General features: G+C 42.0%; 1 protein-coding gene across 1 annotated transcript; it reads right to left on the reverse strand.

Annotated features, from left to right (window-relative positions):
* Nucleotides 1-24,694: 24,694 nt before the first annotated feature.
* PIE1 (SNF2 domain-containing protein / helicase domain-containing protein) lies at nucleotides 24,695-93,202 on the reverse strand. The gene is made up of 13 exons (XM_087698102.1): nucleotides 92,491-93,202; nucleotides 92,230-92,337; nucleotides 65,365-65,445; nucleotides 65,196-65,284; nucleotides 64,719-65,100; nucleotides 64,450-64,585; nucleotides 63,545-63,988; nucleotides 40,447-43,371; nucleotides 40,033-40,094; nucleotides 39,841-39,899; nucleotides 38,850-39,630; nucleotides 38,077-38,681; nucleotides 24,695-26,970 (listed from the first exon to the last, which is right to left on the reverse strand). The coding sequence occupies exons 1-13, from the start codon at nucleotides 92,644-92,646 to the stop codon at nucleotides 26,214-26,216; spliced, it is 6,585 nt and encodes a 2,194-aa protein (XP_087554228.1). The 5' UTR covers nucleotides 92,647-93,202; the 3' UTR covers nucleotides 24,695-26,213.
* Nucleotides 93,203-144,179: the final 50,977 nt, after the last annotated feature.

Genomic DNA, 144,179 nt, shown 5'->3' on the forward strand with positions numbered 1-144,179 from the left:
ACCTACAAGCCTTTGCAAGGCGATAAACAACAGCTCAAGGATTTTTCTTTCTTTCATTTTTTATTTTTATAGGGGTTAGAACCCCTTTTTACACACCTCTGTATATTCATATATTGTCTTTCAAATATTTAGGGTTTTGCCTCTTTCCATCATTATTTTAGTAGGCTTCTCTAACTGCCTCACAACTAACAGGAACTCCTAGAACAGCCACCTAGTAGGTCAGCAGAACAAGGTCACTAGAATTACCTTCTAAAATAGGTCTTTCAATGCCTGATAGTGCCTTTGCAGGAGGCAATGACTACTCATACGTCCCCCAGACATATAGAGCCTAAACCTGGGACTTCATGCCTCTAATGCCGGTCCCCAACAAACAAAAGAAAGTAACCCTTACACACACATATATCATTAATTGCTTAAGGGAAAAGACTCGGAAAGGGGACGAAACCACTTGGAATGGCCACGAGAAGCTCCTTCACAGTAAAGGCTCCCTCCAGCGACTTCATCAACCTGTATGATGCAATCATTACAACAAAAACCCATTAACTGTACCTGCACCAAACAGACATGGGGCCCTCTTGGCCTAAATAAATAGAACATTTCACTGCAAACTAGCTGGCCCTCTTGGCCTAAAGAAATCAAACATGACACGACAAAACTAACTGGCCCTCCTAGCCTAAGGAAATAGATCATTAAAACCTTAAAACAATTGGCCCTCTTGGCCTAAAGAAATCAAACAAACTAGCTCATATAGATCCCTCCTTGGAAGAAGGTAGATATATGAAAATACGCTCCATTCCAAGGGGAAAAATAGGGCTCTCAGCCCTAAACCAAATGCATCAAGTTGTGACCCATACCTCCTGCATATATAGCAAGAGGCGTACGCATAACATGTCGTCTGAACAACCTATGGGTCCAGGATAATAGTGGTAGATGGGTCTCGGCCACTCTTTGCATTATCCATACCAACCATCGCATGCCATATAACACGTGGTCTGATAACATTCCCCACAAGTGACCAGTCCTGTCTCGTTATCAAGAGCGACATCCGGACTAGGACCATAGTTGAAGAAGAGGTCCTCTTCATAAGCAAAATTAGCTAAGGAATCCAGAAACTGATTCTAATAATGTGGAATGAGCTGAAGAGATACACTCTCAAATTCATCAAGTAGGGTTATAGCAGTTCGATGATACATACGAAGGATGGGATTTCGGACTGTATATGTCCCATTGAGTTGATTTAAGATCGGCTGGGAATCCCCCTTTACCAACAACCGCCAAATACTACCTTTCTTGGCAATATCCAGTCCCATAATCAAGGATTTATACTCTGACATGTTGTTAGTGAATCCTACCCCGAGATAAATAGCTAATTTCATTGCAACCCTACGTCGAGGATCTCCGATAACTACTCCAATACTCCCTTTTTTATTAGGCCCCTGGGATGCTCCATCAAAGTATAACGTGTACGTCCATAATGGGTTTACACAGCCAGCCATCAAGAACTCCCCTATTCGTAATTATGATAATCAAAATTCAACATATTTAGAGGATGAACTGACGGCTCCATCCCACCTTCTTCATTAAACTCAATAGGGATGCTTGTCAAAATTTGCAAATAGTGATGGCAGAAAACTTTGAACTCCCACACAAAGGTACTGTCCTCTTGCTCAATCACTTTGTATCCTTTGCTTCACCAGATAAGCTTCCCTTGATGATATCTTTGCTCGAGATATGGGTGCTCCAAATAAGAAATTAACCGCCCCATCAACTAGTTTAAGCTCTCCTGCAGGACTCGAATCAACCCCAACATAGACCTACAATGCATTTAGTGCGTTAGTATATTCAGAAATAATAACGTTTAACCTTTTAAAATTAACCTTATTCTTAAATTCCACTCCATGTAGATCAGTTAATAAAGCCGTGGACTTATTTTTACCTAACCGAACTATCTTGTAAGGGCCATCCCATCTAGGTTCCAGCTTTCATCCAAATAGCTCCCTACACGCATCGTAGTATAGAACTAGCTGCCCTTTCTTAAAGGTATATTTCTTCACTTTTAGGTCATGCAACCGCTTTATCCAACGTTTAGCCACCTCCTGGTGCAACAGACTCTGCAATTTAAGTTCATCCAAGTGGGCTATAGTCGTAAACCGCTCAAATAGGGCATCTTCATCACCAAAGAATAATTGAGTGCGAATCTTATGGTCAGCAACTTAATTTCTAAGGGCAAGACACACTCTTTCCTGTATACTAATTTAAACGGCATATGGCCAGTAGCTCATTTAAATGTCGTATTATACGCCCATACCGCCACATATAATTTTGTATCCCAGTCCCACTTCTTTTTAGAGACTATTTTGGATAGTCCATTGGCTTGCGGATTATAGGGGGCGTCTTGTTATGCTTAATTTTCCATGCTTCAGTTAGGCTTTTAATTACCTTGTTCAAAAAATGGGTTCCACGGTCCAATACTATTTTCTTTGGCAGACCAAAATGGCAAATGATCTACTCAAGTCGGAAACTGGCTGTCTCTTTTGCATTGTCCTGCCTCGTTACCCATGCTTCTGAACACTTTGTAAAGTAATCAATTGCTACTATAATGTATCTTTTCTGAGTAGTAGACGACAGGATAATAGATCCCACAAAATCGATGCCCCACTTCTCAAATGGAAGGGTAGCCATAATCGCCATAAGTGGATGCTTCCTATTCTCTCTACTGTCATGTCTTTGACATGTATCACATCTCTTGACATAGTCAAATGAATCCTGGAAGATGGATGACCACCAATACCCAGCTCTTAAAGCCTTCTGCACTGTCAACCGTCCTGCAAAGTGCCCTCCACAAGTGGAGTCATGGCACTCTTCTAGTATAAATGGAACCTTGTCAAGCATCACAGATCAGCGATAGATATCATCAACACCCTACCGATATAGTGTTACTACAATCAAGGAAAATTTCAATGCCTGTTGTTTAATTTTTCTCTTCTCCGATTTTGATTATGTAGCTCCAGTCTCTCCCGTAGAAAGATAATGCGTTATAGCAGCATACTAGGAGGGAATAGACATCATATCAATCTTGAACAAAGTTTCCATGTCACTTCCTGCAGCAGCTGAGACCTCTTTTGGCTCTCCAAAATCCACAAGACACTCTACAATGCCCTGAAGCTTCGGCAGCTTACTCTTAATCTCATAATCAAATTCCTGCAAAGTGATTAACCACTTTGCTAAACGATCAGGTGGTTGTAACTTATTCAACAATAATCGAAGCCCTTCCATCTTCGTATAAAAAACCACCTTCTCATAAAGAACGTAGTGCCTGAATTTTTTGGTCGCAAATACCATCTCAAGGCACAAATTCTCCATATAGGTGTAGTTAATTTCCAATATGCCTAACTTTTGACTAGCAAAAGCTATCAGATGGTACCACTTCTCCTCTCAAATTTAGGATAAGCAGCAACTAATACTATACATGGTTGTTGTTGAAAATATATAGAACATTCCGCCCTTTTAGGTGCTTTCAAAACATGTGCTTTGGCAAGCTCTTGCTTCACAACATCAAAAGATACTTTGCAAGCATCACTCCATGCAAACTGACAGTTAAAAGACAATAGGTTCATCAGTGGCAATGTTCTTTATGCCAAGGCATTGATAAACCTCTGATAATACCCTACCGATGACAGAAAGCTATGTACTTCCTTTGGAGTACGTGGCAGACTCATGGCGACTATGACCTTGATTTTTTCAGGTCAGTCGCAATCCCTATGGAACTAACCACATGGCCTAACAATAGCCCATAAGGCCCTCCAAAGACGCACTTCTGCGAGTTGAGAGCTATGCAAAATTGTCTGCAACGCTCAAAACACTTCCACAAAATGATCAATTGTCTATCCCTTACACTGGCTGCCCCCCAATCATCAATAAACACCTTTAACTCCTCTGGGGAGATGTCACAGAAGGTCTTGTCGGCTATTCTTTGCCACGAACTAGGTGCATTACATAACCCAAATGCCATCACATGGTACGCAAAGGTACCAAAGACAGTGATAAATGTCATTTTCAACTTGTCTTGCTCAGCAATCGCCATTTGGTTTTATCCTGCAAAGTAATCCATGAACGAATATATTTCCCTACCCACCAATTGATCCAAAATTTGATCACAACTGGCGAACACCATTCAGTATGCTGAATTGGGAAGATCAAACCCGCCTTCCGCAACTTTTGAAGCTCTTCAAACAGCGCGTCCCTTAGTTCAAAAGACATACGCCTTACTTTCTAACGGACAGGGCGGGTACCTTCCTTTGCAGGAATGGTATGCACAGCCAAACTGGGAGGAATACCCCTAAGTTTGTCATAGCTCCAAGCAAAGATGTCACGAAACTCCTGAATCAGGAATGCATAGTCCTCTCTCTCTTTCGAGCATGGAATCTAATTTGATTGGCCGTGAATCATTAGGCATGCCAAGGTCCCAACTCAATAACGTCTGCATCTCTTATTCGATCTTGAGGCTCTATCAGCTCATTCAAGGTTATCTTATAAATATCCTCTATAGTGGACCCTTCTTTAGATCCATCGCTCGATGATGTCTCACTACCAAATGGATCATCTATTGTTTCTTATTCAATGGAGGATAATGGAGCTCTCTCACTCTGAGGAGACTCAGGGTAAGCATACACTATTACATGATAGGCACCTCGACCTAGAATAACTCGACCAGCGGATATATCGACTTGATAGTTTGTTCGTAGAATCCATGGCCTACCTAGCAAAACTCGATAGCTAGGATGTCCTACAAACCTTATTACCCTAAAGTCCAGATAGCATTCCACGCTCGCAACTGTAACGTGGACTTTAGTGATGCAACCTTTCAATTGTCTTAGACTATCATCAGTCATCCTAAGAAGTGTGGAGCCATCTTTCTGGATCTCTAGACCTAACCTCTCCATCAAATCTGAACTCATGATGTTGACGGAGGATCTAGTGTCCACAATAACGTGCTCCACTAATATTCCATCCACATACATTGGAACCCTAGGGCAATGCTTTTCAGCATGATCGAACCAATCTTCTCCCACCCTAGCTATGCCCAAAGGTTTACAATATACCCTATACGCATGATTTTCTTGAATTCCTTGCGTACTCCTAGAGAAAGTTTAATCAATTGTAGGATATTTATGTCTGGTTTAACTTCGCAAAGAGAACTTGCTAGGTCAAAGTCGTGGTAGTTAGCCAAATTTCTCTTCTCGCGCCAAACCATTCTCTCCTTTGGTCTTTCCATCAGCTTTGTGCCTCTTTTTTAGCCTTTACCTTCTTTCTTGGCAATCCTTTATCCTTCTTGGGATTAACTTTACTACCAACAGGTCTTAAAAGTCCACCTTCCATATCAAGATTCAGGACTTGCTTTTCCCTAACATCTTGCTTAAGGCTTCCCTCAACAGGTTTTACAATTCCTTTGTCATCCTCTTTGATCTTTTGACCTCTTGTTATGGCTCATAGATTAGAAGTTTAGCATCATTGACACGTACATCCTCAATAAAACTAACTCCACTGCCATGTGGTAACTCCTCTACAATAGCCTTTCCTCCTTGTAGTATCTGTCTTGGTCCCTCATCTTGCTAGAGATTATTCCCTTGTGCGCGATGGTTAACTGGACCTGGTTGTTTACTCTCTTGTTGGAGAGAACTGATCTTACTCCAACAAGTAGCAGTTAAGCGGCCATACTTTCTGCAAATATTGCATTTAATATTCGAGCAATTCCTAGGAGAATGTTGGCCACCACACCACTTGCAGCTGAATCTTGAGGGGGCACCCTCTTCAGGGCGTCGACTCCCTATCAAATTCTGCTGCTTCTTAAGAAAATTGATGTCCACATCTATTTGTCTATATTGTACAAAATCCATATCAGTATAGTGCTTCATCATGACCTTAACTTTGCCAAGGACATTAGAGACACGCGAATCATAGCCGCGATCATCTATCTGTTGTCCCATCGGCCTAACTACTTGATTAGAAATTGGCCGTGGGCTGACCTACTGGGACAACATTAGGATTCATTGTTTGGCTTCCACTACTTAGTGGGCCCGTCTGACTAGCCATAGGCATAGTCATACTAGGAGGGGCTGGTAACATAGGTAAATTCAGCATGATACTCCCTCTCCCATTCGCGTTTGACATGGGGTCCCCTTGACTCCCATTGGTCAAGGCCAAATTATTACCATTCCAATTTATCCTTTCTACATAAGCCACTTGCAAGCGCGACTCTACTCCTGCTTGGGTAATAGCAATGTCAATGTCGGCCAAAGCAACACTACTAAGCTGCACTTGGATATTGAAATCCAATCCATGTAGGAAATATTGCAACTGTGTAGTCACTGGAATGGGGATATAAGTATTAAGTTTGCGAAGAACTTGCTTAGTTTCTTGGCATAGGCCTGAACATTCTCATTTGGCTCTTAACGTGTTACATTCAAGACACACAACCAATACTCTCCACCCTTCTCAGGAACAAACTCTCTATGGAAAGCTGTAAAGAATTGGGTACTGCTACTTATAGTTCCAGTTTCTAGACTGTGATACCACACTGCCACTCTTCCTTTTAACGTCATGTTGAAGAACATCATTAGGTGTCCTTCGTCTTGGATCCGATAGTTGAACATAAGCATTTGAAACTCCTTAATATGGAATTCACCATCTTCTTCTGCTAACCCATGGAAAATAGGCAAAGGTGCTCCTAATGCTAGTAAATCCGGTGTCCCTGCTGGAATTACAATGGGTTGTGCCATGGCAAGTCCACCCCCACTTGTTGTGGGTTAATTAACTGGAAGAAGGGAAGTGCCAAGACTTCCACTTGCACTCAAAGGGCTGCTTGTGACACTTAGGTTACTAGAACCACTACCACTTATGCGTAACGGGCTGCTCCTTTGAGGAGAATAGCGTCTTATAATCTCCAACTGCCGTCTAGCCCTCTCAGCACGTTGTACTTTTTGTATTTTCATTTGACGGTCCTTGTTAGAGGACATAAATTGAATTTTTGGTCCCTAGAAACCCTAGATTCAAGAACCACCACTAGTTGGCACCTCCTAGCAAACGCACCACTGATGGGACCTAAAATGGGGTGGCACTGACTATAACACTAATCAAACCTCTGACATGCACAAGACAACCCCACGGCCTCGCAAGATTAGGAGCGTCTATAGGATACATCCATCGACGTACATTTTGCATTTGTATCCCTTAACCTTCTCAGAATCCTCAGAGGGAGACCCTACACATTTTGGTGTATTTCACCACGTAGAACAACATAGGAGGCACCCCTCGGCTAATTGTCGTGGCCCCACTGCGACCCTCCTACACCTTGGGGATTGGCCCCTCAATGCATCACTAACACATATAACACATACGAAACAAACTCCACTCTTGGTACCAATATTATATCGTTCCAAGAATGTACCAGTCCTCACTTACTTGTCCCCTTCGACCCACCGTCTAGACCTACAGCTTGGGTGCATTACTCTCTCCAGCGTGGGTCATTTATACTTAAACCAATTGCTATGCATGCCAGGAATAGCTACCATGTGTATATGATTCATGCAAAAGTGGATGCAATATTGTGGACAAAAAATTATGGTTTGAAATCAGTCTATGTGTCATGCAAAACAGCCCTTTTAATGAATTTTCGCTAATATGCAATGCTTCATTATAGGAATTTAGCACCAAGGTGAATCTCATGCTACTAGATCCATTATTTTCAAATAAACTGCATTCTAAATGTTATGCATAAATAGAACAATCAGACTTTGTATTATTTCAGCGTTTAAACTATTGTATAACATCATCCTCCCCCTCACCGTTTAAATTTTACTGCTGTGCATAGGTGTAGAGGCTCTTTTATGTCATTTTTTGTATGTAAAAGCAATAAATACACACTTTAACACAAAGGAAAAGGGCCAAACTGAGGCTTAACCTCATGCTTCAGCCCCGTCAGACATTCACATACATAGATCTCATTTTTCCAGTTTTTTCAAACGCAAGAAACTCTTTTTTTTTTTCATTTTTCTCTATTTTTTCTATTTATTTTTAATAAAAAAATAAGTAATTTATGGTTTTTTTCTAATGTGGCTGATCATTGGAACTGAAACTCAACATTTTCCCTTATTTTACCCCATGTCCACTCATTTTTTCCCACTCAAAATCAAAGAAACTATCAATTTTCATCAAAATTTGTGTTTTTTCGGGTTTTAAACATTTATAATTGCTGTAAATCAATATGGGTTCTGCATAACAACGATTGCAGCCCTCAAACATAATGCAAGGAACATTCAAATAAAAGTTTAGCCCATGTGCACACCATTTAGATCATGAACGATCAAAAACAAGCAAATTTCTTTCATAAAATAGAGCATACCACATTTTTGCATGTTTCGGGTTTTTTGAATATTTAATTGGGATTGTGTATTGACCAACTAGCCATGGATTTCAGCATAGATCTTCAACCTTCAACCTCCTCAGCCTCTTGGAACAAACCAGTGCCTCCCAGATAAGCATCCATCTCCCGATTCTCTTCTTGATTCTTGCCACATGAAAGCCTCTTAAGGGGAGAGAGAGGGAGGAGAGAGAAATACTAGATCTGCATCTCCACAACTGAGCACCTATTCCACGCACGGTGTGGAGTGATAGGGAGCAAAGATAGAATGTAGATCAGCCATGAGATCAGTTGGGGGATATTTTGCAGGCCCCATAGCCCCCCCTCCATCAATCATAAAAAATGGCACATTCTTCTTTGTTCACGGCCGAAAAAAATGCCCCCCCCCCCCCCCCCAGAAATTTGCTTTTGTTAGGGGACCCCCAAAGGGAGCCCCCAAAAGGCACACCCTTTGGACTTTTAAAGTCCATTCCCACTTGCCATTTGGGTCCTGGCCTCCCGGGCACTCGCTCTACCTCATCCGATACCCGATTCGCGGTCTGAAAAATCCAAGGCACCATCTTGAAGTCCTCCACTGTTGAACATCTCCCAGGGTCTTGTCTGACATGCCAAAAATTTATGAAAATTCACCAGCTATCGTCTAGTGGGTCTTTTAAGCACTTTCGGGCATAGCCGCTTAAAATCGTACTGATTGCCACCGCCGCCTTCGACGAAGTCTATTTTTCCCCTGAAATTCAAAATTTTTGGCTATTTTTAAGCATTTCTCAACATCAAAAATCATCCGTCAGTGCTATTCAATATTAGCTTGTGCAATGGTGTACTCATCTCAAACAAAATATGACAAGGCAATGCAACGATGGTTGCTATAAAGAATGCTAATCGCAATTAGCAATCATAACCAATCATGATATTCTTGATTGGCTCACATGGCAAGCTTCTCATGTGCTCGATTTATAGCCATTTAAGCAGTCATAAGATGGAAACCCCATGTGTCTTGTTGTAAGTTTGTTGGGAATTAAAGGTTGCATATGCCTAGCCCTACCTCTATTAACCTTGTACTTAGTGCCCATACACTTGTACATTGTAGGTGGCTGCCACCTATCACTCTCATCTTTATTTCTTATTCTTCACTATGACATAATAATAAAGGAAAGGCAGGTCACACATTGTGATTGTTAGAATTCTCACACACTAGTCTTTCTCTCTTGAGTTCAAACCTCCATAGCAATTGCTTTTGCTTTTGCTTGTTCTCTTATCTCTCTCACTCCTACTCACCCTTTCAATTGATATCCAAGTAGATATTTGAAGAGCTTTAGTCATTTCACTTCAACCCAAGAAAGAGAGCTTCAAACTGATCTTTTATGGTAGCCACACCTTCTAAGTTAAATATCAACTCCCCCACTTCTCTAGCTCATTTCTCAATTTAATGAGAACATTTTATCATTACTAGGTGACCCAAAAGGATCGAGACAGTAGGAGAATCCCTAGGATAGTAGCCTACAATTTGCAATGCATTTTTAGAGGGCTTTCTTGCTTTATCTTTATTAGCCATTTCTTTTAGAATTTTGGCACTTGTCCCAAAACTTGTGAGAAAGATATCATCAACCATTCAATGTCATTTTTGGATAGGCCTAACGTTTATAGTTTGGGACAATAAACATTTGAATGTTTAAGCTTCACTATAAATCCTGTGATCCTAAGTCTTTAGTTACATGTCATAACTATAGATAGTGGGGACACATACAGCCACAATGCCATAAGATGTGTCGGGATAGGTGTGATCAAGGCAAAGAAAAAATGTAGGAAAAGGCTAAATCACCAAATGATCATAACATCACTCACTAAATCCACTCTCAAGTTTCAATAGATTAATGCATTGGAGTACAATTTAGGTAATTATATATTGGATGATTCTTCACTTGACACTACATAGTTTTAGTGATGGTAGTTAGTCCTCATTCTCTCAATCTTGGTTGCTTGATTCAAGGGCTTTCTTTCATATAACCCTACATTGCAATTGTTTTTATACCTACCATATTATTACAGGCTCTTTACAACTAGGAGATAATCATGTGTTGGGGGTTAAAGGCCACTTGTGCCTTCTCACCTATGTATACTCATATATTGTACCTACATACATGTACATTGTAGGTGGTGGGTGCCCATCACTATCACTTTATTCTTTATTCTTTTAGTAGCAATAGAATAAGAGAAGGCAGGTCACACATTGTAACTACTAAAGTTTCCACAGATTGGTCTCTCTTCTCCTCTTTCTTGAATCTCCATGGCTCTTGCTTTTACTTGTGCTTCCACTTCCACACCACCTTTCAATTGGCATCAAAGTGGGCATTCAAGGATCTTCATCATCACTTGCTTTAGCCCAAGAAGAAGACCTTCACTTGAAGTTTTCATGGCAGCCACACATCAAGATATCCATCGGTCCCATTAATATTTTGCTTACTCTAGCTTGTTCCAAACTTATTCAAGCCCATCCAATGGAGTGTTTTGGGGTTGTTTTTCTATAATTATAGTAGGCCATACTCTTGTACTTTACAGTCATTTGAAGACATAATTGCAAGTACTTCCAATTCATCAATCAATGAGATAGAATATCTAGGTCACATACTATATGAGAAAGGATTATGTTGGACCCAAAGAAGATAAAATGCTTCAAGGATTGGTCCATACCACAAAATTATACTTCATTGTGGGGATTTCTAAGACTATCCTCTTTTTATCAAAGATTCATCAAGATTTATGCCCATGTAGTAGCTCCTCTCGTTAATAGATTGAAGAAAAAATATTTCTTTTGGGATTCTACAACCATGAAGAACTTCAATGAGCTTTAAAATGTTCCTATTTCAGCATCTATTTTAATGTGCCCAAACTTTTTCAAGGAGTTCACCATATTTGCTAATGCAAGTGGTCATTGTATTGGAGCTATTTTATGCCAAGATCATGGTGTTATTGCTTATGAAACCAAGAAGCTAGATGATAAACAAAGAAAACTCCACGTCTATCAGTAGGAAAAGTTAGCCATTATTCATGCCATTAAGAAGTGGCATCACTACATTTATGGTAGCCATTTCAAAGTCAAGAGTGACCAATGAGGTGCTGAAGTATTTTCTTTCACATCCTAATCTTTCTCCTAAACAAAAAATGTGGTTAGTTATACTATAGGGCTATGACTTTGAAATTTCCTATATGACAGGCAACAAAGATAACATAGTGGTAGATGCATTATCTAGGACGTGGACATGTTCCGTTTCTACTATTTCTATCGTACATAAAGATTGAATCTAGGTTATTCAAGAAGAATATTTGCTAGATAAGCACATTGCCAATATAATTCAAAATTATAGCAAGGAAATAAATCTGACTTTTCCAATTTCAAGTGGCAAAATGGACTTCTTTGGTTCAAAGGGAGAGTGTACTTGACTCCTTATACATCAATCAAGCAACGAATATTATAGGAGATGCAGTCATCTCCTTGACAAGGCATATTGGATTATTTAAGACATTTGATAAGATTCGTAAATGTTTTTATAAGAAAGGACTTTGGAAGGATGTCAAAGATTATGTGATGGAGTGCTTACTATGTTGGTAGAATAAAGATTCTAATTTGTTGCCTAGTGGCCTATCTCAACCATTGCCCATTCCATATGGTAAATGGAATGACAAAAGCATGGATGTTATTATAAGACTTCCTAACACTAAGTAGAATTGGAAGAGTATTTTTGTTGTGCCTGATTGTCTTATCAAATCAGCCCACTTCTTACCTACTAAAGTCTAGTGTTCAACCAAACAAGTGGTAGATCAGTAAGGAATTTTTAGACTTCATGTGTTACTTATGAAGAATGTTTTTGATAGAGACAAAAATTTCATGGGAAATTTTTGGAAAAGCCTCTTTACTTCCATGGGAACCAAGTTGACTATTATTCCTTTCATATAGCAAGCAAACTTATAGCTTGCATAAGAAGTCTGCTTCTACGTGTGTGGGTAAGCCTTTAGCTTTTGTGCATTCAGATTGTTGTGGCCACATACCCTATCGGTCATTGAGTGATGCAAAGTACTTTTTCACATTAATAGATGATTATTCACATAATATTTTGTTCTATCCTATTAAGCAAAAACTAGATGTCTTGTCTATGTTTTAGTTCTTTCTAACCATGTTTGAGAACTAATCTAGATATAGGTTGAAATGTGTATGGTTTGACAATGGGTGTGAATATGTCTCTAAGCCTTTTGAGAAGCTTTATAATAATAGGGATATTAAGTATCAATTGATTGCCCCATATACCCCATCCCAAAATGGTATTGTAGAGCTCATGAACATAATTATTTAGGAAAGAGTCCGTAATATGGTTAGTCATGTAGGCTTACCATAATATTTTTGTGATGAGGCAATTACTATTACCATGCATCTCATCAATAGATCCCCATGCATTGCTATTGGTGGTAGAGTTATAGTAGAGGATGTATGATTTGGTAAACCTCCCTCTTATACACACTTGTAGGTCTTTGGATGTGAGGCTTTTTGCCATATTTCCAAAGATAAGCATAATAAGTTGGACCCAAAGTCTATCAAATGCATCTTTCTTAGATATGTTGATGCAAGTGAGATGGGGTATCGTCTTTGGGATCCGCAAGCTTAGAAGAATTTCCCTCTAGCCATGATATTATTCTTAACGAGAAAAGGATGCATATGAGATGAGAGCATGTGATTGCGGTATGCAAGGTGATCTTTCAAGAGAAGCATCATATTATAGTATAGCTAGCACTAGTGAAATAACATGCTACAACTACCAATGATGTAGTGGCCCAAGGTCCATTTATTGTACAAGATCATGATATGAGAGAGAGAGAGAGAGAGAGAGAGAGAGAGAGAGAGAGAAAACATGCTATACAAGCCCCACAACTAGTTTTCATATGCTTTACTAAATATTCACATCATCTTAATCACTATGAGCCCTCTATGGATTATGTTATATTGGTAGATTCTACTAAGCCACTTACTTATGAGGAGGCTATGCACAGAGATGATTCTCATTCTTGAGAGAAGTCTATGGAATTTAAGTTTGATTTTATGTAGAAGAACCATACATAGGACTTAGTTTCTGCCTAATTAAAAGTGTACAAGTGGGTGTACAAGTTGAAGAGTACCTTGGTTATCCTAATCCAATATATAATGCCAAATTGGTTGCTAACGGTTTTAAGTAGGAAACAGGAGTCAATTTTGATTAGATATTCTCTCCTATCATCAAGATGACTACCCTACGCTTGGTATCAGCCTTGGTTGCTTAGTTGGATTTAGATATTTACTAAGTAGATGTTAAGATATCTTTTTTCACATGGAAACTTGCATGATAATATTTATATATAGCAACCTAAGGACTTTGTGAAAAAAGGCAATGCACACCTAGTGTGCAAATTAAAGAAGAGCCATTATGGGCTTAAGCAAGGACCTAGGGAATGGAATCATCAATTATATGCTTTCACGCATTCATAAGGATATTTCTGTAGTGATATGGATCCATGCCTATACACAAAGAAGGCTCATGATGGTAGTCTTATTATCTTGGTGCTTTATGTTGATGACATGATTATTGCTAGAAGTGCTCATACTACTAAGTTGGATACTTTAAAGACCCAACTAAATAAGAGATTTAAGGTAAATGACATGGAGCACGCCTCACACATACTTGGTATATATATTATGTGAAATCACTTTAAGGGATTTCTTTACTTGTCCTAGAAGAGTACATTCATAGTGTGCGTGAACGATTCCATATGCACGATGGTAAGCCTACTAGTTTTCTATTACCTTCTCATGTGAAGGTTAGTCAAGTAGAACTATGAGAGATCTAACATGGCCAAGATTCCATATGCATCCTCAATGGGGGTAGCTTGATGTATGCCATGATAGCTACTCACCTTGACAAAGCATTTGCAATAAGAGTTGTGGCACACTACATGGCTAAATTTGGAAAGTGATATTGGGACACCATGAAGAATATCATGAGATACCCTAAAGGCACTGCAGTTATGTACATTTGCTATGGTAGCTAGGATGTAGGAGTCATGGGTTACACTGATTCATATTATACATGATATGCAAACAATAGGAAGTACATGTCTTTACCTTTGTTGGAGGTGCTATCTCTTGGATGTCCAAGGTGTAGAAATGCATAGCCTTGTCTACTACCGAGGTTGAGTACATTGTAGCCACTACTGAGACTTGTAAGGAGGACCTATGGTTAGGCTATTCGGTTGTAGATCTTGGTATGATTATGACTCCTACACTACATTTTGATTCGATGAGTGTCATTCAATTGGCCCCTAATCCATTCTTCCATTTAAAGACCTATTAGAGAGGCAGTAGAGGACAAGTCCATTGAGCTTGAATAGATCCTTATTCATATATGAAGAAGAACCTTCCAATAACCATTGATAGACAAGCAGTCTAAAGCAATCAGTAGTAGCAAAACCTCTACTATAACCAAGGTATTATTTGCTCATAATAGCCTCAAGGCATACTAGACATGTGACATAACCTCTGGAAGTCGATACATGGATATATGAGCATCAATGCTTGTACATACATCAAGTAGTAATGACAAAGTAACTTCTCATAGGATGTGACAAACCAACATACCTATTAAACTAGATGTAAATAAGTCCAAAACTAAGTATTCAATGCTCATAAGCATTCATAGACCATCCACCAATCATGTGGCATCATCCAAGCATTAATGGCCAACAACTCAACCTTCAAAGAGCTCTAAGCATTACATACAAGTTGCCTTAGAATTTATGATAGCACTTAGTTTGTTACATAAGGCTTCACATCACTTCAGGGGTACTCCACCACACAACAAGTATACTTTGATGCCAATGCTCTCAGGAGAACCTTCCAATTGCTATGTTATATGCCAGCTCCCAAATGAGCTACCCATTGCTTCAATCAATGCTCAAATGGCAGGTGCAATTCCCTATAGCTCATGCTAACCTATCCATGTGTTCTTTGTTGCTCAGTTGCTACAATTTCCAGAATTAATTGATTCCTCTAATGCCCACACAATAATACCCAAGGTGTAGTAGCATGTAAGTAATATGTCAATTAGTCAATGACCAACTGTGGCATCCCTTTCAATGTTTGAATGATATCCACACTGTCCTTCACAAACAAGCACAATTTCAGGGTATTTGTTGATCATATCCACACATGCTTGTTGTTGATTGAAGCTCCAAGTATTCAACACTCAATAGTGCTCCACATGCATTAGAGATGGGCTACTTGTCTTCCTTGAATGCCTTAACAAAGATTATCAGAATACGTACCAAAGACATGCCTCTTACCTAAGATTCTCAAGATTCTCAATGACTACAGTTCACCTTTAGCTCCCCAAAACCTGCTCTAATACCATGGGTGGAGTAAAAATAGAGAGTTGTGTGCTCTCATCTTCTTCCATTATTCTTCTTCTTGTAACACTACCCTTAGTCTACAATAGTGTAATAATATAGGTCTAACTGCTCACCACAGTTAACTAACTAGAGTTAACCTACCCAACTTATTTATGAAGTCACACATGGCCAATGACAACTAACCTACAATTGTCAATGTCGGGATAAGATGAGCTTGACTCTTAATAGAACCATCTTGAAGCTATGATGGGTTCCCAAGGTCTTAATGCATGCTCAAATGTTATTAAGTCAAGAATAGATGGATCTAGCTTGTCAAGATTCCATGGCTATCTCCTACCATCATGCAAACTACCAAGATATCCTACATAGCGATACATCTATCCTGACACTACTAGAAACACACTCAACTACTTGTGCAGACTCATGCTACAACATTAGCCACCACCATAAATAAACAACTCGAACTTGTGAGCATTTACATGAAAAAAGAGGTTGAAGTGCCTCCAACCTCAACAAAGCAATCTATTGTTTGTTACAAGATCTAAACAGAAGGACGCAACCCCACTACATTGATCAATGACCAAAAAATAAGTGCCATAGCAACCTCCACAGGATGACAAGGCACTTGGCTGTGCAAAACAAGGTATTGCAACAACTGCAGATTGTTGCCACTACATAAAGTCATGATGCTCCGAAAAAGGAGAAGAGTGAGAAAGGCTCAATGAGAACCATCCCATCTTTCTCTTCATTACAGGAATAATAGCTAGTTGCTACTCCACTAACAAAAACCATTGACAACTACCAGCAAGACCATTGGGAGCAACTACAACTGCTAACAAAAAAGCAAAACCAATTGAGATTCTAGTTCAACATCAAAGCTATCAAATAATCATAATTGCAAAGTGTATAGCACTAAACATGAACCACATTCGAGACTATGCCCTTCATATGAGAGACCATATATCTTAACTTTGCCTATCAACATGTGTATGAGCATAGGTGAAGATATTGTCACCTGCATCAAACAATTGGATACCTTCACTTTGTTTGGTTGTAGCTATGATTGATTGGATATAGGTCTCCTAGATGAGAAAATAAATGAATTTTAAGACCCTTCCATGTCCTTGGGAGAAGTATGAATTCATCTTCACCAAGCATATGGTCATCACGGAGGAACTAATAGCAAATGTGATATCAAAAGAAAAGGCACTATGTGACCGCATGATCACCTTCTCCTTCAAAAAGAGTTTCCTAGAGGCAATGCAAGAAGGCTAGATAAATTGAACCATTTGGCACAATCACAATCACCTTTCCTACAAAAGTAGTTTACTCAACATGCACAAAATGAAATCCAGCTTGATGATGACAAAGTTAAAGATTTACTCCTTCCTCCTCAAGATGTCAAAATTTACATTTTTATTGTAGTCTATATGCAAGGTTCATCGATGGTTCCACAACTCAAGCAATGTCACTCAAGGAATCTCCACCTCCATGATGATCACATGAGCTTCGCATAGGAGGAGGGGAAGAATTCTAACTTTTTTGAATGGTTGTTGCAGAGCTTGCCGATTGCAAATGAGCACACTCCACTCCTTGTGAGTGAATTAGATCTCTTTTTTTTGTATCAATTATTCAACAAATGTGTTTGCAATTTTATCTTTTTTTTAAATTAAAAAAACCCCACACCCTTGAATGTATGTTTGGCCACCTTCTCAACCACCCCTATAGTACTTATCAATTTTCATGTAGTGTGTGGTGAAACCCAACATACAAATTCCAAGTTTGCATGCAAATTTTTTTCCAAATTTTATGCTCAAATTGATCACTTGACACTCTCACATCTTCACTATGTATGTAGAGCCAAAGAGGTCACTAAATCTACAAATTTTATCACCTCTCTATTTTATCTCTCATCCCTCTCTATTTCTCTGTCCATCCCTCTTTCTCTTTCTTTTTTCCTCTCACTTTCTTTATCCCTCTCTCTCTCCTTTATTGTTTGTCTCACTCACCCTCCCCTCTCGCTCCCTTCATCTCTCATTTCTCTCTTTCCCTCCCCCTTTGCTTCCTTTCTCCCCTTTCCCTCTCTCTTTCTCTCTTCCTCTAGTTTCCTTCTTCTCCCTCCCTCCCTCCCTCTCTCCCTCTCTTTCAATGCATCTCTCCACAAACAAAAACAAAGAAAGAAAATAAGAAAACACAAAAATGAAGCAAGTAGAGGCAATGTATCTACCTCAAAGGCTCAAAGATGAAACCCTTTGTGTCTCACTTTTGCATCTTTGCTCCCTTCTCTTTTGCACCCTTCTCCTTCTTCTTCGCATACGTTGGCAGCGATGGCAGTGATGAGCTCTCCCTCTTCCTCTTCCTCTCCCTCTCAAAGCTTTGATCTCTCATTGCATATATGAGGCTAAGATCTTTGTGAGTCTCTACCATGGTGATTATTACCACTTACTATTATGTATGCCCTTAATAGTCAATGCATGAGAAGTATGGGTTGCACCCATACTCCTCTTATTTATATCCTCTGTGAGTAAGGTACCCTCAACATCTTGGAGTTCCAAATAATTCTTAGGCATATTAACACACATGGCAGTACAAAAAGTGTCCCATGACTCAAGAAGTATCACAAGCAAGAATAAGGGAGGAAGATTATCCTTACACTCAATGACCTTCGAAGTCAAATGGTTGAAAATCGAGTGAAACTCGTTCAAATGCATTGACACACTAGTCCCTTTCTTCATACAAAGGTCCATGAGTTGTTTCAACCAATACATATGTGCAGTAAGACTTTGCTTGTCATAAAGATTATATATCTTTTTCCATAACTACCAAACACTATCTTCAAGTGCCACAACGACTTTAAACTTGGACTTTAGCCCATATACCCAAGTGAATTGGGATTTGCCATCAATAAAGGAGACAAAACATAGGAGTCCACCAAGAGATTTGGTCATAGGACCACAAACATCACTATGAAAAAGATGCAAAATGGATGGAGATTGAACATGAGAATCCTTAGGAAAGGAAAATCAATGCATCTTACCAAGTAAACAATCTTCACAAATGTGGTTTGATGTTAGCAAATGAATTTTTGGAAGATCTTTGACCATGTCCTTTGACTTGGGCTTCATCAATGCTCGATAGTTAATATGAATATGTATCTTGGAAAGATTCGATTGTGAATCAGGCACCATCTAGGATTTACAGTAAGTTGCTAATCATATGTATCAAGATGATAGAGACCTTTAGTGAGGGTGCGTGTCAAGACAATGGAAGAATAAACTTAATCATCATATACCCCGCCGCGGAGGGGCCATAAAAAATGATGTGAAATCCTGAAGTCGTAACAGCTGATATGAAAATAAGATCCTTTTTTATGTCGAGCACATAGAGAACATTGTGTAATATCAAAGGAGTGCCCAAAACACAGAACTTGCACATGACCAATGCCTTCAACTGCATAAGAGGCATTGTTAGCACACATGATTGTGCCCCCTTAGGTATATTCACGAGGAGCCTGCTTGAGACCATAAAGAGCCTTATGGAACTTGGAGACCATGTGTTCTTTTCCCTTAACCACAAACCTTAAAGGTTGTGAAACACAAATATCCTCATATAGACCCCCATTTAAAAATGTCTTTATGACCAATTGATGCAGTTTCCAGCCATAATTTGTAGCCATAGCAATGACACATCTCACTATACTCATATGAGATGTTGGAGTAAAGTTTTCCTCATAATCTATGGCCTTCTTCTATGCATATCCTCCCTAGCATCCATGACCACAAGCCCCATTCTACTAAATTACCTTGAGATTCCTTTCATGATTATCCTCAATGACAACAATACTTCCCATCACTTATCAATCAAAATCAGTGCCTTATCTCATCAATGATTGACAAAGCATAGCCATAAAGATGTCTTCTAATTACATAATAGCCTATGGAAGCATGTGCACTTACACATTAATTGTCCCTTAACCTATATGCAAATTGGGTCCTCAAGTGTGGGACAATCCAAGGCTTGTGTGGAGTTTGACCCATCTCCTAATCCATCAACATGTCCTCTCCATGTAAAACAAACTAACACCCCCCTATTAAGGAGAAAGCATGAAAGGTTTTCCCTTGCAAGTACAAGTGGTTCTAGTGGTTTGCAATTTCTACCCTGAGCTAACATCATAATGATCACCAACTTCAACCATTTCGTCCAAATCCAATTAGTCTAGCAACAACAAATCCCACTCTTACAAATCCATGTAACCCCAACCATTACTTCATGCTTGACATCCGACATCCCAAGAAAATCCAACACCCACAGCGAGCTCCAATGACAACCATTACTCTCCTCATAGCAACCCCACCATTGTTCCCAACCTTCCTTGTCTTTGGTGCAAGTTGAAGCATGCTACCTTTGACAAAGAATGCCATGGGACTAGCACTCAGTAGGACGGGCTAGTGTTAACCATAAAACTAGAAAAGTGATAAAATTGGCTACAAACTATGGTGGAAGCCCAAACCATGCCTGTGTATAAAAGCCTAGAAAAGCAAGAGCAAGGGAGAGTGCAAGACTTGGAAAGTGAAGCTTCTTCCTTACTTCGTGATTTTCTCTTCTTCCCATTTTCTTCGTGGGTGAGTGATGGATTGGAGGAGAAATTGGGTCGCTTCTCTTGTTCTTCATGTTTCCCCCTATGCAGATTGAGCACCTCTAAGATCAAATCAAGAACAAAAGAGTAGTGGAGTTTAATCAAGGACCATCTCACAAATCATGGAGCCACCCTTAAGCTTTTGCATTGTGGCATCAAGGAGAAGGTAAGATGGTCAGCTCACTACACCCTTATTGATACGTTTGTCCTTACTTTCATGGGTTATAGATCTACAAAGTAGGAACCTCATATTAAATAGATAATTGAGGTTACATGTGAAATTTTCACCACCAACCCATCCTCGGCAGAACAATGCATGTATGATTATGCCACTCTTTCACAATAATTACTATGCTACCCTTTCCCTTTCCATAATCCGATGCAAATGCTATATATCCCATTCTTGAGAAATAACCTCCAATTTGATCTCATACAATACAAGCAACCCCATCTTATGCCATCCGCACAAAGACTTGGGATGGACATTTATAATTGGATAAACTTTATCATCTTAGTATAAAGTAGTCTTAAGTTTCAACTATAAAAATTCAATGCCAGAATCGACTAAATTAAATTCCTTATGATTTTTATGTACAAATAATAACTTGAATTTAAATCATTTGCAGTAGTACACAATAAATAACTCCCTACTCCTAGATAACTAAATAATTATGATGTGTTCTTGAGACAGATGAAATTTGGTAAATTTACCTCAAGTACCAAAGACCACCACTCCTTTGAGAACATCATGTTGAGCTATATAATGTAAAGTGCAATTAGAAGCCTAATAGATTTGGTTGAGAATGTAACTACTTTAATTTATTAAAAAGGCAACCAATTCCAATGGAGACCAATATGCTTTATCAATCAAATCCTAACTTAACCATTAAAAAAGCATTCAAGGATGAAAAAGAGTTGTTGGTAGTAGTATGAGCCTCAAAAGCTCCACCCTTATTTTCATGAAGCTAAAGTAACTATAAAAATGGACCAAAATTAATAGCTTGTTTAATCCATAGATCCTATCCTCTAGGATGCTTACTTCATCGGGTATTAATATTTTAAAGCTATAACAAAATAATAGACCATTATAATGAAAAAGATGAATCAATAGCAAATTATTTATGTAACATGCAATAGATAAGACTTAGGCACAATTCATATATGTAATGACTTGCACAAAATTGCTAACCTATAGAATCACAATCCAAAAATAGTAACATAATTTATTGAATTGGAAATCTTACAAAAGCTTCAACATGTAACTTTTGTACACGCCCCATATATCAAAGAATGAAGATTATAAAACTTCTATCCCTAAACTACTAGTATTTATTTAGGATTTCATAAATGTCTTAGCTTTATTAGGAACAGTTTTCATTAAAAAAGGAAATAAAGGGGTAGCACTCCATCTCATGGAACGTCATAGTGATAGATAAGAAGGGGGTTTAGGACCATAACCACTAAAGAATAAAGATGATATATTATTACTAAAGCTAAAGTCAATAGTCCAATTCAATGCAGCATATGGCCAAATTTATGATGGGAGGATGTTGCCACTAGTAAGATGGTTAAGATTCACATCAAGAACTTAGAGATTATCAACAAATGGTCGGGTTATGGAAATCTAAAGTAGGTGAAGCTAATTGGTCCCCTAACAAAGATGGCAAAGGTGACCTCTCTCTTACCCAATCTACTTGGCTATGTATGGAAATCTAAAGTAGGTGAAGCTAATTGGTCCCCTAACAAAGATGGCAAAGGTGACGCAAAGGTGACCTCTCTCTTACCCAATCTACTTGGCTATGTGACAAAGCTTATAAAGACAACTTCACTCCTATCCAAGCCAATCCCAGGCTCTCAAAGACATTGCATAAGAACAAAATTAGTAGATGGAGTGACATATGGCACGAAGGGTAGCTGAGACTACCTATTATAGACAAGGTAGTAAGATAGTGGTCCTTGAATGAAATAGATCAAGAATGGCTGCAAACTATCTTAGACAAGAAAAAGGGCCTTTGGCCAACAACACACATCGTGAAAGAGGCCCCCATTCTTAAATATCTCCAATCAAAAATAGGGAAGATAGTGGCTTTTTGTAGAAGCGACCTTCAAAGTTACCAAGGAAGAGTTTTAATCAAAACAATGAACTATTGGAAGAAAAAGTATCTGAAACAAGGATGAAAACCTAGGAAAAAAGACTAAGAAGAGTGTGAAGATTGATACCATCAAACAAGCTAAATTTAGTCATATAGAAAGTCCTCACCAATAAGTACTCGACTAGGGAGAGGTTATAGAAGAGTCTAAAGGTATTCCCCCTCTATCATGTTTGCCAGAGAGTAGAGGAAATAGTTATTCATGGTTGAGAAGTGCAGAGGCGCAAAGCAGATATGAAAGAAGAGCAATGGATTGAGACTACAGGCTTCCATGTCATATTCAACTGTAGGCACATGAAATTTGCATCAGATCTATAACTCAACGAGGGTTCCTTGAAACTTTGTAATGTCTGTAGGATAGTCATTATCATATGTTTATGGAAGCATAGAAACTCCCTAGTTTTTTGTAGTTCCTCAAGGTTTATTCCAATGAGTTTTGAGAAATGTAAGGAAGCAATGTTATTACCCTCCAAGGATTAGATAAAAAGGAGTCACTTTTCAAGGCTATATGCAAAGCCTTGAAGAAAGTATAGCCATGCTACGTTGTGCCATCAAATATGCTAATGTACATTATGGCATTGTATATAAATGTATATATTTGAAGAGTTCTATCAAATGTCAAACATATAGACACCTAAGAACCTATAAAAGTCACCAAACCATTTGAATATACAACATAAGATACTATAGGACCTCTCCTAGAATCAAAAGAGATTAACAAGATGGTGTGAAGAGTGAGAGTACTAGATACTATTGCAAATATGATCTGAAATTTCTTTTGTGTGAACTTTGTATCATAGATTTTGAAAACAACTTTACATCAAACGCTCAAGGTTCCACCATTGTAAGGTGTCACCAACAATCCATGGTACTCAAAGTTGTAAGGCCCCCATTATAAAGAGAAACCATGTGCAAGCCCACAAATTAGTTGGGTCTATACTTTATATGAGGCCTATGTAACTAGATGGTCAAAAAACCACTTACACGAGTGTAACCTATAAATTAAATGAAGCAATCAAGTTTATTCCAACTCAAGGCACACTACATCGAATTGTGAGATATGAGTGTTATCCAGAACCTATATTTTGGGCCTCAAGATGTTGGAAATGCCCCATGCTAAAGAAAATATTCCTTGAAATTTTCCATGGCCAACTAGTAAAGATTAATAATATCATATATAGCTCAAGCTGACTAACCACCTTCATAAGCTATAGAAATAAGTCCCTCTCAAAACCATGATCATCCATTCACCCACCAATCCAAATTCATCCAACTAGCTTGAAGCTCTTCAAGCTACAATCTGTCTAAATGCCATCCAAGCTTCATTGTGAAAACACGAGTGGGTATGACCATCATTGTATTGCTTTACTTATGATTAGAAAAACCTCTAATTTGTTAAGTACATTCTATCTATTCATTGCACCATGTAGAGTCCATGAGAATAAGACAAACATTTGTCTCCTAATCATCATTGAATACTTAAACCACTACTAGAAATCAAAGCCAATTATGTTCTTTGACCCACCACAACAAATTTTGGATCACATTCTCAGTTATGAAATACAAGCATGTAAATTCAGCCTAGGCATCTACAAAGATTAGTCCTTTTAGGTCGTTATGACACCGCTTTCCCTCTCAATGCATTTAAAGATGCAGCTAAATTATAAATCCCATTAGAACAAAGCCACCAATTTGAAATTCACCAATAGAACAAAATAAGCATATACCACAAAATAATTGAAAGAGACTACAATAAAAGCATGAATAGGAATTCAAAAGAGGTGTAAAGATTTTGATTTAGTGTTTCTTTAGTACATATCCACATCATGTGTGACACCACTCGTTTTCTGCTCATTGAAACATCTAATCTAACAATGAAGAATCACTTTCTCCTGTTTATACCTTGTCATCTCATTTGGCATCCTCTATTTGTTTTGGGGTAAATGTGGAAACCTTACAAGTCATGCTTGCACCAAGAACTCAAATAATAAGCAAAATTAAAAAACTCTTCTTGCCAGCTCCTCATCATAACTACAGAGTGTTGGACTTCACAAACTCCTTGTGCTAATGTAGATATCAATGTACTGCATATCATCCTTTGTGCTTTTCAAGTGCCCAAAAAATATCATATGGCCTTTTTTTCTTTATAGCCAAACGCATACCTCAATTCAAGAGAATCCTGCAGACTACAACTCAAAGCAGACGATAACAAAGCTACTTGTTATTGCTCTTTCTGCTTTGGGGGGGATAAAGACATTTCACAAGGACATTGGTGCAAGGATATACGAAGGTAATACAAAAGTAAAACACTATAACTACAATCTAGTATCTCAATGCCCGAAAGCACCCAACATGTATATGCATTCACATCTTTGTCATCTTCAGAAATGTCTCAATTAATAGCAATCCACTTATCTCCATCACCTTTCATGTCTCATCTATATTGGATCATGTCAATTCTAGAGCTATGTAAGTTACAACACCCTGAATTGTCTACTATATTGAAGATCAAGAGACGTGGGTTCCAATAGAATCATAATTAGTACATTTCTGATACGAAGAGGTAAGATCAGTCCGTGGATTCTAGCTCTTTAAGTTCAGACATCTATAGATTGATGAGTATGTTCTTTGGGATCAAGACTGTGTTTGCAATAGCACCTTTGGTGGTCATGTAACCTTCATATTACCCATTACTTAGCAAATGGTACAAAACTGTCTCTCACTCCCAAACTGCCATGAATTGCGTCTCTATCACTCACTAACTTGTCCTGTTTTATATACAATCCCCAAATTGCATATCTTCTTCTTAACAAAAGACTGCCATAATAATGACAGTACAAGATAGCAACTAGCAATTGACATATTACAATGAATGCTTGGGGCATGGAATAAGGAGTCAGATTGGTTGGATTTTACTCCTGCCACTAGAACACCCCGTTTTACAAAAATGGGATCTGTCTATATAGACAGGTAAGGCAAAGACAACTACCAAAGCCCCATGGAATAATTTTCCAGATTGCTTCTATTTTACAAGCTTTAAAAGCTAAGGGATTACTATAATGTTGGCACTGAGAGGAGATTGACTGTAAGTACTAAAGACAGAGACCTTACCAATTGTACAAATGGTCCCAGAACTGTCAGGAGTTGCAGTAAGTACTTTTCGAAATATGGCCTGACCTTTTGGTCCCAGGCTCAGATCACTAAACAATGGAAAGGTGTTGGTGATGAAGTGATCCGCCTGGACAATTTAGGGCCATGAATTTTGAATCGCATGAAGTAGCACTGGCATCTGCAGGCTGAAGAAAAAGAGCTGCTCTCTGCCCAGCTTTGACTTGTGTCTTTACACACTTGTCTCTGAGATGTCCTGATTTTAGACGAAGGTAAACTTTCAGACACACTTGTCTCTGAGATGTCCTGATTTTAGACGAAGGTAAACTTTCACTCTGCCCAGCTTTGACTTGTGTCTTTATACACTTGTTGAGATGTTCTGATTTTAGACAAAGGTAAATTTACACACTTGTCTGAGATGTCCCAATTTTAGACAAAGGTAAACTTTCACTCTGCCCAGCTTTGACTTGTGTCTTTACACACTTGTCCGAGATGTCCTGATTTTAGACAGAGGTAAACTTTCATCATCAACAAACGTTACATCTGGCATCAAGATTGATGCATCACCTGATCTACTTGAGGCAACTAGTAGCTCAGCTCTTTCATGAGCCAGCCATTCATGGTAAGTTCCCTTTGCTGAGCTCACCTCATTGGTTTCCATGATCTCAGCCTCCGTAGAATAACCCATTACAGACTTTCTCAATGAAATATCTGCACTATCCACAATAACACCGTCTGGTGAGTCCAATGTCGATGCCACGGCTGCTAAATCCCTTTCCTCAGGGGAGGATAAGGCAGACACTTGATCACCTGATTTATCATCTGTCGATTTTACTTCCAGCAAAACTCTACTATCACCTCGTGCCTCTGATCCAAGAACAGGACTGTGATCAGGGTCCTTGCCCATTTCGGGCTCCATAGATTGTGCAATTGTCCTCAAGGTTGCAGCAGCATTGGACACTGACGTATTATGATGAGCTTCTGGCATTTCAGCTTCACCTTTGTTCTTTGCACCAACTTCACCTTGTGTTGTTTCATCATCTTTATTTGACTTCTTCCCCTTGGAGAGACGTTTTTTCTTTTGCTCAGAACCTTCACCTAGCTCCAAACGCCGCTTTCCAATGCTGAACACCTTGCCTGGGGTTGGCAGTGCCCCCACAATGCCAAGTCCCATGCCAGCAGCTGCTGCCCATTGCTTGCTTTCTCCTTCAGCACTCATTTTACAGGCTAGCCTGATAGAGGAAAAACAGAAAAGAAAAATTAGTTTGGTAATAAATACTCCCCTAATGAAAAAAATTGAGATGTTATGATTCATACACAGCTCAAATACAAAAGATATGAGGAATCGCACAGGAGCATATTTAGTATAACAGACCACTGAAGAGACTGGGGCTCTTCTCGAAGTTCAAAAATAGGACATTGTGACAGATGAGAGATGTTGGGTACCATCATTGCTTGGTAGTTCTGGAGTCTGGACTGTTAGATACAGTGAGACTACAAACCAACAACATGTCTGCACTTTTGAGACTCTTGCTCTCAAAGGCAGACAGGAGAGATTAGACGAGGTAGAATGCATGAGTAGGAGCCATGAGGCCTTCTTATTCAGTTGAGATTCTGACACTCTAATGTAGATCATTCAACCAATTATTCTATTTGCCCTTATGCTGGGCATTTTTGCTTGAGCAAACAGCATGGGAGATGTTCACATGTGCTTATATTCATTCCTAGACTTGGATTTTTGTACTTTCATATTTATTACTTTGATGATTATCATGGAGGGGTGTTCTAATAGAACATTTTTAATAAAAGAGAAACAGTGGGAAATCCGACAGAATAGATAGATAAATATGAGGGACATGACTGCATGCATGTGTGTATATGCATGTGTATGCTGTGTATTATGTGTGCGGTTTAGTGTGGGACCCACCCTAATAATCAAAAGTTAAGAATGATTGAACTCTCAAAATCCATAGCTTCTTATTCGGATAATTGGAACATGCTTCAGCAACTGCAGAGCTATCTGAAGTACTGCCCAATGATGCTAGCTTCTGGTTTGTTTCTTCTTCCACTGTTCTAACATCTTCTGCAGCTGCAACCACCTACTTGCTCCTTTGATCACATATAGCGCCATGCAACCCATGGGGCCCATAACTTGTCTATGTTGGAAATACACATTGCAATGCAAATAGACTCTCTCCATTATAGGCATAGTAGAATCAACCTTAACACAAACCCTGAAAGTGTTTGGACACTAGTTGACCCTGTCAGAAAACAGCCTTTGGAAATCCAAAAAGGCTGAACTTGATTATAATCAAAAGCAAGCTGCATAATAGACTACACAAGTGGAAGCTAGAGTGCTCCTCCTCAAAGACAAAGACATGGATAATGGTCAAGGCAGTCCACTGTCCGATAAACAAGCAGAAGGCTTAAACCTATCCGAAACTAGTCACAACAATGCCAAACCAATGTCTCAAGAAGTGGTATCTATGTTCACAACAGAGCTGATAAATCAACTAAGCAACCCTAGTAGTGAAATCTTTGTGGGATCACCACGTTGTTATGCCTTAAATCACGAGTGAAAAAATACCATGTTTATAGCACATGGTTATTAGATATTTAGCTCCTATATAAATATTGCTCACCGTGAAAGTTGTCCAGATAGTTTTGCCACTTAGAAGTCTAAATGGTCACTGAACCTTGCTGGATAAAACATTTGGCCCTTTTCTCATGAGATTTATCAATGAGGTCACAGAGATTCCCTCCAACAACATCATAAAGGCCAGCCAGCCTATCTAAATATTGCTCACCGTGAAAGTTGTCTGGATAGTTTTCCCACTTAGAAGTCTACATGGTCACTGAACCTTGCTAGATAAAACATTTGGCCCTTTTCTCATGTGATATTATCAATGAGGTCACAGAGATTCCCTCCAACAACATCATAAAGGCCAGCCAGCCTTAAAATGGCTCTCTCTCTCTCTCTCTCTCTCTCTCTCTCTAACCAACCTTCCTTCTCAGATAGAGTGGTAAATAACCTAATTAAACACTTAATTACAGCAATGAACAAATTCACAAAACTAAAATGCACACTTTACCATACAATCTTGGACCTTGGACAACTTGTTGGCCCCAAAACTGGCGCCCCTTGTTATACATACAGTCAGCAAGCAATTTCAGCCAATTGCCCCTTGATTTTCACCCAAGAATTGCACAAATGGAACCACCACCTAGCCAAATGTTGCCTCAATCACAATAGATGGCCTGGGATCTGAAATCCCTGTCAATTCCGCGAATTTCAGATGCTGATTTCAATGTACAATGGCTTCTCCTGTTGGCATGGGTCCCAAGGTGGCTGCTAAACCCTAATTTCTGCAAAAATTTAGGATTTGCAACAGAGACCTCTACTATCCACCAAATTTAGCTGAGATCTACTCAAAATGGCTAAGAAATGCTGAGATTTCTTGAGAATGGGTTGGAGAAGGTGAGAGAAAGCCAAGATGAGAGAGAAATCTGATTTTCTTCATGAGAAAACCCTACATTTTGCTTGCTGCCTACTCCAACCTACGTTTAATGCAATCACCTACTGCCACATACCTCCAAAATGCTGTCACTTGATCAGCAATGTTGTCGCCAGCCCCTAGAAGGTGACTCCTGGCTGTCTACTCAAAATGGCTGAGAAATGCTGAGATTTCTTGAGAATGGGTTGGAGAAGATGAGAGAAAGCCAAGATGAGAGAGAAATCCAATTTTCTTCATAAAAAAACCCTAAATTCTGCTTGCTGCCTACACTCCAACCTACATTTAATGCAATTACCTACTACCACACACCTCCAAAATGCTGTCACTTAATCAGCAATGTTGTTGCCAAGCCCTAGAAGGTGACTCCTTGCTATCCCTTGCTTACTGAGGCCCCCAAATGGATGTCTTCTGCAACAAATTATTGTTCTCTGATCCAAAAGTAGACCAGCAGCTCTCTCTCTCTCTCTCTCTCTCTCTCTCTCTCTCTCTCAAGCTGTAAACTAACTAAATGGTTGAGACCCAGCCCCCAAAAACGTTTCTCAATTTGCATGGGCATTTTTGCCAGCAAGTAGCAACTTTTAAACCCATTTTTCTGCATTATCCAGCCGTTTAATTAATTTTCAGAATTAAATAATCTTGAACATTAATTTTAGCCCTTCTAATCCTACCCAAAATTAAATGTGCCCATCCATAATTAGATTAGCTAAGCCATTTGCAACCTAGAGTGGTCCCCAACCTCTATTGACCCTTAGACTAGCATCAATCAAATAATTAATGCTAGTCCCTAGTGTTACCACCGACACTTATTGGTCAAAACCACTACCCTAGGGTCCAATCTGATACCAATTGACCAAGAGAACCCAATCCACATGACTTATCATAACTTTTACCTTTGACATCCACTGCATCCTCGAGGTCTTTGGCCTACTACTATGAAATATCTGCCATGTGTATCACATGTGCTTAAACAAGCTTGCACATTTAAATCTTATCAGCAAGAATAAAGCATCTCAAATTTTCACATCCTCATGACTTAAACAACCTTGCACATTTGAATGTTATCAGCAAGATTAAAGCATCTTAAAATCTCACGTCCTCATGACTCTCTCTCTCTCTCTCTCTCTCTCTCTCTCTCTCTCTCTCTCAGATAGCTACCCTAATGGTAAGCCGCTTTTTTATTAATCCACCAACCTAGATTCAAATCTCCATTTTTCTACGCCTATACTAAATGACGGTGCGAAATGTAGGAGTCAAATCCAAGACCTGTGAGAGTGTGCAATGGAAAGAGAAAAGTGAACACGGAGAGAAGGAGACAAAGAGAACACAAAAAAGAGAAGGAACTATGTGACTGCACTGGCTGAAGATACAAGGCTGCAACAGTCAACCCCAACATACAACTCTACACGTCAGTTTGGGTGTCAAACGGTAGCATGGGGATGAGAGAATGAGAAGGGTTGGCTGATCACAAAGGATCAATGATGGATAATGAGTGCGAGTGCAAGCCACCTATATATGGGGGGAAAGAGACAAACACCTAAATAGGATCAAAACCCTGAAAATAGCCAAAAGTGTCCAAAAAGAAACACACCCCCTCCATCTACAGTATCTAAAACACATAAAATGATAGACAAATACAATGTCAAAGCTCCTAATGTCCTCATCCAACTCAAATTGAGGTTCACAGGTAGGAGATAACCACACAAGACATACAACTCACCCCCCCCCCCCCCCCCCCCAAATCTTGGACGTGAGAAAAGGCCAAAGGAGATGCGGATCCAAGGGTGACAAGAAGAGTAACAATGCCAATGAAGTCCGTCAATGAAGAATGCCAACCAAAAAGCAAGACCCCCTTTCCATATAAAATCCAATCAAACGGAAGGCCAACAAAGGGCGATGGATACGAAGAGGCCTAAAACAGATCACTCCTATAAACTCCAATTCAGGATGGATGAGCGAAGCCTTTGACCCAACTATGAGATGATAGCGAGGAAGTATCGAAGGTGCCATAAGCTACATAGAAACAACAGGAACCAAGGACCAAGCGGTAGCGGATAGAGATTCAATGAAAAGAAAGACCCAAAGTAGAGTGGAAACCCTAAAGAAACTCCTCACGATCCTTGAAAGCCCTCTCTGAAACACAAAGGGCCAAGAGATCCAAAGTTGTATCACTGATATCATCCCCCTCTAAAAGAGGATGGGAGATACAAGGGAACCACCAAAAGAGACGGTGGGGGATAGAATGGAACCTATGGGATAAATGGTACACAATCAAAAACCGGTGTAGTAATAGAAAGCTTCCTTAGAGGGCCCTACACAATAAAAGGAGAAAGGACCATAGATAGCCCCTTCTTCTGCCAACTTGTCACAAAAGTGGCTCTTGTAAAGGAATCCTCAACAAAGACAACCAGCTTGGTAAAGACAATGCACGTCCCAAGTCTAAGAAGGTCATAAACTAAGAGGAGAGAGAACTAGAAGACAGGAATATGTAGACCCTAAAGAATGGAGCTCAATGGACGGTCAAACAATAGAGGCAAGGTGCCAACACCACTAATAGGCACCGAAGAGAAGTCACCAATAGTGGTGATACCCTTTAACGAATGAAGATCCTGCAACAAATCACCGTAGGAAAAAATAGAACTCGATGTATCTCCATCAATAAGCCAAGATTGCTCGAAAGACGAGACAATCGAAGAAGGCTCCTCCACCTCATAAATGTGTAGAAGCACCAACTAGATGGTAATAGTGGGTGACAAAGACTCCAAGTAGATCCACCCTTCACTCCCAAACAAAGGTGAGGGTATGTCCTCCAATATTTTTCCTTGGGATGCAAGGTCTTCCCACAATGAGGACACGTGGGATATCCTCTACATTTCCCCACATCTTCCTCTTCCCATTTTTTTGCTTGGCTTGTCCTGTACTTAAAGATAAAGTTGCATAAGCACGGCCATGTGCGTAGGCTCTGCAAGAATCTATCTCACTATGATATGCATCCGGTTCAAGCACCAATGGGACGAGCTCCTCCCAAGTGAGAGTCTCCCAACTACGAGAAGTGCAAATATTGATGTAGAACACATTATATGTCAATGACAAAATATGTGAGAGTAAGTATCGCAGCAAGGTCCGCCAAATAAATATTCGTACCAAGGGATGCAAGCTCATCCCGAAGCTCCTCCAACCTGTGGATGTGATCCCTCATTGTAGGGAAATCTGTGACAAAAGTTGTTGCAGCTTCAACTCAAAAGATAATCAATTTCCAAATGCCTAGATCCAGCACAGAGACATCAATCTCTCAAACCTCTGCAACGGTGTGGATACGTCTAATATGCACGAGCACAAAATTAGTACAAGTCAAAAGAAGAAAAGTGTGAGCTCTAGCATTCAACCAATCCCATAAAGCTACTGAATCCAACGTCGCATCATCATGAGGATCCACAATAGATCAAGGTATAGGGACAGTAACAAAATCCCAAAGATCACAATCATCGAGGGGAGACTCCATGTAACACGACCATAGAGAGAGAGTGTAAACTCAGCTCGGCACACGATTCATTTACTAGTGCGTAAGTCAATGTACAAAGTACAACCCCTAGACCTTGGGTTGTGTAAGTTCCTTAAGGTACGTTCACACCCGTAAGTGTGTAAAGTGTGATAAGTGACCGTTCTGTGTAACATAAACACAAAAATAGAGAATAAAATGACTGGGGAAAAAACCTCTCTTATGGAGAGTAAAAAGTGCCCCATTGTTCTACTATAGATCATCAACACTCCTCTGTGAGCATAGGCATGAGTCAAACCCAACAAACCCCCCTGGAATGAAACTGATCAGCATACAAGGATTATCCACCAAAGGAGATCAAATTTAAAGCATGCGAAATGCTTCAAATTTGTTGCGAGGAAGAGCTTTGGTGAAGACGTCTGCCACATTGTTGTTGGTAGGACAATAGACAAGGCCGATATCCCCCACATGTAACCTCTCTCCAATCTCGCTCTCTCATACCACTTAATTGTATTAATTACCCAAAAAAAAAAAAAGATTACAAGCTACAAGATGGTTCTAAGCCATCATGCATAAATTGAGCTCTATTTTTCAAGTAGCTCAAAAGTCACATGAGAAAACAGAGTACAAAAATCAAGGCAAGGTCACTACGCCTGGCACTAAGGTATTAAATCCTCTACTAACAAAGTATCAGCATGTTGAATAAGATCAAGCTACCACTGAAGAAGTTCTTTCAGCTTCGCAACATGACTCTAGATACTCAAGGCAACATAAAAAATGAATGCATTGCGAGTGACCAAATATGCCAACATGTCACAACTCTATAGAAATAGAATTTGTATCCTTTTTCATTAATTTGTCTATATAGTGATTTATTAAATTTGTTTCCTTTGCACTAATTAGATATAAAGAAAAGTGCATTGGAGCTGGCCATTGATGAGTGGTCATAGGTTATGGTGGACCCACGCGGTGGGTTAGAGAAAAGATAGTTCACACTTCCACCTATATGGCCCGATTGGGCGCCTGTGACCAAAACTCACACATATCAAGGTTAAACTCGCACACAGAAAGGATTGATGCCTTGAAGTGTAGGCTAGATCCGCCAAAACAGACAGTTACAATCAACAAGATGGCATGATCATGAAATGCTTGTAAAAGTGCATGTGTGGGCTGAAAGCTTGAAATGCACATTTCTTTGCATAGGAAAGTCACATGAAGATTCTGACCGTTTTTGCAATGTACACAGAAAAAGCTTTCATATGACACCCATATTGGGGGGTCCCTAAATTTTAGGAGGTTCCTAAATTATGGGAGCCTCGAATTAGCCTAAAAATGCTAGTCCTAAAAAATAGGGATGTCATTCTAAAAATAGTAAATTCTGTACCCTGACTGTGCTTACTAAATTTGGTTGTTTCTATTCTTGACAATATTCAGCCCAAAAAGGAAGGCCATAGAGAAGAGACAAGTGTCAAGACACTTGTCACACAAGTTTCCGAGTGTCCCACCACTTGTCACATCTCATGGCATGTGGCTGGACACTTATCTTGTGCTACTCCACTTTCCCCTTTTGTACTAGCTCTTCCCTCTCCTATATATAAGAGCTCGTTTTTCTTCATTCAGCATCATTTTTCTTTGCTGTAAACTCATGTACAGCACCCACCCACAGATAGCCAGAAACTGGCCCCATCTATCCCCATCATCATCCCTCACTTCTCCATTATCAAATTCCTCCATATTCCCTCTTCTATCACTACTGTTTTACAGGACAGCAAGCCTGTAAATTCATTACAGCACCTCCTTCTCAAGCTCCTTCTTTCATTTTAGCAACAAGAAGCAAGCCCTATCCATGTACTGCTGATCAACGATGGAGAAAGGCTGATTTCCCCCCTCTTTCTTCTCTCATACTGTAAAGAAATCAGTTATTATCATTGCATAATAGATAATGCATGTGTGTTTGTACATCTTTGCATGATCTTGTAAGAGTGAGAAATACTTCTCCTCACTCTCAGGTTGATTGTAACTGAGCTCTTTCCTAAGAGACTTGGATTGAGTAGAAATACATTCCTTCGGGAGGGGGGTTGCCCATCTTCAACCCTCAATCTTGTCTCCATTACTTTTACATTTTCATGGCTGTAATTTTGTGAGTAATTTTCATTTTCAGCTTTAAGTGTTCATTCTCTTTTATATTAAATCTCGAAAACAAGCGAATATCATAATTGTTAAGCATACTACGTTGTTCGGGGCGTTTACACAGCAGCCCCAGAATCTGAGAAAGTGAAATAGAATCTTCATATGGGATTGCGTCGGACAAAATGCTTAGGCTTACCAAAGACCCAAGCAAAAGGACACATTTTGGTGCCCACCACAAAATGCCAAATGTCAAAAACGAGGAGCCAAACTTTCCAAGCAAAAGGATACAAGATAAATCAATGACAAGAAGATTCCATTGCAATAGTACAAAAGAACAGTTCCCATTCAAAATACCGCAACGGTAAAGAGCCAAACCAAGAGGAAGGCCACCCACCAACATGCACCAAATGAATACCTTACATTTGAATGGCATCTTGTTGTGCCATCCCTCCATTATTGTAAACTTCCACCACGCTTTATTTTTTTCAGTCCCCCAAAGTGCATTAGCCTTGACAGTCAACCATGAGTGATCTTTGATCATGAAGTGGCAAACGTAATTAATTGAAGAAGACTAGAGACTCAAAGCGGCCTAAAAGCTTCCAATCTTTCTATGGATAGGCAAACTCCAAGAAAGAAAAAGTTTGGAGACCTTGCCCCAAAGGTCATGGTAGCCATGAGGAACTCAAAAGACCCACCTGATAGTGCAAAAAGACATGAGTATGCTGCGAGGCAAGAGAGTGGCATCAACCACTAAGACCAATCAATCCAAGGCAAGCCATGTGACTCTCTCTCTCTCAACCTAGCCCAAAGTCCATACCCCTAGTACCTCTCCATAGCCATGGCACAAATATGCTGCCTCATTCTACTAAGTTCCTGGACAACCTCCTCTCCCACGACCACTGGAAAGCAAATCCACCTCCTCCATCTTCCCTTCAACACAACTATGATTCCAAATACCATCGACAAACTCTAGAATGATCAAGCACAAGATCATGACAGTTTGGTTGTAGAGAGCACCTCTATTATTCCATAGATGTGTTGTCACCAATCCTAGCCCAATTGTTTAACAAGGCCATTTGTGAAGGCCTCCCTATCTATTGGTCAACTAATACTATCATACATATCTTGAAAGCTGGAGATCCTATGGTCTCCACTACCTATAGGATCATCAAGGTTAGGTACATGCTAGCCAAGCTTTATAGATTTGTACTAGAGCATGAGCTGAGCAAAGGGACTGAGTTGTACCAACATCAACCATGTGGACAGGCAAGGTTCAAGAGATGTTACTCCGTCTCAACCACATCCTCACACTTCTAGCTATCATTGAGAATGGTAGAGCATAAGGGAGACGAATCTATTGTTGCTGTGTGGACTTCCACAAAGCTTTTGATGCAGTGTCACGAGCCAAGCTAATGCATAGGGGGTCCATGTTGTGGTGCAGAGGGGTGACCTGGCCTTGCATGAGTCTGTCCCTAGACAAGTCTGCGCTCTAGGAGGGACATTGGAGATCATCAGCACTATTGGAGTGAAGCAGGGTTGCCCACTTTCACCCACTCTCTTCACACTACACATTCCTAAGATGTCAAACTATGTTGATAGATTGGAAGGAGATGGACCTAGCATTAGGGGAGTACTAATGTCAAACTATGTTGATAGATTGGAAGGAGATGGACCTATCATTAGGGGAGTACTAATAACTCCACTATTGTATGCAAATGATATTGTGCTTATCTCAAACACCCCAAAGGGGTTGCAATGCCATCTAGATGTACTACATACGTTTTGCTAGGATAGGGACCTCATAGCATCTCCACAAATCCTAATGCTGCATAGCCTCAGTCAATCTATCCTCCATTGCTCTCCTCACAGTGAATCTTGGCCCTACAAAGTCCCAAGATAGACATATCTTTAGGCCTACTCCATTGTTTCCCCACCATGTGTAAGCTCGGACACTAATCATCTAATCCGTTGGATGGAGGTGTTAGACACCATAACCTTGGTCTTCCCAATGCATGCACATACAATTCCAGTGACCCCAAACGAAGCTCTAGCCCTTTTATACATTGGTTACACTAGCACTTGCCACTCTTGTATGGAGCTCCTATTTGGGGATCAAGCTTCTACCATAGGAGGAGAATTAACAGCACTGAGCAAAGCAGCCATTGCAGTTGACACTTGATACCTCAGAGCATACCCCAAACCAACCCATGGTTCCACCACAAGGAGTCACACTAGACAAAGCCATCGAAAGATGCAAAGCATGCCATCCATGGCCCCACTCAAGGCACCACTAGAGGATTCAGACGATATTGGCACATCATCAAGCAGACCCACACAAATATCTACTTATGGGCCTTCAATTGTTGCAGCAGTCTAGCTTGCTGAATGGGCTTAGACGCATGGTTCACCCTCCATGGTTGTTGCCGCCCTTGACTTGGCTAACGAGCTCAAATATCAATTGGCTCCATCCAATCCAAATCCCTATTGCCACCACCAACGTGTTGGTTGGGGCCCTCAATGTTACATCCTTGGACATCCAAATGGGCGCTGGTAGTATTGGTCACAGTGGTTACTAACATGAACTAATGTGAATGCACTAGGAGCACATCATTCTGTGATCACCATTCTTGGACTCCTTGCCAATAGGCCAATGCATCCATATGCTAGGATGATGTGGGCTGGGGTATAGAATGCTAGCTCTTGGGATGTGATCATAGCCTTGTGCGTTGCTAGCTCCCAAGATCAGGGGTGTGCCCATCTGGCCCTACGACTCGGAGGTGAGTTTGATGTTCATTTCCCTTTATGTCTGAGATAACACACAACAGAGAGGTAGCACAACAGCAGACAGAAAGCTCAGGGAAGTACTATGTTCATTCAAGTTATGCATCTGATGCATTACCTCTATTAGATTTTTGCACAAGTTTGTTGGCATAATAATAAGCTATAAAACTTAAAATCCTTTCTTTTTAAACAGAGAATTTCTCCATCTCATACATATGAAGTCATCAGTCACATCTCAGCTACTCCACATTCCCATGCTTTATTTGACTTCTCAACTTGAAAATCACAACTTAAGCATTTTCATGGTTAAGTTTCGTGCACCTGCTTCTCAGTTCTTGATGAATTAGAGAATGTAAGTACTCTTAGCATGTCCTAGTTAAACAGAAAACAAAAATCTGTGTCAGTGCTCAACCAACCTGTATCGGTGCTCAACCAAGTTTTTTGAGGCCCGGCGAATAGATTTTGCAAGAGCAGGATCTGGTCGCTGATTCACCAACATAGAAGAGGAATCCGGAAGCACTACCACTACTTGCTTTGGCCATTCATTGTCCAACAAATCAGTGTCAGTTGCTGGAAAGTTTAACTCTACTTCCAGGCAATTCCCTACACTACCATTCTGTGCACTACCAGAGAATTCATTTTCATTTTGTGCACTAGAAGTGTCATCTTTGCTCAGTGGTACAGATTCAGGAGTGACTTGTGCATTACCAGCTCCAGCAACTTGACTGTCCAATTGGGCTAATGCATTTGCAACCATATCTATAGAAGGAGAACTAGTGTTCAGATCAGAAACCTTTTTATCAAGAAAACTGTTGGCAGTGGAATTCATAGATATCTTTGGAAGACGTATAAATGAGCGTCCTTGGGGTGAGTTCAGCTTCAAGCTTGTATTTTTTATACTTTTAGAGGACTGTCCTGTATGAAGGACTACACTTGTTAGCAGAGCAACAAAATGGCGTTGCAATAACCATTCATCATCCGGAAGTTCTTGCATCACTTCCAAGAGTTTTTTTATGTGCTCCTGCAACCAGAAACAGGACACCATTAATTGAACCGAGTGAAAACACAAACCAGACATGTTCCTGTGTGTAACTCTCCAGTTGCTTAAGCAACCCTCACAAAAAGATAATTTAAACATTAGACTACCATCAAAAGTTGTTTTATGAACAGAGATCATCATGTATCTTACCTCTGTCACTTTTACTGGAGCACTACCAGCTGTATAAAAACCACTTTTTTCACCAGTGGCCTCACGCGGAGTCATGATAGAGGTATAATTTGCCAGAAGCTGCCGAAATCTTTCCTTGCAATGAACAGGGTACCTGTATCTTCCCCTAAATGTGCCACCATCAGGAACACCAGCCAAAGTTTCACTGGCAAGGAGCCAGTTGCCTCCATATTCATGCACAACTGCAGTTAGTATAGCATCCTCAGAAGGCATCCATGGATCTGCAGGAGGGATACGACCACCTGCCTTTGAGCCATCCTTCTTCTTCTCTTTGTCAAGCTTCATGAATGGACCTTTCTTTTGTGACACTTCAAAAAAGGGCACACCACCAAGGAGGCTTTGCTTTTTATTTTCAGATGCTGTCGAGGATGAATCAAGAAGCATCACCACAGATGCATGATTATTCATGCTCAAGTCATTGTACTCCCTTTCAAAATCTATTGTCTGGTCTGTTGGGCCAATTCTCACTCTTTTTCTCTGTAATTCTAGTAACATATCATCCTCCAACAGCTTAGGTGTTTTCCTTTTTCTTTGGGAAGGCTCGCGGTCCAAAGGTGAGAAGAAAAACACGTCCGAGTTCTCCCAGTCAGCATCGCCCATCAAGTTATCTTCAGCATCAACAGCAGCTTCGTCAATTGTGCCAAATGGACCTTTTCCAAGGGATTTAAATTTTGCCCTCTTCAGTTTACTTTTGTACTCAAAGGTGCCAATTCCTGCTGCAAGAGCTGCTTCAGCCTCCGCCCTACACAGATATTGTGGAGACTTGTTACAAGAAGAAAGACATGAAACTCGATTATTTATATTTCTTACGCCCCTTCTACAGTGCAAAACCACACGCAAACACCAACCATTCTGGACTGCCAATCCAGAAACACTGACCCAATGCACATTGCCTGCTTGACACATTATTCTTCATTTTTCACGTAGGGTGTTATACACTCGACAGAATTACCTTTCAGCTTCCTGCATCTCCTCTTCCAATTTTTCCAGGTCCAGTCGATGTTGATACTCCTGGAAACAAGCAGGAAATTCAATCCCATCATAATAACTTGTAAAACTGCTCCTTGAGTGCCATTACCATAAATCACAGTGGAACTTGCTTTATTGTCCACTTAAAACTTAAAGTTTGAACAACAGCACAAACCTGTTGTGCTAAAACTTCCACTTGCTGACGGTAAGCTTCATCAGCACAAGATGTATCCCAACCTTTCAAGGAAAAAAGGAAGTATGTATAATTAATTAAAGAAATGACAACTGATACATTAGGATGCTGAATTTTGGAGAGAAGTCACACACAATTTCCAGGATCAAATCATTTATGTTATTGGAAAACTTCTTAGTGTGTAAAATAACTTCCCACTCTATGAATAACAGACACACTAGAAACTCTATATTTGGATTCACGAATACTTGGACTATTTTTCTCAGAGAAGAGAAAAAATTCTATTGGCAAACCCCCTCAGGAAACTGTATCCGAAGGCAAAATACAAAGTACAGAGCAACCCTGTAAGGGACTTGCATACCAAAAACACAAATACATGGACTTTCCAGGACTTACTTTCATACACCAGTGGTTCATTATCCTCATCGATCTCAGCTTCTTGTTCCTGTTTGAGCCTCTCTAATCGGTCTAACTCCCACTCTGTCTCTTCAAAGGCAACCTGTGTCTCAACAGCTTCTTTGTCTATAATTGGATCCCAAAGCTCCAGAAACTGCATTGCATATCTTTCTATTGGACGCAGTTGACTGTCAAATGAAACAACTCCATGACCTGATGCAGCTGCAACAGCCGCCATCTGCTTCACATCAGCCATCATGTCCATGTCTGCATCAAGGTCTGTTTGCATCGTGGCTATGTCTTTGGGTCCAAAAGCACCAACATTATCATCTGTTTCAATTTTACGAGCTCCTCCCAAAGAATCTTGAGAGTGAATTCCCTTATCTGATACTTTTCCTTCCTCCAGATCATCAGCACATTCATCATCATCCAGCTTACCAGAATATCCCTCCTCTGTAAATTCTTGATTTTCAGCTGCTTCCTCCTGCTCAACTTTCTTCAAGGCCATGTAATCTGCTTCATCTTCCGCGTCTTTAAGGGCAGCCTCAACCTCCATATTGGAAAGCTCTGTCATTGACCCCTGATCAGCTGTCTCAGAGGCTGATTCAAGCACTGATGGAGGGCCACCTTTTACTCCCTTCAATCCAGATAAGAGTTCCGCAGGGTCCAACTTCTTGAAGAAATCAGTGTTATAGCTTCCTTTCTGGATGACAAGATCATCTAAGAAGCGTTTCTGGTTTGCTTTCTTTAGGATGTTCTCTTCAATTGTGCTCTCACTGATAAGTCTATAGATGTGCACTTCTCGTGTTTGGCCAATGCGATGGCATCGATCCTGAGCTTGTTGGTCCATGGCTGGATTCCAGTCACTATCGTAAAATATCACTGTATCAGCACCAACCAAGTTCACACCTACACCACCACTTCTGGTTGAGAGTATGAAAAGAAATATTTTTGGGTTGGTATTAAAGCGCTGCATCAAAATCTGCCGCTCCTCAGGTTTTGTTGACCCATCAAGCCGTAAGTAAGTGTATCCATGAAGATTCACAAAACTCTCTAAGACATCAAGCATCTTAGTCATTTGTGTGAAAATCAAGGCTCTGTGACCTTCTGACCTTAAGCGACGCAACAAGACTGCCAACTCTTGTAGCTTCCCACAATCAAACTGAAGGAGCCTCCTGTCTGGGAAAAAAAGTTGACGCCGAACATGTATTGGCCTTACGAGGGTCAATGAAGAGCCAACTTCATTTTTGCATGCCTCATAAAATTCTGGTTTAAAGAAAGCATTTGAGCTCAATGGACGGCTACACCATGCCACAGGAGGGGAACACCTAGCTGCTGGTATCACAAACACAAATGCCTGCAAGAGATCCATCATAATCTCACAGCGACTCACCGGTAGATGTACTAAATCAGCAAGGTAAGATGTCACGTCCATGTGTCGAACAGGATCAGCCTTCACTTTGTGGATATCATAGACAGGATGTTCAATGGTTACCCTTTTTCTAAAATCCTGACCATACAGTGGTGTTCTGCTGCACCAAAAAGCATTTAAAAATCCCAGAACAGCAAACCACTGTTGTTTCTTGCTCTTTCTTTCTTCATTCAAAGCCTTCTGTACATCATCTAATATATTTCCCTGTCTAAGAAACTGAGTACTCAAATTTCCATCTTGTGTGATCCATCCATCATCCCCTGAAGTTGCCATCTCCTGAATCAAATGTGCTGGGGCAGCCAATTTTTTCACCTCTTCAGCTTCCCAAGCAGACATTTCATATTCAAGTTGGCTAAGCAGCAGAGAAAATTTGAGCAGATAAGGCACCTCAGATAGACCAACTGAAGCCAATGAAACCATTGAACTTAAGTGTAAATCAATGCCAGGCAAGTCAAATGAGCTTACTATTGGCCTCCCCTCGAATAAGTCTGGGTGATTGCAAACTTTTCGTAACTGCATGAGCACATTAAGCAATCCTAAAAAATTCCCACTTGAAAGAGTTGCTTGTGTATCTGAGCTTGCCATAAAATCTTCATAAAGGTTCCGCTGCCGCTTAGATAATCTGCATAGAACCACATGTTCATACTTCTTGGGGAGCTGCTTTTCCACATCCTGTTTTAAACGCCTCAATATGAAAGGACGTAAGACATTATGCAAACGGTCCACAAGACCCCTATTGATTTGTTCTTGCCCTTCAACCATCCCAGTTATGGGGTTGTTGAACCAATCACGGAACTCCTGATGTGATTGGAACACATGAGGCATAAGAAAGTGCATAAGAGACCAAAGCTCCATCAGATCATTTTGAAGTGGTGTTCCAGTGAGGAGGATTCTTCGCTTGGAATTGAAATTCAGCAAAGTTTGCCACCTTTGGGACTTCCAATTTTTTATTAAATGTGCCTCGTCCAGAATCAAATATTTCCATTTTTTGCGTTTGAAAGCCTTTGCATCTTGTATAACCAGTCTGTAAGTCGTTATACATACATGGAAGGAGTTTGCTTTAGACCACCCTTGGCGTTTGACTTTCCGCTCTTTTGCCGTCCCAAAATAAGTTAATATTTTGAAAGCAGGGCACCATTTCATGAACTCAGTTTCCCAATTAAGCATGACACTTGTCGGTACCACAATGAGATGTGGCCCCCAAATACCTTTATCACAAGCCAAATGAGCCAGTAGTGAAATTGTCATGATGGTCTTGCCCAGGCCCATCTCATCTGCCAGAATACCATTTAACCTCCTTTCATACATTGTAACTAACCAGTCCAAACCTATGTGCTGATACTCCCGAAGTGAATGCTTCAGAAGAAATGGCAGCTTTGTGCGCACCTTGGTCGTAGAGAAGGTGAATCCAGTTGGTTGAGCAGCTTGAGCAGCAGCTGCTGCATCAACCAAGTTATATCCGGAATGGCTCCCTTCTTCCAGATTGTTGAGCCCTATTTAAAACAAACAAACGTAACTGCCACAGTTGACTTTCAGTGGTATAAATGATTTCTGCCAATTATATAAAAAACCTAAACAAGAGGACAAAAAAACATAGAATTGAATTATCAAATTCCTCTTTGCCCCCTTAATAAGCATTTTTCTAATACCCAATCCTTCATTTTTTACTAATCTAGATCTTTGAAAGTCTGCAGTAGCTTGTTACTACTGCATAGCCAGAAAGTTGGAATATCACTTGTCTGACTTCTTCCCTTTGGCAGATTCACAGCAGCATAGCCTCAAGATCAAAACAACACTCACTCTGTAGATCTTTATCTATATTGTTCATCATAAACAGCTTCAACAAAATAAGAAAATTTTCAAACCAAAGAATTATGCTCTTGAGCGATATTAAGAGACAATAGATAAGACTCAATCCACAAACCAAGCCATCCTTCCAAAAATTTAAGAATATCTAAAAGCCAGAAATTTAAAAGCAGGTTACAAGTACCTTTTTTCCAGAGAAAAGAAAAATCAATTAATGACACCTCCAAGGTAGAATACAACAAATACAGAAAAAACCCTGTGAAGGACTGTTAAGTACATCAGGGATGCAATGGCTGGGTACTGAACCAGGGAAGAAGGCACCTAGATCCAATGTACAAATAAAAGCATCCTTACTGCTCAAGTCCACCTGCAGTCCCTCCCATCTCCACCACATGTGTGCATAATGTCTATCCAGATCCTAGAGAGAGTCTCTGCATTAAGGATGTCCTATAGAACAACAGCGTCAATGCACTTCATGCTCATTGTCCAATCAGCTCCCATCTATGGCAATGTGTTCAGAAACCCAATCATTCAGCACATTTCTTTTACTTCAGTCCTTTTCATTTCACACTTACAGCCCCAAAAAGGGCTGGGCAGCCACTTACTAGGGTGCCAATACTGTATGGTCTCTTGTCTACACTCGTTGCCTGTCACCGCTGTCCTGCCCCGCATGCGCCCCGCTACCTGCCCCACCTCTCCCACCGGTCAACATCGACCAGCCACCACGCCCCCCCACAACCCACCCATTTCACCCACCTGTCCCTTCCGCGTGCGGCATCGCGCTGTACCTCTTCCGCCCCGCCCCCCCCCCCCAACACTAGCGCCTCCAAGCTGCCCCCCCCCAGCGCTGCTTCACGCCCCCCCACCCTGTGGTTCCCCCCCACCAACAACCCCTTCGCGCTGCACACCCCCCCCCCGGCCCACGCGCTGTCTTCCCCCACCTTGCGGCTTCTGTTCACTGCTCCAGGCCTGCCACCCGCTGCGCCCCCCCCCCCCCCCCCCCCCCCCCATTTTGACGCCCCAGTCCCCCCCCACTCCCGCACTGTTCCCTGTCTCCTTCCCCCTGCAGCTCGAGGCCCTCACCCACGTGGTTTCAGCTTGATGATATCGTTCGTGGTGCCAGGTGTCTCCATCATCATCAGAAAACAAACCCTCCCCCCCCTTCCTTGCCACCCTACACACCCCCCCCCCCCCCAAGCCCCCGCATTGCTCCCTCCATCTGCAGTAACATCCCCCCCCCCCCCCCCCCTTCTCTGGCAGTTCAGCAGTGTAACTGGCACGTTCTCAATAGGGACGTGCAATAGAAACCTCTGGTCAGACGCCGGTGCATTCTACAAGTGCCCCTCAGTCAAACACCTTATGCATAATCCTTTTTTAGGAACAGCTCTTGGCCATCTAGGCCACACAATTGGAGCTGAAAGAAACAGCGATCTTTGGTCAGGTCGTTGGACACTCCCCATCGAGGGCCCAGCTGCAGGATTGGTTCCACTCCACGCTACGCATTGGTACAGCGCAGATCAGGGAGGCAGTCCTCTGATGATGTTGGCCATTTTAGAGTCTTATGATTTGGCAGAACTGGTGATGTAGGAGATTAACAGGCCCTCGATGAGGGATGAGTCCAAACTCTCTTCCAATGCTCATGCCGAGTTGACCAAGGCCACTCTCATTGGGACAAACTGAATGCCAGGATTCGATCTTTTCGGTTTTTGTCTTGCACCACAACCGTGATAGCTCACATCGAGCACTTGACGATGGCTCATGAGATATGGCTAGTGCTCGACCAGATGTACAACCGGATGACCCTGATGAAGAGGGTTTCTTTGGAGGTGCAAATGTGGACTTTGTCCGTGAATAAGTCTTCTTCGCTTCGAGAACACATCAACAAGCTTCGGCAACTTCAGATGCAGGTTCAAAATGCGGGGAAGCCTATTTCCTTCGAAGACATGGCGATCAATTTACTATCCTAGTTGCCGCCATGATTCAGTACTTTTTATTCCGCTCTTATTGCTTCAGGGCGGGAGTCGACTCTTCGGTGGGAAGAGTTCGTTCCTGTGGTCTTGGACCAAGAGAAACAATTGAAGGGACAAAATGCTTCCAAATCGGAGGCAATGGTTGGTCAAGCCTCTCAGAAGAAGGGGAATGACCAAAAGAAGGAGGACAACAAATCCAAGAAGGACAAGGAGAAGGAATCAACTTGCCATATTTGTGGTAAGACCGGTCACTGGAAGAAGGATTGCCCCTACAAAGACAAGAAGGATACCAAGAAGAAGGACACGAAGGACTCTGAAGCGGTGGCTGCACCCTCATCGGCTGCTTTTCTACACTGAGCAGTCATTGAGGACTCTACGCCGACAACTTCTGATGCTGCGATGACAGCTCCCCAAGCCTGAGAGTGAATTGTGGACAGCGGTGCCTCACCGCACATGACTCCTCCTTCCGTTGGTGTTGCCCATTTGCAACCTTCGCGTGGGTAGATTCTCATTGGAGACAGCTCTTCTGTGTTACCCACAGCTCTGAGGTGTTGCATGTGCCAGGATTGAGGTATCATTTACTTTCGCTTCAGGGTATGAGGAGAATAGAGTCTACAAATTGAAGTCTTCTTCAGCTCTTACTTCTCTTCTTCTTACTTCTCAGACACAGTCCGAGCTATGGCATGCTCCGTTTGGCCACCTGAACTACGACTACCTTCGGAAGGCATCGCGAGGGTTGTTTGTCCGAGGCTTGCCGGACATAGTGGTGAGCTATCAGCCATGTGTCTCCTGCATTCGTGGGAAAACTGCATCGGGATGTGATTCCCAACAAAGCTTCTAGGTGGTCTATTTCACCCATGGAGCTTGTATCTACGTATCTTTATGGCCCGATAAGGACGGAGTCCCTGAACGGGAGCCTGTACTTCACATTGATCGCAGATGCCTACAGCAGGATGTCTTGGGCCTATTTCTTGACTTTGAAGTCGGAGACTTTCTCTCATTTCAAGGATTGGTTTCTTTTTTAGGAGAACCATTATGGCCGGCGACTGAAGACCTTGCGTTCAGACAAGGGAGGTGAATTTATGTCTAAAGAGTTTGCTCGTTTTTGTGCAGGTAGGGGCATTCACCAGGAGTTTGCTAACACCAACACTCCCCAAGAGAATGGCATTTTGGAGCGGAAGAACTGAAGTGTGATCGAGATGGCACACACCATGATGGAGCACCGACAGACACCTCAGTTTCTGTGGGCCGAGGCAGTGGCTACCGCAATTCACATCCTTAATCGATCTCCCACTTCGGCCGTTGCCAGGATGACACCTTTTGAGGCTTATTTCAAGACTAAGCCTGATGCCTCTTATTTCCAGATCTTTGGGTGTGACGCTTATGTGTACATTCCGAAGACGCAGCGTGATAAGTTCGAGGTGGCTTCTCGACGACAGGTTTTTATTGGCTATAGCTCCTAATCCCAAGGTTATCGTTTGTTTGATCCCGTTAAGCAGGATGTCTACACGAGCCGAGATGTTCGGTTCGTGGAAGTATCGGCCACAGGGGGGGGGGTGAGGAACACCCCGTCCTTGGAGATCTAGGGGAGAGTTGGGCTCTCGAGACCGTTTCTTTGGAGCCAGAGTCTCTTGATGGAGATTCTTCTTCAGATTCAGAGTCTTCTCTTCCATCGGCCACCCCCAAGGAGCTTCCACCCGTGGATGTTCCTGAGTCTTCAGCAGATGGAGAGCGACAAGGAGAGGTTCGTTCTCGTTCTCGTTGGGCCCGTGACACACTCCAAGATTCAGGGATGGAGGGGTCCCCTGAGGAGTGGGAACCACAAGATAGACCGCAGAGGTCACGAAGGAATCAGGCCCATTCTTCGAAGCTTGTCTGCTCCAACTATTGTTTACTGACCCGCGTTATACAGGATCGAGAGCCCACTTCAGTGAAGGAGACTTTGCAGTCTGATCATTGGCGGAAGGCCATGAAAGCCAAGTTGGAGGCTATTGAGAGAAATGGCACTTGGTCTCTTGTGCCTCGTCCCTCTCACAAGAAGGTGATTGGTGTCAAGTGGGTCAAGACCAAGTACCTTAGTGATGGTTCTTTGGACAAGCACAAGGCTCGCATTGTTGCTAAAGGTTCTGCTCAGTGCCCAAGCATTGATTTCCATTATGCTTTTGCCCGCACTGCTCGTATGGTGACTATTCAAGCTGTTCTTGCCTTGGCTGGCCATAGGAGATGGCTTGTTTATCAGTTGGATGTGAAGTCTACCTTTCTGAATGGTGACTTGCAAGAGGAGATCTATGTTGAGCAGCCTCCTAGCTTTGGATCCTCGGATGGGAAAGTTTACAGGTTGAAGACGGCCTTGTATGGCCTTAAGCAAGCTCCACATGCATGGAACGAGAAGATTGACTCGTTTCTTCAATCGAAGTTGGGATATCGGCGCTCCAAGGCTGATCCGCAACTTTATGTACACACTTCCGAGGTTGGTCGTGTGTTGTTTGTGTTATATGTTGATGATTTGATTTTCACAAGGGATCATGCACAGAAGGTCCGAGAGACCAAGACAGCTTTACATCAAGCATTCGAGATGACGGATTTGGGGCTTCTTCATTTCTTCTTGGGTCACAAGATTTATCAGACTCAGAGGGGGATTTTCATCTCTCAGCAGAGGTACATTCAAGAGCTCTTGGTGACTTTTGAGATGGAGACTTGTCGGCCCATTACTACTCCTATGGATCCGAATTGGAAGGCCCCTTCACACTCAGATTCTCCCGTGATGGATGCTTCACACTACCGTCAATTGATTGGATCCTTGATTTGGCTCCTCAACACTTGTGTTGATCTTTGTTTTGTTGTGGATCTTTTGGCAGGGATCATGACGGAACCCAAATAGGTGCATTGGCAGGCTGCCCTGAGGATTCTTCGGTAGTTGTGGGGGACCTCTGTCTTAGGAATTTCTTATCCCGCAGGTACAGATGCTTCCGATCTGGTTCTTGCAGGTTGAAGTGACTCCGATTGGGCTGGAGATGTGGACCACCGACGGTCTACTACATGCTACTGTTTTATCTTGGGTACAGGTGTTATCTCTTGGAGTAGCAAGAAGCAGCCCACGGTAGCCCTTTCTTCTACTAAGGCGGAGTATCGAGCTACGTCTTCCGCCACTTGTGAGGTTGTCTGGCTTCGGAGATTGTTGGAGGAGCTTGGCTGCCCCCAAACTCGTCCTACTCTTCTGCGGTGCGACAATGAGAGTTGCATTGCCTTGGTACAGAATCCAGTTTTCCATGCTCGGACGAAGCACATTGAGATCCAGTATCACTTCATTCGGGATAAGCTTCTAGATGGGACCATTGATGTGGAGTATTGCAAGACCAAGGATAATCTTGCAGATTTGTTCACGAAGGTGCTTCCCCGGGCTCTTCTTCGACAGCATTCCAGATTCCTTAATCTTTTGACCCATCCAAGATCTGAGAGGGGGTGTTAGACAGTCATTTCCTGGACAGCTGGACAGCTGGACAATACGGATGTCAGTGCCATGTCAGCAGGTGCTACGTCAGCACCTGCAGTTGGACAGGTTGCTACAGTCAGACAGTATTTACTGCAGTCGGCCGACCTGCTGCAACTATCTCCTATTTTTTGGCTATTTATAGCCGGTTTTTTTGGCAGACTTCAATATTCATTATTTCAGATTCTGATCTTGAGATCGGTTGGCTTAGACAGACTGCGCTCAGGCTGACAGAGATCGAGGTCATCAAGTCGGAGACATACGCAGATATTTCCTATGCCCCCTCATGTATTTCTGCATTCTTATACAACATATTACACCGCAGATTTTCTGCATTTACACTGTCTCCTTCTCTCTCTCTCTCTCTCTCTCTCTCTCTCTCTCTCTCTCTCTCTCTCTCTCTCTCTCTCTGTTCACTCTCTCTCAGTCTTTGTCCTACGCTTCCGCATCGCTGCACTCTGACAAGCCCCCCCTGCAAGGCCCACCAGCCCGTCCCCACACCTGATACATACCTCCGACCATCCCTCCACCCCTGACCCCCCCTCTTCCCCACCACCACCTCCCCTGCCGAGCACCCCCCCAGATCCGTACCCGGTTTAGGTGATCCCCCCCAAAACCACCCCCCCCCCTCCCACAGGTGGTGATGAGCCACACACACCTACATCCTCCTCGTGCCAGCAGTGCTCTCCCTCCCACACATCCACCAGCTCATCTGCCGCTGCTGCCCATCACACTTTCCTGAGACAAGCACAGTTCCTACCACATGAGTTCTTTCGCAGCCGCCCATGGTCCTACCTAAGAGTTGCGGAGCATAGAGAGTTTCCACTACCTTTCAAGGAGGGGATCTTCGTGGTTCGTAAGTCAAGGAGGGGCAAGGTCCATCTACTAGCACCACCGGATGGACCAAACTACGCTTTTTTCCTTCAAATCTCTCACTCAGAGGATTGGACGACGACACAAATAGAGGAGGAGTTAAAGAGTCAAGTGGTGGACCACACCTCCCAATGGATGGAAGAATAAGGATTAGCACTATTCGCACAGCAGTGGCCTGGTTGCATGATGGACATTAACTGCTAGGCTGGTGCCGAGGTCCCACACTTGAGCATTATTTTTCGAGCCCCTCCATAGTGGAGAGCTCCGCAAGATGTGATCGAGTGGCCCCTAGCACAAGCGGCCCGTTATGACAGTCTTCTCCCACATATTTTCAGGTACTGTGGCTTCCACGACCTACGGATCTGCAATCCGCTCCATCGATAGACGGTGATTGTTTAATACCGTCTCCTCATCAGTCTGCTCCTTCGAGAGAGAGTGGCTGCTTGACTCCTTCCTCTTCTTCGGCTACCCAATCCGCTCCACTGAGAGACAGTGACTGTTGCCCACCTCTTGCTCATTTTGAGCCCCACCCTTCCCCACCCTTGACTACTCAGGTTCATGAGGCTACCTCTGGAAGCTCTTGGGCACCCCAAATACCTTCTTCGACACGACCAGCGGTACTTCCTTCGTCATCAAACATTTCGGAGTTTATGATCCATGAGTTTTTGGATTCCCTATCTATTTCAGAGGGGGGATTCTGAGAGAAATGTTATTTCTTTGCCCTCGAAGGGAGCATCTTTTTCTTCTTCGACTTCAGCAGGGGCCCCTCCACCTCCCACCTCAGAGGGGGAACCTACTCCACATGAAGTTCTTCACCCATCCTCTACTTTCTTGGGATTCTCTTCTACTGATACCTAGGATCTTTAGGTACCACCTAGATCGGGACCTCGGAGGTTCAACCACGACTTGGTGACAAGGCTTCGTATTCCTTCCATCTTGGATGCACGGAGCTAGTGGCTTCTCTCCCAAGGTTGTGTTTCAGGTTCTCCAGTTCACTCTATCTAATGGTCTTTACTGCAGGTTCCCTTTCTGGAGGAAATCTTGTATCTTAGGGATCCTCTACATCTTCTGCCTCCTCCTCTTCTCTTCTTGCCTTGGTCACTTGGTCAGCATGGAGCCAACTCCCAAGATCAAGTACAGGTATATGCTTATGGTTCTCGGCACCACACAAAGTCCGACATTCCTCCTATACATTACATATTTTCATCATCTTTGTACTAGGACGCTTGGGCAAGTGAACAATTTTCCCACGAGAGACACTGTCCAAGTGGCACCTGCTGCATGAGCATTCTTCAGCATATAGCATTGCATCTTCACCTCACTCTTCTCTTGTTCCCCTTTTTGGGCCTGAGAGGGGGTGTTGAGAAACCCTTTACCCGCAGTTTGCGTTTTTGCGTTTCTGCATTTTGCGTTTAGGGTTTGCAACCCCAAAAAGGGGTGCCATCCTAAATTGACTATGCCTATTTATAGGCCACTCTCTCATTCATTCCTCACGGCTGATTCATTCAGTCTGTCACCTCTTCTCTCCAACCTCTCCACTACCCTCACACCCCTTCAGAAGGACATTGCGGTTCGTGCTTCGTGGTTCGTGGCTATCTTCATCATCTTCCTTGTGCTACAGCACCCTTATTCCCTTGTATCACATTCACTCCATGATTCGAAACTTCATCATTCCATTCATCAGAGTTTCTTCTCTCTTCTCTTCTCTTCTCTTCTCTTCTCCATGTTTGCCGAGTTCACTCCGTGTTCCTCCCGCAAACCCTACTATCTCGCTGGTACGTCATCTTTTGATAGGAGCTACACCTTCCGCTGCTGCCCCATCTGCTCCTCCAGCCCCCACAGCGACTGCTGGATATGTGGCACTCGGACAGCCTCAACGGCCATCCTTCTCTACTCCTGAAGGATTGGTTGATTGGTCTATCTCACCTTCCTCCCCACCTCGTCAGGCATTCCCTGGCAGAGCCCTGCTACTGGACTTACGCGATGGTAGCCACCTTCTTAGACTAGTATGTCTCTAGGTCCTTTCGGATACCCTAGGTCAGTCTAGCATTCATTTTTCACACTCTTAGAGTCGGGCCCATAGGATTTTTGTCTCTACATTTTAAGTCTTCCGCTGCATTTACTCACACACACACACATTTGCATCTTTGCACTTATTCCTTTAGTTAGCTTTTCATTTTTGTTTTGTTTTGTTTTTTGAGCATCTCACTACTGACCTCTATGATTGCAGACTTTGATCTTCTTTGTAGGTTTTGTTTTCAGTGTAGGGCTAACATGCAAGTTTGGCCAGTCCTACCTGGCATAGAGACTTGGGATGTGCACTGTTCCTTCATGGTTTCATCATCCTTGGAGTTTTGCTCTTCTATCAGCATGGAGACTTCCCCTCCCAAGGCGGATCATGCAGCATCTTTCTTGATACTATTATGGCGGTGACTTCTACCTAGCTCTTTCGGCTGGGATACTTTCTCCTCCTCTTCATTCATTATGGTTCTCGGCACCACACAAAGACCGACATCAAGCTTCTCTTCCTTCTTCGACATCTACATCCAGGTTGAGAGGGGGTTCCTACCCTTCTTGGTATTCTACAGGCTTCAGCACTTTGTCTTCGACATCGACTTCTTCCCTCCGATTGTACCTTACCCTACCCTTTGCATTACATGATTTCGTCATCTTTGTACTAGGACACTTGGGCAAGTGAACAATTTCCCCATGAGGGACAATGTCTAAGTGGCACCTGCTGCATGAGCATTCTTCAGCATGTAGCATACTTTGCATCTCATTGTACAAAGCACCACTTGAGCGGATCCTAAGTTGTTTCCACCGGCGGCTATTGTTACCACACCACCATCCTTCTTCATCACATGGATACCTCATCACCTACTTTTCCCCGTCATTGACACCCTGAGTGGATGGGTTAGCTTGTACTGTTTTGTGATGTGTTGGGTGTACCCTCTCTACTCCCATCTTCTAGGTCACTATTCCTCAATCGGTCGCATCCCATAAAATTTACCACACTTATTCCAACAAAAAAAAAAACAATGGGGAGCGGTTCAAGAGAGTTTAGTGTAAATCCTAAAACGGGGAGCGGTTCGAGAAAGTTTAGTGAAAACCCTAATTTTTGGAGTGCCCTTCCACATCTATAAATAGACAGGCTGCCCCCATTCAGTAATCATCCTTGTTTTGCACGTTACACCAGCCCACACACCCTCTGCTGCTGTTGGCGCTCAGTTTCCAGCCTGCAGCCCGCCTCCATCTACTGTCCAGCCATCATCGACTGCAGCCACATCATCTTCAGCATGTCCATTGCTGTAGGCGACAACTCTCAGCTGCTGGCGACTGCTCCAAACTGTCCCAGACTGTTGTCCATCATCTCTAGGGTCAGCCAGCCTGCGTTTTCAACATTGCAAGCCCTGACACTCTTAGACACTGTTTCAGCCTGCTGTTTACAGTAGACTGTGCACAGTTTCCAACCCCCAATCGGTGGTAAACTGCTGCGTTTATCAGTTTCCAGCCTCCAAACTACTGTGTTTTGGTGACCAACCTGCTGCCATTCACTATTCAGCACCCCTACACTCCGACTGGTGGTCACAAACTTGGGATCCGTCTTTGGTGGACATCACACTCCAACATTGCTCTGCCCTTGAGCACACTGTACACTCTTACATTCATTTACAGCATTCATTCACTTCAGAGTTGTGTTCTCTCTCTCCCTTCTTCTGTTTGTGTTTGAGTTTTTGTGTTTGAGTTTTGAGTTTTGCGTTTAGGGTTTGAGTTTTGAGTTTTGCGTTTAGGGTTTGAGTTTTGCCCTCTGTATTTGTGTTTGTGTCTTTGTGTTTTTGTCATGGTCCTACACTCTGTGTGTCCTCAGTGCAAACCCTAGCACTCTTCTTACACGAATCCCATTGTAGACATTAATTGCCGCAAAATGACCAACTAACATGATCAAATGCCTTCTCAATATCAAGCTAAAGCATAACAACCTACTGGCCTGAAGCTTTGGCATCGTCAATTCCCAATTGAACATTCAAAATGTTGTGCATTATATTGCGACCCTTAATGAAACCGTATTGATGTGGATGAACCAGGTGCGACAATACTTTTCGTAATCTGTTGGTAATGATTTTGGAAAAGATTTTACATAAAGAACCCATAATAGAAATGGATCTCCATTGTTTCAAAGAGGTTGGAGAGGGAACATTGGGCAACAACCTAATGGTAGCAATCTTCCAATTTGAAGACATCATACCAGAATTCCACACTTGTTGATACAGGCAAGTTAATGGGTCCTTAAGCTGCTCCACATGGGCTGAAAACAGCTCATTGAACAGCCCATCCCAGCCAAGACTTTTCCTTCAAGGAAAGTGAGACAACACTTCTTCCGCTTCATCTTCTAAAATATCAGCCTCCATTAAACCCACCCATTTTGGTTTGACCTGATTACTAACCAACTCACAAATATATCGACGAGCAGAGTGAACAAAATGAGAAAGAATCTCTTGCGGACCCAATAAGGATCTATAAAAGTCAACACTCATCCGAATGATAGAAGTAGGATCAATCACCATAACACCTTGCCCGTCCATTAAACGCACTGAAGTGAGCGATGCGCAGTGGCAATGCAATGTTCGACAATGGAAAGGTCAAGTAGAGAGCCAAACGTGAGCAAGAGTAGCGAGAAAGTGAGAGTCAAAGGTAGAGATACACAATGTTCTTGGGTACAATGACTCGTGTACCTTTTTAGGTTTTTAGATCGATATATATGAAAGTACAAATGTGCTAAGGGTGTGTTCACACCCGTGCACATATAAAAGGCATGATGGCCTTTTATTCCCAACAACTTCACACCTAAAGGCAATCTGCCTTAAGAGGAGAAAAGAATCAGCTAAGTCTAGGTATGTACAAAGCTGAAATACATATATCTATCCAACTCCCATCATCTGTCGGCAATGAGCAAACCGCTCTGCTAGAAGACCCTTCGTGAGAAGATCTGCAAGATTATCATCTGTATGCACTTTGACAAGCTCAATGCTCTTGCTGTCAAGTACATCTCTAATGAAGTGGTACTTCACCTGTATGTGCTTTGTCTTTGTATGAAAGACAAGATTCCGTCCTAGCATGGTAGCACTCTAACTATCACAATGGAGAATGGGTAACTGTATGATGCCAAGCTCTCCCACCAGACGTAAAAGCCATAAAGCCTCCTTGCATGCCTCAGTGGCAACCACATACTCTGTCTCTGTAGTAGACAATGCAACACACTTTTGTAGCTTGGAGATCCAAGAGACTGCTCCTCCTGTGAAAGTAAACACGTACCTAGAAGTGGACTTCTCGCAGTCTGCATGACCAGCGTAGTCTGCATCCATAAAGCCAACAACAGATGCATTCTGCTTTCCAAAGCAAATGCACAACTCCTTTGTGCCTTTGAGATATCCCATAATACCTTTCACTACATCCCAATGTTTCTTGCCAAGGGTTGCCATGTATCTGCTAACCACTCCCACTGCAAAGGCAATGTCAGGACGAGTAACAACCATAGCATACATCAAACTGCCAACAACTGTAGCATATGGTATCTTGGCTATTTCAGGCTTCTCATCATCAGATGTAGGGCTGTCCTCTATACTAAGTTTCACATATGGAGGCAATGGAACCCCAATTGTTTTTCCCCCCTCCATATTGAAATGCTGCAAAACTTTGGAGATATACTCCTGCTAAGATAGATAGAGTAAGCCTTTCAATCTATCTCTGAGTATTCGCATGCCAAGAATGTGATTTGCATCACCAAGATTCTTCATGTCAAAGCTGCCATGAAGACTTTGCTTCAATGAATCTAAGGCATGAGTATCCCTGCCAGCAATCAACATGTCATCAACATACAAAACCAAGATAATCAAACTGCAATCTTCTGCCTTCTTGGTGTACAACTTGACTTCTATGAAAACCATACGACTACATAAATGTATCAAACTTATGATACCATTCTCTTGGTGCTTGTTTCAGTCCATACAAACTCCTTTTGAGTTTACATACCATCTTCTCTTTCCCTTTTGCCACAAACTCTTCAGGCTACTGTATATATATGTCTTCATGCAGATCACCATATAAGAATGCAATCTTTATATCCATCTATATGAGCTCCATATCTTCAGCTGCAACCAAGCCCAAAATGATTCTCAATGTAGTCATCTTGAGTACAAGAGAGAAGATCTCATCAAAGTCAACTCCATGTTCCTACTTGTATTCCTTCGCAACCAATCTTGCTTTGTACTTTGGCGAGGGACCAAAAGTGACTATCTTGTAAACTCATTTGTCTGTCATTTTTCTCAAGAGATTCCATCTCTGACAACATGGCTTTATACCATTTTTTGTTGTCATGTCTGTCCATTGCTTCCTTGAAGCAAGACGATTCACCACAGTCTATCAACATGACATAATCAGCCACATTGTTTGCACCAAGAATAAATCTATTCAGTTATCTAGAAGCCCTAGACGATCTCCTAACCCAATGATCATTGTTTGTTGACTGTTCTTGTGAATTTCCATTTTCAGCATGCTGTCCTGGCATTTCAGCCTGCAAATCAGCATTAACAGCTTGTTGTCCTGGCTGTTCCTGCATATCCAGTGGCTCATCATTATGGGCAATAGCTGGCTGATCATTTCCAGCATTATTTTCTGCATTTGCAGGTTCATTTACAGCAAGTATTTGTTGCTGTACTTGTTGCTGTACAGCGGGCACATTTTGTTGTCCAATATGTATTTCTTCCCCGAATACAACCCTACAGATCTCCTCAATCTTTTCAGGCTATTTATGCATGAGATCTTCCCAGACGATAACATCATTGCTGCGTACTACTTTTCTTTTCTCGGGATCCCATAATCTATAACCCATTTCACCTTCATCACCGAACATCCTCTGCCCAAAAGCCATGAGGTAAAGCAACATGTGATAGCATTGTACGGACCTTGTATTGAATGGTCCAATTCATACGCTCTGCAACACCATTTTGGGGTGGATTATGAGGGGCAGTGAGCTCCCTCTTTATCCCTTTGCTGTCACAAAATGCCCGAAAGGCCTTGGACAAATATTCCCCACCATTGTCAAAGCGAAGACACTTAAGTGTCTTATCAGTCTAATTCTCAACCAATGCCAAGAATTTTTTAAACTTGTCAAGCACTTCGTCCTTGCTACGAATAGGGTAAACCCATACCTTCCATATAGCATTATCAACAAAGGTGACAAAATATTTCTTTCCCCCTAAAGATAACTTTGACATCTGACATACATTGAAATGTACTAACTCTAGAGGAGAAGATTTCAGCGAAAGAGACTTCTTATGAGACATCTGTGCATGTTTACCATAAACACAATGATCACAATGCTCAAAATCAGCATAACGAAGACAAGGCAAGTAAACCAAACGAGAAAGCACTTTCATTCAAGTTTGACTCATGTGTCCCAACCGGCCATGCCACAAAGAAACACTTGGTTGCTCGGTCACGGCAACAACATGGTTACTCACACTAGATACATGGAGAGGATACAAGGTATCACTTTTACAACCTCTCGCAATCACTCTAGATCCCTTACAGATCTTCAATTTCCCATCACCAAAGGTAGTGTGAAATCAATCGTCATCTAGCTGCCCTGTGCTAATCAAGCTCTTCTTGAGCTGAGGTACATGCAGTACATGCTGAAGTGTGAAGACAGACCGTGCTGAAACTGCAACTGCACATTGCCAATACCTGCAATGTCACATGCATAGTTGTCCCAAGCTGAACAACACCATATCAACCCCCTATATAGTCAAAAAACCACTCACGATGAGGGGTGATATGAAAGGGAGCACCTGAATCTAGAATCCAAGTATGCATGTCATCATCCGTATCTGCAAGTAAAGCATGTGTACTAAAGTGTAAAGAGACAAAGAGTACGCCATTCTCACTATCACTGTCATGAGTGACTATATTCACTCACCTCTTCAATTTTGACATTGCTCTTCTTAGGCTGACTTTCTTTCTTCTCTTCCTTACTATCATCTGTCTTCTTGCCCTTTCCTTTCTCTTTCTTCCATTTGTAGCAGTCACGTTTAAAGTGACCCTTCTTGCCACAATGATGGCATTCAATATCCTTACCACATGATTTACTACGTCCCTTGCCATCAGATTTGCCTTTCTACTGTGATCTGCCCCTCATATGCAAAGCACTGGAACACTTACCACGTGATTTACTACGTCCCTTGCCATCAGATTTGCCTTTCTACTGTGATCTGCCCCTCGTATGCAAAGCGCCGGAAGACTTACTGGATGCATTGTTCTGCCGATTCATTTCCTCCATGAGTAGAGTACTCTCTACATCAGCATACAAAAGGATCGCATTAGAATTGCTCATAACAGTCCTAAATTTATCCCAACTCTCTGGCAGAGTGCAAAGCAAGAACGTAGCCTTAAATTCTTCATCAATCATGAACTTCAAGGCAACCAGCTGGCTGAAAATGGAGTTAAACTCACTCAAGTAAGTAGACGTTTCTGTACCCTCTTTCATACGCAAATCCATAAGCTTTTTCAGATAATAATATTTGCTTTATGGCACTTTTTTGTGCATACATTTCTTCTAGTTGAGTCCAAATAGCATAGGCAGAATCCAAACCTTCAATGTTAAACAGCAAGGCATCAGAAATCGGTAGCTCGATGGTTGAGCGTGCAAGCTCATTTAACTCATCCCAATCTTCTTGTTCCATATCTACGGTCTTTGCCCCTTTGGTCTTAATCGGCTTTGCCTACTTCTGCAACGGAGTATTATAGCACTGTTTTTGCCAGACTATAAAGTTATACGGGCTTTGCCCTTTTGGTCTTAATCGGCTTTGCCCCTTTGGTCTTATTGAGCTTTGCCTGCTTCTTCTACAATGGGATATTATAGCACTGTTTTTGCCAGACTGCAAAGTTATGCTCCTTCAAGCTTCTTAATCTGCATGAGATGACTACTGTCACTGCTGCCAGCCATGATTTTCAGCCCAAATGTGACCAAAGAATTCAGCAAATGCAGGCCCAAACTGTCACACAAGTGACCAAGGTACAAACAAGTACCAACCAGCAATAAATGACCGCGTAAAAGTAGAAATTTCAGACCTGCAAATAAATTTTCAGAAGCACTCGACCTTGTGCTACAGCACTCCACAACTGATTACAGCTACTCCAAGGACAAATACATCATATTACATGAGAAGTCCCAAATTTTAGCTGCAATTCCTGTCGTACATGCACCCATGGGCACAAAATTTGACACGCACGGTCAAAAGCCCCAAAATTTTTGTACTCAAAGCATCAACCGTACATCTAGACTGTCTCTAACATGCATAGAATAGGCCAATTTTGCCAAAATAGAGCAATTTCAACAAAACCCCCAAATTTTTCCAAGTGCTAGATGTCCAAATTGCACGGAATTAAACCCGTATGTACATAAATGACCAAATGGCACACAAATTTTCCCCAAACAGCAAAGCCCCAAATTGCACAGGGTTCAATGTGCATCAATGTCGAGAAATTGGGTAAATTTCAGCCCAATTATTGCATGTACATGAAAAGCCCCAAATGTCAAAGGCAAAATGATAGGACCCTCAAGCTAAAAGAAGCGATCAGTTGCTCAACACCATCCAAAAACTGATATAAACAAGTCTGTGGCTCATTTCCAAGACCAAATGGTAATGATCTGACAAGACATGCTGACATTCCACCCCATGTCAATGACTGCAGGCAGAAAAGAATCACTGGCAAATGTAGATCCTATCCAGTCTGGCGCAGGTATTTGGATGCTGAAAAGAACGATAAGTATATCCGGGTTGTGATGAATATATCCAGGACATGTCATGTTTCAAGGACACTGCTGCTAGAGCATCCCAAGCCTATCGCTTAGGACCATCCATGATCGAATGCAGAGAAGTCGCCTGATCCCCAAATACACATGCATTAAAATCACCCATGACAAAGCCTTGACAAGCCATGGTGGCAAGGTAGTGTAGGCCATCCCAAAGTTGACGACATTCCCTTGCAGTAGAAGGAGCATATACGCCCACCAACCACAAAAACTCTCCCTCATAAAGTTTTCCAGAATCGCAAATCGGCCGTGAGGGTCCTGAGAAACCAACGATGGTTGCACGAAAGATTTCACAACCGACATAACTCCAGATTTATGTGGAGCTCGACTACTAAAAAAGATTGCATAATCCTTGTATACATAAGAAGATCCATCCAAAGCGTGTTCTCTCTCTCTCTCTCTCTCTCTCTCTCAATGCTTGTGTTTCTTCTTCCGTCGCACTCTCACATGGTATCAGAGTCTAACCAAGATTACGGAGGTGAGATCCTTGGCAAAGGAGGACCCAAAACCATCAAACACAGTTTTTAACCCTTGTGTTTGCTGAAATCACAGCACTCAGTTGAGAAAAATCAACCTTTTTTGGTGCCAAAATTTGTGTTTTGTTGCAAATGCAGCCGTACAAGAGGAGATGACAGCCCTACAGGAGGAGGCGACATCATTCAGGAGGTGGCAATATCATTTTGTGAGGTGCCAACAACTTTTCCTCTCTCTTCCTCAAGTGACAGTCTTTGTGTGCAACTAGCACATTCTGTCACCTTTCTTGTGTTGCAGCTTTCAGGGTGATTGCAGATTTGGAAGATGTCTTATCAATTTCAAGGCTTTGATGACTCAAACGAGGAGCTTATCTCACACCACTCGCCTAAGTGGAGATGTGATTATCAGGCATTTCGTGATTGTCAACAACGGGAGGAGTCTCCTCAAGCCCATCCTTCTGCTGCTCATCTATCACAGCGGGCCCCATCTGAAGTGAAGGACCCGTCTGAAGTGAAGTTGCCTTCCCTGATACCCTCTATTAAGGTGCCCATTCTACCTTCTATACCCAAAGAAGATAAGCTAGATGGTTCCAACTATTCCATGTGGTCTTGCAAGGTGGAGTGTATACTTGATACCTTTGATCTTTGGGAGCTCATTTCTTCAACCGTTCCCAGGAGGATCCAATTGATGGGCTTTCTATGGACCATGCTGCCCGATGGGATCGGCACAATTCTCAAGCCAAATCATTTCTCTTTATGAGTCTGCAAGACTCTATTCTTATGCATATTCGCAGATTGAAGATTGTGGCGAAAGTGTGGAGTCTTTGAATTAGCACAAAATGATTGCCTACAAGAACTCCCTTGAGAAGAAGCTATGGATGCTTAGTCTTGATGACTCTCCTTCTATGAAGGAGCACATCATGAAAATGGAGGATATGAGAGGTGAGCTTTCCTCTCTCACATGGAAGATCTCTCTAAGGATATGGCAATGATTCTTTTGACTCAGCTGCCCTCTCCCCGATTCGATGTCTTCTACACCAATCTTATAAACTCGAGGATCCGCAAGAGACTTTTATGGGAGGAGCTTTCAGCGCTTGTCTTGGAGCATGAGAGGTGGCATCCAGTGGTTCTAGCTCCACCAGGGCATTTACAACAGGTACAAGAGGAAAGAAGAAAAAGCAAAAGGAGAAGGCCAAGGAAAAGAAGAGGATAAGAAGGATTCAAAGGAGAAGCAGCCCAAGTGCCCACACTGTGGGAAGGGCACTAATCCCAAGGAGAAGTGTTGGCAGAAGTACCCCCATTTGAAGCCAAAGAAGGATTCAAAGGATTCAAAGGATTCAAAGGCAACCCTCTCATGATGACAGAATCTGTCTTTGTGCATATAATTGCCATGGAGGATACAGCTCTTACTTCTTCTTCCCAAGAGAAGCCTTGGCTCATGGACAATGGCGCTTCTTCTCATATGACCTACCACCAAGATTGACTTCAGGATTTGCGATCCAGAGGGGGCGCCGTCACCATTGGTGACAACTCTACGGTTCCAATTCATGGAGTGGGGACCGTTTCTTTATTGCCAAACAAAGAGTCTTCTTCTGCCAGAGTTCTTTATGTTCCGGAGCTACGCTTCAACCTCTATTCTATTTATGGTCTTACCCAACTAAGTACCCACATGGTCTTCACCAGAGATGCAATGACTGTGGAGGATAAGTCTACGGGAGCGGCTCTTTGAACCGGTACACAAGAAGGTGGACTTTACACACTCACTGCCTTAGCCGCGAGGTTTTGGCATCATGATGGATCATTTTTTCTTCAGGATTTAAGGGGAAAACATATCATGTTTCAAACTTCATTGAAAGAGAAACAAAACGCCTCTTCTAAGAAGATAATCAGTGGTATCTAGAATAGAATCTTCAAGAGGCCATCCATGATAACAAGAAAATTCTTCAAAGAGGCCTCAATGCAAGGAGAAGAACCTCCAGTCTGTATCAATAAGATCAACCAATGCAGCAAGGCAAACTAATGGTGTTAGCATGTGCTTTTTGCCTTGGTGATAATAAAACTCCTCGGTTTTTATTTGAAGATGCCTTAATTGCACCATTCCCTATTCTTTTTGAGTTGTTAGATATTCCTTGTGCCAAATTCATCCCCTCATTTTCTCTGTTATGACACACAGATTGTACTGCACTCTTTTACTTGTCCTTTCAATCATGTGCCTAAACAATGCAAAACTAACATCTGCAAAACTAAAAGGGCTGATGGGCCATGTAAATATCCTCATGCTCCAGCCATAGCACCTATACAAATCCCCGTGACATATAACAGGCTCTACCTGCCCTTCTGCAATCTGATTAAAACAATAGAGACTCCCACTTGTATGCTGGCTGGTATGCAATATTTCCTGCCAAATCCCTGAACCATGTAATTTGGTGCAAGCTGAATGATCTGAAAAACTGACAGACTAAAGGGCCATATAAATATCCTCATGCTCCAGCAATGGCACCTATGCAAATCACAGTGACATAGAACAAGTTCTACCCAATCTTCTGCAGTCTGTTTCCAATAATAGAGACTCCCACTAGCCTGCTGTATAGTACATAATACTCCCTGCCGAATCTACTGACCAATGTTCAAACCACTAAGTGATGCAATATTATTTGCTCAGCTGGTGACAAGTTGTCAACATTATCAAACCTTAAATCCTGAAAAGATCTTCTCAAAATGTCTGTTCATTTGAATGTGGAGCTGAGGCATATGTAGATACAGTACAAAGTCTATCGTGTTATCTAGACCTTGAAGTGAACATCAGAATGCCCTACTGTAAGGCATGTTGGCCTCTCCAAGACCCTTGCATTCAATTTGTATATGACAACTATACCATCCATAGTCTATACTAGCATGCAAGCTAAACTTTTACATAGCCATGCCAATACTATATTTGTTCACTCTTGTGATGCTTGATACACGCAAATACAAAATACCCAAATGGTAAGAAATCGAATGGAAGGCCCCAGTTGATCTGAATCAAGAACAGTGATCTCCCATATGCAAGAATGGTACAAGATGCTTGATACATGCAAATACTAAATACGCAAATGATAAGGAATTCAATGGAAGTCCCCAATTGACCTGAAACAACAATATTGATTGCCCATATGCAAGAGTAGTTTAGAACAAATATCCAACCTGCTTCCACAGATGTTGATTCTGGTGGTTCCTTTTGAAAATGCCTATCAACACCAGTCACTTCTAAGCTTTCCTCTTTGAAGCTGGGAGAACTACCAGTTGTTTCATGCTCGGCAGCAATCTCTGATTTTGTGACTTGATGCAATCTTTCCTCTGTGACTTCAAATGTAGCAGCAGTGCCCTCAAGAGCTGGTGTTTCTGACACTACCCCCTGCTTTTCCTGCAGGTTTATTGACTTCTCATCCTCCTCTTTCTCCTCCTCCTCTTCATCATCCTCATCTTCCTTGTCAGCTTTTCCATCGACCTCTTCTTGCTCTTCTTCTACTTCTTCCTCCTTTTCCTTCTCTCCATCCTCTTCTTCTTCTTCTTCTTCTTCTTCTCTCCCCTCCTCCTCCTCCTCCTCCTCATCATCATCATCATCATCATTCTCATCATCATCTTCATCTGCACCAAGGCCAATGAAGTCTGAAGTTAAAAGTATATACATCATAAGAAAGAATGCTGCACTGATATGACAGAAAAACGAAAAGTATATAAACATTGCCACTTTTTTATCTTTAGAGTTTAAGACCACTATGTGGAGCAACTGATGAGTGATAAATTGTGAAACGGATATGCTGCCATGTGAGCAATATGCTGAACATAACAAAGGCTATCCTCAGCTTAAAAATAATAGCATTATTTTTCCTGCCGTGGCCTGCCTTCAGAGCAATTAAATTGCTATCACCTCGACCTGCTGCTTTAAGGCAGATGCACCTGTCCTTAGCAGACCTTATCACAAAGCATGCTGCTTTGTAGAAGATGCACCTGCCCTAAATGCCAGAAATATCTGCCTCCGTGCTTGAGAAAATCTCCACACACTCACAAAAAAATAACAGTAAAGATAGTGAAGGCAAAATTAGAACCTTCTTTTGAACTGTACAGCTTCAATAACTCTTCAAGCGGAAGAGAGCTTTCTCGTTCAAGTGCAAGCAACTCTTCATTTCTCTCTTCCACAGTGATCAATGCTTCATCAGCCTCTAAAGTAGAAAAATCATCTTCCTGTACATGGGGAGTTGCCTCAATACCATTGGTACATGTTAATCCACAAAAGAATTCAAAGCCGGTACCAAGTCAAAGTAGAACTGCCACATACAAACACTTAGATTTTAGTAATAAAGTTAAAAATTCCCACCACTTCTCCGTTACCGGGGGAAAATTCAGTATCTTCATCATCTTTTCCTGCTCTCGAGCGAGTCTTTGAATTCTTTCTCAAAGTAGGTTCTTGCCTTGAAACCTTTTTGCTGGAATCTAATGGTTTAAGTCTCTCCTTTTGAACGTTCATAGGAATCTGACACTCTCCATTGGCATCAACTGACCGAACATGACCTCGCTGATCCAGACTAGTTTTATCAACCTCACTGCGAAATGTTAAATTGGTTGGGGAAGGTCGTTGATCCTGATGCTCATGTTCTTGTTTTGTATCCCCATCCAAGTTCACTTTCCTGTCCTTCTCAGAGGGCAGGGCCAGGTCCAATGGTGTGTCAGCCCATATCTCTGCAAGCATAGTGGAATACCTGGGACAACAACAGTATATCAGACATGCTTTAGGTGATTAATGAAAGCATCAAAAGTTCCTAGGAGAATCCAAATGTAAAATCAGGTAAAAGACCTTTCTGTTTGGCCAACAAGAAAATCTAGATGTTTATCCAGTGCCTTTTTTTTCCTCCCTTCCAGCTCTAGTTGGTGTTTATACCTTATCTGCAGGTCCATGGAAACAGCTGAAGGCAATTTACACTCCACAAATTCAAAGAACAGAGAACAGTTTATGTGCTTCATACCAGCTTTTCAATCTTTGTCCAGAATTTTCTCACATCCTTGGCAATGTTGCTTGCAACTCTGCGAATGCGTTGTTCTTCTCCCTGAAATTCTAAAATGTGAGCACTACAACCCGGCTGCTGAAACTGCCCTCTTTAGATGGTCAACCTCATCTCATTTGTTATTGCTATCCACATACACTGAAAACAAAGATGCTTTGTGCCAATTTCTATTAGCTTTTGCAGAGATCAAGCCATAAATTTCCCCAAAGGAATGCCACGCCTCATGCACTGTGCGCGCGCGCGCGCACACACACACACATGTATACATATGTAGTGAGTCACACTCCAGCCTTTCTAAACCAACAAACGACACAGCTTGTAAGCATTATGAACACAGCAATGGACTAGTTTAAGTTCTAACAGACTTACATATCCATGCTTTCTTGAGGCAATTTCACTTCAAAAAAATGCATATATTTACAGTTTTGCAAAAGCTGCCGAGATTTTTGCAGGCAGAAATCCAAGACACTGTCAACACGGCTTGTGTGTTTCTTCGTAAACTCCATGCTGATAGACTAACGATACAACACATTAGAATCACCACCTCTCACTTCACTTGGTAGCTCTTCCAGCAAGTCTGCAAGTGAACTTGCATGATTCTTCCCAAGATGCTACATTTTTCTGAAAATTTTTGCTTTGAGACCTTAATTTTGACAATTCTAGAAACATGTATCTAGTGCATGTGTCAGCAAATGAACACACCTTAGTGTATGCTTAGGTTAAGGGTTTGAGGGGTGCAAAGAGCTCTCTCTCTCTCCTTTTTTTTTTGAAGATAATTGAATTAAGTAGTGAAAATTTACATCAGAGCATCAGGTCATCCAAGAAACTCTCTCTCTCTATGTTTACATTTTGTTCCATCAGGTCGTCAAAGAAAGTGACGAAAGAATATTAGGACTATGACACAAAGAGGAAATCACACTGCTGGTGTAGAGCGAACAATGGGCAGCAATGTCAGGAAGAACCAGGTCAGCTGATATCATAGAAGAAATCTGCCATAGCACTAAACCTCGAATACGGGCCACATGACCATGGATGCCCGAGACTGAATCAAAAAGAAAGGCATTCCGAGTTCGCCAAATATGCCATAAGGCAGTTCATCTAAGGAACTAGAACAGGCAGGGATAATCAGAATGCAAAGAAGGCACGGAGGGCAGCTTTCCCATAATCCATGACTGGGCTGTTATCCGGAGCTGAGTCGCCGAGAGCCAGACGCTAGAAAAAACACCAGATCTGTCGCGCTACTAGACAAGAGGCAAAAAGATGAAGCAACGTTTCATCACATGTAGTGCAAAATACACAACGACCAGCAGAGATCTTTCGGGCATGCAGCACCTCTCCAGTTGGAAGACCACCAATCAGCAATCTCCACAAGAAGACTTTTCCCTGGTAGGGAACCTTAGACTTCCAAAGCTGAAGGAATCTTTCCTGCCACTTCTTTTTGCAGTCCCTAATACGCCATAATTTATTCACCTTTGTAGTGACCCATCTCTTGGCCTCCACCATCAGATGGAATATCTGGTTAGCAGACCACCAATCAGAAATCTCCACAAGAAGACTTTTCCCTGGTAGGGAACCTTAGACTTCCAAAGCTGAAGGAAACTTTCCTGCCACTTCTTTTTGCAGTCCCTAATATGCCATAATTTATTCACCTTTGTAGTGACCCATCTCTTGGCCTCCACCATTAGATGGTATATCTGGTTAGCAAACCTCTTCTCAAAATCATCTGGAATCACAAACTTCCAATCATGCCATGGATACAATGGCTGTAGCACTGGTAAAGGAGCGAACCTTTGAATCTCCTTTACCTCTGAAGTGTGACCAGTATGGATGACCAGATATCACAATATCCACGGGGTACCCGAAAGTGTTGACAAATACGCTGAAAAGAGTAAAGATGTGACTGCACAAGAATAACACCATCAAATATTGTTTGCAACCCCAAGCGAGCCATCCGATTAAACTTGAGTCTATGCAAATCTTTGTCCGGCCAATCCAACAACCTGGAAGAGGCTAAGACCTCTCCTTGCGGTGAATTCGCCTCCCTGCGAATCTCAAGAGGCCGCCAAACTGAAAAACGTAAGATCTTCTGCTAGGATGCAATCAAATGAGAAAGGAGAAAAGACTGGGTGGTCTTAATTGGTCTCGAGGAGTTGAGCACATGCCACTAGGAGGCGAGATACTAGTCTTTTCAATGAAAATTTTTGCAATGTCCGACCAAGGATGACTTTGTACACATAGCGCCTGCAAAAGGGCCAACCTCAAGGCTTTCATATGCAAAATAGCATCCAACAGGGCTGCTCCCCCCATTCGTTTAGGTGTAGTCACATGCTGCCACAAAATCCAAACCTGACCCAACCGATTCCCCTTCTTTTTCCACAACATAAACCTGATAGACTGAACAAGTTCCAAAAGGGACTTCTTAGTCCAGGGAAGGAGTGACAAAAAAAAACGATATCATACTGATCATTATACTTAGTAACTTTCAGTCTAACATGTAAAGGCCAACCTTGAGATTTCCAGTACATAAACCTGTCATGAATCCGAGAGGCCATCCAATCCAGTAAGGCCCGGGTGCTACCTCTACCATAAAAGGATATCCCAAGTGTCTGGTTATATTTCCCTTTGGGATCACAATTCCATGCCAGCCCAAGGCTAGCAGATCAATCTCCATACAGGAGAGAAGTGTAGAATTCTACGTATTAATATGAAGACCAGATGCCAAAGCAAAAAGATTCCATGCCACCATTGCCCCATCAACATTAGTGCAATCAGCCTTAAAGAACATAAAAGAATCATCTGCCAAAGATTGACCCACAAGTTGAGTACCACTAGAAAGAGTCAAGGCAACTATATCGCCTTGATCAGCCAACTTGTCCAACAATGAGAGCATCGGTGAGTGACCAAAGCAAACAGCAAAGGGTTGAGAGAGCAACCTTGCCTAAGAGATCAAGATAAGGCAATTTCTTCCGTGATCCCTCCATTAAGAGCAATACGAGCTACAGCTCCCTGACTAATAGTGTGAACAAGGGAAACCATGCGAGGGCCAAATCCCATTGTAGACAATAATTGCCACAAAAAAGGCCACCTAACATGATCAAATGCCTTCTCAATATCGAGCTGAAGCATTACCACTTGTTTTCCTGAAGCTTTAGCATAATCAATTCCCAGTTGAATATTCAAGATGTTATGCATGATATTCCGACCTTTGACATGGATGAACTAGGTGCAGAAAAACTTTCTGCAATCTGTTCGCAATGATTTTGGAGATGATTTTATATAACGAACCCATAACGGAAATAGGTCTCCATTGTTTCAAAGAGGTAGGGGAGGGAACCTTGGGCAACAACCGAATGATAGCAATCTTCCAATCGAATGGCATGGTACCAGAGTTCCACACTTGCTGGCATAGGCGAGTCAATGGATCTTTAAGCTGCTACACATTAGCTAAAAATAGAGCGCTCTCTCTCTCTCTCTCTCTCTCTCTCTCTCTCTCTCTCTCTCTCTCTCTCTCTCTCTCTCTCTCTCTCTCTCTCTCTCTCTCTCTCTCTCTCTCTCTCTCTCTCTCTCGTAATAGGCAATTCTATTAATTACCAAAAGGGATTACAAGATGCAAGATGGCTCCCGGCCATCATGGATAAACTCTCTTTTACAAGACCTCTCTCTCTCTCTCTCTCTCTCTCTCTCTCTCTCTCTCTCTCTCTCTCTCTCTCTCTCTCTCGTAATAGGCAATTCTATTAATTACCAAAAGGGATTACAAGATGCAAGATGGCTCCCGGCCATCATGGATAAACTCTCTTTTACAAGACCTCTCTTTCTCTCTTTTTTTTTTTCGTAAACCTCTCTCTCTCTCTCTCTCTCTCTCTCTCTCTCTCTCTCTCTCTCTCTCTCTCCCCCCGAAGCTATATATACCACAGCTACTCAACTCATGGGCTGCAGCACCCAACAGTGGTATCAAAGCCACTGCCATGATCTCAATCGGCTCACAACACTTCTCCAGCACATCCACTACCAGCTGATCTGCCACCAATCTATTCTATCCAATGATGCCAAAACTGCACACGCCAAAGATGCCACTGCCTCTGCCACCATAATCTCAGCCAGCTCACCACTTCTCCTCCAGCACACTCACTACCAGCTGAGCTGCCACCAATCTATTCTATTCAGCGATGCTAAAACTGCAGACGCCAAAGATGTCCACCGCTGCCTCTTGCAAGCTATGACAGCTCTGCACTAGCTCAGTCGGTGATCAGTGCTGCACCTGCATAGCCGACTTACTGTCACTCTACACGTGTCTCTTCCAACGCACCTCTTGTCTACCACCTCCCTACACAATACTACCATTGCAGCATTTAACAGCTACTCTTGCCATCCCTCAGCACCAACTCCCCTTCATCATCTATGCCAGCTGCCAACACCTCCACAGCACTACTTGTCTACCAACTTGCTCCAAGCACCGCCCTCCAACAATGAGCCACTGCCTTTCTTGCCCTGCCTGCGGTCACAACAGCTACCTTCTAGCCTATGTGCCACCCAACCACCCCAAACACTGGACTAGTCTATAGGAGTGCTGCCCTTGTTGAGCTAAGATGCATTACATGCCACTTAAAACAGCCCCAAGACAAGCTTAATTAATAAAATTACCACAACTGTCTAGGAACCATAAGCCAAACCCTAATTTGGGAGGACCCATCCATCTATAAATAGATAGGCTACCAACCACTCAGCCTTAATCTAGTTTTTGCAACTTGCATGTGCCTTCTCTCAACTTTCCACACCACATTCGTGAAGGATATCTCAATTGGAGCTACTGCCTATTGTTGTCTACCGACTAGCACTTGTCTTTTAGCCTTCTACTAGTTGGCAACTACTGTCCAAGCTGGAACAGCCTGCATTATGTTAGCAGTCTAGTCAACTCATGTGTGAGTCTAAGCCATGCCTGGTATTACTAGGGTATTTAGGCATTTTTTGGTAATCATAATGATGTTTATTTGGGCATTTCATGCTGGCCAACCACCATTCTGAGGTCCCTCCTCAATCAATCATTCATTCACTTGAGGTTTTGTGGAAAGAGGGAGCCATTGCTAGTGCCTGCGCAGCCAATGACTCACTATTGTACGTGACTATCTCATGTTTGGTATAAGGATTCCATTTCTTGAGCATTCTTTTGAGTTCTCTTCTTTGCAATATTCTTCTATGTTTTTCTCTTATGTCCTTGTGTTCAGCAATTTATTTCAGCATTTGTTTATGCTTCAATTGCTGCATCCACTCTTGATATGGTATCAGATTTCAGGATGTACGCTCCACCTGCTGTTTTTTGCTGATTACAGGTCTTCCCCTGCTGATCATTGACTTTTCACGACTGCTACACACTATCTACAGCCTGGTGATTGTTGTTTACTGCCCATTGCCCTGTTTCAAGCCTTCTATAGGCTGTGTTTTGGTCCAGCAGGCTGCGTCTTGATTTTCTACATTGTTTTATTCATGATTAACCTGCATTTATTTGATCAGCTGCTCCATTTCCTGCCTTTACAAGCTGGATGACAGCATTCTCTGGCTTCTAACTGTGTTTGTTGGCTGTAATCTCTCTCCTTTCTCTACTTTTGCAGTCTCCAACCATGTCTCCTAGTAATTTCCAATACATATGGCAAGAAAAGGGGCTTTTCACACATCGAGGTTAAAATGGCATCGGGTGTTTCACATCTTATTAGAGTGCCGGAGATTTCTTGACTTATTTGAAAAACAAAAAAATGCAACTATATTAAAGCAAAGAGATACTAGGCCATGGTCGATTTTGTGATCAGCTAGTGTACACTATGTTTGAACTCTGTTTTGTGCAATCTCTATTGTTGGTTGGCTATATTCTCTCTCTCTCCTCTTCTTTCCTTTATTTTCTCTTCCTATCCTCTCCAAATGGCTCCCCTTGTTGTTCCACTAACGACAAGTTACATGGAGTGCTATTATGAAAGCATGGTTTGTGCAAAGCAGCTTTGATACATTGTGTTTGGAGCTTATGAGAGTCCTACCCCTCTTCTAGCTAATTTTGACAAGGATAACTATGAAGAAGTTGTGCTCACATCGGATATTGATGATGCCTATGCATATTCAGCTCTTCTTCGTTGTATCTCCAAAGAAGTCCTTCCAATGGTCACCTCCTGCAAGACTTCTCCAACAATTTGAGTGAAGCTTCAAATGTTGTACAAACCTCCTTCACCTATGTGTGCCATCACTCTTTATGGACAGCTCCAGCAGGTATAGGATCAACTTCGATACACTTGAGAGAGGGTGCTAGCAATCTAGTTAGCTCATATGTCAATCTAGGCCATGCCCATTATTATTAGAGTATTTACGCATTTTTTGGTGATCATCATTATGATGTTTATTTGGGCATTTTATGCTAGCCAACCAGCATTAAATGATCACCAACCTACTACCATTTATGGCAATATTTCAGTCTATTTATTCCAGGCTCCTTCCCCAATCAATCATTCATTCACCTAAAGTTCTATGGAGAGAGGGTGTTAGCAATCTAGTTAGCTCATATGTCAATCTAGGCCATGCCCATTATTATTAGAGTATTTACGCATTTTTTGGTGATCATCATTATGATGTTTATTTGGGCATTTTATGCTAGCCAACCAGCATTAAATGCTCACCAACATACTACCATTTATGGTAATATTTCTGTCTATTTATTCCAAGCTCCTTCCTCAATCAATCATTCATTCACCTAAGGTTCTATGGAGAGAGGGAGCCAGTGCTAGTGCCTACATAGCCAATGACTCACTGTTGTACTCAACTGTCTCATGTTTGGTATATGGATTCCGTTTCCCAAGCATTCTTTTGAGTTCTCTTCTTCGCAATGTTCTTCTATGTTTTTCTCAAATATCCTTGTGTTCAGCACTTTGTTTCAACATCTATTTTTGCTTCCATTGCTACATCCACTTTTGACATGTTACTGCTTCCACACCATCCGTTGCTGCCATACAGCCTATCAGCCTACCGCCCTACTGCTACATCAGCCCTACTACTGTGTTTGACTTTCCTACATGCACCTTGTCTACCACATCATCAAAATCTGCGTTTTGCAGTCTTCCGCACCCGTACAACTGCCATGTCATCAACAAACATGTGTTTTGCTCATCTAACCATCTACCACCCGTCTATCACTAATCCGAATATCAAAGGCTGCATTTGCTGCTGCCAAAAACATTTGGAAACTACCTAATGCATCTCGGGATCCGTCAGCGTACGAGACACTCTTCAGCTCATACTCTCTACCCCGGTCCTCCAAACATGAGTTCAAGGGTTAGTTTTTCACCTTACATAGTGCGTTTGCTGCATTGAACATTGTATCTATTCATTCATTATTCAAATTTCATTATCTTATGTGTTCATTGTCTCTATGTTAACCCTAACCCTAACTATGTTTCTTTATCAATATGTGCATTTATCATACAATTGTGTTTGTATTTTGTAGACGAGCATTTATTTACATCCCTTTGCACCACATGTCTACCTCTGCTATAACGTTGCCTGTGAGCCTACCTACTCAATAAATGCCATCCTTGACATCGTCTTCTACAACACCATTACTCTACTAAGCAACTTTCAACTGCACACATGCTTCAATTAAGAGCCCTCTGTGCAAAATGTTGTCCTCCATTGGCATGTCAAAGTACAACATCACCATTGAGAAGTTCTCAAGCATTGGCTTCAAGACCAAAATCCAACTCACTCTTATGAGAGAAGGGTGCATGGAAGGTCCTATCCACTAAAGAACCCGAAGATATTCAAGGTAATCCCAAATCTCATCAAGACTGGCTAGAGAAGAACGAGAGTGTTGGCCATCATCATACTCAAGCCTCTCACACAACCTACTCCATCATCTTGACCTCAACAAGACAACCAAAGAGGCAAGGGGGGATCATGCCACAACTATCGGTGGCAATATTCATAATTCAGTATTATTTTTTAAAATGCAACTATAAAGACTTCCATATAATCCCTCAAACTCTCCCGAGTAACATCTAGATCATCTCAATCTTCACTTCCAACAACTAACTGTGAGAGTGCGCAACGGAAGAAGAACACGAACACAGAGGAGAGGAGAGAGAAAGCAGGGAATGAAGGAAGAAAGTCTGCACTGACTGAGATGAATGCTGAATACACTGAAATGGACAGAGCAGTCCCTGCACGCAGCCCGGAGCGTCAGTGAGGGCACCAAAACAGACTGGAAGCAATGGCAACACCAATGCCGGAGACGGAGATGACGGAGACAGTGCTGAACCTGCAGAGTACAATGCTGGAATGACTGGGGGGGCTGCTATATATAGCCCCCAGGCCAGTAAACTGGCCGACCTGCCAAATCTGGCCAACCTGGCCAGATTTGGCCAACCAGCCAGATCTGGCCGACTTTGGCCAGATCTGGCCGACCTGCCCAGAAAACTGGGCCGACTGCACAAAAACAGCCCAGTATGGGCTGTGTGTCTCCCGCAGGCTGTGGACTGATGAAAACAGCCACTAAAGGACTGACAGAGCTCCTCTGTCTCCTGTCAGACTCTGACAGGAGCTCACAACCAGGAGATGACAGACTGAGAATGATAAAGAGCAGGCTAACACTAACAATACTCAAAAGTTGACTACATGATGACGACAAAAAAGTTGTCCTTCTTAACAATCCCATAAAAGAAGGTAAATCTAAAGAGACCATTACAACCCTCAAGGTTGCATCGGAGATGCGCTACATAGAGGCGATAACCATTTTCTTGGACAAAGAAAAATGAAGCAACTTAGTCCCCAATGCCTCCACACTAAAAACAAGCCACCAAAGTATACTTACTACAAGTCAATTGGTCATACAATTGACCAATGCTTCAAACAAAAAGGGAAGCAACAAGAGAAACAATATGTCAACTCTGACAATGACAATGATGTATATGAGTCTGCTTCTATCTTCGTCAAAGCCCAAACGATCTCTAGTCAATGTCTCTTGACAATAATGAACAAAATACAAATGTGCTTTTTAAAGTTTAATTTCCGGAAAAAGGTTGTAATAAAATTGAGATTGGAATTAAAGATTGGCTAGGCACATGAATGCACTAACATCTTTCCATCACATGTAGATTAAATAATATAGTGGAATATCTAACCAAATTTTTATCCAATAAGTTTTTTTTTCTCTTTAAAATTTTGCCAAGTATTATATACGGCTTGTAGCAAGATTCCATGGCCTTTGCATTCAACTAGAGAGCAATACTTGAGTTCAAGGGCCTTGTATGGAGCTAAAAATTCATTACCCGCTAATTAGCTCTTTAAAATAGCCCCAGCACATGTAAATTACTCAATCACTTCACACAAAAGAAGTTTGAAGAGTACTTGCACATCAAGTATAGTCGAGCTTACACCTCTCCTACCAATTTTGCAATGACATCTAGACCGATTGGTGAGACTGATCACTTCTCCACTCATGGAGAACATACAACATTTGGGACTAGCGACCCATCTTCATCATCTCAGCCAAGCCCAATGTCAAGTTTGTGCAACCTCTTTGAGTCATATGAATCAAAACCCTCTCCTATTTCTTCTTTTGGTGTGCAAAATCCAAATCATTTTCAATATGTAAACTTCAATAAATGGGGCTCTTAAAATAGACATCCTTAACCAAACATATCTACATCTTCTATTTCATTTGAGCATGTATATCACTCTTCTCAAATCCCTCCCATCCCACCCACTACTGATCCACATCTCAATTTCCTCTCTTCTTTGTTCCAAAACCTTGAATAGCACTTGCACTTCTGCATCCAATACACTAGGAGTTGGATCCTCCATCTCTACTTGTAGCACTTTCTCTTTCTCCATACCATATTCTACCTACCCTCACTTCACTGTCTCTTTACACATGGGTACATCATTAAGGGAAATGCCATCCTTTAACACTGTGCCTTCCACATATCCACAAGTGAGCACTTCTTTTCACCCTAGGACAGCTATGATGAGCTCACTTCACTGTCTCTTTACACATGGGTACATCATTAAGGGAAATGCCATCCTTTAACACTGTGCCTTCCACATATCCACAAGTGAGCACTCCTTTTCACCCTAGGACAGCTATGATGAGTGTCCCCCCACTACCCCTAATCACTCACCTCCCTATTCATCGATCTTCCATACACAAGGATTTCCATTCTTTGCTTATGATGCACCATCACACACTCCATGTGTCACTCCTATGCAAGGATTTCCGTCTTTTGCTCATGTCTCTCTCTCTCCTCCATGGACTACTCATGCAGTCACCATGTCTATACCTAGTCAGTCCATGCCCACATTTGGATTCATTGTGCACACTTCACACATACATGGTGGACACTCTAGGATTAATTCCCAAGTGTACTCCACACCCTTTCCAACCTACAACACCACTGCTCCTTTTGCAACGGCTAAGGATGCCTTTTCAAACAAGACCCATTTCAACAAGTCAAATATCACCAATTGGTCAAACTTCATGCAACAAGTGCTCAAATCTCAGGGACTTTGGGACCTAGTAGTGGTCTTAAGCCTATGTCGGACCCTTGACTCACTCACCCTAAGCACATCCATCAATGGAGCTGGAGCACTCACAATGCCGCAACCAACATTGAGGTAATGCAACTGTTGCTTCTTGAGTTTCACTCTTAGTTATAGCATTCTCCCCTCACATCTGAGTGTTGAAGTCATCTCATTGGCCACTATGCAGTGCAAGATTGCACTCAATGTATTAATCTTAACTTTGAGCTTCAAGATTTTTTCATTAAGAAAGGGGATGATCTAAAAGTCAAGTTGGTAAAATATAGGCGGATACTCGCTGAGTTTGCCACTACTAGCTCCCTGAAGTCAGATGACAACCAGGTTATGTTCTCTTTTAATAAGCTGCCTGAAAAATACTTCCATTTCATTCAACACATTCTCTCATCGCCCCAATTGCCAACCTTCTATAAGTTTGCATGTCAGTTCTTACATTACAGGAAGTTGCACAATCAAGTCCACGAGAAGTCCTCCACATACTCTTATTCACAAAGGGGTTTGGTAGCCTCTTCTTCGCAAGTGAAAGCCAGCAGTGGCAAAAACTCACAAGATGCAAAGATAAGCTACAATAAGGGTGACACCCCTTTCTCCAAGACGGAAACAAAGAAACAAAACTCATCTCAAAACAACTCCCTAAGAAAAATAGGTTTTGCACACGCTATCAAAGATTGCGCCGTGTGGACGATAAGTGTCACACCAAGGCTCAGGGTCTTCCTCCTAAGAAACCACCACAAATGGTTGTGACTGCCTCCACTCCTACTCGACAGCCTTGTGAAACTACATCTCCAATTGCTACCCATCTACTCTTGCTATCCCAAGACATGCAGCACAAGGACCGTCTCGACAACCTATATCTTTTCGTACCTTGAAGGATTAGCTAATTGGGCTGCTAGCTACACCCCCATTGCACTCTTTGCATCCATTCCTAAGTCATTCTCTTCACTTTCATCTAGGATCACTTCACCTTGTCGAGCGTTTCATTGGTAAAGATCTGCTGATGGACATATGTGATGGTCACCACATGCTTAGTTTTTCCTTCTTTAAACTTCCATTGTATTCATCATACACACACACACTCATTGCACATCTTTCATTTCACTTTATTTTTCTGTTTTGCTTTGCTTTGAAGCATCTCACTCCTAACCTTTGTTTTGTAGATTTTGATCTCTCTTGTAGAGTTTTGTATTCTCAGTGTAGGACTGACATACAAGTTTGCACTAGTCCTTAATGGACTAAAGACGTAGGATGCACCATTCCTTTTGTGGTTTCATCTTCCTAAGAGATTTGCTATTCTACTAGCAAGGAGCCTTTCCCTCTTGAGGCAGATCATATAGCATCTCTCTCAATGCTATCATGACTGTGACTTCTACTTTGCCCTCCCAATTAGGATGCTTCATTCTCCTCTTCATCGTCGTGGTTCTCGACACCATACGAAGACCAACATCAAGTTGCTCCTTCGACATTGACATACATAGTTGAGAGGGGGTCTCAATCCTTTCATGGTATTCTATATGATTCAGCACTTGTCTGAACATCGGCCTCCCTTCCCCCCCCCTCCCCGGCCCAATTGTACCTTCTTCTTTGCACACCTGGGCAAATCCTGAGCTATCTCCTCGAGCAGTTCTTTACTACAACAGCACCATCCTTCTTTACTCCTTTCTCTCATTATTAGCACCCTCAAGTGGTTGGGTTTGTTTATTTCTTTTGTGATGTGTTGGATCTAACCATCCTTATCCATTCTCCCCTCAACACACAATTACTTGAAAGGCCACAAACTATATCCATTCTCACCCCAATCCCAAAAAAAAAGATATATGGTTCAATCCGCCTTTGCAGGATTTGGTAGGCCACTAATCAGCCGACAAGCACTCTTTGTCCGATGCCCTATGAAACCAACCTTCCTTCCGTGGATGGGTGGTAAATCCCTGATTACAACTTAATTACAGCAGCAAACAATAAATGCAAATCTGAAAATACAAATTTACCTACTAATCTCGGACAATGCACACCCGATTGACCTCAAAATTGGCGCCCCTTTCGGTATTTCTTTAGCTTTATTGAAGCAGAAGTTGATTTACAATGGGATTCTCCCGATCCCCTTCGCAATCCAAACTCCCCTTGCTATCTAAAGTGACCATTCAATTACTAGCTAATTCTCCACCTGAATTTAGCTGAAATTCACCTTCATCTCCAAAAAATCCAAGTCTTGGAGCTTTCAATTTCTAGCATGCTTCCCGTAAACCCTGATTTCTTCTGTAAATTAGAGTTTACAATAAAGAAATTTGCAATTTCCCAATCTCCAAGGGTCAAAATGCTGAGATCTTTGGAACAAGGTTGTGAAATGGTTGGAAAATGAGAGAGAGTTGTAGAGAGAGAAAATTCAAAGTTTTGTCGCGAAGAATAATTGAAAATCAATCAAATGCAACTACTACCCTGCCACAACAACATTAAATGCTATCGCCTATAGCTAAGACATCCAAATCAGCTGTCATCTTGTACCTAGATGCAATCGCCCAGCTATGGAGGGTCCGAATCTGCAATCACCTCCTCAAAACTCACTTGTGGCTAGCTGCAATGGCTGAAAATAGGCTAGCCATGGCTGCTCACAGCTCTCCCACATTTGCTACAGCACGAATGATCTCGTTTTTTCCTCTTCTTTAGCCTTTTACCAGCACGTATGGGCAAGTTTGCCAAGTGGCAGCCTTCCCAAATGGTTTTTCCAACATTATCCATCATTAAATATTAATTTTCAAACTTTAATTACTGAAAATTAATCTCATTATTATTTCGGTGTCCATAAAAATAATCCGACTGACCAATAATAAAATTGGCTAGGCATCTTTCACTCTTGAGTCTCTCTGTGCCATCTTTGACCGTTAGATCAGCATTAGGTACCATTAAACACCACATCTCTAATGTCACCAACTAATACTTATGGCCAAATGAATGACCTAGGCCAACAATTGACACTAAATACCACCAAGTACCTCTATAATATAACTTATAGCAAGTTTTGCCTTTGACATCCCGTGATTTTCTCAAGTCTTGGGCTCGTAAATTTACTCTAACCCCAATTGCACCTCACATGTACAACATTTACTTAATCATGTGATTAAAAATTAATCCACATGTTAAGTGAGGTTTCAAAAATACACGTCTTCATGATACCCTCTCCTCTCTAAGGTGACTACTTGGATTCCCTTGGTAAGATAACCATCACCTTTGTAATCTTGCTAGGCCACTCCACAATCTGTGCACCCTTTGTTCAATGCCTTGGGCTTGCTTTGGGGTGGGATGGGATGCCTTGGGTTAAAAATGGGCTTGAGCTTTTCTTCCAATCCCTTCTAGATTTCAATTTTGGTCTTGAGAGGGGATGTTGAGCTAAAAATTCATAAACCACTGATTAGCTTTAAAGCAACCCCAAAGCATGTAAATTACCAAAAGTTTCATTAAATAAGGAGTGGTTCTAAAGAGTTTCTATGTTCCATATGCAAAACCATAATTGAAAGGATTCTCTCGCATCTATAAATAGATAGCCTATCCACCATTTAACCCTATTCTTGTCTTACAAGTTTCAGCCACCCATTAGCCCTCTTCCACTATCTGTCCAACCTCCAAGGACTCCTGCTACATGATCCACGCTATCGCCTTACCTCCCATTGTTGTTAGTGATCACTTGCCATCGCCTTTAGCATATCGTTTTTGTGTTTTCAGCACTTTTCTTCATCAAGCTTTGCTCCAACTAGCAGTTACTACACTTAGGATTTATCTCCAATGAACAACACACATCAACACATTCCTCAACCCACTCCCATGAGAGCCACCAGATGTTGTACATTCTTTTCTTCATTTACAACATTGATTCATTCACTTTGAAGTTCTCTTCCTTCTCTATTTGTATTCGTGTTTTTGCATTTTTTTGTTTTGTGTTTATTGTGTTACTGTTTGAGTTATTCTATTTTAGTTGTAACTTGAGTTCTTACATTCTATGTTTTCTTTATGCAAACCCCAACATATCTGCACATCTTGATCACATGCATTGTGCATATATTTGCGCCGAAAACAAATGAGAGAGAGAGAGGGGGGAGTGTGATGGTGGGTTTGGGAAAAGAAAGAAAAATTAGAGAAAAGCCTAAAGGGAATAAAGAGAAGGAAAAACATTCCAACAAGTGCCATTATCAATGAAAGGATATAATATGGAGAATCAATGTTAATAGAACCAACCCCTACTAAGGACACTAAGAAATCCAACTCGATTGTGAAGGACTCTACCTCTTCTTCACCTACTATAGAGTCTATGCACCACTTTGTTCGTCCAAAGGGAGAGTCAACTTTGATATCTTTAGAGTCAAAGCCTGATTGGTGAATAGTGCTATCACTAGCCATATGACTCCTAGGCACAAGTGGTTTCAAAATGTCCAAGACAGAAGAACATTGGTCACCATTAGTTTTTCTTTTTTCTTTGGGCACGGCCGGGGAGGTCTTTTTTTTAAATGCGGGGGAATGGGTGGGTATAAAGGCTTTGTAGCTATACCATAGCATTACTACCAAAAACACCTATATAGGGAGTAGCAGTGACTCTGCGCCTTGCTTGGTTTCCGCTCTATCTGTGCTTCCCTATACCCAATGGTGAACCCTCATATGTGCGGTGTCACAAGGGTATAGTCCTAGGATGTGCCTATGTTGTACCGTTTCTTTCATTGAATAATACAAGAGTATACCTTACTCTCACATATCGTGTTACCTTTCTGTGCCGTGTTGAGTGAGTGAACGAGTGCAAGTGCATCACACTTGGTATCAGAGCAACTCTTGCTCGGAGGGAAGGAGTGCTCACGAAAGCAAGAGAGGAGATCCAGTGCCCCAAAGAAATTATGTCGAGAGTATCCACGTCATGACGCCCCACGTTGCATCGGCCCCCATCACGTTGGCCCCCAACATGACAACCCCTAGTGTGACGACCCCAACACTAGCCAACATCTAAAGACATGATGCGGCTTCCCAGCAACATGACCACCATCCGAAGGCAAATGTCACTTCCCCATGTCGACAACACCAAAAGCCGAGGCATGGCTTCCCATGACCACATGGAGGACAACAAAGAGAATGCACCCATTCCAACAATGGAAGAGAGGAAGGAGAGCCGACGGCAAGAATGAAGAGTAGCTCAAGAGAAGGGAGCCAGACTAGAGAAGAAATAGGAGGGCATGTCATGCCTATTGGACTCAATCTGGAGGAACATGCAAATGAAAGAGGAAGAAGAGGAAAGGAGAAGAAAACTAGAAGTGGAGCAGGGTTACAAAGAGTGGGTGTTACAACAGCAAGAAGAGGAGAAAAGACACAAATTGCAAGAGGAGATGGACAGGTTAGGGAGAGGGGAGACTTCTAGGAGAGCTCAAGATACAAGAAAAAACAAGGAGAAAGTAGTTGAAGCAGGCAGCAAGAAGAAGGACAAGGAGAAATACAAAAGACACAACCATAGAGAAAAGGAGGAGAGTGACAATTCAGAAGATGACTATGGCAAGTTCAAAATGCCCCAACCCACCAAGTACAAAGGAGAGAGTGGCGGGTTGGTTTTAAAAAAATGGATTGCAAAAGTAGATAGATACTTGAAGCATGCTAGAATCACTGAAGACAAGAAGGGAGAAGTGGTAGCCATCTACTTAGAGGAAGACGCTACTAGTTGGTACCTGCTAGAATAGGAGCAAGGACGCACCATTTTTTCATGGAAAGAACTCCAAGAGGAACTCAAAGACTATTTCATCCCAAAGATGGAAAAATTCAAAGTTAGAGATGAATGGAGAAACCTCAAACAAACACAAGGGAAGATAAAGGAGTATGTCATCAAATATAGGCAGCTTATGTTGCAGCTACCCAACATGGACACTAACACTAAGCTACATGGGTTCCTATTTGGCATGCAAGAATGGACCAAAAGAGATGTGGAGAGACACGAGCCAACCAGTTTAGCTGAGGCCATGAGAATGGCTAAAAGATTAGTTGACCTAGAAGGGAGAAAAACGGCCCAAGGTGGTCGGACCAGACTCAATACCAACCTCGCCAATAACACTAGGACCCCGAGACCCAATACCCTAGAGACCCATTCCCGGAGGCACGGAGTCAAATCTCAGGCATAACTCCATCCGTGTCACAATCCGCCTTAGTATTGTTGGTTTCTCACACACGCCTACGCTCACAGAGGAGTATCAGTGATCAATAGGACACTCGGGCACTTTTTACTCTCGGTACGACAGTTTTTTCCCCCAGACTTATTGTCTTATTTCGTATGTACTTATGTCACACTTACGGGCACTTGTCATGTTTGGGTGTGAACACCCCCTACAACCCTAAGGTTTAAGGGTTGTACTTTGTACTTTCAAATTACACTCTTTCAGACTATTGCATTGGGTATCGTGCTTCACTCTCCACATTGTCTATTGCACTCTGAGCTGAACTTCGATCCTCTCTCCATCTCACATTTGGTATCACAGATGAGGCTTTGCACAGATCAACTCTGCTCAACCTCCAAGAGTCCCAGTTCAGTACAAATCTACCCCTTGTCCACTATCAACTCTAAGAGCTGCCTTGCTTCCGCTCGGTCATCCTAAGCTCGTCAGAAGTAAACCTCCTAGCCCTGACCAGCAACCTGAGCCATGTTGCCTCTGGTCCATTCCCCCTGGTAGACACCCTCCCACCAGGGTTCTGACAACTGCCAGCAATGCTGCCTACGCCTGCTGAGCGCCGAGCCTATCCGTCCTACACCCTCTTGCCAAGGTTTTGAGGCCCGCCAACAGTGCCTGTACCTGCGCCGCCTGTCCTCGCCTACGCCTGTACCTATAGCTACGCCTGTGGCCACCAGCTTGATTGGTCGACTAATTTCAAATGTTTTTTTATTATTATTTTACATTTTTATTCCAGATTCACCTTTGGAAAGAATAGCTTTTGCTCCGGCACGCACAAAACTTTGAGGACATGTCTAGGACATGGTTGATGCAAATTTCTTGGCAAATTTATGAGAAATTTGGGGCTTTTGAGTTTTTTGAAGACATTGACACATGCACTACAATGTCAGTCAAAGATAGACTATTTTGGACAATTCTGGGACAAGAAATTTTGGGGTTGCTGCACATACAGTGTTGCTGAACACTGAATGCACCTTGGACTGCGTGCATTACAGACAGTTTTGACAGTGTACCTCAGTGTACTAATTGCAGCAAGCTATTTGCTGTAATTTCTGAAATTTTGAGATTTCCAAGTTGGTCCAGCTTGGACATTGCTCTTTTGCTTCTTTTGGCATTGATTATCATGGCAAATCAGGGAGGTGATGTCTTTACCTATGCATCCAAGGAGGACAGATTGGATGGTAACAACTACTCACTTTGGTCCTTCATGATGAAGAATGTGCTTGTTAGGAAAAACCTTTGGGACTATGTCAGTGGAGAAGAAGTTAGGCCTGGAGTTGTGGCTCCAGCTACTCCTCCTCCACGAGGATGTGGCCAACAGGCACCTCAGCCTATTCAACATGCTCCACTTCAGCCACTTCCCCAAAGATCAGCAGCTCAAAAAGCATGGGATACACAGGATTCATAGGCTTTGTCGCTGATTGCATTGGCAGTTCAACGGTCCATCATCCCCCACATTCGTTCGGCAGCTTCTTCACGAGAAGCTTGGCTGACTTTGGAGCAGATGTTTGCTGGTAAGAATGAGACCCGCATCTCTTTCTTAAAGAAAGAGCTTGAGACATTGAAGATGGATGAGGGAGATTCTATGCAAGATCACTTGAATAAAATTCAGGACTTGCGTAAGCAACTTATGAATGTCAATGAGTACTATTCACATGCACAGCTGATATCTACTACATTGAACTCATTACCTCCTTCGTACTTGGCTTTCCACACTGCCCTAAACCTCACAATGAGGATAGCCCAATAGCTTATTTCCTTTCTTTAGTTAGTAAGATGCTTCTAGAGGAGGAGCAAACAAGAAGAAATAGTGGTGTGGATGTCATAGCCTCTGAGCACGCTTTTATGGCTAGACAGAAGGGCAAAGGCAACCAAGTAAAGAATGCTCCGCAGAGCTCTGGAACTTCAAGCACCTCACAGGGAAGTAAAAAACAAGGGGGCACGCAAGCCAAAAAGGACAAATGCCATTATTGCAAAACATCACTGAGTGTAGAAAGCCCATCGCCAAGGAGAAGAAAAAGGAGTCAAGAATGTATGTTTCTTACGCTCCTTCCACTGCTACTGAGTCCGCATCCTTTGTTGTAGACAAGGACTATTACTTTTACACATGTAGTTATGACACTTCTTGGGCTGATCGAGCATTTAGCTCTACTCAGGATGCAAGCACTTGGTTTTTTCACAGTGGTACTTCTAGGCACATCACATCTTCGCAAAGATTTATTTGCTTCTGTTGGTGCAGCTCCAAATTGGCAAGTCTGTACAGTGTACCAACAATGCATCATACCCTGTTAGAGGTATTGGGGAGATTGTACTCACAGCCAATGATGGCTCTATTCTCCACCTACAAGATGCTTTGTTTGTGCCCAGTATAAAGAAGAATCTGCTCTCTATTTCTTCTTTGGCACATTGTGGATTACAAGTCACATTTGATGATGACAGATGCATGGTGAGAGACAAGGAACGCATGACTTTGGTCTTAACTGGCACTTTATGTCATAGGTTATATGAGTTGGATGCTCTTTCAGTTGATCAGTCAGTATACTTGGCATCCACTCTTACTCCTACTATGATACAAGTAGAGTTATGGCATGCTCGTATAGGGCATGTGAACTTTGGTAGCTTGATGCTCTTACAATGTACACAGATGCTAGATGGATTACCTCTTCTAGAAAGACCTCCTAAGCACTTATGCGAAGAATGTATTTTGGGAAAAATGCATCGGTTTTCATTTTCCTGTGATGTTGCTTTTAGAGCCACAGCCAGGTTACAGTTAGTGTATTCAAATGTATGTGGGCCTATGCAAACAAAGTCATTGGAAGGATGTTACTCTTTGGTGAAAAAGTCAGAAGTATATGATGCATTCTTGGCCTTTGTTGCACATGTTGAGAACCAATCTCGCTGTAAAATAAAAACTCTCCATTCGGACCGAGCGAGGGAATATATATCCTCTATGCTAAATTCCTTTTTGAAGCAAAAGGACATTGTTCATCAGTTCACTACTACTTATACTCTCTTGCCACAAAGTTTTTGGATGGAAGCCATTATGTGTGCTTGCTATGTTTTGAACAGATGCCCCACCAAAGCATTAAAGAAAATTACACCTTTTGAGGCTTGGAACAACGGGAAACCTTCTATTGGACACTTTCGTACCTTTGGGTATCTTGCATATGCACACATTCCCCAGGTACTCAGAAAAAAGTTGGATAACAAGCCTGTCAAATGCATTTTTGTGGGATATAGTAGTGAGAGCAAAGGCTACAGACTCTATGATCCTATCTCTAAAAGGTGTTTGTCGGTAAATGTGAAAAATCAGAATTATCCCTTGCTGGTTTAGACACATATCAGCCTGCCCATGATGTATTTGAAGGGCTACTACCCATTACATTTGGTGACTCAACTGGAGTTTCAACAAGTGAACTCAATGTTCAGCCAGCTACTCCATTAGAAAATGCAAAAAATCAGCCATTGGCTGATTTGAATAATCAGCAAAGTGCTGAAACTGAAATTCAACAAGAGCTTATGCACAGTCAAGAGGCAAAACAAATGCCTAGATAGTATTTACAGACTACGAAAGATAGTCATCTAGATGCACCCATGGCTGTCATACTAGAAGGCAAGCTCATATGCATGATATTGCACATACCATGGAGTTTGTTATGGCAGCAAGCACACTTGATGATGAGGAGCTTGAATGTTTTGAGGATGCACAACAAAGTGTGCATTGGATGGCAGCAATGCAAGCTGAATTGGATTTTATCACTAAGAATCAAACATGGGATTTAGTGTCTTTGCCCTTTGGGAAGAAAGCCATTGGAACAAAATGGGTCTACAAGCTGAAACGGAATGCAGATGGATCCATTGACAAATATAAGGCAAGGCTTGTAGCTAAAGGCTATGCACAGAAGAAAGGCATTGACTATGAGGAGACATTTGCTCCTACCTCCCGAATGACGACTATTAGGTCTATGGTTGCTTTGGCTGCCCATTATGGATGGACTGTGCATCAGTTGGATATTAAAACTGCATTTTTACATGGGGAATTTCATGAGGAAGTATATGTACAGCAGCCCATTGGTTTTGCAATTGAGGGATCCGAATCCGAACACTTGGTTTGCAAGCTGAAAAAGGCTTTATATGGTTTCAAACAAGCTCCTAGAGCTTGGTATGCAAAGATAGATGCTTTTTTGCTCAGCCAAGGGTTTTTAAACAGCTCATCTGAGTCTACCCTTTAAGTATGTAAAGAAGGAGGATCCATGCTGATCATTTGTCTATATGTTGATGATCTTTTGCCTACATGGACACAAGTTGATCAGATTTCAGCATTCAAACAAAATTTGCAGCAAACTTTTCTCTTCACTCAAGGGGGGTTTGTCGGGTTTTCACTCATGCCTATGCTCACAAAGGAGTGTCAATGATCAATAGGACACTGGGGCACTTTTTACTATGGTACGAGAGGTTTTTTCCCCCAGACTTAGTCTTATTTTATATGTGCTTATGTCACACACTTACGGGCACTTATCGTGTTCGGGTGTGAACACCCCCTACAACCCTAAGGTTTAAGGGTTGTACTTTGTACTTTCAGATTACCCTCCTTTAGACTATTGCATTGGGTATCCTGCTTCACTCTCCACACTATCTACTGCACTCTGAGCTGAACTTTGATTCTCTCTCCATCTCACAAGTACCAAGAGGAGCAATTGGCCGATGGGCAATCAACCACTATAAACCAACTCCAAGTGCATTATATGGGTCCCTGAAATCAAATACATCATGGTGGAGACCCCAAGCCTCAACCACAGGGATTAGATGTTTCAAGTGCAGGGGGATCCCACTATCAAAATCAATACGCCCCATGGACAACACACAGCCTCATCAACCAAATGGATTTAGAGTGAGTGGCAGCCACTAGTGCATATGGAGGAGAGAAGCCACAACCCCTGCGCATCCAAGAAATTCCCAGTGGAAGTGACGAGAGCCTAGACAATCCAAGGGTAGGGATAGTTAATGCTCGTCCCCAATGCATGGCAGCTTGTATAGTAGTTGTCCAACACTTATACCTCAAGGACAGAGTGAGTGAAAGGGATCAAGCCATCATGGTAGACACAAGAGCCACCCACAACTTCATCACCCCAAACTGTGCAACCAAACATGGGCTCAAATTGTCTAAGGCCCCAGAAGGGTTAACAGTAACTTTTGCATAAGGAGAAGCCAAGTGGGTTAAACAAGTCTTTGGAGTGCAAGTAGAAGCAGGCAAATGGAAAGCCAAACCAACTTCTTAGTCATTCCTATGGATGATTTTGAAGTCATCTTAGGTCTGGAATTTTATGACAAGTATGTCATTGCAATGCTTGGAAAGGGAGTTAATGAGATGATGTTGAACATGCAAGGAGAGGGCATTAGAGTATCCTATGAAAGAATGCAACTGCCAGGTAGAACATCAATCAAAGTACATATGAAGGAGAACAAGCCTGGAGTCTCATGCCAAACGACGAATCCAAGTACTAACCAGCCAACAACACCAACCCAAGCACTGCCTTGCCAGGTTACCTATATTAGACCTCACATCACGACCTACAATGCCAAATAAGTGTAGCAATCAGTAAAGCAAGGGAACATGGTTTATTTATGCATGATTTGGCCCATTGGGCAGGAGGTCACCAAGAAGCCCAAACTCCAAGTTGGTAATACAAAAGTGGAAGCAATACTTGAGGAGTTTAAGAATATGATACCAGCAAAACTACCCAAGGGCCTAGCACCCAAAAGAGATGTGGACCACAAGATCGAGCTCATCCTAGGGGCAATCCCACCAGCTAGAGCTCCTTATCATATGAATCACACTGAACTCATGGAGTTGAATAAACAATTACATGAACTAGAAGAGCAAGGTTTCCTCCAACCCAACAAATCCCCCTTCGGTGCCCCAGTGCTATTTGTCGAGAAAAAGGATGGGGGACTCTAACTATGAGTATAGGGCCCTTAATAAGATCACTATAAAGAACAAGTATTCCATGCACCTAGTTGAAGACCTCTTAGACAGGCTACATGGAGCCAAATACTTCAATTGTATAGATCTTAGGTCAAGGTACCATAAAATTTGAATAGCAAAAGAAGATATTCCCAAAACAACCTTTCGTACCCGCCGATGTGAAAGCTTTGAATGGATAGTCTTAGGCTTTGGATTGAGTAATGGACCGGGCACATTTTATGACTTAATGGATGGAATCTTCCAATCCGAAACAGATGTCTTTATCATTATTTACATCGATGATCTCCTAGTGTATAGTAAAAATCTAGAGAAACATAAAAGGCACGCCTAGTTTTTGAGAAGTTAAGACAACACATATAATATACCAAGCCTGAAAAATGTGAGATTTGCATGAAAGGAATTAGAGTTCCTAGGGTTCATTGTAGGTGAGGCCGGCATTAAAGTAGACCCCAAGAAAGTAGTAGTAAAGAATTGGCCTGTGTTGAAGACTGTGAGGAAAGTTCGAGAATTCCTAGGCTTCACGGTGTTTTATAGAAGATTCATCAAGGATTATAGCCTAGTCACTGCACCACTATCTCACCTCACCAAAGGAGATAACAAGTTCACATGGGAAAGCGAGCAATAGGCTGCTTTTGAGCTAATGAAGAAATGTATGAGTCAAACCCCTGTCCTCAAAGTACCCAACTTCACAAAGCCCTTCGAGATCTCCACACATGTATCAGATTATGGGATCGGGGAGTGCTCGTGCAAGATGGCCACCCCATAGCTAATAAATCCAAGAAGTTCACAAATGTCGAAACCTAATGGAGCACACATGAGAAGAAGATGCTAGCAATGATTCACTACCTTAGAAAATGGAAGCATTATGTCCAAGACAAACACATAGTGGTCTTCATAGACAACATATCCCTCAAATACTACTAGACCCAACCAAAGTTGTTTGCTAAACAAGCCTGATGGCTTGACTTTCTAGTAGAATTTGACTTGGAGATCAAACACAAGCTAGGATTCACCAACAAGATAGCAGATGCTCTAAGTCGCAAAGCCAATTTGAAAGTTGTCATTGTGGTCAACAATAACTTTCTCGAGTTAGTGAAGAAGGCTTTACAACATAACCAAGATATGCAGAAGATTATCGAAGAGGTGAAAGCTGACAAGACACCACATGGCATGTATATCCTAGAGGAGGGAATTCTATTTGTAGGGAAGAGATTGTACATCCCCAACAACATGGAACTAAAGAAGGTCATTTTACATGAAGTGCATGATGAAAAATCTTCAGTGAGCATAAGGGACAAAGCAAGACACTTGAAGTACTCAGAAATCAGTTATTTTGCTCAAGCATGAAGGAATAAGTCATAGACTACATCAAGACGTGCCCTACCTGCCAACTTGTGAAGGCATCATGCTCCAAGCCAGCAGGATTACTTCAACCAATGCCAATACCTCGCAGGCCATGAAATGTCATTAGCATTGATTTCATTGTGGAGCTCCCAAAATCCCATGGTTACACCATCATCTTTGTAGTGGTGGACTATTTCTCAAAGCAAGCTCACTTCATACTTGCTAAGCCACCGTTGAATGCCAAGGAGATAGGCCGCCTCTTCTTCATGCATGTTTTCAAGCTGCATGGCTTACCCTTAGCCATAGTGTCAAATAGAGATGGAAGATTCATGAGTGACATGTGGAAAGAACTCTTTAAGACTCTAAGAACACAATTGAGATTCTCATCCTCCTTCCACCCCAAGACAGATGAGCAAATAGAGAGAATCAACGAAGGCATTGAAGACTATCTTAAGAGCTATACCTGGGTGGACCAAAAAGACTAGGCCTTGTACCTTGATGTACTCGAGTTTCACTACAACAACTCAATCCACTCCGCCATAGACTACACACCTTAGAGTTAGCTACAGGAAAAGAAGTCATCACACCCCTTGCCTTAGCCTCATGAGCTACCAAAGCTAAAGAACAGGATGTGGAAGAATTCTTGAAAAAATGGAGAAACCACAACACCGCAGCTAAGCAGCGTCTGAGCAGAGCAAAATCACCATGACAGAACACGTCAACAAGAAGCCAACGACAGTACTCTTTACCAAGGGAGACATGGTCCTCATCAGCTCCAAGCATATGTCCCTCCCAAAGAAAATAAGCCCCAAATTCAATCACCGCTACTATGAACCTTACCGCATCACTCAAGTGCTGAACAAAGTAACATACAAGTTCAACCTGCCAAAAAGCATTTGTGTCCATAATGCCTTTCATGCATCTTCTACGCACATTCTATCCCGACAACCAATGAGAGCGGCACGTTCCACTACATCACTCCAATGGCCCCTTCAAAGTAGAAGCATGCCTTCGGCCGCAGGAACACAAAGGGTACCCCAAGTACCTCACTAAGTGGAAAGGATGCCCTCTCAAAGAAGCCACTTGGATTTTGAAAGGAGGCGTGCAAACATGGCAATGACGCCTTCGCCACCTAGCTCAAGGAGAATCCTAACAATTCTTTTAATGCCCCTTGAGTCATCACAGAACTTATCATAAGCCTAGTAATGCCTCCACTCCTCAAATGTAATTGAGTCAATGATGGATTCACATGGTAGCCAAAATAAACCAAAGCACCCAAACAGTCTAGATAGGCAAACACTAACCAGCTTGATAAGAAAAGTTGTGTTAAGACCCCCAAAGTCCTATGCGATAGACATTGACTAGTCTGATAGTAAAGGCTGCGTTAAGACCCGCTAATATATCAGTCCTAGACCGGCAAACACTGGCCAACTTGTTAGAAGAAGCTGTGTTAAGATCCCGAATGAGTCGAATAACCTTTACCCTTAGATTGTTGAGGACAGCAATCCAGTAAGGGGAGGTGAGTGTAAGGGCTTTGTAGCTATGCCATGGCTTCGCTACCAAAAACGCCTATATACGGAGTAGTAGTGACTCTAAGCCCTACTTGGTTTCCACTCTACATGTAATTCCCTATACCCACTGGTAAACCCTCATGTGCGACGTCACAAGGGTGTCGTCTTGGGATGTGCCTATGTTGTACTGTTTTTTCATTGAATAATACAAGAGTATACCTTGCTCTCACATATCATGTTACTTTTTTGTGCCGTGTGTTGAGTGAGTGAACGAGTGCAGGTGCATCACGGCAAGGAGGGGGGTATATATGATGAGGAAAAAGGGAAGAAAAAGAAGGAAATATCTTCCAACAAGTGCACTTATTATTGAAAGGGTATCCATATAGGGGATCCATGTTGATAGAAGCATCCCCTTCCAAGGACACTAAAAAATCCAACACTATCGTGAAGAACTCTACCTCTTGGCACCAGCCATAGAGTATGTGTTTACCACTCTTGTTCGTTCAAAGGCAGAGTCAACTTTGGCATCTTTAGAGTGAAAGCCTTGACTGTTGAATAGTGCTATCACTAGCCATGACTATTGAATAGTGCTATCACTCTTGTTCGTTCAAAGGGAGAGTCAACTTTGGCATCTTTAGAGTGAAAGCCTTGACTGTTGAATAGTGCTATCACTAGCCATGACTCCTAGCCACAAGTGGTTTTAGGATGTCCAAGAGAGAAGAATATCGGTCACCAATGGTGACAAGTCTTCCATGCCAATTCATGGTGTGGGCACAATACCTCTAACGAGACCATCAGGGCTGGAGGTCAGTTTCCAAAGTCCCTCCAAATGTAGGGTTTGGTTCTCTTTCTATTTATGCTATTACACAATTAGGCACTAGTGGCATCTACGCGAGACGTCATGCGAAGGTTAAAGATGAGACTGCTCAAGACCCTCTCGAGACTGATCTTCACGAGGACAGGTTGTATACACTCACAGCACTTACAGCAAGGTCTTCCTCCAAGTTCAGTTTTCTTCAGCATTGCCTGTTATCGCCACTTGCACTATAAGGCCTTGCATCAGCTTAGCCACATGCATCTTATTGAGGGGTTACCAAATATTCCATCACGCCCATTGGCACCTTCCTATTCAGACTTTTTGTAAATTCCTATTCAGCGTAAGATGAGAAGGATTCATGTATGGTTCAACGAAAATCATTTCTCGGAGTGTGGAACTTCAATTTTCATAATCAAGATTACGTACCTTCAAGCGCCTTAATTCCCTAGTTTCTGTAGAAAGTCCACTCTTTGACACTCTTACTGCCACTTTTTTGGCCTGACTGAGCTTCATCTTCCGCTCGCTTTCAAAGTCCTTTGAAAAATCACAAGGCACTGGAACTTCAGAAACAATTGATAATATACAAGGCCTTTTGCACGGCGAGTGAATGCAGTTTCCAAGTTCAGGCTTAATGGAAACTTGAGCCAGTTTATACTAAAGGAAATGTAACCAGATCAAAACGTGTACCTTAGCAAGCCACGCCATCTCTTCCAGGACATAGTCCCAGTGCGTCTTCAGACGAGAAGGCTCCTTGCCTCGGCTGACGATGCGTTTGTCAGGCTCGAGGTGGACAGCAGGTGACACCGTTGAAGTACCAGGCACGGGGGACGAAGAGGTCGCCATGGTGTATTTTGGTCAGTCGCCTGCCTCTCCTTTTTGTCTCTCTCCGTTCTTCTCGCTCCTCTTTCTTTGCTTCTCTTCCTTACTTGCACGGAATCATTGCCTCTGGCGGCGAAGAAAGCCTGCGAATGGAAGATTGCAGGAAAAAGAATTGCGCAATGTTGCACCTGAATGGCAGAGAGGGAGGACAGGAGAGGGAGAAGAACATGTCTTTACAGCCGCAATCGCAAAGGCAGCAAGGATCGACAGCTAGTGTGTCGGGAAGAGAGAAGAAAGGCAGCAAAAGGACAGATGAACGCGCAAAGAGAGTGGGAGAGATTAAAAGACAAAGAGTGAGAAATCGAGCTCCGATGGCGGAGCTGTTCTTGGGAGGCTCGCAAGAGCAAGCGAGAGGTAGCGGCAGAGAGAGAGGAAGACGAAAGAAGAAGAGTCCAGGCTCTCTCCTCAGAAACCTCTCCCGAAATGAGAAGCTCGGCACATTTTTTTCTGCTTTTGGGCGGATTCCAATCCGATATCTGCCCGTTTGAATTTGCAGCTCTCCGGTCCGTCCCTGGAACCGATCTTCCACCCGACGTCGGCATACGGAATTTCACTCGCCCTGCATTTTTCGGCCTGCTGTCACTTTGTTAAGTAGGTGACAAGGTGCCTAGGCGTGGAGGAGCCCTCTCTCGTTCTCTCTCTCACAATCTCCTTAAAAGTGTGGACGTAATTGTATGGCCATGTTTACATGGCACCGGAGAGCATTTTCATTTTTAATGCGTCAACTTTGAAATTGAAGTTTCACTTGTCCCAATATCACATGAGCAACCGCATTGGAAGAAGGGCACGAAGAAACCAATGTCAGTGCCTTTGATGACCATTAAGGCTATAAAGGCCATTAAATCTCATTAAAGCAACTCCTGCCCCTTAGCCACCATATGGCTCTCAACGTTCTGCATGCATGCAAAATACATTGAGAGGCAAGCATGCTAGGATCAGGCTATGAGCAATGGGCAGGGGAAGAGAGTAGAGAGGGAGAATGACGCTTCCATGGAGCTCAATATTGTTATAGCTACCAAGGGGAATGGACCAAATATGGCAGAAGTTGAGAAGGCTATTAAGGCTGAGCAAGTAGCCCTCAATGACAGAAGAAGGACCGAGGCTAAAACTAAAAGAAAATGCTCACTCAAGGCCACTGTCCATATCTCCTTTGATAGGGTCAATCAAGAGGCAATTTGCAAACTTTGCAAAAGCCAATGTCTTCTTCTATCGTATTATGGGCAAATCACCATGTAAGGAAGAGTTTGATTGATGGTTCAGCATGACATATCAAGGTAAGGCAATGCTATTGCAATATCACTTCATTAGGAAAGGGTTCTGCATGGGTTTGCTCGACACAACTATAGAAAGAGATAGGCTATTGGGATGCACAATGGGATTTAAGGGTAACTTGGTGCTTACAATGCATTCTTGCCTTCCTTCTCACCCAACATGGTATTGCTGCATGGAGTGTCCCGTGTGGGTTACCTTTCCCAACTTATCTCTAAGCTAGATGAGAAGGTTCTTGCATGGGCTACAACCCTAGGTAAAGTACCTTATGTCCCCTCAGTTGCAACCTCCTATGTGGCGCCCTCAAATTCGAAAAGAAAGCATGTGTTTTATGGGATAAAAGAGTTTACCTCCCCAAAGCATTGGAACTCACAAACCCATAGGGATTTGAATTTGTTATCCAATCAAATTTGGAGCATTCCTCGACTTATACCTATGCAAATAGCTAGGCCAGTTTGCTAAGACTATCCCAAGTGCATGGAAGAGGCAATGGCAAGGGGATCCCCCCCCCCCCCCCCCCCTTCTTTTGCAAGGAGGAGGGTAGTAAGAAGGAGGCTCATAAGAGCACTAAGAAGGCTCATAAGACCTATTCAAATTAGGGACGAGAAGAAGGAGGGTGTCTCAGAATCGTCCTCTTCATCTTAGCCAATTAAGCCTACTGTTAGGATCATCAACATGACCTTCTATAGCCCTCTGTAAACCTTCTGTAGAGCCTCTGTCTCTGCTCTGTTTCTGTTTTATTCTGTTCTGTAGATCTTCTGTAAGTGTTTTGTAGAATGTATGTGTGACTTTGGGAATTTTTTCTAACTTTTGGAAAGGATGGATCTAAGTTCAAAAGAGCTAAAAGAAATGGAAGAAGCAGCTGCTAAAGATTGAAAAGAAGACCAAAGTAATAGTGATAGTAGTGAGTTATGAAGAGACACTGTAGTGGCTTTGGTGCCTCTTCGACATAGACATACCTCTTGGAAGGTGTATCCACAACCTAAGAAGGATTATTGAGAGTCATTATTGAGTATTGTAGTGAGGAGATGATGTATTATTGAGTGTATGAGTGTGTGAGAGATCATATGAGAGATATAGCCAATTCTAGGGAAACCAGTGTATCTTTATATGAGAGATCAAGAGAGAAAACTATGAAGACAATGAAGATGAATAATATGTGATTGATTTCCATTCAAAAATGGTGTATTCTTTTATGTTCCTTATTCTATTGATGGATTCTATGAAGATGTTAAAGATTATGATTGATTCTATCAAATCCGTGGGAGATATCTACTATGATGTTGTGTGAAGATTTGTTGTTTTCTTTGTTTTGGTCATCAAAAGAATGAAATAAAAGCTTGTTGATGTTACAATATAGATTTTCTTGCAGTAGAACCCCCTTTTCCTTGGTGTTCCTCATGGGGCTCCATGTTTTTTGTGCGCAACCGGGGAAACTTGCCATCAACAAGCATCAAAAGAGGCTGAAAATGAAGAAAGTGGCATTGCCAAGAATAAGAGAATTCAATGGATGCTTGCAAAGTTCCTTTTTCCATTGAAGAGTTGGAGATTCTTATTGCCAAAGCCACTTTCCACAAGAATTTCATCCCATAATGGTGGAAACATATTACTATCATGATGCAAGCTATATGTGGTGGACTATTTCCTCTTCGTGTTGAAGCAACAGAAACATGCATCTTGGTGGCAAATTGTTTGGAAACAAACTGAAGGGTAGAAATAGAGAGAATGACCATCCATGGAAGATTTGGTATTTATTGAGAAGTTTCCAAACATCATCAAGTGGGAGATCATGAAGAAGCTTCAGGAGTCGTGGTTTATGGAGGTTCACAAAAACAAGAAAGAAAAGAGTTGAAAATTGTTCATGGATGCTTAACAGCAAGATACATGGGATGCTTGGTACACTGACAATCTTCTGTTTGTCTAATTAGCAACCCACTGGAAGTTGGTAGACAGAGTGTTTTTCACAACATACACTATTGAAACCCTCAGAAGCTGGCATTATTATAATGATGGCACAACAACGATCCTAAGAAGAATGAGTTTTGATACTTTTAGAATGGAATATCTCCCCCTCTGTAGTGGTTTGAAAGCCGAATTCAGAGATATTGAAAAGAAGGAAGTAGAAGAGATGTTGGCCAGAGAATCCCCCAGAGATTGAAGCCCTCTCTGATTCTATTCTGTTGAGTATTGAACAACTAGTTGGAGCCAAGCCCCTGATGAATGACGCAATCAAGAGGCAAGTGTTATAACGAGTCCATAGGTATGTGAGAAGAGAGAAGGCAAGAATCAAGGCTAAGAACGAGCTCACAGTAGAAGCCTCCTTTGACACCCTAAAAGCACTCTTTACAGAAGTCCCCATGGCGACTCAAGGTCCCCTTCCTAGTCAAATTCGTCCTGGAAATATTGATGATAGGCCAACAAATGTAGTCCCATTGCCAATTTTTAAGGGAGAGTACAATGAAGACCCTGATCTTCATGTAGCAAAGTTTATGATAGCATGTGTGGCTAACAATGCCAGAACCCCTGAGTATTGGTTAGCAATATTCTCCGCCACTTTCAAGGGTGCGGCATTTCAATGGTATGAGAGACAAGCAGCAAGAACTTTTGGCACATGGGATGACTTGAAATTAGCATTTCTCACTAAATTCAAGTGTGAAGGTTTTGAAGAGCGGATGCGAGAGGAGTTCATGAACCTAAGTCAGTCCTCTGGAGAAAGAGTAGAAGCTTATGTCTCGCGAATGGAATCCATCCTGAAGAGATGGACTAACCATCATTTGGACAAAGACATTCAGAAAGGAGTGTTCCTTAGAGGCCTACAACCAGAAGTTCAGAAAGGAGTGTTCCTTAGAGGCCTACAACCAGAAGTTCGCTAACCATCATTTGGACAAAGACATTCAGAAAGGAGCATTCCTTAGAGGCCTACAACCAGATGTTCACAAGTTCGTGGAATTGAGAAGACTAGTCAATCTGCAAGCTGCAGTGGAAGGTGTAAGATTGTATGACGAAGTTGAAGCAAGGTTGTCAATGACTCCAGGGAGAGGAGTCTTACCTCCTCCTATGCCAGGAATGGTATACCCACTAAATACAATCCCAGGGACAGTTCCCTACCCCTATTCCCAGATGCAAATAGTGCCGTAGTATAGTGCACCTAATCCATTGTGGTTGCCGCAGATGACAGTGCCTCAAATGATGGTTCAACCACAACAACAATGGCCTTAAACAGTTCCTTCAATGACAACTCAACAACAGTGGAACCCTACCAACTGGAATAAAAAACCCCAAGTCTCAACAGGAGCTCTGGAGCCCCAAGAGGAACACCAAGGAAAAGGGAATTCTCTTGCAAGAAAATCTATCTTGTAACATCAACAAGCTTGTTTATCATGTTTCATATGATCACAATGAAGAAAAGAACACCAGGCACAACAAATCTTCATACAGCATCATGTAGATCTTCCACGGATTTGATAGAATCAACCATATTTTTCAACATCTTCACAAAATCCATCAATAGAACAAAGAAAGCAAAGGAATACATCACATAGTATTCATCTTCAATATCTTCATAGTCTTCTCTCTCAATCTCTCATATACAATCACTCAATTTTAGTAGAATTGGCTATCTCTGACTCTCTCTCTCTCTCTCTCTCTCTCTCTCTCTCTCTCTCTCTCTCTCTCTCTCAATAATACATCATATCCTCACTAAAATATCTCAAAATCACTCTCAATAATCCCTCTTAGGTCGTGGATACCCCTCCCAAGAGGTATGTCTGATATGAAGAGTCACCAGAGCCACTACAGTGTCCTTTCATAGCTCACTACTGTCACTTCACTCTAGTCTTCACTTGAGTCTTCAGCAGCTACTTCTTTCACTTCTTTCAGCTATTTTGCACTTATATTCACCTCTTTCCAAGGCTAGAAAACTTTCCCAAGCTACACTCTCATCCATCAGAACACATACAGAAGCATACAGAACAGTACCAGAACAGCTACAGTACAGAATAGAACAGAACAGAGACAGAGGCTCTACAGAAGACCTACAGAAGGTTACAGAAGGTCATCAAAACCACATAACTCATACTCAAACCATTCCAAACTCTCAAAAACTATTCAATAAGCTTTCAAAAGATCTCAATCTTCATCAATCAATACTCCATCCCTCCTTACAGAAGACAATCAGAACAAAGCAGAACAAAACAGAAGCTATACAAAATCAATCAGAACCTATCAGAACATCACATAACCACTAATAGACATCATAAACTTCCAAAACACAATCAATATCATCCGAAACACTCTCAAACCACTTCCAAACCAATCAATCATTTCATAAAATCAACCATTCAGCTCTCAAAAACAACAAAAGTCAGCCAAAAAACAAGTCATTTCAACACTCAACATATCCCCACACTTAATAAGGAAGCGTCCTCGCGACCCAGGAAAAAGGGAATACAAGTTCAGGTAAAAGCTCAACTTTAATCTTCAATATCTCTTAAAAAACAATCCATCCAACCACCCCCTGACTTATAACCTGTATCTGATATAAAAATACAACGAAAGGAATACCCTTTATATATTAACACTTCTTATCAAACGAGAAAATCACAACAAACTTGTAAAGGATATAAGAGTTCTCTTCTTCATCATCATCATCATCTTCAACTCTGCAAACACGACCCCATCACCACAATTCTCCAAAATGTAGCTCACACAAAATCCAATCCAATAGGAAACCACCACGTTCGTTTTACATAAATGAACTCACAACACAAACACTACACACAACACAACCATCTGAATGACTCCTCCAAAAATAGAGATTTTCATTAAAAAGCATCCACCATACATTGGAAAGGTATCAATGAATATGATCCATCTTGAAAGATTGATGTTGTCGGAAACGATCCATAGACAAGGATTCATCTACAAAGGTTTTGGGAGGATTTTGAAAAAACGGAAGACAGCACATCCTTTCCAACAGGACCAGGTATCTGCTAGGCAAACAAAGGGCATGAAAATACAATATATCCAGCTACTGGGAATCAATGTTCACATTGACATTCATGCACAACTTTGGAATAGGCTTGGAATCATTATGAGAGTGCCTATGCATATACGCTAGGTACCAAGCAAAGTGAGCAGTTAATCGCACTGAAGGATCTGCAGACTGTGAATACTGCTGAGCAAAATGAATATAGGTATGATAAGCTTGACTGGCAGCTGTCCATTCTCTTGGAATTACTGGCCAATTGATCTGAGGTCCTGTAAGGGAATCATTCGAACTCCATCCCCTTCTTCTGGAAATCTGAGTATCAAACCCATCATAGTCACTAACCAACTGAGGTGGTTGAGATATAGAAGTGTTAGTGAGGAAAGTGGAATAAGGAAAAGTGGATGAAGTGAGGGATATGCAAAATCATAAAATGAAGAAAAGTTTAAAGAAGGAGTGGCAGAAATTTGTAGGGAATCACTAAGGAAAGGTGTTAACTGATAAATAGGAAATGTGGAGGATACATGAATGGATGGAGAAGGACAGGGTGGAGAAGGGGAAAATACCCTATCCTCAATAAAGGAACAGTATGTAAAAATGGGAATGTGAGGGAAAGATGAAGGTTGGAAAAGAAGGGGTAAAATAGTGGTGGAATTAGATTGACAAAGGGAAAGATATAGATCATATCGGTGAGCCATTTGTTGGTAATATAGGAGGGTAGGAACAGAGGGTCCTAAGAGAGATCGTCTATGATAGGCATCAAAGAAGGTAGAATCAAACGGATTATGTTTTGAAAGATAGGCTAAGAGATCCATCCTCAGTTGATTAGTACTCTGGGCATAGATAGGAGCTGTGTTTTGTCTTTGATTCAGAACCACAGAATCAATCATGGGATGCCAGGAATTATCATGACAATCAGCCACTTTGGAGGAGTAACCCTGAAATATGTCAGCTACGTGCAACTCCAAATGGTTGACATACAAAACAGCTTGTAGAACCACATCCCCCACATACCATGCCATATCCACCTCATCAGGAATTAACAAGTCTCCTCGTAGATACATGTATAACATCAACATGGTATCTGGCGTGACAGAATCCTCAAACACCATCCTCACCACCTCTGTCAACAACTCAGCAGACCAAGCCTCACTCCATCCATCCTCTGGAAGAGGTAAATCCATCGTGGAAAGCTTTATGTAGAAGACCAACTTCTGTAAGTGGTAGTGGACAAAGAAAGAATGGTCTGGTGGAACATATTCCTGAAACTGCTCAAATGTAGACCATAACAAGTCCATTTTGGACTGCAATCTTTCCACTTTATCTTGGAATAGAGGACACAAGGTAGCCTGTCTCTGAAGAGCAGCCAAGTCCTGCTGTGAAAGAGAAGGGATCAAGGGAACATTAGGGCTCGGAGGAACAGACCGTGACTTGGCCAGTTGATCTGTCAACTGCTTGATTTGGGAGGCTTGGGATTCCACTGTGTCATTAGCAGTCTGTAAGGCTGAAAGTTTGTCATCTAAGAGAGTTTGGAACTCCTGCGCTTCTCGAGACATCCTCTCCTTCTCCTCTGAAAGGTTAGTAACCTCTGATTGAGCCTCTGTTAACTGGAGCTTCAAAGAAGAGATCTCATCTCTTTGGGTGGCAACCAGTTAGGTTTGTTGTTCCATTTGCTTAAACAAATCTGCTAGGGTATCCTTAGCAGAAGCTAACTCAGATGTTGCCTTATGCAACTGGTCCTTAGACTGCATGAGTTCTTCATAAAAAGACGCGTACAGCTGTTGAACACAGGCTGACAATTCAATGGAACTTTGAATATCTTTATAGAGGAAAGGAATTGCATCTCTCGAGACTAGACTGTTCAGTGAGGGAACTGATATATCCAATGAACCTCGCGATGTGCTCTGAACAGGTTATTACAAGTGAGATACCCAGGGAGTTCACTGCCAGAGATAGCAGGAATAGGCACTGAAGGAAGTACTGAAGGAGCTTTATCCGCTACCCGCTTCAAGCGTTTGCACTGGATGACCAGGGGAGGCGGAGAATCATCATCCTCTATGTCAATAGGTTCTGACTCATCTGAAGGTGGAGGAGGAGGTACTGGATCTAATGGAGGAGATGGAGGTACACTCTTCTGTAAACCTGAATAGGTCAAGAAGGTAGACAAATATGATCCATAGGTGACATTGGTAACATTACCCCTAGTGACTTTAACGAAATGTTGATCCATTTTAGTGAGGAGGTAAGTGCTCCAATCAATAGCAACTCCTTTCAACACCATTTTGAAAGCTTTAAAATGCTCTTTGGACAAATACTGGGATGGCGTTTTGGCAGGCATAAACCTGTCCTGGAGAAACTGACAAACCATCTTCCATACGGGATCAGTGATCATGGAAAAGGAAACTCCTGAAGAGTTGATCACCTTCTTAACATCCAGCAATTCCCTTGTTTACTTTTGTAACAGCTTCAGAATCTCTTCATTAGAGAAAAGCTGACGAGTGGTAACAAAAAGTTCACATTTGGAGGAAGAGACAGAGCCTTCCCTAAGCCTCGAGGTGTCAAAGTCATAGAAATTCCCTGGACTAGTCCTATCTTTTTTCTGTAGGAGGCCAGAAACTCGTCACATAACGACGGATCCTCGGGAAGCAATGGAAAGGAAGTAGCCACAAAAGCAGCGAGTCCCGCTTTCGTGAGAGGCTCAAAAGTGAGTAGGGAAGAGTAATCCCTACTAACTAATGGGACATACTAGATAGGGGGAGAAGCGTGAGAATGCGCCATTCAGATGGTTATACACACACCACAAACACAGACAATCAAGGAGAATGCCTGCAAAGCAACAGACAAAAAACCAAGGATAAGAGAATAACCAAAACAATAAAACGTGACTCGACTAATTAACCCCAAATAAACCACAGCCTAGAAAAAAATCGACATGACCTTGAGATATATGTGACCGAAAGCTTCATGCTATGCATCAAACAAACACCCAGAACCCCGTATCAGGCAATAAAAGAAAAAACTACACACCGTACCCTTAACCGTAACAAAGACAGTAAACCAAAACATCACCACATCCGACACAGATCAAGATTACATCATTGATAAACCAGTGTTTGACCATGGAAATAACTCCAAGGACGGCGCATACCCATCCCATGAAACGATTCGTTAAAAAGGGAAATTAAGTGTAGTGAGGGGGATATTAATTTAATGAAGGGTTCATTTTAATAAATTATTAAGAATGGGTGAAGTTTTATTAAGTGATAAACCTTAGCAAGAAAACGACGGTTCCTTCTTAAAAATTAAATTACCAATTATTAGGTGAAAACGGTGCTTTAATTCGAATCCCGGACTGCGATACCCAGATTGGGTCTCTAAATGCAAGTTCATTGATTACAAATTAAAGTGATGTGGAGCGTTTTTTTTTGCCAGCGCTTGCTCTTGTGACGGCTGGTTTATTTTAATTAAAAATATTAAAGTGCCTCTTTAGCGCACGTAGCGCGTGCTAAGTGAACGGCGGGTTTATTTTAATTTAAAAAAATGGTGTGTTTAGCACGAATGCGCGTGGAAACTGTGGGTGAATAAATAGGTCATTTTAACAATTAATTTGTGATTAAGGGGGAAATGAAAATAAATAAAGCACATAAAATAAATACCTGGAAGGGGTGTGTATGTAATGGCCTAAATGCGCCCGGAAGAGTCCCCCAAAAAGAGTGAATCCAGTAAAAGAAAACGAAAGACCACTGACGAAACACCAAAGACAAAACCTTAGTGGATGTGTCGATGGTGATGAGTAGATTGGTTTTAGTGTATGAGGATTTATGATTATTATTATTATTATTATTTTGTGACGTAATTTGTTGTTGGTTTGTGTTATGTTGTGTTTTTTGTTGTTGTTTTTTTTTTTTTGGGTGTTTTTAAAAAAAAGTGAATTTGAAATAGAGGTATCGGATATAAAAATATTTTAAAGTGAAAAAGAGATGGAACAAGGTCAAGGGGGGGTGGATGGAAGGTGCTGGAATCTATCAGAATTTTTTCTGTATTTTTAAGGTAATTTGAGAAGAAATAGGCAAATATGGAATTTTTTGTAATTTTGGGGGTTGAAATTTCCAGCTGAAATTTTTTTAAAAATTTGCAGAAAGTGAAGGGAATTTTTAGAATTTTTTTTGAAATTTTTATAGAGTGAAAATTAATTTATAAATTAATTAAATCAAATAAAGTAAGAAAATCAGCTTAGTTTGGTAAGTAGGGTCAAATTAAGTCAGCTAAGTCTTGGTAGTCTGTGTAAATCATGTAAGTAAGATTAAGTCAAGTCAAGTTAATCAAATGGAACTAGGTTAGTCTGGGTTAAGTCAGATAAGTAAATTAAAGCAAGTTAGTGGAGATTAACCTAAATGGGGTTAGTGTAACTAAGCTAGTTAGGTTAATTGGACGAGGGTTAGTTGACCTAAGTATGGTTAGTCTAACTAGGGTAAGGGTAACCTAACTAACTAGGATTAGGTCAACTAGGCTAGGGTTAGTATAACTAGGGGGGTTAAATTAATAGAGTTGGGTGAAACTAACTAGGGGGTCAGTAAACTAACTAGAGTGGGGTGAGTTTGACCTAGGTTAGTTTAGACTAACTAGACTAAAGTTAGTTAACTGAATGGTGGTTAGGGAACTTAATAGGGGTTAGTTAACCTAAGGGTGGTGAAGTAACTAACCTGTAGTTACAAGGAGGAGGAGGAAGAGGGCAGCGGCGCGGGCGGAGCCGACGGTGGCAGATGGAGGGGATGGTGCAGATCAGGGCGGCGCGGGCGGAGCCGACGGCGGTAGACAGAGGGGACGGTGCAGATCCGGGCGGCGCGGGCAGAGCCGACGGCAGTAGACAGAGGGGACGGTGCAGATCCGGGCGGCGCGGGCGGAGCCGACGGGGGCCCTGGTGGTCTTGGCGATGGCGACGGCGGCCCTGTGGCCCACACGGTGGCGAAAAAAGGACGTGGCTGCAGGAGGGTCAAAGGGGGCGGGAGGAGGCGGAAGAGGGCGGAGGGAGGAGGTGATGAAGGCGAGAGAACAGGAGGTGATGGGGAGGCGGAAGAGGGCAGAGGGAGGAAAGGGAGGGGAAGAAGAAGAGAGGGAGGAAGAAGGGAGGGGGAGGAAGGTGGAGGGAGGAGGAAAGAGGAGCAGCAGGTGGGGGAGATGGGGGGGAGGGTCGGGGAGAGAGAAAGAGAGGTAGGAGAGAGAAAGAAGAAGAAGAGAGAGGAAAGAGAGAGAGAGGGATGGTGGTTGGGATTCGGGGGGGGGGGGAGGTGGCCGTTGGGAGGGTGATTTTCTTGAAATAAATCAATAAAATAAATAAATAAATTAGTTAATTAATTAAAAGAAAAGAGAGGGAAAGGTGAGACGCCCCTGTCCTGCGCGCATGCGCGGGGTGGGGGTAAAAAAAATTTGCGGCAACGGGAGGGAAAGGGCACCCGGATGCGGGGACGGAGCACGTGGACACGATCGGGGATCATTAAAACGCGTAAAATTGAAAAAGGGTGCATTCACGCGCGGGATGGAGCTCGTAAAAACTCATAAAAATAAAGAAAATTTAATAACTCCCAATCCGGACGTCAAAACGAAATAACGTAAAAACAAAAAGTGGGCAGGACGATAGGGAGAAGACAGGAAAAATGTGCAATGGGGGTTCTGGGAGGGGTAAAGGGCGGTCACGTGCAAAAATCATAAAAAAGGACAAAAAACGTAATTAAAAATTAATATCAGAAGATCTGTGCATCGGAACGAGGTGCAGGAAAAAGGAAAAATGTGCAAAAAGATGTGCCCAACAATCCTATCACATCGAAACATAGTTCCGACGGAGATAAGATGCGTTCACATGGGAAAAATCCAAAAAAATAAACCCAAAAATGGGATCGGAAATTAATATCGGACGAACCGTTCGCCGAAATGACATACAATAAGAAGGAAAAATGTATGCAGGAAGGAATGACACAGGGTTGTCACGTTAAACTGCAGTTCCGATGGAAGTAGGAGGGGTTCATATGCAAAAAACACCAAAAATACACTTGAAAACTCATTTAAAAATAAATAATTAAAAATTTGAAAGTCGAAAGAGGGGGGAGGAAAAAGGAAAAAGGTGGGGGAAGACACAGGGACATGACTGTCAAATGAAATTGGAATTTTGATGCAAACAGGGCAGGTTCACATGGAAAAATATCAAAAAGACGCACGAAAAAGTCTTAAAAACCGGAAAATTAATATTGGACAAACCGTGCATCGGAATGACTCGGAGTAAAAAAAAAATGTCAGGGAAAAAGAGATTGTCAAGGCTATGACATCAGATCACGGTTCGGAAGCAAGAAAAACACGTTCACATGGAAAATCGACGAATTTACGCAAAATGCTTTAAAAATTAATAACTCGAAAATCGTGCACCGGAACAGGGGTAGGTAAAAAGGAAAAATGGTCAGTTCAAAAGGAGGAACAGGGCTATAAGGTTGGATTTGGACTTCGGTGATTGTAGGGTGCGTTCACATGGCAGGACCTCAAAAGTAGAGAATGAAGGAAAACTGCAAGGGAACAGCCCCAAGGGTGGGTGGAACATGAACGAATGGGTGGGAAGGGACCCTCTCAAGGTAACAACAAGTCATGGCATACATGCATGAGCAGGTTAAGGCATATGCAGAGGGGTATGCAATGTAGACGCGCAGGGACGCGTCTCCACACTTAAGACCTTAATGGATAGGGTTAACCGAGCAACAGGGACCTAGGACCACGCCACAGACCATCCACTAACATCCCCACACTTAAAACATTACCGTCACGGAGAAAAAAAAGTGGTAGGGTTAGAAAAACTTGGCCCATTTTGTCAAGAATCAAGGTTGAGTGTCGATGGCACGTCCTGTATTGTTGTCGGCTGCTGGAGGTACCAAGGCATCTTCACAGCACACGTCCGTCATGGCAGGGACCACGCGGTAGCACCCAGGGAGGTGGCTGATGGAAGGAATCGCAGGAAATTCGTCGATGATAAGGGATATTGCACTCAACTCATAGTCACTCATATGGAATGAAAGAACAGTCACTCGCCCCATGACTAATATCACTCGACGAAAAATGATTGAAACCCATATCACATACTCGATTTAGAAATCGACAAGGGGATGGTGCAGAGAGAGTACGCCAGGGTGCACAGTTGATGGTGCATTAGTGCGTCCAACCCGTCTGGCATAAGTGCAAGGAGGAAGGCAAGGGAACCTTACAGTGCAGTGTACAAAACAGGGTGATGCGCCTTGTGTTGACGGTAGAGACCCATCCCATGGGTGCATAGGAAACGAGAACATACCTTACTCCAAGTATCGTAACGTCCCTCAATCTCACCTCTCGGTAATTGATTAAAGAAACTCCAGTCACACTCAACCCACCCTCTGTCTCACGCTCTGTTGATAGATACAGGAGGGCAACCATATCCTGAAACCCGTTGATGTAATCCTCACAGTCACTTGTGCAAAGGTTGTATGCCTTGTGCGCATTTGAGGGTGCAACTGTGCATCCCGCCCTGTGCCGGCATATGGTGCGAGAAGGAAGGCCAGGGAGCCTTATAGTGCAGTGCACAGAAACAAATCGTGCTTTGTGCATTGAAAGGCCCATCCCGTGCGTGCAACACTTCATTCACACTACTCATCTCTCATTTGATTTGAAGGGAAAAGACTGGTCACTTGCCCCACCCTCTGTCTCACTCGTGGTTGATAGTTATAGAGGGCAACCCATACTCACGTCCCCATCCGGTTAGGATGAAAGCTCACGTCACTCGATTATTTGTCGATGAAGATCGCGTCATCAGTTTGCTGAAGAGGCGTACCCAGGGAGGTAGCCATCAAATCAAATATTGTGTTGGATAGGAACATGTCGTCTGCTAGAGGACAGTTAGACGCTCTGCAGAGAGACCCATGACACAGCGTACCAAGGGAGGTAGCTTCAGAACTGGATCTTGGAAATTTCAAGTAATGAATCCACTTGCTGGACTGCTGGGTGTTGCCACCTTTTCCACAGCCAGCTTCTCGCCCAAGGGTATGTGCCACCTTTTCTTGGAACGAGGCCTGCTATGATAGGGAATTTCTTCATTTTCTCTCATAACAGTTTTTTTTCTTTCTTGTTTTTTTTTTTCTTTTTGTTTTCTTGTTTTCCCCTATTCCCGAGGGTGTTTTCACCTTTTCTCGAAGAATAGGTCGGCATGACAGGGACCTAAGTCCTTTTCTCCCATGACCGATATGTATATTTTTTTTCTTTTGTTTTTTTTTTCTTATCTTCGAATTAAACAAGGGAATGGTAGAAAGACCATGTATCAGAACCAACCTTGCCACTGTCATTGGTGGAAAATAGAGGATAAGAGATCACAGCTGGAAGGTGGGATTGAGGGGACAGAGGGTTGTGTCCACCTCATCAGGAGTGGCTGAAGAACGGCTATCAGAAGTAGCATCATAAGAGTGATAGTGCCACGCCAACGGGGGAAAGGATCAAGTGACCATGATTGTCAAGATCCCCAAGGAGGGAAGTACTTCTTCAGACGATATCCATTGATCAGGAAGGGATCATCAGAGGCATCAACGGTCTGCACTTGGACAGAGCCATTAGGGTTGACAGCAAGTACCTTATATGGGCCCATCCACCGCTGTTGGAGCTTGCCAGGAAACTTGCCAAATCGTGAATCATAGGCTAAGACCAAATCACCTTCTTTGAACTCCTTGTGCTTGATGAAGCTGTCATGGTAAGCCTTACGTCGAGCTTGCATGGCTTCCATGCACTGTAGAGCCATCCTGCGAGTTTCGTCCAAACATTTCAGGTGCAGGAGACGGTGTTGCAGTGAATCATCGTCCCCCAAACGCTCTTTGATAGCCACTCTCAAAGAGGGTAATTCCAGTTCAACAGGGAAAACAGCTTTTGTACCATACACCAGCTGGAATGGTGTCTGTCCTGTTACTGCTTTATGGGAGGTTCTATACGCCCAGAGGGCCTCTGTAAGTCGATCATCCCAATCATGACGATGTGCGGCAATTGTTCTTGTCAGAATCGAGCAGAGGATGCGATTGGTGACTTCGACTTGGCCGTTGGCTCTGGGGTAATAAGGAGTGGACTTGCGATGGCAGATCTTATACAACTCTGTCAACTCTTCCATGACTTTGTTAAGGAAATGAGTGCCTCTGTCACTTACCAGCTCTAAGGGACTGCCAAAACGGGTGATGATATTCTCGTACATGAACAAGGCCACGCTGTTACCATCGTCCCGCTTTAGGGCTTTAGCCTCACACCACTTTGTGACATAATCCGTATATACGAGGATGTATCGGTTTTGTTTCCTTCTGGTAGGAGGATCGATCGGGCCTACGAAGTCGATGCCCCACTTCTCGAAAGGCTTCAAAGGAAGAATAGGTTGCAGTGGCATGGCACTTGTCTTGGTGGGTTTCCCCATTCTCTGACAAGCATCACATCTTTTACAGTAATCATAGGAATCCTTATGAAGGGTAGGCCACCAGTATCCTGCTAGCAGAGTCTTCCTGGCTGTAGCTTCTTCTGCAAAGTGGCCTCCACATGGCTCGTCATGGCAAGCCTTCAGAACAATCCCAATCTCATCTCCTGCAACACATCTTCTGAGCACTTCATCTTTGCCTTTCTTATACAGTGCACCACCTAGCAGGGTGTAGGGGGCTGATTCTAACATGAGCTTCTTCCTCTCCCGACTAGAAATGCCAGGAGGATACTGTTGGGTTGCCAGTAGATTGGCAATGTCTGCATACCAGGGAGTTACAGTTTCTACCAGGAATAAGGAAGCATCAGGGAGGTCTGGATCATCCTGCTCCTCATCTGCAGTTTGTGGGATACGTAACAGATGATCAGCCAGAACATGGGAACGACCAGGCTTAGTAATCACCTCAAAGTCGAACTCCTGAAATAGAAGGAGCCATCTCATCATTCGTCCTTTCACATCTACTTTGTTCATCAGGAAGGATAAGGCCTCATGATCCACATAAAAATTTAAAGTGGGTGGATAGGAGGTAATGGCGAAACTTTTCTAGGGCAAACACCATTGCCAAGCACTCAAGCTCTGTCACTGTATAGTTCCGTTCCCTATCAGTGACTTTCTGGCTTGCATAATAGATCGGTTGATCCAGCTTCCAGGAGCCCTTCTGGCAGAGAACTGTGCCTAAGCCTTCAATGGATGCATCAGTGTGTACATGGAACTCTTTCGTCCAATCAGGAGGTTGAAGAATGGGTGCCTCAATCAGACACTGCTTCAGAGTGTGGAAGGCTTTGTCACATTCTTCCGTCCAAGTAAACTCAGCATCTTTCCTCAGAAGCTTGTGCAAGGAGGTTGCCTTTGTTGCAAAATGGGCTATGAACCTTCTGTAGTAACCCACATGGCCTAGGAATCCCCTCAACTGTTTGAGGTTGGTGGGTGCTGTCAGAGCTGCAATCTTTTCGATCTTTGCAGGGTCTGTTGATATCCCTTGTGCAGAGACAATGTGGCCCAATAGAACTCCAGAAGAGACCCCAAAGATGCATTTGTCGGGGTTGAGAGAAATCTCATATTCCCAGCATCGGTCAAAGCATTGTTCCAGGTGTTCCCAGTGTTCACGGATCAAACTATAGACACAGAAGTCATCCAAATATACCTCAATGAAGTCGTGCAAATGATTTTGGAATGCGGCTATCATGACTCATTGGAAAGTAGCAGGGGCATTGCAGAGCCCAAACGGCATCACTCGGTAAGCGTAGATCCCCCATTCTGTGGTGAAGGTTGCTTTGGATTGGTCCTCTTCTGCGATCTGCACTTGGTTATATCCACTGAATCCATCCAGAAGGGAATAAAGCTCATGTCCTGCCACTGTGTCCAACAGTTGGTCTGTGAAAGGGATAGGAAAGTGATCATTCTTTGTCTTGGAATTGAGCTTGCGGAAATCCACACATATATGAAGCTTGCCATTCTTCTTGGGTATGACCACGATGGGTGAAACCCATTCACTATTTACCACTGGATAGATAAACTCGGCTTCCAGAAGCTTCAACAGCTCTGCTTTTACCAATGTGGAATAATTCGGGTTCATTTGCCTCTGTCGTTGCCGTACTGGCTTGGCATCAGGCTCCAAGTCAATATGGTGCTGACATATTGTGGGATCAATCCCCTTTAGGTCCTTGTAGGACCATGCAAACACATCCAAATTCTCTTTCAACAAGTTGTACAAGGTTGACAACTCCTCTTCTGGGAGGCTGCTACCCACCTTCAAGTGGCGTTCAATGCCTTCTGTATCCACAAAGGTTAATTGCCTTTCACCTTCTACTTCACGGATGAAGGTCCCGCGGACTGCTTCTGGATACAGATCCAACTCCTTCAAGGGAGTGATGTCCTCTTCTGATGTCCCACTAGACCCAACTTCTTCGTTTGGTGGAGACTTAGGTTGCTCCTTAAGATGTTGAAATGGGATTAGAGACGTTTCGGGTTTGGTTTCAAAATTAATTACCTCTTGGATTGAAGACTCATCTTCTGATGACATGTCTAGGAACGTCACATAACAGGGACCCTCTGATTTCTGTTGGGTTTGTGGGACTGGTGCTTGTTGGCACGGTGCATCGTCATCATCTTTTCTTGGCAAAGATGGGTTAGGACGGCATGAGCCAATGCTGAAAGACGGCTTATTCTTCTTAATCCATTTCTTATAAAGATATTGCATACGAGAAGATCCATTTACCAGACCAAATGGTACCATCGTCATTCTGTCCCACAGCATGAGCTCGTCTGCTTTTGATGCTTCTGAAACTTCTTCTCCAAATGTATCCTCTTCGGGTGGAATAGACTCTTCCATCTCGCTTTCATAACCTTCTGCGTCCATATCATCTCCATCCTCTTCTGTCTCTGTCTCTGTCTCTGCTTCTGTCTCTGTCTCTGTCTCTACTTCTGCTTCTGTCTCTGTCTCTGTCTCGGTTTCTGTTTCTGGCTCTGTAGGAGATTTGTAAGAGAAGAACAGGTTCTCTGTTTCATCTTCTGCCTCTGTCTCTGGCTCTGCTATGGCTATATAACAGGGAGAGCGGTACATCCATGCTTCTATCTCACTGTCAGAAGTGATTTCGGAAATCGTTCCTGGTTGAGGCAGGAAGTATTCACCCATTGATAATGGCTTTGCATCTTTTGGAAGTTGGCTTACAGTATCCACTGTTAAGGAACGTGCCATTGTTTTCTTGGGAAGGATCTGTTTGACAGCATCTTCATCTGTTGATGTTCCATCTGTAACCTCATTAGGGGAGTCAGAAGATAATTCCAAGGAGGTAGATCCATGTCCTTTTTAAGAACCATATAACTTCAACACCACTTTGTTGGGTCCTCTACCCAAGGTTATGGTTCCTTTGAACCAATCCGTCCTTGCTCGGGCTTCAAAAAGCCATGGTTTGCCCAATAACAGAGGGTAGGATGTACCATAAGAGTTTGGCTTCACCACCAGATAGGTTAGCCAATAATCTTTTCTAGCCACTGTAGTCTTTACATATGGGAGAATGCCCAAAGGCTTGATTCTGCTCTGATCCGCCAGTCTGATGAGCCATTGGGTTGGTTGCCCACCTTGTAGGCCTAGATCCTTCATTGTCACATCCGTCATAATGTTTACTGATGAACCTCCATCAATCAGTGCATTTGCAATAAAGCAACCTTCTATCCACATGCCAGTCTCTGGGATACTCGGATCTAGGAAGGTGTTAGCTACGTCCACTTCTTTGACAGGCTCTGGAGCTTTATTGGACTTTGTTGCTGTTGAGGGAGCAATCCTTAAGCCACGTCTTCTTGTCAATGTACTTTTGAACCTTTTTCGGCAACTGGGAGACAACATCAATAATTGTCAGAATGTGAGGTTTGGTTTAAAGGTATCTAGATCTTTGACCAGATCGTATTCCTTAATAGGATCCACTAGTTTCTCTAATCAGTTAGGGAATGGGGCAACACCAATTTTCATCTTCCCTCTCTCTTCCAACAGGGGAATCATGGGAACTTCTTCTGCCACTTGTGGCACTTCCTCCTCTTCTGTCTCCTAGACCTCTGGTCCTGTCTTTGTAACTGTCTCTGTAACTCTTTGTGGCACTGTAGTGCTTTGTACGGCACTGTCAGGCTCTGTTCTATTCTGTTCTTCTGGTGGAAGATTGAACTTCATTGTTCTGGCAGGAGGGTTATTTTCTTTCTAGATAGGTGGTTCCTTCTTGTTTGCACGTGTGATGGCAGCAACTTCCAATTCCACTAAATTTAAGGTAGGCTCTTGGGCCTTAGCCGGACTGTCAGTAGCACTGTTTTTCAATGGGGCTGGGCTTGGACAGTCTTTTGCAGTGTGGCCTTCTCCTTTGCATCGACTGCATAAGGGCTTGTAATCCACTGACCTTCTAGGATTTGGACAATTTGGTGAAATGTGTCCCTTTTCTCCGCATCTGTAACACTCCACTTCTGATCTCTGACCACCGCCAGACTGTCTTCCTTTGTAACTTTGAGAAGGAAATCTTCTGGGTCCGAAGTTAGGACCAAACTCTCTAGGCTTGGGTCCAATATCCTGTGTTGTCATTTTGGATTCCAGCAAGTTAAATCTTGCGTATTCTTCCTTCCTTCTCCTATCATGCATCTCCTTCAGAGAGCAAATGTCCTCTGTATGGTTCTTCTGCAAACAGTAGGAATAGAAGGCTCCAGGAATGGTTGGTATTCGTGTGCATTCAGTGGCTAAATGGCCTGCTTGATGATCACACCAAGTATTTGACCGCATCACATCTCTTCCTGCTCCTGCAACGTTGGATATGCTAGCGGTATTCACTTTCAGCATCTGTAGCTGCTCTGTAATCACATCCATCAACTCCTTTTTGATGTTTGCAACTGAGTTGGATAAGTAATCCTTCAAGCTTTCTTCTCCGGAGGTACTGGCAGGAGGGTTTTGAGGAGTCTCTGTAATCACTGCATAAACAGATTGGGCTGGTGCAGAGGGATCGCTATTCTGATTCTGATTCAGAGCTCCTGTTTGAACTGTTGGCTGTTGGCTCTAGTTGGTAGGGTTCCACTGTTGCTGCTGATTTGGCATTGGGGAAATTGGTTGGGACCATTGTGGTTGTAGTTGAACCATCATTTGAGGCATTGATTGTGGCCACTGTGGATTTGGTGCACTGTACTGTGATATTGGGGGCATCTATTGGTAAGGGTAGGGGACAGTCCCTGGGACTGCATTTGGTGGGTACATCATTCCTGGCATCAGAGGAGGTAGGAATCCTCTTCCTGTATTCATCGCTAATCTAGCTTCCACTTCATCGTACAGTCTTGCACCTTCTGTTGTAGCTTGCAGTGTGGCTGGTCTTTGCAGCTCCACAAACTTACAAACTTCTGGTTGTAATCCTCTGAGAAACACTCCCTTCTGAATGCCATCATCTAGATTATGGTTAGTCCATCTCTTCAGGATGGATTCCATTCGTGAGACATAAGCTTCTACTCTTTCTCCAGAAGACTGACTTAGGTTCATAAATTCCTCTCACATCCGCTCTTCAAAACCTTTACGCCTGAATTTAGTGAGGAAGGCCAACTTTAGGTCGTCCCATGTGCCAAAAGTTCTTGCTGCTTGTCTCTCATACCACTGAAACGCCGCGCCCTTGAAAGTGGCGGGGAATATTGCCAACCAATGCTCAAGGGTTTTGGCATTGTTAGCCACACATGCTACCATAAACTCTGCTACATGAAGATCGGGGTCTTCATTGTACTCTCCCTTAAAACTGGCAATGGAACTACATTCGTTGGCCTGTCATCAATATTTCCAGGACGGATCTGGCTTGGAAGTGGACCTCTAGCAGGAGGAGGAAGGGCTTGATGTGCCATTAGGACTTCTGTAAAGAGTTCCGTAAGGGCGTCAAAGGCGGCTTCTACTATGAGCTCGCTCTCGGCTCTGATTTTTGCTTTCTCTCTTCTCACGTACCTCTGGACTCGTTCTAATGCTTGCCTCTTTATTGCGTCATTCATCAGGGGGTTGGCTCCACTATGTTGTTAGTGCTCCACAGAGGGTTAACAGAAGGCTCCAGTCTCTGGAGGACTGTCTTGCTAACATTTCTTCTACTTCTTCATTTTCAACGTTTCTGAATTCTGCTTTCATGCCACTGCACAGAGGAAGGTATTCGGTTCTGAAGGTGTCAAAATGCATACGTCTAAGCATTGTGGTGGTGCCATCATCATAGTAATGCCAGCTTCTGATGGTTTCAACAGTGTATGTTGTGAAAAACACTCGGTCTACCAACTTCCAGTGGGTTGCTAATTGAACAAACAGAAGATTATCAGTGCACCAAGCATCCCATGTATCTTGCTGTTGAGCATCCACAAACAAATTCCAACTCTTTTCCTTCTTGTCTTTGTGAACCTCTACAGACCAAGACTCCTGAAGCTTCTTCACAATCTCCCACTTGATGTTGTCTGGAAACTTCTCAATGAATGCTAAATCTTCCATGGATGGTCATTCTCTCTGTTTCTGCTCTTCAGTTTATTCCCAAACAGTTTGCCACCAAGATGCAAGTTTCTGCTGCTTCAATAGGAAGAGGAAACTGTCCACCACATAGAGCATGCATCATGATGGTGATGTGTTTCCGCCATTGTGGGATGAACTTCTTGTAGAAAGTGGCTTTGATTATGAGAAATTCCAACTCTTCAGTGGAAGAAGGAACTTTACAAACATCCATTGAATTCTTCTCTTCTTGGCAATGCCATTTCCTTCATTTTCAACCTCTTCTAGTGCTTGTTGATGGCAAGTTTCCCCGGTTGCGCACAAAAAACATGGAGCCCCAAGAGGAACACCAAGGAAAATGGAATTCTCTTGTAAGAAAATCTATCTTGTAACATCAACAAGCTTGTTTATCATGTTTCATATGATCACAATGAAGAAAAGAACACCAGGCACAACAAATCTTCATACAGCATCATGTAGATCTCCCACGGATTTGATAGAATCAACCATATTTTTCAACATCTTCACAAAATCCATCAATAGATCAAAGAAAGCAAAGGAATACATCATCTTTGAATGGAAATACATCACATAGTATTCATCTTCAATATCTTCATAGTCTTCTCTCTCAATCTCTCATATACAATCACTTAGTTTTAGTAGAATTGGCTATCTCTGACTCTCTCTCTCTCTCTCTCTCTCTCTCTCTCTCTCTCTCAATAATACATCATATCCTCACTACAATCTCTCAAAATCACTCTCAATAATCCCTCTTAGGTCGTGGATACCCCTCCCAAGAGGTATGTCTGATATGAAGAGTCACCAGAGCCACTACAGTGTCCTTTCATAGCTCACTACTGTCACTTCACTCTAGTCTTCACTTGAGTCTTCAGCAGCTACTTCTTTCACTTCTTTCAGCTATTTTGCACTTGTATTCACCTCTTTCCAAGGCTAGAAAACTTTCCCAAGCTACACTCTCATCCATCAGAACACATACAGAAGCATACAGAACAGTACCAGAACAACTACAGTACAAAACAGAACAGAACAGAGACATAGGCTCTATAGAAGACCTACAGAAGGTTACAGAAGGTCATCAAAACCACATAACTCATACTCAAACCATTCCAAACTCTCAAAAACTATTCAATAAGCTTTCAAAAGATCTCAATCTTCATCAATCAATACTCCATCCCTTCTTACAGAAGACAATCAGAATAAAGCAGAACAAAGCAGAACAAAACAGAAGCTATACAGAAGGTATACAGAACCAATCAGAACCTATCAGAACATCACATAACCACTAATAAACATCATAAACTTCCAAAACACAATCAATATCATCCGAAACACTCTCAAACCACTTCCAAACCAATCAATCATTTCATAAAATCAACCATTCAGCTCTCAAAAACAACAAAAATCAGCCAAAAAACAAGTCATTTCAACACTCAACAAGCTCTGAATCAAAACCTGAACGGAGGATCTTCTAGATCAACCCAACTTGTATATGCAGTAATTATAGAAGCTTCCCAAAACCCTATTACAAGTACTTCAGGAGGTGAAAATCTGAAGGACTACTTATTCAACTCAGTTGTAAGTATTAAGAAAGAGCTTATGGATGTGTTTACAGAGCAGCTACAAATGTTGAAGGTGAATACCACTAAAATATCTACTCCTGCGGGAGCTGAAAGTTATGTGATGTGTTCTAATACACGGTGCAGAAAGTATTATCAAGCAAGACTATTAGCCACTAAATGTACCCGAAAACCAACCATTCTTGGAGCATTTTGTTCCTACTGTTTGAGGAAGAACCATACAGAGGATATTTGCTCTCTGAAAGAGATGCACGATCGAAGACATAATGATGAAAATGCAAGATTCAACTTACTAGAATCTAAAATGACAATGCAAGACATTGGACCAAAGCCTAGAGAGTTTGGTCCTAATTTTGGTCCAAGGAGGTTTCCCTCTCAAAGTTACAGAGGACAACAATCTGGCGGTGGTCAGAGGTCAGAGGTGGAATGTTACAGGTGTGGAGAAAACAGTCATATCTCCCCGAATTGTCCGAACCCTAGAAGATCTGTGTATTACAAGCCCTTGTGTAGCCGATGCAAAGGAGAAGGCCACACTGCAAAGGATTGTCCAAGTCCAACCCCTATCAAGGTCAATGCCATTGATAGCCAACAGAAGGCACAAGAGCCTGCCTCCAATTTGGTAGAGTTAGAAGCTGCCGCTATCATGCATGCCAAGAAGAAGAAACCAGTTGTCTAGAAAGAGAACAACTCTCCTGCCAAGACTATGAAGTTCAACCTGCCAACAGAGGAACAGAGTAGTATAGGACATAACAGTGCAATACAAAGCACTGTAGTACCACAGAGAGTCACAGAGACAGCTTGCAGAAACATGACCAGAGATCCAGGAGATAGACGATACAGAAGCACCTCTGGAAACAGAGGAAGTGCCAATGTTGCCATTGCTAGAAGAAAAAGGAAAGATGAAAATAGGTGTAGCCCCATTCCCCAGCAAGTTGGAAAAGCCCGTGGATCCTATCAAAGAATATGACTTGGTAAAAGACCTAGACACTTTTAAACCAAACTTAACTTTTCGACAGTTGCTGATGCTGTCTCCTAGCTACCGAAGGAAATTCAAAAGCATCTTGACAAGAAGACATGGACTAAGGATTGCTCCTTCGACCAATAAGGCCCCGAAGCCTATAAAGGAAGTAGATGTGCTAACGCCTTTCTAGATCCTAGAACCCCAGAGATTAGTGTATGGATAGAAGGATGCTTTATTTCAAATGCATTGATTGATGGAGGCTCATTAGTAAACATAATGACTTATGTGACAATGAAGGACTTAGGGTTGCAAGGAATTCAACCTACACAATGGCTTATCAGATCGGCAGACCAAAGCAGAATTAAACCATTGGGCATCCTCCCATACGTAAAAACAACCCTTGCAGGAAGAGACTACTGACTAACATATTTGGTGGTCAAACCAAATTCTTATGGGATCTCATACCCTCTCTTATTGGGAAGACCTTGGCTTTTTGAAGTGAGAGCCAGGACAGACTGGTTCAGAGGAATCCTAACCCTAGGCAGAGGACCCGACAAAGTAGTGTTGAAATTGTATGGATCGCAAAAAGGCAATGGATCCACATCCATCGAAGTTATAATTGAATCCTCCAATGAAGTAACAGATGGTACATCAAGAGACGAAGAGGCTGTTAAACAGATCTTTTCCAAGAAAACAGAGACACAGTCCCTAACAGTGGGCAGTGTAAGCCAACTACCAAAGAAAGCAAAGTCTTTGTCCATAGGAGAATACCTCCTGCCTCAACTAGAATTAACTTCTGAAAGCACCTTTGATAGTGAGATAGAAGCATGGATGTATTGTTCTCCCTGTTACATGGCAGTTGCAGAGACAAAGCTAGAGACAGAAGCAAAAGCAAAAACAGACACAGAGGCAGAGGATCTATTCTTCTTTTATAGAGCCTCCAAAGGAAGAGGATGAAGAAAATTACGCAGGTTATGAAAGTGCAGTTGAAGAAGATCCTCTGATAGTGGATGATCTTATTGATGGCCCTACAGAGACCTCAAAGGCCGAAGATCTCGGGGTGTTGGAGGGAATTACCATGGTTCCATTTGGGTTGACCAATGGACCACAAAGTATACAGAATCTACATAAGCAATGGATCAGAGGCATAAAAATAAAGTTCACCAGTGGCTCGTGTCGCCCTGACCCTTCATTCCGGAGAAAAGATGATGATGATGTCCCTTATCAATAGAAGCCAAAGCCATCAGAGCCACGACTTCTAGAAGGTCCGTGCTATGTGACATTACTGGACGTATCCTCTGAAGATGAATCTCGAAGTCCAAAAGAAATCATCACTCACACAGAAGCAAACAAAGCTCTGATACCCTTCCAGCAATCTAAACAGACAAATGAGTCATTTGTTCAGAAGGAGGACACTGGTTCTAGTGGAACATCAGATGATGATACTACTCCCTTGAAAGAGTCAGACCTCTATCTAGAAGCAATCTGTGGAACATTTATCCATGAAGTGAAATGTGAAAGATAAGTGACGTTCTTGGATATTGACGGTATTACTTAACGTCACCTAAAAGTGGGTCTCAATCTTCCAAAAGAAGAACTAGTGGTCATGGAGATCTATTAAAGGAGAACTTAGATGTGTTTTCTTGGTCGTACAAAGACCTAAAGGGGATTGATCCCACAGTATGCCAGCATCACATTGACCTAGAGCCTGATGCCAAACCTGTAAGGCAAAGACAAATGCGTATAAATCCTAATTATTCTACTCTGGTGAGTGCTAAATTATTGAAAGTTCTTGAAGCCGAGTTCATTTATCCCGTGACTAACAGTGAATGGGTTTCGCCCATTGTGGTAGTACCCAAGAAGAATGGGAAACTTCGAATATGTGTAGACTTTCGAAAGCTGAACTCGAAGACGAAGAAGGATCATTTCCCTATCCCTTTTACAAACCAACAATTGGACACAGCGGCAGGCCATGAGCTCTATTCCCTCTTGGATGGATTTAGCGGATATAACCAAGTCCAAATTGCAGAAGAGGACCAATCCAAAACAACCTTCACCACAGAATGGGGGACGCATGCCTATACAGTGATGCCATTTGGGCTCTGTAATGCTCCTGCCACCTTCCAAAGAGTAATGATGGCTACCTTCCAAAATCATTTGCATGATTTCATTGAGGTGTATCTTGATGACTTCTGTATCTATAGCTTAATCCGTGAGCATTAGGGACACCTAGAGCAATGTTTTGACATATGCCAAGAGTATGGGATTTCTCTCAATCCCAACAAATGTGTCTTTGGCATCTCATCGTGAGTTCTTTTGGGCCATATTGTCTTTGCACAAGGGATTGCAACAGACCGGTGAGAAGATTGCCACCTTGATAGCACAAACAAACCTAAAGCAATTGAGAGGATTTCTTGGCCACGTGGGCTACTACATAAGATTTAGTGCACATTTTGCAACCAAGGCAGCCCCTCTGCACAAGCTTCTAAGGAAAGATACGGATTTTCTTTGGACCAATGACTGCGAATGAGCCTTTAATACCCTAAAATAGTGCCTTATCCAAGCATCTATCTTACAGCCCCCCGACTGGACGAAGGAGTTTCACATGCATACATATGCATCAGTTGAAGGGCTAGGTGATGTTCTATGTAAAAAAGGCCCCTCTAAATTAGATCAACCAATATAGTATGCAAGCTGGAAGGTCACTGATAGGGAATGGAACTACACAGTGTGACAGAGCTTGAGTGTTTGGCAATGATGTTTGCACTAGAGAAGTTTCGACACTATCTACTGTCAAAGCATTTCAAGTTCTATGTGGATCATGAAGCCATGTCCTTCCTGATAAACAAAGCATATGTTAAAGGACGACTGATGAGATGGTTGCTCCTATTCCAGGAGTTTGATTTTGAAGTGGTCACTAAGTCTGGCCATTTCCATATCCTAGCGGATCATCTATCACAGATCCCTCAAACTGCAGAAGAGGAACATGATGATCCAGACCTTCCTGATGCTTCCTTGTTTCTAGTTGAAACAGTTACTCCTTGGTATGCAGACATAGCCAACCTCTTGGCAACTCAACAGTATTCTCTTGGCATCTCAAGCCATGAGAGGAATAAGCTTCTATTAGAATCAGCCCCCTACACTTTGCTAGGTGGTGCATTGTACAAGATAGGCAAAGATGAAGTGCTACGAAGATGTGTTGTAGGGGATGAAATCGGCATAGTATTGAAAGCATGCCATGACGAACTGTGTGGTGGACACTTCGCAGGAGAAGCGACAGCCAGGAAGGCTCTGTTAGCAGGATACTGGTGGCCGACCCTCCACAAGGATGCACATGACTATTGTAAAATATGTGATGCTTGTCAGCGAATAGGAGGATCCACCAAAACAAGTGTCATGCCACTGCAACCTATTCTTCCCCTAAAGCCGTTCAAGAAGTGGGGGATTGATTTTGTGGGTCCCATTGATCCACCCACCAAATGGAAGCAGAACAAATACATCTTAGTATGTACGGATTATGTCACAAAGTGGTGTGAAGCTAAAGCCTGAAGCGGGACGATGGTAACAATGTGGCCCTGTTCATGTACGAGAATATTATCACTCGTTTTGGTAGTCCACTCGAGTTGGTAAGTGACATAGGTACTCATTTCCTTAACAAAATCATGTAGAAGCTGACAGAGCTATATAAGATCCGCCATTGTAAGTCCACTCCTTATTACCCCAGAGCCAACGGCCAAGTTGAAGTCATCAATCGCATCATTTCCTCGATCTTGACAAGAACGATTGGCGCACATCGTCGCGACTGGGATGATCGACTTACAGAGACCCTTTGGGCATACATAACCTCCCATAAGGCTGCTATATGACAGACCCCTTTCTAGCTGGTGCATGGTACAGAAGCCGTCTTTCCTATTGAACTGGAATTGCCTTCTTTGCGAGTGGCAGTTAAAGAACGCTTGGGAGATGATGAGTCACTCCAAGGACGCCTCTTGCACTTCAAATGTTTGGATGAGATTCGGAGGATGGCTTTACAGTGTATGGAAACCACTCAAGCGCGACGCAAGGCCTATCATGATAGTTTCATCAAGCACAAGGTGTTCAAAGAAGGTGATCTTGTCCTAGCCTATAATTCGAGATTTGGCAAGTTTCTTGGCAAGCTTCAACAACGGTAGACGGACCCATACAAGGTACTTGCTATCAATCCTAATGGCTCTGTTTAGGTGCAGACCATTGATGCCTTTGATGATCCTTTTCTGATCAATGGCTATCGTCTGAAGAAGTACTTCCCTCCTTGGGAATCTTGACAATCACAATCGACCTACCCTCTCCCTTTTTGGGCGTCGCATTGTCATTCTCTTTGTGCTTCTAATAGCCCTTATGATCTTCCTCATGAGGCGGTCTCGTTCTATTAGCCCCTCACAGATATGACCTTGTTCTCTTCTCGTCTAATCCAACAACGGTAGCAAGGTTGGTCTTGACATATGGTATTTCTACCATTCTCTTTATTAACAGGAAAAAAAAATCCAAAAGAAGAGAGAGAGAGAGAAAAAAACAAACAAAACTGTTATGGAAGAAAATGAATAAATTCCATGTCATAACACGCCTCGTTCTGAGAAAAGGTGGAAACACCCTTGGGCAGGAAGTTGACTGTGAAAAAGGTGGTAACACCCCACAGTTCAAGATAGTTGACTCACAAGCAGAACCTTTCCATCAAATAATTTGAAGCCATCTCCCTCGGTGCGCTGTCTCTGCAATATCAGTCCATCTCTGCCCTTCTTTCAGATGACCTTTCTTACAAATCATTGAAGTACCAAACTTGTTGGCTGCCTCCCTGGGTACGCCTCGTCTTCAATATCCTGATGACAACAACAGTCGACACGATCTTCATCACCACCCCCTCGAGTGATGTGAACTTTCATCCTAATAGGATGGGGACGTGTGTATGGGCTACCCTCTATATCTATCAACGAGTGAGACAGAGGGCGGGGTGAGTGACCAGTCTTTCTCTTCAAATCAAATGAGAGGTGATATGTGTGAATGGAGTGTTGCACGCACGGGATGGGCCTTCCAATGCACAACGCACAATTTGTTCCTGTGCATTGCACCATAAGTCTCCCTGGCCTTCCTTCTTGCACTTATGCCGGCACAGGGTGAGATGCACTGTTGCACCATCAAAAGCGCACAAGGCATACAACCTCTGCACAAGTGAAAATGAGGATTACATCAATGGGTTTGAGGAATGGGCTGCTCTTCTGTATCTTTCAACAGTGCATGAGATAGAGGGTGGGCTGAGTGTGATGGATGTTTCTTCAATCAAGTATTGAGAAGTGAGGATTGAGGGACGTTACGACAATTGGCGTCAGGTGCATTTCTATTTCCCTTTTGCACCCATGGGATGGGTCTCTACCGTCAGAACAGGACACGTCACTCTGTTCTGTACACAGTATTGCAAGGCCCCTTGGCTTTCCTGCTTGCACCTATGCCAGACGCGGTTGGACGCATTGATGTACCATCAATTGTGCACCCTGGCATACTCCCTGTGTACCACCCCCTTGTCGATTCCTAAATCGGGTGTGAGATTTGGGTTTTCATTAATATTAACTCGAGTGATGTAAGTTATGGGGCGAGTGACTATTCTCTCATTCCATTTGAGTGCCCATGAGTTGTGTGACTATTCTTCATCAACGACACCTCCCCCGACAGGCTTCATCAACTAGCTACCTCCCTGGGTGCTGCTGCATTGTTCCTGCCATGCTGGTTGAATGCTGGAGCGAGCCGTGGTATCTCTTGCAACCAACTCCAACCCTTCTGTAGCAGTGACGGTTTCTTTGACCATACACGAAATGGGCTAAGTCTTTCTAACCTTCTCCTTATGATTGCAAGTATACGTCATGTTTTAAGTGTGGGGACACTAGAGTCCAGTCGATTGACGAGTCCTAGGTTATGTTGTTGCATCTAAACCTGTCCATTAAGGTTTTAAGTGTGGGGACACGTCCCTGCACATCTATGATGCATACCTCCGAACCTATTCCTTACTTTAAATCTTGCATGTATGCCATGACCTGATTTTACCCTGCTGGGGTCCCTTTCCCACCCCCCGTCCCTGTTCAACCCACCCTTGGGGCCGTTCCTTCTCTTTTTTTCTTTATCCCTTATTGTGACGATTTTCCATGCAATCGTATCCTACGTTCACCGAACCCCACATCCCCCTTACAGCCATGTTCTCCCTTTGCCTGACTATTTTCCTTTTTACCAACCCCTGTTCCGGTCGACGGTTCTTGCGTTATTAATTTTTAACACATTTCCCGTAAATTGGTCAGTTTTCTATGAGAACGCACCTTTATTGCTTTCGAACAACAATCTGACATGATAGCCTTGTCCTCCATCTTCCTCTTGACATTTTTCCTTTTTGCTCCCTGTCCTTCCAATGTACGGTTCATCCGCTATTTATTTTTGCGCATTGTCGAGCCATTTTCGTGTGCATTTTTAACATTTTTTCATGTGAACATGCCCTATTTTCACCGGAATTCTAGTTTCATTTGATTACTGTGTCCCGCTAACCTTTCCCCAGATTTATCCTTTTCCCTCCACCCTATTTCGATTGCTGGATTTTTCATGATTAAATTTTCAATATATTTTTAGTTCTGTTTTTTGTGTTTTTCGCATGTGAAACCCTTCTAACTTCATTGGAAGTGCATCTTGACATGATGGCCCTGTGCATCCACTTCCCGTGGACATTTTCTCTTTTTTACTTTTCTTCATTTCACTGCTCGGTTCTTTTTGTATTCATTTTTAAGCCCATTGTCGGGTTCTTTTTTGGGTTTTTCCCATGCTAGTTTAGCTCACTCCACATATACTTCAGCTAAAGTCACGTTGATGCAGCTATGCTTTGGGGACTTGATCCGAAAGCCCCATTCAATATAGGTTTCATAGACTATTGCATTTTTTTTAAAAAGAAGCTTATCATCTTCTAAAATGTTGAATGGGGATACAACTAGTAGGAAGAAGGTGGGTTGCAACATTTTGTGTCCACTTAGCCATCCTCAAGCTAGTATGTGATGGAAGTCTCATGGAAGTTAGGTTTTCAAACAACCTAAAGTGACTTGAGCTCAAGACAGTCTTTGGATTTGATGGGATTTTATATATGGTGACGATCATGTTGGTCTCCTCATGTTGATTTGGAACGAGTCCACAACCCTTTCCAAGGCATAAGCAAAGGGATTACTTTTGTTTCCTATTTCATATATCATTAAATTCCCATCATCGAGGAATTCGCTTACATGGTGCTATTCTTTCCTCATAGTTCTCGATGATATGCTTTTTCTAACTAGGAGGAATATGACTCCTATGCAACTCCATGTGACATGTCTTTGTTTGGAGCTCATGAGACATCAACTGATACTTTGATAGCTTCATGAGTCCCTATTAATTAGTTGGGCTACCTTTCACAATGTGAATTGAATAAAAAGTCAAATATTGTAGACGGCTTCAAAAGTGGAAGTATCAAATGTTTTAGCTACTTTTATGCTTAAGTCCCCATCATTTGATAGACACTCGGTCAATAAAGAGCTTGCTTCTCCTACCTTCCTATATTTGCACTCAAACACCAAATCTTTTTGTGAACAAAACAAAAAAACAAAAACAAAAAAATAGAAATAAAAACAAACCAACACCCAAACCAAACTGACACACAAAACAAATACAAATAATAATAATAATAATAATAACCAAACAAACAAATAAAAAAAACAAAACAAAAAAAACAAAAAATGGAAAAAAACAAAACAAAACAAAAATGACAAAAAATAAGCAAGAAAAACCAAACAAAAACAAAAAGACACCCAAACAAAACAAACAAACAAACAAACAAAACAAAATAACAAACAACAAAAAACAAAGCACAACAACACCCACATGACTGATACTATTTTTTAAACAACAAAAACAAAACACCAAACCCAACCACCCCTAACCAAAGCACAAAAATAAAAATACAAGAGAAAAAAGACCATTAAAAAATATTTTTAAAAAAAACCAACTACTTAACTGTCGACATCCTCCTCCTCACGCGTGCCATCTCCCTCTCCCTCGCCATCGCCATAGTTTTCTCTCTTGATCTCTCATATAAAGATACATTATTTTCATAGAATTGGCTATATCTCTCATATGATCTCTCACACACTCGTACACTCCCAATAATACATCATCTCCTCACTACAATACTCAATAATGACTCCCAATAATCCTTCTTAGGTCGTGGATAACCTCCCAAGAGGTATGTCTGTGTCGAAGAGGCACCAGAGCCACTATAGTGTCTCTTCATAGCTCAATACTGTCAATGTCACTCTAGTCTTCTCTTCAATCTTCAGCAGTTGCTTCTTCCATTTCTTTTAGCTCTTTTGAACTTAGATTCATCCTTTCCAAAAGTTAGAAAACTTTCCCAAAGTCACACATACATTCTACAGAACACTTACAGAAGATCTACAGAAGAGAATAGAATAGAAACACAGCAAAGACAGAGCAGAGACAGAGGCTCTACAGAAGGTTTATAGAGGGTTACAGAAGGTCATCAGAGAACAATAAATCCTCATAACTCATACTAAAACCATTCCAAACTATAAAAAACTATTCAATAAGATTTCAAAAGATCTCAACCTTCATCAATCATCAATCCATGCTTCATATATAAGAAAATCAGAACAAAAGAGAAGCTATACAGAAGGCATCAAAACCAATCAGAACATCACAGAGCTTCATAGTTCCACTAAAAATCATCATGAACTTCCAAAACATAATCAATATCATCCAAAACACTCTGAAACACTTCCATTATCAACCATACATCACTCTAAATCCATCAAAAATCAACCATTCAGACCTTAAAAATAACAAAAATTAGTAAAAAATTCAGTATTCTTCCACTCTCAATATATCTCCACACTTAGAAAGGAAGCATCATCGCACCCTAAGGAAAAGAAGAATGTAAGTTCAGTAAAGAGTTTAATTTGATCTTTGGTAGTATCTTCAACAATCACTCAACCACGACCCCAACTTATCACCTGTATCTAGAAAAGAATACTACTGAAGGAAAACTTCGTTATTCATTAACACATCTGATAAACAATAAAAAATCATAATAGATTTGTAAAGGATATAAGAGATTCTTTAGCTTTGCATCATAGGCTTGCCATCCACCATCAGTATCAATAGTTGAAAAGAGAGCTCTTGAACAAATTATTCAACCAGCATGAACTCATCACATACAAATTAATACAACACGCACACAAACACAACCATCTGAATGGCACCTCCAAAGGATGTCTCATTAAGAAGCACAGAAGATATATCCAGGGGTATCAATGAAGATGATCCCTCTTAAAAGCTTGATGATTATGAAAGCGATCCAGGGATAAAGACTCATCTACAAAAGATTTTGGGAGGATTCTGAAAGAATTGAAGGCAGCACATCCGTTCTAGCAAAACAAGGTATCTGCTAGGTAAACAAATAGCATAAAAATATAGGACATCCAACTATTGGGAATCAATGTTCACATTGACATTCATACAAAGCTTTGGAATGGCCTTTTGATAGTTATGGGAATTCCTATGCATATATGCTAAGTACTAAGCAAAATGGGCTGTCAATCTCACTGAAGGATTTAGAGATTATGAATATTGTTGAGAAAAATGGAGGTAATTTTGGTATGCTTGACTAGCAGTTGTCTAGTCCCTTGGAATTAATGGCCAATTAATTGGTGGTCCCGTGAGAGAATCAGTTGAGCTCCATCCTCTTCTTCTCGGAATCTGCTGATCAAATCCTTTGTACCCACTAACAAACTAAGGGGGTTGAGAAATTGTAAACGCCCCGAACAACGTAGTATGCTTAACAATTATGATATTCGCTTGTTTTCGAGATTTAATATAAAAGAGAATGAACACTTAAAGCTGAAAATGAAAATTACTCACAAAATTACAGCCATGAAAATGTAAAAGTAATGGAGACAAGATTGAGGGTTGAAGATGGGGAACCCCCCCCGAAGGAATGTATTTCTGCTCAACCCAAGTCCCTTAGGGAAGAGCTCAGTTACAATCAACCTGAGAGTGAGAAGAAGTAATTCTCACTCTCACAAGATCATGCAAAGATGTACCAACACACATGCATTATCTATTATGCAATGATAAGAACTGATTTCTTTACAGTATGAGAGAAGAAAAAGGGGAATTCAGCCTTTCTCCATCGTTGATCAGCAATACATGGATAGGGCTTGCTTCTTGTAGCTAAAATGGAAGAAAGAGCTCGAGAAGGAGGTGCTGTAATGAATTTATAGGCTTGGTGTCCTGTAAAACAGCAGTGATAGAAGAGGGAATATGGAGGAATTTGATAATGGAGAAGTGGGGGATGATGATGGGGATGGATGGGGCCAGTTTCTGGCTATCTGTGGGTGCTGTACATGAGTTTATAGCAAATAAAAATGATGTTGAATGAAGAAAAATGAGCTCTTATTTATAGGAGAGGGGAGAGCTAGTACAAAAGGGGAAAGTGGAGTAGCACAAGACAAGTGTCCAGCCACATGTCATGAGATGTGACAAGTGGTGGGACACTTGGAAACTTGTGTGACAAGTGTCTTGACACTTGTCTCTTCTCTATGGCCTTCCTTTTTGGGTTGAATACTGTCAAGAATAGAAATAACCAAATTTAGTAAGCACAGTCAGAGTACAGAACTTACTATTTTTAGAATGACATCCCTATGTTTTAGGACTAGCATTTTTAGGCTAATTCGAGGCTCCTAAAATTTAGGGATCTCCTAAAATTTAGGGACCCCCCCAATATGGGTATCATATGAAAGCTTTTTCCGTGTATATCGCAAAAATGGTATCCGAATCTTCATGTGACTTTCCTATGCAAAGAAATGTGCATTTCAAGCTTTCAACCCACACATGCACATTATACAAGCATTTCATGATCATGCCATCTTGTTGATTGTAAATGTCTGTTCTGGTGGATCTAGCCCACACTTCAAGGCATCAATCCTTTCTGTGTGCGAGTCTAACCCTGATATGCGTGAGTTCTAGTCACAGGCACCCAATCGGGCCATATAGGTGGAAGTGTGAACTATCTTTTCTCTAATCCACCGCGTGGGTCCACCATAACCTGTGACCACTCATCAGTGGCCAGCTCCAATGCACTTTTCTTTATATCTAATTAGTGCAAAGGAAATAAATTTAATAAATCATTATATAGACAAATTAATGAAAAAGGATACAAATTCTGTTTCTATAGAGTTGTGATAGCCCTCTGGCTTTTATTCAGCTGTCCTCAGCTGAAAAGCTTCTTGATATTGCTGTAGAATATTTGGGTAATCCTTCATGAATTTTTCATCTACCCACTGTGCATCTGTTGTGGGTAGATTCTTGAATTTTAGTAAGAATTTTCGTGTCACAAGGCCACTTCTCGTGGTTCGATCCTTGAGAAACAAAATCTTTTCAGGTTCCAAGAGTTGCTCTGTTTCTTCAACTTCTGGGGGATCTTCAGTAATGGGTTCCTTTGGTTCTGGTCCTATGTAAGGTTTTAGCAAACTTACATGAAAAGCGTTGTGTATTTTCCAATGAGCAGGAAGCTCAAGTCAATAAGAAACTTCATTTATTTTCTCAATCACTTTGAAGGGTCCAAAGTATCTACTGGAGAGCTTTGGAAAAGATGAATTTTGACCAGAACCTTGTTTGAGCCTGCTTTTATCAAACTTTAGCAAGACATATTGACCTTTTTCAAAAGCCAAAGGTCTTCTTCGTTTATCTGCTTGCTTCTTTTGTCGCTCTTGGGCAACTTTGATAGTGGCTCGAACTTGATCCATTACGGTTTTTAAATATGAAGCAAACTCATCAGCAGCAAAAATCTTATCTTTAGTGCGAATAATTGGAGGAGGAATCACTTTACCCTGTACTATTTCATTTGGAGCTTTCCCTGTGGATGAGTGCACTGTATTGTTGTAAGCAAGCTCCAATAATGGAAGATATTTCTCCCATTGTGACTTATGTTCACTAACATAAGCTTTCAACATATCCAAAAGAGTGAGATTCATCACCTCTGTTTGGCCGTCAGTTTGAGGATGAAAAGCTGAGGAGAACTTTAAAGTGGTTCCCAAATTCTCAAATAAAGCACGCCAAAAGTTACTTGTGAATTTGGAGTCTCTATCTGAAATGATCTCAGAAGGCATACCATGTAATCTGAAGATATGTTGAATGAAAAGTCTTGCAGCTTGTGTGGATTTCAATGTTTTATGATATGGAATAAAATGTGATTGTTTGTTGAATCTATCAATTATGACCCAAATCATATCATGACCTTGAGGTGTTCTTGGAATACCTGAGATGAAATCCATTGTGATAGATTCCCATGGATCTCTGGGCACACTAGAAGAGGTTGCAACAATCCTGGAATCTTCTGCCTATCATATTTGGATTTTTGGCATACCAGACAAGCCTCAATGAAGTTATGTGTATCTTTTCGTAATGTTGGCCAATAAAAGTAGCGCTCAATTGCACTTAGAGTGGCTGCCCTCCCTCTATGCCCTGCATAAGGGGGTTCATGACTTTCTTTAAGCACCTTTTGTCGAACAGGAAGAGTGACACAAAGGCGATTGTTCATGAGAAGGTAACCGTCTTTGATGGAATAATCTGGATGAGAATCTCCTTGCTGTAAATTTGACCAAATTGTTGCAAAATTAGTATCTTCATCATAAGTATTCTTCATCGTTTGAAAATCTTCATGATGAGCCACTGTAATAGTTGCAATGCGAGGCACTCTAGAAAGTGCATCAGCAACTACATTTTGTTTCCCTGGAGTGTACATAATTTGAAAATGAAACATAGACAAGAAATTTTCCCATCTTGCATGTTTCTCCTGTAAATGCTTTTCAGTCTTGAAATACTTCAAGCTTTGATGATCAGTTTTAATAAGGAATTCATTGCCTAAAAGATAATGTTTCCATATCTTTAAAGCATGAACCACTGCTAAGAGCTCCTTTTCATAAATGTCATACCTTTTCTCCACATCATTTAGACGGCGGCTTTCAAAGGCTACGACATGGCCTTCTTGATTTAGCACTGCACCAATACAATCACCGCAAGTATCTGCTTCCACCACAAATGGTTTTACCAGATCTAGCATGATAAGAACAGGTCCAGAAGTAAGAGCTGTTTTCAGCCTTGTGAATGCTGCCTTCTCTTTTTCCTTCCATTGGAAAGAGATCTTTTTCTTTGTAAGGTCATGAAGTGGAGAAGCCATATGTGCAAAATGCTTGATGAAGTGGCGGTAATAAGAACATAAGCCAAGAAACGATCGCACCTCATGTACATCATGAAGATGAGGCCATTCTTGGATTATCCTGATCTTTTCAGGATCCATCTGAATCCCTTCAGAAGAGATGACATGCCCAAGGTAATTTATTTTATGCATGAAAAATTCACTCTTTTTACCATTTACCAAGAGTTGATTTTGTTGTAGTAATTGTAGAACACTTTCCAAGTGTTGATGATGCTCCTCTTCATTCTTGCTAAAGACAAGAATATCATCAAAGAAAGTACCAACATATTGTCGATGCTCTCTAAAGATGCGCTCCATGATTCGATTAAAGGTGGCTGGTGCATTGGTTAATCCGAAAGGAACCACCAAGAATTTATAAAGACCGTATGAAGTGCGAAAAGCAGTTTTGTGTACATCTTGTGGTATTACCCTAATTTGATGATAACCACTCTTTAGATCAATGCGACTGAAAACCTTTGAGCCTCCTAGACGATCCAAAATGTCGTCAATTCTGGGAATAGGAAACCGATTCTTCATAGTGAGTTTGTTGAGGGCTCGATAATCAATGCACATCCTGAATGTGCCATCTTTCTTTTGAACAAGAAGAACCGGTGAACAAAATGGTGAGCTACTTGGCCTAATTAGCCCATGGTTGAGTAGGTCTTTGACTTGCTTTCTGATTTCTTCTTGTTGAGGATGGCTCACACGATATGGTGCTATATTAGGAGGAGAACTGCCCGGGATAATATCAATATGATGGTCTTCTGGCCTTTCTGGGGGAAGCTGATAAGGAAGATCTTCCGAAAAACAATCTTTATACTTTTCCAAGAGCTGAAGTCGCTCTTGGTTTTCAGCATTCATATTATCATAGGTATGGTGTCTCTAGAAACTCCAGCTTGGATCTTGTACTTCTTGCCTTTGTTGGTGAGTTCTACCTTCTTTTTCTGAGAGAAGATGGTTGAATCTACTCTATGATTCCAGGGCATGCCAAGAATCACATCGCAACCATCAAGGTCTTACAGAAGGTATCTTCGTCACTGTAGCCTTGAATTTGAAACTTGAGCTTGCCAATGTAGGGTATCACAGTCTTCACTGTGTCACCTTCATCAGCATTTAAAGCTTGGCGAACTTTTGCCGGAGTGTCCATCTCTTCATTCTTTAATCCAAGCTCTTTAGCTAATTGCAAGGAAATGATATTTTCATTCGCCCCAAGATCTATCAAGAATAGTGCTTGCTTACCTTGCAACTGTCCCCAAGCTTTTAATAATTTGCACGTCTCTGGAGTGTGAGTTGTGTTTGCAACTACATCACTGATAGCATTGATTTTCACTGGCGACTTAGGCTTGTTGTCAGAAACCTTGCTTTGTCCCTTGTTTAGACATTGCTTCGCTATGTGGCCTGTTTGTCCACATTTAAAGCACTTCCCTTCTTTCATGAAGCGTTGCTTTTCTTCTTCGAAAAGTTGCTTTGCTTGTGGGTATAGATTGAAGTGAAATTGAGGAGCATTAGGAGGTGCATAGGGCTTCATCTTCTTTTGATTTGATGGCTGCTTTTGCCACTGTTTTTGTCCTTCATTTGGGGCTGAATACTCCTTATCGTCATCTACTCTCTTGTTATCATTCTTTTGGAATGATTTGTTGCCATTGTGCTCCATTTCCCATGTCTCAGCATGGTCAATGAGTTCCCTGAGATTGATATTCTTTTCAAGTTGAGATAGTGACTTAGTCTTGTTCTTCTTCTTATGCCTTCGTCCATGCCCGGATCTTGAGGTTGAAGATGATGAAGTGCTTGATGGGGATGAAGATGGAGACGAGGATGAAGAATGTCGACGCCTTTGACGATGATGAGGTCTTCCACAAGAAGGGTGTGACTCTTCGTTACTAGAAGAGGGTCCATCAGAGTAGGCACCAAATGACTTTGAAGAAGAGGATGAGCTTCGACGCGATCTCTTTCTTTGTCTTGAAGTAGAATGGGACATCCTCTTAGAAGTAGTTGGACTTCTTGATCGGCTCCTTTCATTGGTATGGCTTTGTCTCCCTGAAGCAGATGGGCTTCTTTCCTTGAATTCTTTGGGATTCTCAACTTTTTCTAGTTTGAGAAGTTGGTCACAAATTTGCTGATTCTTCTCTCTAAGACTTTGAATGGCTTTGAAGGATAGCACTCGACTGATCCATTGAGACTCTTAAGAAAAAAAATAAATGCTCAAGCACTCAATGCAAGGGCTGAAAACAAACAAACTTATAATTGTAAGCACTACCAGTGTTGGGGGTGAGGACCGAGCCAAAGCTCTGATACCACTGTAAACACCCCGAACAACGTAGTATGCTTAACAATTATGATATTCACTTGTTTTCGAGATTTAATATAAAAGAGAATGAACACTTAAAAGATTAAAATGAAAATTACTCACAAAATTACATCCATGAAAATGTAAAAGTAATGGAGACAAGATTGAGGGTTGAAGATGGGGAACCCCCCCGAAGGAATGTATTTCTGCTCAACCCAAGTTCCTTAGGGAAGAGCTCAGTTACAATCAACCTGAGAGTGAGAAGAAGTAATTCTCACTCTCACAAGATCATGCAAAGATGTACAAACACACATGCATTATCTATTATGCAATGATAAGAACTGATTTCTTTACAGTATGAGAGAAGAAAAAGGGGAATTCAGCCTTTCTCCATCGTTGATCAGCAGTACATGGATAGGGCTTGCTTCTTGTAGCTAAAATGGAAGAAAGAGCTCGAGAAGGAGGTGTTGTAATGAATTTACAGGCTTGGTGTCCTGTAAAACAGCAGTGATAGAAGAGGGAATATGGAGGAATTTGATAATGGAGAAGTGGGGGATGATGATGGGGATGGATGGGGCCAGTTTCTGGCTATCTGTGGGTGCTGTACATGATTTTACAGCAAAGAAAAATGATGTTGAATGAAGAAAAACGAGCTCTTATTTATAGGAGAGGGGAGAGCTAGTACAAAAGGGGAAAGTGGAGTAGCACAAGACAAGTGTCCAGCCACATGTCATGAGATGTGACAAGTGGTGGGACACTTGGAAACTTGTGTGACAAGTGTCTTGACACTTGTCTCTTCTCTATGGCCTTCCTTTTTGGGTTGAATACTGTCAAGAATAGAAACAACCAAATTTAGTAAGCACAGTCAGAGTACAGAACTTATTATTTTTAGAATGACATCTCTATTTTTTAGGACTAGCATTTTTAGGCTAATTCGAGGCTCCTAAAATTTAGGGACCCCCCCAATATGGGTATCATATGAAAGCTTTTTTCGTGTATATCGCAAAAATGGTATCCGAATCTTCATGTGACTTTCCTATGCAAAGAAATGTGCATTTCAAGCTTTCAACCCACACATGCACATTATACAAGCATTTCATGATCATGCCATCTTGTTGATTGTAAATGTCTGTTCTGGTGGATCTAGCCCACACTTCAAGGCATCAATCCTTTCTGTGTGCAAGTCTAACCCTGATATGCGTGAGTTCTAGTCACAAGCGCCCAATCGGGCCATATAGGTGGAAGTGTGAACTATCTTTTCTCTAATCCACCGCGTGGGTCCACCATAACCTGTGACCACTCATCAGTGGCCAGCTCCAATGCACTTTTCTTTATATCTAATTAGTGCAAAGGAAATAAATTTAATAAATCATTATATAGACAAATTAATGAAAAAGGATACAAATTCTGTTTCTATAGAGTTGTGACAGAAATAGAAGTGGCAGGAGATGGAAGAGGAATAAGTAAAAGAGGATGAAGAGATGGGTAGGCAAAATCATAAAATAAGGAATAAGCTAAAGAAGGAGTGGCTAAAAATTTAAGTGCATCAGTTAGGAAATGTGTCAATTGATAAGCAAGAAAAGTAGAAGGTATATGGATAGATTGAGAAGGGCATGGTGGAGAAGGGAAAAATACATGATCTTCAATGAAAGAACAATAGGTAAAGATTGGAATTTGAGGAAAACCCTCAGGTTGGAAAAGGAGAGGTAAGATAGCTGCTGAGTTGGATAGATATGGGCCATTTGTTGATAATACAATAAGCTAGGAACAAAGGGACCTAAAACAGATCGTCAATGGTAGGCATAAAAAAAGGATGAATGAAATGGATGGTTCTTGGAAAGATAAAAGCTAGGAGATCCACCCTCAGTTAGTTAGTGCTCTGCACATAAGTAGAAGCTATAATCTGGCATTGGTTTAGGACTACAGAATCAATCATTGAATGCCATAAAGTGTCAGGGCAAGTAGCCACTTTAGAAGAATAGCACTGGAACATGTCATCTATTCTCAACTCCAAATGGTTGACATATAAGGCAGCTTGTAAGACCACATCCCCCACATACCAAGCTAGATCTACATCATCTGAAATTAACAGATCACCACGTAGATACATATAAGATAGCAACATGGTATCCATCATCACAGAATCTTCAAAGACCATATGAACAACTTCTGTCAGCAAATCAAAAGACCAAGCTCCACTCCAACCATCCTCTGGAAGAGGGAGATCCATCGTTGAGAGCTTAATATAGAAGGCCAACTTCTGCAGAGCTGATAGTCGACAAAAAAGGAATGTTCCGGAGAAACATACTCCTAAAAGTGCTCAAATGTAGACCATAATAAATCCATCCTGGACTGCAATCTTTCCACTTTATCTTGAAACAACAGACATAATGTTGCCTGTCTCTGGAGAACTGCCAAGTCATGCTGAGATATAGAAGGAATCATGGGAACACTGGGACTTGGAGGAATGGACCGTGACTACACCAGTTGGTCCTTCAACTATTTAATTTGGGAAGCTTGGGATTCTAATGTATTGTGAGCAATATGCAAAGCTGACAATTTCGTATCTAAACTAGTCTTAAACTCTTAAGCTTCTTTAGACATTTTCTCTTTCTCTTTTGAAACTCTAGTGACCTCTGACTGAGCCTCTGCTAATTGAAATTTCAAAGAAGATATTTCTTCTCTCTGGGTCTCAATCATTTGTGTCTGCTGCTCCATCTGCTTAAACAGATCGGTAAGAGTGTCTTTAGCAGAGGCTAACTCAGTGGTTGCCTTATGCATCTAGTCTTTGGATTGCATCAATTCTTCATAGAAAGAAGCATATAACTATTGAACACGAGCTGTTACTGAGAGTTCAATAGAACTCTCGATGTCGTTACAAAGGAAAGGAATGGCATCCCATGACAATAAATTGTTCAACGAAGGAAATGATATTTCCAAAGAACCCTCTCGATGTGCCCTGAATAAGTTGTTGCATGTGAGGTAGGCATGGAGGTCACTTCCACAGGTAGCAGGAACTGTTACTTAAGGAATGACTGGTGGAATTTTCTCTACTACACACTTCAAGCGCTTCCGCTAGATGACCAATGGAGGAGGGGAGTCAAGATCCTCTATGTCAATGGGTTTTGAATCTTTTGAAGGTGGAGGGGGAGGTATTGGATCAGATGGAGAAGGGGATAGCACACCCTTCTTAAGGCCTGAATATGTCAAGAAAGCATATAAATATGAACCATAGGTTACGTTGGTAACATTCCCTCTAGTCACTTTGACAAAATGTTGGTCCATCTTCGTAAGAAGGTAATTACTCGAGTCAATGGCAACCCCTTTTAACACAATCTTCTTGTCGAGCTTCTCAATAATGGGATTTCTATTGTTCCCTGCCATTATCACAAACAAGGATACAACACAACAAGCTAGTCTTCTGCAATCTTTCACAACACGTGCACATCACTACACCAAGTAACCTTTTTCACTGATTGCTCAATAGTACATGTAATCTGCAACCTGTTTGTAAATAAACCTTATGTTTGCTTCCTGCAAACACCTTAAAAATTACAGATTCGAAATCTGTAACTTGTGCACCCACTTTCGGTCAATCACAGTGTGCCCTGAAACTGTTGTCCGCAACCTTGCGGCTCTAAAACGGGGCCTGAAACGGCCTCAAACACAGAATATACAATGATTTTCTCCCATACCAAAACTCACAACAATCTGAGATTTTTGCTCGACCCTGCTTTCGGTGCCTCCACAGGCACTATCCAAGAGAGAGAGTGGAAGAATGAGAGAGCTTCTTACCTATTACTTGCTTGCTCGAACCATGCTTCTTCTCCTTCACTTCAACCTTCAAAATCAGCCTCTCTCAGTGGCGTGGCTCTGATACCATGTCAAGAATCATGTGGTGGGGGGACTTGCTTGAGGTGCTGTGCCAAAACACACACTGTATACACAAGAGAAAGCTCACTCAAGAATACAAGAAGATAAATGGAGGTCAAAGCATTTTCTTGCTGATTTTTCTTCTCCTTCCACACACTATACAATGTACACAAAGTATAGATAAGATACAATATAAAGGAAAATGGCCTACTAAGTCAAACAGTGCATAACCGACTACACTAATTGATTGGCGCTATGTCTTTGCCAGGTGTAGGTAGGTGTAACAAACTAAATATAATAAGTGATAAGTCAGTGGCCATGTGAGTATCATAATGACCACCAACATGCTAAGTGTAGACGTGCGGACCCATCTAGCCAAACGGTCCATCATCAATGTTCGCATGTGTTGAGCTTGCCATCTCAACAAAATATGGCAGGTTTTGGTGCAGAAGTTGCAAATTAAACTCGTGTTTTAAAGGTGTCAAACCTGAGGATATGGATGATGATGTTTGGATGGAAGTTGATGAGCTATGCAAGTCTATCATTATTTTGTTACTCTCAGAAGAGGTCCATCATAATGTGGTTGAAGATGAGAATCAAAGTGCATGGGATTTATGGGAGAAGATTCAGGAGCTTTATGCACAACAGAGTCTTGCATCACAGATATATTGGCTGAAACAGTTAATGGACCTCCGCATGAAGGAGGGTACCTCCCTTTCATCTCATTTCAGACAGTTTCATGCTATCATGAAGAGTTTGTTGTCACAAGGTATTGAGTTCAAAGACAACTTGCACCCGCTATTTCTACTTGGTACCTTGCCTGAATCATGGGATGTATTCCGTACTGCCATATGCATGAACAAGCTTGATGGGATGAAAATCAAAGATGTTGAGAGTACTTTATTGACTGAGGAAATCAACAAGAGAAACAATGATGCTTCCTTCTCTTCACATACATTGACTGTTAGAGGTGGCAGGAATAGCAGGCATGTTGATGATCATAAGGGTAGGGACTCTCAGATTCCATGTCCAAGTCACGTGGTCGCAGTAAGTCCCGTGGAAAAAAGTCTGATCTTACTTGACATTATTGTGGGAAAGCAAGAAATATTAGGCCGCAGTGCCATAAAATGTGCGATGGTAAGCGCAAGAAAAAGGAAAAGGAAAAAGTGTGTAGGAAAAGTCTTCTGACAGTAGTATTGTACCTGCAAAGTCTAGTGTGAAGATAAAAGAGGTTAATGTCATGCAGGCCACTGATTCAGATGATGATTACATACTTGCAGCTTCTTCACGCGATACCTTATAGGCTTCTAAGATACATTCTATGTATGCGCAGTGCTAGCTCTTGGATTCAGCTGCGTCCTTTCATGTGACACCCTGTCGAGATTGGTTTCATACCTATAGTACCATGTCTGGTTCTATGTGTCTTGGTGATGATAGGTCTCTTGACATTGTGGGCATTGGAGATGTTAGGATGTAGTTTCCTTCTGGCAGTTCTTTTGTTTTGCATGATGTATGCCATGTACCTGCGTTGACTCGCAGCCTTATGTTAGCTAGTCAACTTGATGATGCAGGGTATTTTGTGTCTTTTGGAGACTCTGCATGGAAGATTACTCGTGGCAGGCTTGTACTTGCAAGAGGTGCCAAGTCTGGCAGCCTCTATTCCTTACTTGTATCGGGAGCTACATTGGATCATGTTTTGTCTGTGGATTCTATTCCCCATGTATCCCTTTGGCATGCTTGTTTGGGGCATATGTCTCTTAAAGGAATGAAAATACTCCGTGCTTTGCAGTATCTTCCGCCTTTTGACTCTTCGCATTTTGATGCTTGTGATCATTGCTTGCATGGCAGGTAGACTAGAAATACGCATAAAAAGTCTAGTAAGAAATGCATGGGTGAGCCCTTGGCTCTTGTGCACTCAGATGTATGTGGGCCCATGCCCTGACAGTCACTTGGTGGGGCAAAGTACTTTGTTACTTTCATAGATGATTACTCACATAAGGTTTGGGCTTATCCCATAAAGAGAAAATCCGATGTCTTAGACACATTTCAGCATTGGCTTGCATTGGCAGTGAACTAGTCTAGGAAAAGGCTCAAATACCTAAGGTCAGATAATGGGGGTGAGTATGTATCACATGCTTTTGAGCAGTTTTGTGATGAGCGGGGTATTAAGCGTCAGTTGGCCGCCCCTTACACCCCACCCCAGAATGGTATGGCTGAACACATGAATAGGACTATTCAGGAAAGGGTCCATAGCATGCTTAGCCATGCTGGCTTACCGCAGCACTTTTGGGCTGCGGCAGTTACTACTACAGTGCATCTCATTAACAGGTTGCCTAGTAGTGGCATAGACTTTCAGGTTGCAGAGGAGGTATGGGTAAGAAAGCCCCCCTCTTATGATCATTTGTGTGTCTTTGGATGTGAAGACGAAACCTATGCTGCATTCGGATTCTATGAGTGCTATTCAGCTAGCTAAGAATTCGGTCTTCCATGCGAAGACGAAACACATTGAGTGATGTATCACTTCATACGTGGGGTCATGGAGGATAAGTCTATTGACCTTGTCAATATCTCCACTGATGAAAATCCTGCAGATGTCCTCACGAAAAGCCTCACTGTACTGAGCACTTTGCCTTCCTCAGGAGATTGATGGGTGTCAGATGAGATGACGTTTTTTCTCATCTTGTTGTACACGTATACATTGTACTATCTTTTCTTTTTATTTTCACTCCTCACTGGGGCAGATTCAACTTTAAGTGGGAGGTTGTTGGGGATAAAGGTGCCTCTGCCTAGCCGCCCGTGTATTACTACACTGACAGTACCCGCCATTGCACACTACAGGTGGCGGGCGCCCGTCACCATCACTTTATTCTTTATTCTTTTAGTGAGAGTTTGAATAAAGGAAGGCCCGGTCACACATTGTGATGGTTGGAGTTCCCATTTCTCTCTCTCTCTCTTCTTGCTCTTGTTCTCCGCCATAGCTCACTTCCAACAAGCTTCGATCCTTCTCATCTTTCACCATTGACCGGTTCGATATCCTGAGGTATGGAGGAGATGCTGCGGTTCATATCTACGAGGTGGTTGGATGATGCCTTGATCATAGCTTCACGTAAAGGGGTAGAAGTCTTTAGGAGTGGAAATTCTTGAGGGGATGTAGTATGAAGGTGACCACATGCTTTCCTTATTGTTGTATCTAGATTTTATATTCGACTACTAACCTAGACTTTTCAATGTATAATACAAAATCTACTGCACATTGTAGTCATGTGGGTGATATTTTTGAGTTGAGAGTATTGATAAAATGTGCTCCATGACGGACCGTGGTGTCATGACAAAGTTTGAGCAAGAGAGTCGACACTGGGCCACAGATCTGAGTATTGTAGTAGATGAGGAAGAGTATGAGAAAAAAGTGACTTATAATTAGTCCATATAAATAAAATTTACATAAACTTAGGGGCCAATAGTTTTGTTTAAGTAAAAAAGAGGGTAACTAGGAGGTGAATGATGGCACACACAAAGAGGAACAATAGATCATCCCCATACAAAGAAGTTGTGGATAAACATACAAGGGCAGAGGTTTCATGTGAACAAAAAAACGATTCATAGTTAGTCCATACAAATAAGCTTTTGCATAAACTTAGGGGCCAAGAGTTCTGTTTAAGCAAAAAAGAGGGAAACTAGGAGGTGAATGATGGCACAAAGAGGAACAATAACCATACATATGCATAGATTCTTTATCATGCTTGGTTTACACTTTTGTCCAAACAAAGAAGAGAGCAACAAAGAGAGTCATAGAAGTATTGAGAGTGATGAGGACCATAGGTTGCAAGCCAAGAGGCATATTAAAAGCTTCAAGTTATCTACTTAAGAGTTTGATGTCACTCCCTTGTAGTGAATGTGGCCACCAAAGGCATGAACTTATGTACTCTTGCATCAAGTGTCAATACATTTGTGAATATATAGTAAAGGCGCTTGCATGGCATGTACTTTCTTCCTCGCTCAACTCCAATTTGGAAGTCCATGCAAGTACATGACTTGATATGACCACCTTATACGTATCTCCCCTTCTTTGGCTACCTTAAGAAGATAAAATATGCTCCACATGTTCATGTATGCTAATCACCTTTTTGCTATGAACAACACATTCCATTTGAGCAGTTGAGTTCAATCTTGCACACATTTTTGCTATCATAACTTTTGTCACAACAACTCATTTATTGTCATGATGCATTGGTCTCACATCTAGATCTTGTATTTGTTATGTTGACAAATTAGTATCCCTTGCAATTAACCACTCTTGAGGATACTCTTAACAATGTTGGATGGAGTCCATGTATGATCCACACTGTTCCCACAAAACCATACCATTTTTCTCCTAGAACCATGTACATTGACTTTGCTCCAAAAGCTTGGAGTTGAGACACTAGTCAAACCAATTCTACCCTTTTGATCAATTAGCTTATTACACTTTTTTGTTATGTCCTAAAGGTACCCTTGACATCTTATCTCACCATCAACATTGGTTCTATGAATCATCCAAATTATTTTATGAACATCTTCCTCAAATACAGGGGAGAGCCATGCCCTTTGAATGCTTATTCTACATGCCCTAACTAGTCGAGTTACATACTCATACTCATGTTGATGTGAGTCATTGTTCCCTACTACACATTTCATATTTTCTCTGCATTTTTGCCTCATAGTTCTTGCATTCCCATCACTTGAAAACCTTCTCTTTGGTAGTTGTAACTCCTCCACAACACCATTGGTAAAATTGATCATGGGGCCTAGAGTAGGAGGCTTGCTAATTAATGCTTTTATTTTTTATAAAATTTCAATTCCAATCCCACTTCCAATATGTTTACCCTTTAAAAAGGTCATATATCTTGCACTTTGCAATAAGGCTAATGTCAAATCAAAGGTGCATGCATTGTACAAATTGAACATACATCACTTTGCCATGGGAGGCTAGGCAAGTGCCATGGACTGACTTTGAAATATTTGCACATGGAACAAGGTATTTATCATCACTGTCAAGGGCTTGCATTAACAAAGTTGAAGTGTCAAAAATATATAAACATAAGAAATTGAAACTATTCAAGCTAGTATACTGGTTTTTGTTGCCTCAATCATATATGCACCCTAATGCCTAACTCTTGCATGCCACCATACAAGCTAGGTTTCTAGCATTGGCAATTTTGAACTATCTACATGACCATCCTTCAACAACCAACTTAATATGAACTCTTCTTAATTTTGAAGGGAAATGCACTTTTTTGCATGGTGTTGGAGACTTTGCTCCCAATGGCTAGTTAGTCATAAAGCCTACAAAGTGTGGTTTCTCATATCCTTCCTTTTACATGACCCTATTAAACATTTCCCAAAACAAAGTCTGGGTCTTTGTGTCCTCAACCTTAAAGTCCCCAATTGCTATTGTTTTAGCTCTTGTATATGTGGATTGAATGCTAGTTGGCCTGAGCCTTGTTAGTCATAAAGCCTACAAAGTGTGGTTTCTCATATCATTCCTTTTCCATGACCCTATTAAACATTTCCCAAAACAAAGTCTGGGTCTTTGTGTCCTCAACTTTGAAGTCCCCAATTGCTATTGTTTTACCTCTTGTATATGTGGATTGTAAACATGGTAGGCCATTGTGGTCTACCAATCCTTCATTTTTTTCATGAAATCGAAACACAACCAACACTTGGAAAGCTTTCGCCTAGGTTGCATTTTTTTTACCAAGTCAATACCACTTGTAGGGCCTTGGGTTGACATCTTGAAGACATGACATCTCTCAAAAGATGAGAACTCAAGCTACCCGAGAGACACCATGCTTTGAAATTAGTCATATGAACATCTTTTTTTAAAGGTAAGAAAAGCATCATAACCATTGGGCATCATGCTAGCATCTCCATATACTTTCGTTCTCCATCATGATATTTTTCTAATATATCAAGAGTAGGTTCAAGACAAGAAACTAGCTCACCTAGTTTTTCCTTGAATAGTTTTTTGCCTCTAGTGGGTTGGTGTGCTTAATAGAATCCACTCTATGACTATTTGTTTTGCCATTGTCTTCTATAAGGACTTTGGCCTCCCTTTTCAATCTTTCTCTATGTAATGTTGAACATTTTCCTTTGTATCCTTCATTGCTAGGTAGGAAACACCTTCTCCCATAGGGTGCATATGATATCCCAAATGAATGACTCCCCTTGTGATCCTCTTGTCGCCTTCTCCATGTGGAAAACATAGAAATAGTTTGTATGGACAAGTAGAAGCACATATTGGAGGTGCATTGCAAAAGAAAAAATTCAAGCTCCCATAAGACCGAATAAAGAAGTTTAATTCATAAGCTTTGATCATACAACCTTGCTAGTGCAACTCATTTCTTTATCCTATTCTTAGGAATCCCAAACAGAGAGGATTTACACATTATAAATGTCATGCATGCTTTCTTTGTCTAACAACTCTTGGAAAGGTAGAAATATTGCTAGTCATGACATTTGTCCACACATGCCCATCAAATTTATTTTCTAGGCCCACCCATCATGATGAAGGTTGTACATATGGAAGTTCAAGCAATATGTTTCCATTGTATCTTGCTAGTAACTCCTCAACCCACATAAGCTCCTTAGCCATTGCGAATGTTAGTGTTAAGGAACACTTGTTTGGAAGCAACTTAAGCAATGTAACGACACTATTACTTGATTGGATAGAACCAAATGAGGATGAAGCAACAATTATATCGATGGTTACACCATGCGCAATAAAGATTCTTCCAAACCAAGTATCCAAATGGTACATTTGATCAAAACTTGATATTGTACAGGATACCTCAAAAGATAAGTCACTAGATTGTAAATCATACATTTGATGCAAACTTATAGTTTTTTACATGAGTCCAAATGCTGCAACAACTTTCTCTCTAGACACAATAATGACACCATTATCCATTGTGAAGCCAACTAGCTCAGCCATTCAAAAGGCCAAAATAACATACACTACAAATTTTACTTTCAAAATACTTGTGTTGATGGTCTAGTCAATTACTTGAGATAGCAACAATTTTTGAGAGTGATAGAATTAAATTACTATCATTTAGTAGAATCCTACAATTATGACACCAATTCGATGGTATGTAGAGACAATATTTGTAAACATAGTCCTTTTTTAAATAGAGGATACTTGTAATCATTTGTATATCCTCTCTATCATTGTTATTTCTTCGATAGAACTAAATTGCTCTTAATTAGGATCATTGCAATATTTTGCACTCTTTTGTCATCGAAACTAACCATAAGTGCTTTCACACACACACACACACACACACACACACACACACACACACACACACACACACACACACACACACACACACACACACACACACACACACACACACACACACACACACACACACACACACACACACACACACACACACACACACACACACACACACACACACACACACACACACACACACACACACACACACACACACACACACACACACACACACACACACACACACACACACACTCTCTCTCTCTCTCTCTCTCTCTCTCTCTCTCTCTCTCTCTCTCTCTCTCTCTCTCTCTCTCTATTTTTCGCTCCCTCTATCTCTCTCTTTTTATGAGCATTCTTTGTCTCCCTCTCCCTCTCTCTTTCTCTCTTTCTCTCTCTCCCTCTCTTCATATCTTTCTCTCTCCCTCTCCTTCTCTCACTCTCCCTCTCCTTCTCTCACTCACTCTCACATA

This window comes from Lygodium microphyllum, chromosome 2 (assembly GCF_053477565.2).
Source record: "Lygodium microphyllum isolate KBCC chromosome 2, Lygodium_microphyllum_v1.1.10, whole genome shotgun sequence".
In the NCBI taxonomy this organism is placed as follows: Eukaryota; Viridiplantae; Streptophyta; class Polypodiopsida; order Schizaeales; family Lygodiaceae; genus Lygodium; species Lygodium microphyllum.

Bases quoted from the DNA above. Each gene is read 5' to 3' on its own strand.
- PIE1 (XM_087698102.1), bottom strand. From the start codon at position 92,646: ATGGCGACCTCTTCGTCCCCCGTGCCTGGTACTTCAACGGTGTCACCT. The intron at 43,372-63,544 runs GTTGGATATTTG...TGTTTTAAATAG, and splicing joins ATCAACATCTGTGGAAGCAG to GGCTCAACAATCTGGAAGAA. The intron at 39,900-40,032 runs GTTTGTGCTGTT...GCTTGTTTCCAG, and splicing joins TGGAAGTTTTAGCACAACAG to GAGTATCAACATCGACTGGA.